The sequence below is a fragment of the Phyllobates terribilis genome, unplaced genomic scaffold (assembly GCF_046119375.1).
Source record: "Phyllobates terribilis strain yellow unplaced genomic scaffold, ASM4611937v1 Scaffold_1__5_contigs__length_1240528914, whole genome shotgun sequence".
In the NCBI taxonomy this organism is placed as follows: Eukaryota; Metazoa; Chordata; class Amphibia; order Anura; family Dendrobatidae; genus Phyllobates; species Phyllobates terribilis.
In genome coordinates, this window is record NW_027362761.1 from 267890844 (window position 1) to 268035022 (window position 144179).

Here is a 144179-nt window from a genome sequence, read left to right on the forward strand (position 1 = left end):
CATGTTTATTTGTATCTTGACTGGAAAATAATTTGGGCTTTGTAGCAGTGTGCAGCACTGATCCTATTAGGCCATCTATAATAAGCTTCACCAGATTTAAAATTAAAAATAATTTTTAGCTGCATCTAGCCCGGAAAATAATTTTGGGGCTCCGAGATGCGCAAGACACATAAGTGCCTTCTTGCTGCACTACCTGCAGCATGACCCTCATATTGTCAGAATTCGAAGTAATCATGACTACTGGGTTGCCACACTCTTAGATCCCCCAAACTTTTCGATCAACCTTTTCATTTTAATAAAGACCAAAAAAATGGTCATTTTTGAAATTATAAGCATTAGCAGGTTGTTAGAGACTGAAATCAAACAGTTTTCAACTCAAAACTTTATTCTAGGTGATGTTACATTTTCACATAGGACCCCTTGTTCGAAAGGAGCTTCTGAACTCTCTCGTCCATTGAATTTGTCAGGTTTTGGATGGTTTCTGCTTCAATTGTTTTGCATGAGGACAGAATACCCTCCCAGAGCTGTTGCTTAGATGTGAACTGCCTCCCGCCATCATAGACACTCCTTTTAATGATGCTCCAAAGGTTCTGAATGGGGTAGAGGTCAGGGGAGCATGGGGGTCACACCATAAGTTTGTCCCCTTTTATGCCCATATCAGCCAGAGATGCAGATGTTTTATGTGCAGCATGAGATGGTGCATCATCATGCAGAAAAATGATCTTGCTGTGAAATACACGGTTCTTCTTCTTGAACCATGGCAGGAAGTGCTGTTTGAGAAAATCCACATACATTATGGAGTTCATCTTTAGCGCCTTCAGGGATCCTAAAGGGGCCGACAATCTCTCTCCCCATGATTCCAGCCCAAAACATTACTCCACCTCCTCCTTGTTGGCGCTGTAGCCGTGTTTGCGTGGGGTGTCCATCAACCAGCCATCCTCCACTCCATTCATCTGGACCATCGAGCGCTGCACGGCACTCATCCGTGAACAAAACAGTTTTGAAATCAGTCTTCATGTAATGTTTGGCCCACTGGAGCCGTTTCTGCTTGTGTGAAGTGGATAGAGGAGGTCGACAGGATGGCGTATGCACAGCTGCAAACCTCTGAAGGACCCTGCATCTTGTTGTTCGGGGGACGTTGGAGGCACAAGCAGCTTCAAAAACTTGTCTGCTGCTATGACAAGGCTTTTTTGCCGCTGCTCTTTCAACCTGACGTAATTGCCTGTAGGAAAGAGTCCTCAATTTGCCCTTATCAGCACGCACAGCTACATACTTCTTGATTGCCAAGACACTTCATCCTGATCATCGCACAATGTTGATTGTAGTCATGCCTTGACCTAAACACTCCACAATTTGTTGCTTCTCAGCAGCCGACACATCCTTTTTCTTTCCCATTTTGGCAGAAAATGTAGGCTGCTTAATAATGTGAGAGAGCCTTCTTAAGTAGTCTTGCCTTTCATTGGACACACCTGCCAAACTAATTAGCACAGGTGTCTGCAATTGCTTACAGTGATATAAAGAGCCCTGACACACATCACCATCAATGAGTTTAACTGACAAACAAACAAATTCTTCCCTTATCACTCCTAAACACTTTTTGCATAATAATTTGGAACGCGGTGTACATGTGCTTTTCCACAAAACACCAGTGGTTCACGTAGTGAATCTTACAGTTCTAACTTGCCAACCGTGGTCTGTATGGAATTGTTCAATAAAGGGCCCAAAATTAAGATAACATAGATGGGAGAGGTCTCTATGAATAGGAATTCCTAAGTATTTGATACCCTGTGAGGGCCAGGCAAAGGGAAAGTTGGACTGGATGGAATCCTATATGGATTTAGGGAGGGAGACATCGAGGGCCTCAGACTTCGCTGCATTGATTTTAAAATTTTACCATGTAACAAAGTGATCTATTTCAGCCATAACAGCAGGGATGGATATATGTGATTGAGTGATATATACTAGGACATCATCAGCAAATAGAGAGCACTTGTACTCGGTGCCTCCCACCTCAATCCACCTAATATTGGGGTTATGGCGAATTGATGAGAGCAGGTGCTCCGTCACTAGGATGTATAAGAGAGGGGACAGAGGACATCCCTGCCTTGTCCCATTGGTGATTGTGAAAGGTGATGAAAATGTTCTGACGCACCCCCTGGGCCTTGGGACACCCGGACCCTTTTTGGTGGATGCTGGTGGTTGTAGTCTTCGTGGCGGCGATCCGGTTCCGTGGCTCAGGGCGGTCAAACCAGTGGCGGAACTATTTATGTGGTTTTGATGTTTAAATGTCTGACTACGCCACCCGTGGATTGCGGTCAGAGTGAACCGCCGCTACAGGGCAGACCGCTAAGGCTGGTGTTGTGGGTGCAGCAGAGCGTAGCACAACTCCCCACGGGAGGAGTATAGCCTCAGGGCAGTGTATGAGGAGGATGGGGGTGATGGTGCAGGGCAGCAGCAGTAACGACACGGAGTCAGTGATGCAGTTCAGGGCCTTTACTCACAGTTCTTATTATCCAGACCACGTCTGCAGGTAACGGCTGCCCACGTCGTACTGTGCTCACCAGGTGAGGGGCTCAGACAACTCCCAGATAACTTTGGAGCGCTTCACAGGACCCCCTTTGTGTGTCCTTTGTCTGGCCTTTCTTACCAACACTTCTGTCCGGCTGCCTCGGGCCTCCTCTTGGTAAACTTGGTGCCAGTTTCCCTGACCCTATGTGGTGCCTTCCTAGCGGGTGGAGCAAGGGGCTGCGCCACATAAAATGTCAGAGCCTCCGGTTTCTAGCTGAGGGTCGTTTCCTGCCTCCACTAGTTCGGGGACCGGTCTCCCCCTTTGGCCTGACCCCTCCACGCAGGTGGATTCGGGCGTGCGGTGGCGACTCGCCCGTCCGCACCCCTGGGATCCCTTCATTCCTCGTTCCTGGAGCCTTCTCCGCTCCTCTTCCTTCCTTCTCCCTCTTGCAGGCCTGGGCCTCTGTTACTAGGCCCGCCTCCGGAGCAGAGCTCATGCAGAGCCCCTGCTCCCTGCCACTTCTGCTCAGACTTCTCTGCACTGAACTAAGATGGTGCCCACCTTTTATACTCCCTTCTCAATGCACCCAGGAACTGCTTCCTCCCTGCTCCTGCACTGCAGGGTTCTCCTTCCTCAGTGTTCCCTCCCCCCACTCCAGCCAGGGACAGGGACTGTCGTGCCCATCTCAGGGGCATATTGGTCGCCCTGCCCCACGGCAATGTGGTGTAATGCATGCAGGTGTCGGGTCCTGATCCACACTCCATCCTTATCTGAGAGTGAGATATCACACCTCTGGGTGAGGTGCAATACGTCTGTAGCAACCGAGCCCTCGGTGCTACAGTTCCATTTATCTTCAGCCTAGGTGACGTATTGTGATACAGGGCCGTGATTTTGGCTATAAAAGGGTCCCCTAGACCCCTACCCCAAGCTTTTTAAGAGAATCATATATGGCGTGCCAGGAGACTCTATGGAATGCTTTCTCAGCATCCAACGAGAGTATCTACTTACAAATTTTTAACTGCATCTAGCCCAGGAAATACTTTGTGCCTAGTAGCAGTGTCTGCTAGTCAGCGGATTATCCCGGCTGTTAAGCAAGCTACACCACCTGTAGTTTGGACACTTAATTTTTTCAAAGGAAATGCTTCGGGACCACGGGATACTTAGTGAAGAGCATCAGGAGGCACCCCAAGGCATAGGGGCTGGGACTGGCACTAGGATGCCTTGCGGTGGACAGCCGAGCTCGATCCTTATAAAAGCTTTTTAACTGCAGCAGCTTTAGTGGACGCTACTGGAGCTGGAATTACGCGGCTGCTGGCATGAGACTTGCCCTCCAATAGATCCTTGTAAATGGATTTAAAGTGTATTCATTTAAATTAGAGGGACAATTTAAATTAAAAAGCTTAGAGCTGCCTCCACCACAGGGGGGCTCTCTCGACCCACCAGCGGACAGGCACCAGTATTGGGAGAGGGGGGCTGGCCGTCAGGGTTCACCGCGGCTCTGGCACAAACCCGGCGACACGGAGGTGGCACGGGCAGGAGCGGACTGGCCGTCTCGGCTTCTCACTTTTTGGATTTTAGAAGGGCATGACATGCCTATATCTGTGTCTCCCCCTCCTTTTACTCCTCCACCTCTTTTCTTTTCGCATGACTATATGTACTTGTCACTTTTCCATGTGTTAGTTGTGTCTTCTGAGCAGTTTGTCAGCTTTTGGACACCTTTGAAGGTGTTTTCTATGTGTTTCTATGTGTTTTTGTTTGCCTGCCATTGGTTTTAACGGTGTTCGAAGGTGTTCGACGAACAGTTCGACGAACAGTTCGGCGAACACACGGGTGTTCGACGAACCGAACCGAACTCGAACACTACGGGGGTGGCTCAACACTATTCCTCACCCTTCTGAGCTCTAGTGTGTGTCTAAACCGCAGTTAGCGTCCACGTGTTTGGCATTCCTGTAGTGATCAGAGCCTGCCTAATTTACGGGTGCATGTCTCCAGAAGAACGAGCTGGTCACAACGTGCTGGTCACTACAACGTACTGGTCGCTACAGCGGCAGTTTGCAATCTTCACTTAGTAACATCCACTGCTGCTTGTTTCTGGAAAACACCCATGGAGTCAAAATCGTCACTACACCTGTAGATAAATTCACAAAGGGGTATAATTTCCAAAATAGGGTCACTTGAGGGGGATTCTGCTCTTCTAGCACGTGGGGGCTCTGAATATGGCATCCACAAACTATTTTAGGAAAATCTGCGCTCCAGGAGGCAAAAAGCACTCCGTCACTGCCGAGTCTCGCAGTGTGGCTAAGCAGTACTGTACAGCCACATATGGGGTATTTCTACATTCAGCAGAAATAGGGGGACAAATTTTGGTGCCATTTTTACCTATTTTCTAGTGTGAAAATGTAAAATCTGGGGCTAAAACAAAATTTTCGTGGTAAAAATGTAATTATTTTTTGTTCACTGCCCAATGGTAAAAAAATTCTGTAGCACACCCGTGGTGTCAATATGATCACTGCACCCCTAGATGAATTTATTGAGAGGTGTAGTTTGGAAAATAGGGTCACTTATGGGGAAGGGGGGGGGGGGGTCGCTGATCTGGCACCTCAGGGGCTCTACCAATGTGATATGGCACCCTCAAACTAGTCCAGCAAAATCTGAACTCCAGATTCTTCCCTTCTGAGCTTTGCACTCTGCCTCAAAAGTAGTTTTTGACCACATATGGGGTATCTGCATACTCAAGAGAAATTGCACAACAAATTTTGGGGTCCATTTTCTCCTGTTACCCTTCTGAAAGTAAAAAAAATGGGTCTAAAGTGAAATGTTTGTGAAAAAAAAGTTAAATGTTTAGTTTTTCCTTCCACATTCCATTAATTCCTGTGAAGCACCTGAAGGGTTAATAAACTTCTTGAATGTGGTTTTGAGCACCTTGAGGCTATGTGCCCACGTTGCATTTATGAAGCAGAAAATTTCTGCTTCATTTCTGCAAGTCCTCTCCCGGAAAAACGCATGCGGAATTCCGCACGCGTTTATCGCGCATTTTTCGCGCGTTTATCACGCGTTTTCCACATGCGGAATTGCCTTGCGTTTTTTATGCATTGGACAAAGGCAATTCTACTTGCGGAAACGCAAAATTAATTGACATGCTGCGGATTTTTGAACGCAGCATAAATGCTGCGGAAAAATCCGCAGCATGTGCATAGAACTTGCGGAATCCCATTGGGGACCATGGGGTGCGGGTTACCAAGCGTTTTACAAGCGTTTCCGCTGCGGAAATTCCGCATCAAAAACGCTTGAAAAACGCTACGTGGGCACACAGCCTGAGGGTTGCAGTTTTTAGAATAGTGTCACTTTTGGGTATTTTCTGTCATAAAGACCCCTCAGTCACTTCAAATGTGAGGTGGTCCCTAAAAAACGGTTTTGTAAAAATGAGAAATCACTGGTCAACTTTTTAACAAAAAAAAATAGTTTCCAAAATTGTGCTGATGTAAAGTAGACATGTGGGAAATGTTATTTATTAACTATTTTGTGTGACATATCTCTCTGATTTAAGGGCATTAAAATTAAAAGCTTGAAAAGTGCAACATTTTCAAAATTTTCGTTACATTTCCGATTTTTTCACAAATAAACGCAAGCGATATCGAAGAAATTTTACCACAATCATGAAGCACAATATGTCACGAAAAAACAATCTCAGAATCAGGGGGATCCATTGAAGTGTTCCAGAGTAATTACCTCATAAAGTGACAGTGGTCAGAATTGTAAAAATTGGCCTGGTCATGAAGGTGAAAACAGGCTTTGGGGTGAAGGGGTTAAAGGGTCGGTACTGACTGTTAGAATTGCTACTTCCTATAGGTGGCACTAGACTTCTAGTCCTCTCCCTCTCTGAAGAGACAATTTGCTTTACCACAAGCACACAGGTGAAGCTCAGTACAGCGGTCAGTGACACTGCAGCCATTCTGCGCTGTGCTGCTCTTGGCAAAACTATAAGAACCATGAAGCGCTGTACCGGCTCGTGCACACACGGCATTAGTGGTGCCAATAGCTGAATTATATAGGGACGCTTTTACCACACTGATAGGGCCCACAGCCTCTGGCTGGCACTGTGGCTATTATAAAACGATTGCGGCCCACACTGTCTATAATATTCTCTTCCCACATAGCAACTTTGCTGGCAGCCGTTACACGTAGAAATGACGTAAAGCTACACTGCCCCCTGCAGGCAGAGCGAATGAACTTCTCGCCCGCTATTCATACAGGAGAGGACTCTGAGCAGCAGTACACTGCGCGCCACAGGCAGGCCACGCCCCTATCGTGTGTGCACATGCCCTGCGCTAGTCACGTGGTGTAAACCAAGATGGCGGCGCCCACGGACTAAACGTGAAGCTAAGTTAGAGATTCCACTACCTGGTGTTAAAGCTACCAAGCAAGATGTCGCGATTAATCGTCAAGAATCTCCCTAATGGGGTATTTAAATACTTTATTTACTCATTGATGATGTGAAGGGGTCCGCCCATGTCGGGGCTGCGGGTGGCTCTTGCCATGCTCACGATCACTGGCGTCTGTGCATTTTCTATCACGACACTTATTTCCTTGAGTTTTGCGCTTTAGTACAGTAAGTTGTGTAGTGATTCTTATGTAGCACCTTACAGGGGCTGTCTGGAGTGCAGAAGGGTTTACAGAGCACAGCTCCCCTCATCTATTCCTGCTGCTCCCCAGTTACCCGCTAGTCTCTACTTTCAGCAGCAGAGATGATGGGCCACTGCTGTGATCCGCTGCAGCCAGTCGCTGGCCACTGCTGTGATCGCTGCAGCCAGTCGCTGGCCACTGCTGTGATCCGCTGCAGCCAGTCGCTGGCCACTGCTGTGATCCGCTGCAGCCAGTCGCTGGCCACTGCTGTGATCCGCTGCAGCCAGTCGCTGGCCACTGCTGTGATCCGCTGCAGCCAGTCGCTGGCCACTGCTGTGATCCGCTGCAGCCAGTCGCTGGCCACTGCTGTGATCCGCTGCAGCCAGTCGCTGGCCACTGCTGTGATCCGCTGCAGCCAGTCGCTGGCCACTGCTGTGATCCGCTGCAGCCAGTCGCTGGCCACTGCTGTGATCCGCTGCAGCCAGTCGCTGGCCACTGCTGTGATCCGCTGCAGCCAGTCGCTTGCCACTGCTGTGATCCGCTGCAGCCAGTCGCTTGCCACTGCTGTGATCCGCTGCAGCCAGTCGCTGGCCACTGCTGTGATCCGCTGCAGCAGTCACATGACCCTAGTTATGGGCCATCATCGCTGCTGCAGAAAGTACAGACTCATTCACACTTCAGTTCTTCACACACAAGTGCCATCTAGTTTTTTCACAGATAGCACTCATACCTCTTACAGGCTGTCCACGTTTTTTTTTTTTCTGTGGACACAGTGGTCCATGCAGGATCGGAGACATGGCTGATCGAACTTTGCAATAAATAGCTATGGGTCTGTGAAAATAGATAAATCGGACAGGACTGAGATGCCATCAGTGTGCTGGCAGTTTTTCACTGACAGACAGGAAAAGTGCAGATTTTTTTTTTTTTCTCATCAATGTAAAGCTGATGAAAATCAATAATGAAACTCAGTTCTCATACGTGAAAAAAACTAATGCCTGAATGAGGCCTTACCTTTTTTTCTATCAGGCTGTATAATCACTTCGATACAAACTGTTTTGTGTCTTTTTTTCTATGCCATTGCTGTAGAAAAAGACATGGACTGTCCAATCAAAAATCATACGTTGATGTAATAAAAATGTACAAAACTCACTACGAAGTTCTTAGTTTAACCTTCAGTTAGTCGCAAGTGCCTCGCTGTGTAGTGATGGGCAGTCTGGCTCTGCTCACCAAAAAGAGCAGTCTCTTTTGGATCCCTATAGGTGGACACATTTGAGATGACTATGATGCAGCCGAAACTCCGCCCACCCACGGCCAAAACTCCGCCCTTTCAATGGTGGTCGGAGTTACGTCCGACAAACCCCGGAATTTTCCGCCCAGTGAGAGCCATTAAGAGAAGTTAGTGGCTCTCACTGGAGTGCCGGCTCCCATGATTCACAGCAGGGAGCCAGCTCTTTGTGTCGGATCGTTCGCGATGGACACATCACTATTGCTGTGGCACATGTAGTCGGCGCCCAAGCTAGGAAGCTACCGAAATGGAGGTTTACCTAACTTCCATACTTACGGAAATTATAAAAACAAAACTCGCTTGGGGTGCAATGGACGCCACTCAACTAATTATAGGTTACAATTCCGTTCTGACTGTATGAAGCCCCTTGCCACGTCACAGCACACCTCTGAGTGGGTCCATAGCTTCTTATAGACTAAAAGGTGCGGCACCGTGTGCCAACCATCGGGTCAGCGCCCTAGTGTCCCACAGAACCCATACTGCAAGGCTGAGTCCCTATGACTTCAGGCCACCCCACATGCACAACCCTGGTTGCTACACAGCACCAACACCAAGTGAAAGGAGCTAGAAAACTCACATTCTACATGCCCTCAGATTGAGAGCAAAAATAAGTGAAACCCCTGTTAGTCTCCTGGTAATTATAAACATCTGTGCCAAATCGGAGGAGTGATGGTCCAAGTAAAAGAAAAAAAAAAAGGAGGGTGCAGACCTTGCAGTATGCCAAAGACATGGACCTCACATCCAAAAATCATACGTTGATCTAATGCCACTGGGCAAAAATGTACAAAACTGAGATTCTCAGTTTACACTCTTTTTTTTTTTTCTATGTTTTACTTCTTTTTCTTACTAATTATGTGTCTCATGGAAAAGTTTAATTTGTTATATTTAACTTTTTTTTATTGTCTTTGGTGCCTGCAGTCACCATGAAGAACTGCAGATCTTGATGTCTATGGACTCTGACAGCAGTTCTGACATCTCTGAATAGGAGACCAGAATGCAGATTAAGGGCTCTTTCACAAGTCAGTATCTCCGGTACGAGTGGTGACAGTTTCCACACGTACCGAAGACACTGACACACGCAGACCCATTCAAATGAATGGGTCTGTGTACACCTCATTGTGTTTTCACGAACCGTGTGTCTGTGTGCTTCACATGGAGACAAGTCCGTTTTTTTGTGGATACACGGTCCACAAAAGTGCCTCACAAATGATGACACATGGATGACATCCGTGTGTCATCAGTGTGACACAGACTGGCGCCTGGAAATCAGTGTTATAGTTAACGCTGTTTCCAAGCGCTGGGTGCTGAATGCTGCCCTCATCATGGTTCCCTGCCAGCGCTGTGATCAGCACCAGCAGGGACAATGATGAGTGTAGTGGTAGTCTGATCCCGCTGTGTCCCCACCTGTAAAAATAAGAATAAAATTCATGTACTCACCTCTCCTAGGTGGTCCCCTCTGTAATCCATGCGACCGCTTCTGCCGGGGAGAATGAGCCGCTCATTCTCCCCAGCAGCAGCGGTCGCATGGATTACAGAGGGGGATTGTGGGAATTGTGAAACATTCAACAGTAAGCAAAAAACCCGTGACCTATTGTAGAGTATAAAGGAGGTAAGGCGTTCCAGCACTCGGATGAAAATGTAATTTTTATTGATACATCCAATAAAATCGAAAAAATAGTCACAAACCACCAATGGTATCTAGCGTTGCAAATGCTTTTCAGACCTTGTGTTTTTATTCATTGCAATAAACTTTTGCAATGAATAAAGACAGAAGGTCTGAAACGCGTTTGCAACGCTAGATACCATTGGTGGTTTGTGACTATTTTTTCGATTTTATTGGATGTATCAATAAAAATTAAGTTTTTATCCGAGTGCTGGAACGCCTTACCTCCTTTTTTCTACTTTTTGCTGTGGCACTGCTTCAGTTCCGGCACTGGACTTCAAAAAGGGTGAGCTGATTTCTGATGTTTGATCTCTTTTCCATTTCCATAATTGTAGAGAATAATATACACTCATCACCTCTTCTATTTTAGGGCCTATTCAGACAGCTTTTTATGAGCATTTAAAAGGAGATTTTACTACAAATCCGCATTAACAAATGTTTCTAACACTCCTTGAATAAGTTTCCTGCTGATTTTACTGGAAAACGTTCAAAATAATGTGAAAAAAAATACTTTGTATAAAACAGCACAGTATGTGGCCTTTGGACCAAAAAAGGTTGTGCACCCCTGAACTAGACTGAGGCTTTCTGGAGTAATATTGTACATTCAAAAGAAGCTAATTTATTTATCAGGTCAAAAAAGAGACCCGACGATTTAGATAAAAAATTAAATAGGAACAGTTTCCACATATTTTTGTAGTATTACCAGTCTTCTAGGTAATTTGACACTACTTTTGATTGTTGACTGTCTAGTTCTTGTTGCAATTTGAAGGGAACCTGTCAAGAATATAAAATGGTATTTACCCCCAGCCATAGTGGTAATATTCAGATAAGTACTGTTTTAAATATGTGTAGATATCTAATTGGAAGTGCAGCTGCAGGGAGAAAATTAAGTTATATTCTCCCTGCCGTCACTCATTCCCAGTCATTGGGGTAGCGCTGTGGGCAGTTCTGTGGAGTCGGCAAGTCAAACCTCTGACTCCTCACTTTCACTAACTCCACAGCCCTGCCTCACTACTGAGCGTGTACATAAAGTGCAGCACAGATTCATCGCCACTAAAAGCCGAGACCCTTAGATCAGGAATAGAACAAATATTTATAGGACATTTCATAACTTTCCAAAATTCTTATGGAAACATTTACTGCACATCCTGCATTGTACTGCTGTACCAATTTATTATAGATTTTAGGAGTCTGTCCATTTTCTACCGACAGACGCCACAGCACTGGCTGTGGGCTGTGAATAGGCAGCACTCACTATACAGTGAGCACACTAATCGTGTATAAAATAGTAGACACCTGAGAATGAGCACACTTGCTGAGTATCGATGTTTCCATGTGTTTGCATGTATACACACCTGTTCTGCTTATGTCCTCACTTTAAAGTGTTGGGGCTTTGGATTTTATGGGTTTTCTTTAAAGGGGTATTCACATCTCTAAGATCCTCTCCCAATATGTCGTAGGTGTAGTAATAATATTAGAAAATACCTCCAATTAGAAATGTAGTATAGTTTTTCTGATTCACTATGTCGCTTACCCCATGTGTAGAGCATTGCATTTGCTTAGGTAGCCACGGTTATGGCCATTTATATAGTGTCAGTTAGTTGTTAATGGTTGTAACCATGGATACCTAAGCTACTGCAATGCCCTGCACATGGGGTAAGCGTCCCAGTGAATCAGAAGAACTATACTACATTTCTAATTGGAGCAATTTTCTAATATTATTATGATTACACCTGCTACATATTGTGATAGGATCTTAGAGATGGGAATACCCCTTTAATAGATTTAGTGGCACTGATGAGCACTTTTCTCTGAACACTGACTCACAAATTCCAGTTCTCTTATACTCCGGTGTAAAGCTATTATCAGTTATCTTAACACAAGGCTTTTAATGAAAGCACAGAAGTTAGGCTTTATTCAAAGCATGATGGTTTATTTGTGTATTTTTTGTGAAGATGAAAGAAGATCGATTCCGAGAGTTGTTTGCTGAGTTTGGCAATTTAACCGACTGCACCCTGAAATTTACGAAGGCTGGGAAATTCCGGAAATTTGGCTTCATTGGTTTTAGCGCAGAAGATGAGGCTAAAGCCGCTCTAAGCCACTTCAACAAGAGCTTCATTGACACATCCCGTATTTCTGTGAGTAAGCCAGGTACATAACCAATGGTGGGGAGTGGTATGATGCATTTTTTTAACGTAGTCACTTTATTTATTCTTTCCTTAAAGGTGGAGCTATGTAAATCATTTGGTGATCCCACGAAAAGTAGGCCGTGGAGTAAGTACTCTCAAAGTAAAAGCAAGGAGGTCACAAAAAATGAGGATGGAGCACATGCGAAAACAGAAGACAAAAAGGTAAAGTAAAAGAAGTAGAGTTGTAAAGTAAGGGTAAGCTGACAGTATGCATTGTGTTAATAGGCAAACACCTCTACCTTGCCGGGTGCAACAGTAGTAATATCGCTGGATTATTCTGATGGGGCTGCATGGATGTTCCTAATTCCGATAGTAGTGCTAGCAAATTAAAGGGTGCTCCACTTTCAAGAAAGTGGTCCTCAAAGTCTTGTAAAATACCTAAAATAACAAACTATTCAGGTCTGAGGATTTTTTTTTATGTTGTGAAATCTGGTGACCGATACAAAATACAGATATTGATAAAAAAAAAGTTGTTTGCACAACTACTTTGTGTTACCCATACTTAATAGAATTAATCTTTTTTTGTAGGCACAGAAAGAGCAGAAGTCTGTGTTGGGAGACGTAAGTGTTCTTTATATGTTTGATTATAAAGGAGACTACATTGAATTCTTAAAAAATTAGCTTGTTTTGATTAATTTAAAGTAAGTCTGAATTCACTTCAATTAATATAATATCCTGCTGTTTGATCTGCAGCTGGAAATGGACAGTGGCTTCAAGGAATTTCTTAATGTGCACCAAAGCAGGAGCAAGACAGCTACATGGGCTAATGACACAGTGACTGAGCCTATAGAAAAGGTGAAGAGCCGCTCCCAGGATGACTACCTCAACTTTGATTCTGAATCAGAGCAAGATTCTGGGGATGAGGACGGTGAGGAAAACACAGGTAGGAACTATTTATCTCCATACTTACTACTTGTTGTAGGAAACCTGACTGCAAACCTTGAAAAATTGGACCCTTCGATTCGTACTTCTTGGCTAGGGAAGTAGAGGACTTCTTAGATTTGGTTTAGGCCTACATACAGTCTAGTGACTTTGTGTATTATTTGGAGGTTTTAGGTATTTCTGTCATTTTTAAGCTGGAAGTCTAAAAATTGCAGATGCTGAAGTGTCCATCATATTGTTCATTTATACACTTTCATTTTGCACATTGCCATTCACAAAAATGACCCTAAAATTGAAATGCTGGTTTGTATGTTATTTTAAGTAAGAAATGGCAAATATACAGCATTAAGATTTTCATCAATTTCTGCTTATTTGTAGATGAGAAGATAGCCTTGCAATCAGAGATTTCTGACATGGACTACCTCAAATCAAAGGTAGTGAATGAGCCATCCACTGTATCATCTGGGGCTAAAGAGGAGAAAGCTGCAGACCTGGAGAAAACGGCTGCCAAGAGTAAAGTGGTTGGGTCTTCGGAGAAGAGCAAACCAGGAAAGAAAGAGGTAAGGGATGTTTTTTCTTTATAAATGTTGAGTGCTTCGTTCATAGCTACAGATCTACACTTCTCATGTTTTATTTCACATATAAGTACTTTCTATTCAATATAAACTCTCCTCTCTCGAATTTTATCTGCAGAAACCATATTGATAAATTGCAGAGTGTCCTGCTGGCTATGAGGAAACCTGAGCTGCTTAGCTACAAGCTTAGATGCAATAGACTGTGTCCATTTGTTTGTTTTTTGAAATTGTCTCTTCAGAGAGGAAGAGAACTAGAACTCTAGTGCCACCTATTGGAAGTAGCAATCCAAACAGTCAATATCGACCCTTTAACAAGCCTTGCCACATGACTTGGGATAAAAGCCAAACCAGAATCTCAATTTGCAGACACGGTGCACTAAAGTTCTAGTCCTCTTCCTCTCTGAAGAGGCGATGTGCATTTTAATTTCCCAGAGGAGCATTGCATGACTTATAAGCCTCCTCACACTGGCATGTGTCTTTCCACATGGAGAAATGTTACTGCTTAGACTCCAGTTGTTTACAGGCTTTCTTCACACCCATATTGCTTAACCTTAAAGAGTAAATCCATGGCCATTGAAGTGTGAGGGTGAGAAATCCAGTGTATCATAGCATTAAAAGTCCCTATTCACATGTCCTTATTTCACATACATGTTTTTTTTTTCACAAATAGAACACATATCCATTAGAGTTTATGGGCCCTGATTCATCAAAACCGGCGTTTTTTTTTTTCTTCTCTTGCCGGTCTTGAGGATGGGGCGGGACAGATTGTAAGGCTCATGATTGATTAAGAGGCGCATATAGGCAGGGCGCGAAGTGGCCATGGACTAGAGGATGATTTCGTATAAAGAACACCAACCCTTATCATGATTTTGACGAGCAGGGGTCGCCACGCCACTATCCCGTCGAGCCTCTTCCACTGTGTGGCAGCTGGGCAAAAATGACGTGGAAACAGCAAAAGTTGATAAATCTATGCACAGCTTCACGTTGTTCACACCTTTTAGTAAATTAGATGCAATTTACAACAATAGATTGGCGGATCACGTGCCAAAATGCCAGTCTTGATTTCATTGCAATGTGTGTAATTAAGCCCCTACTTCTTTCCTTCAGAAACCACCTGTTTTGAATGAGCCTACGACGCCTTATACTGTCAAACTGAGAGGAGCACCATTCAATGTAACAGAAGTAGGTTCTGTACATCACTTGGTAAACTTTTCTTCCCCAAAAATGTGATCCTCCACACCATGCAATTAAGCATCGTGTTCACCTCTATAAAATTAGTCACAATCTATACAATATGTTGCAGAATTCTTCCAGATTTTTGTTGTGTATTTCACCCTCTCTATGCAACAGTTGAAATATTTGGCAAATACACATTATAACCCTTCTGTAGTGGAAATTGTTTGCCATTTCTTAACATAGTGTGAACAAGCTCCAATAAATTCTTGTTTAAAATTCAAGACTGAACTAAGGTCCACCTACCCTTTACAAAATATGCTTTGTGTTTCCAGCAAAACATTCGAGAGTTTCTTCTACCACTAAAACCAGCTGCTATTCGAATAGTGCGAAATTCCTATGGAAACAAGACAGGTATGTTCTTTTGTACTTCTACAGTTGTAAGACATTGCTAAAATCTTAAAGGAACCCTAAATCTAGAAAGGAATGATTAAACGGAACCACCTGTCAGTAAATTCCTGCTGCCCAAACTACGGGGGCAGCATGAATCAGAGTTTGGCTACATGATTGCAGCCAATTATTTATTTCTTTTAAACTCTTCGACTTTTCAGAAATCACATAGTTTAAGGATGCGGCTGGGGAGTAGAAAGAGATAAGACTATTCTGGCACTGCCCCGCTCCGGTTGATTGACAAGTCTCTCTCTCTCTCCGTACATAGGGAGAGACCTACCGGATAACTCGAGCTTTGTGGGGAGAAGCCGACCGGTTCTTTAGACTACACCAGATTGCTTCAGAGAAAATTATACTTGGCTGCATTCTTGCAGACTATAGCTCTGAGTTATGCTGCCTGTAGTTTGGCCAGCATGAATCAACTGACAAATCCCCTTTAAATTGAATGGAAATAATCTGAAAAATGTCATTTTCAGCATGTTCATGAAACAAACTTGTAGCAATCCTTTAGAGAATACAGGATAATTTGTCTGATCTTTTCCATTTTCTAGTTAGGATTGAGAGGGTATAGTTTAAACATGGAGAAGGGATTGTTTCCTACTTGCAGACTGGGGATGGAGGCTCTTACTGCAGTTAGTTGTCCTACCGCCACAATCAGGGCAAGGTGGTGGAGGGATGTGGCTGAAAATGAAATGAATGAAAAAACCGCAAGTAACTTAATTTACATAAAAAGTACTGAAAGGTTGCCGAAAATCTGCAACGTGAAAAACTCACCAAATACTCATTGTGAGAATTTAGTCTTGGGCAGCAGAAGAAAAACCCACAATGGACTCTATAGAACAGCATCTCCCTATCCGTAGTAGGAAGCCGCACGATACTGATTTTTTTTTTTTGTCTGTATTCTACACTGTATGTTTACCAACTTTCCATATCTTTTTAGGATATATTTTTGTAGATTTTAATACTGAAGATGATGTACATAAAGCGCTTAAGAAGAATAAAGATTATATGGGTGAGTTGACTTGGAAGGATCTGTGATGACATTAGAAATCCTGCATCAGATCACATTTTCTTGCATTATCTGTTTCTGCTGTTTTTTTTACATACCGTATATCAGTTTGTGCACAATATTACAATGTAAGCATTCTGTGTTTTGGTAAATTTTGCCCTCATGTTTCATCTGAAATGTGAAAAAATGCAATTTTAGTGTTGACCTGAGGGAATGGTGGGCCAGACTGTCTTTTCAGGGTGCATGCTGTCCTTTGATTTTAAGTAACATTTCTTGAGATAAGACTGTATGATACTTATGTATATGATATGTAGAAAAAATAATGTAGTGGTGCTTCTTTTAATTTGCATTACAATTATAATTCTAGTCTAGCTTGGGGCTTTAAAAAGAGAACCTTGATGCCAGTGATGTATCACTTACTGGGCTGCTTGTTGTAGTTTTAATAAAATTCAGTGTTTTATCAGCATGAGATTATTACTAGAGGACTAGTTGTCTCATTCTACCTTGTCAACTTCTCTGTGTAACCATACCCCCCACCACTGATTGGCAGCTTTCTGCCTATGCACAGGGTACATAGAATGCAGCTAATCAGCGGTGTGGGCGGGGTTTTACACAGCTCAGAATTCAAAGAACTGCTAGATCTAAAGCAGGGAAAACTGTAATTTTATCAGAATGACATCAAGCAGCCCAGTAATCGATACATCGCTGGAATCAGGATATCTGCTCCTACATTATACTGCTCTTGGATTACATAGCAAAAACCGACTGAGAGATTCCCTTTAAGTGCAAAGCCATGAAGCGATTTGCATTACACACAGCATTTTGCAGATCTTACTATTTAATTTTTAGCCTACATAGAGATCTGCAATTTTGATTTCAAGCATTTATAGTGGTCAGGTGTAAGTATTGACATGTTTGAGCATTATTAAAGCATGTAATTGCACCAGCACCGATGTCTTCTCGCGTTCAGTGAACCGTCCATTTTAGCTACAGTAGTTTGATTCCTTTGCTAATGCACTGAAAATAGCAAGTAATGTGCGTACAGTACTGTGATGTCAGACCTTCCAACAATGTTGACAACCTTGGTAAACCCAAATCGCAGCCTTAAATTCGCCACCTAATTGGAAGGTAAAACCGTTCACTAAATTATATGAATCCATAGGTACGAGATACATTGAGGTTTTCCGGGTTGAGCAAGCAAAAGAAGCCCATCTCTCAGGAAAAACGCCGAACAGACCATGGGAGCAGCGCCAAAAGGATTCTGAGACGCAAGAAGATTTGTCCGACTCTGGAAGACTTTTTGTTAGAAACCTGCCATACAGCTGTACTGAGGAGGACTTGGAGGCATTATTCTCCAAATACGGTAAGAAATGGAGGAACTGTTTACCCTCATTAATGGAAATGAGCATAAAACTGATATTTGTAGAGGTGATAAATATGCATAGTTGATTTGCAGGACCTGATAAACATACGTTATGCTTCTAAGTCTAAGCCAGTGTCCAAGCTTTCAGTAAACATGGACTCACTCTATACAATTGACTACAAATTGATTTCGGGATATGAAATGTTTTTGAAAATACTTACACGGATTCCTTATATTCTTCTAGCTTTATTGTAACATTTCAGTTTTTTTTTATTTACTACCTTGAATCGGTTTATGTCTCCCATGTATTTTATGGGCTCAGCACATTCATATGACTGAATGAAGTGGAGGGAAGAGCTGTGAAAGATGTGAAGCACCACTACTCAGAATTGTGTGGGTCCGAGTTTGTCTAGGGTGCTCGGGTATGCACCGAATATCACGAGTGCTCGAGTGACATGTTCGAGTCCCCGCGGCCGCATGTTTCACGGCTGTTGTACAGCCTCAAAACATGCTGGGATTGCCCATGTTTGTCAGGCAATCCCTGCATGTTTTGTGCCTGTGTAACAGCTGCGAAACATGCGGCCACAGGAACTCAAACATGTCACTCAAGCACTTGCGATACTTGGTGCATACCCGAGCACTCTATACAAACTCGAGTAACGAGCTCTTGCGCTCATCACTAGTCCTAGCACTTGGTTCACAACCAAGCAGAAATTCATGACATATCATTGTTGTATACTATAAGTTATTAAGAAACTTATATTAATGTTGGAAATGCTTCATCTAAGTTATTTCTTCACTATTGCTTTTCCCACCTTCAGGTCCTCTCTCAGAAATCCATTTTCCAATTGACAAGCTAACGAAGAAGCCTAAGGGCTTTGCTTTTATTACATACCTTATTACGGAGCATGCTGTGAAAGCTTATGCAGAGGTTGATGGACACATTTTTCAGGTGCGTACTTGGTTTTGTACTAACAGGAATTACATGTATTTCAATAAGTTCATTAGCTGATGTCATATAGACTTGTCAGAAGATAAATTGGTAGAACTTTATAAACTCCATCCAGAATAGTGGACTCATGGCATGTTTTGGTGAGATTTGATGTTTCCTGCAGGGTCTGGAGAAAGTGGAAGTAGCGCTTGTCTATAAATGTTCTCAATAAAACATAAATATCTACATCTACTTTTATCTACAATTGTACTCAGTCTAGGTAATCGTGATACATTTAATTACTGTAGCAAATTATCTGAACTTTTATATAGCGACATTTTTTAGCTTCTCTATGTAAGCCGGAATGTTTTCATCCACTGCCAGCGAATAAAGATTTTCAATTGTATGGCGTTTGGACGGGAAAAGGAGAAAGGTGCTGTCACGCAAGGTGTAGGGAAGACAAAGTGCAACACAAAGGGAAGGAGGAAAAGGGGGCCCAGACTCTAGGGAAAGGGGGTAGTGGAGACCTCCTAGGCTGACCTTATATCACCCTGTCTCCCCTAACGTCCCTGCATTGGTTCCGCACCAATCGCCACACAGGAACCTCGCCCTGTCTTTCCCTGGCATGTGGCCCTGGCTAGGGAAGGGAGAGGGTGAGCACTAGTTGATCCCCACTGACAACTAAAGACAACAAGGGGGAACAAACAAGGGAAGATCTCTTAGCTTTAGTTGACTTCAGAGAGATGAACACACGCCCTCTTAGCACCAGAGAGGAAGAAGTAATGCACTTGCTCCAAGCCTTCACAACGGGTCATGCGAGTATCGCCGACACCTCCCTCTAGCAAACAGCAGGTATTTGATACACCCAGGCCAGGGTGTTAATTAGCAAGAGGACGGTAGCCGCTGGGTCCTAGAGAGACAGCTTCTAAGAAGGTGTCTGTAATGCCAAACGTAGAGATCTCCTGCAACCAACTGCAGGACAACTGTCTGTCACTTCTGACACACCCGTGACAGAAACATAGTGAAAGTCACAATGGTTGATATATACAGACCTATGTCACTGCTTTCTATTGCCCACCCCAGTTCTGGATTCACAGCTACACTTCTCAATGCTGCTTGCCACAAAGAGCAGGAATCCTTTATTTCTGTGTACTGTGTGTGTAAGAAATCATAGCAGCTAGTATCCACCCACTGTTTCTGAAAATTGGCATATAAAGCCTCAAGATAAGCAAACTGCAGGATAAAAGTCATATAATGGCTAGAGATACTATTATTCCTCAGGTTCACATGTGACAATTTATTCTGAACAATCACCTGAAATGACAGGTAGATTTTAATTTTTTTATTGCACAATGATCAAGTGAAGCCGCAGATTTGGAACTTTGTGAAAACTTTATGAAAAAACAAACAAACAAACACTGTGCTCTGGCCCTTAAAGGGAACCTGTCACCATGAAAATGCCGTCCAATCTGCTGGGATAATGTTATAGAGCAGGGGGAGCGGAACAGGTTGATATAGTTTTGTGAGAAAAGATTCAGTATAATGTGTGTTATCTCTGTATGCAAAAAAAAAAAAAAAAAAAAAAAAGCCGTCAGTCAACACAGGTTATCCTGAATCTGTTCTCACAAAACTAGATATCAGTCTACTCTGCTCTCATTGTTCTATAACATGGGGCCTGCAGATTGGATTGAATTATTACGGTGACAGGTCCCCTTTCAATAGATATTAAAAAGTGGCCATTTTTGCTCCTTTATTCCGCTGTTCCCCTGATTTATTCAATTTTTTTTGTTTCTTTGTTTTTAAATCTGCCACAAGGTTCCAGAAATATGGGCCTTTTTGTTTGGTGCACCCGAGATGCTAATTTTTATGGTCTTTTACCAAGGTTGCTTTACTTACAAGGCTATAATGCTGAGCAGCTTAAACACAAGCCCTGAGAATGCTGTTAGTAACACCCCTTGTAAAGGACATAAAGATTAAACCTGGAATCATATTGCAGGTTTAAAAAAAAAAAAAGGAATAATTGGATGAGCGAAAATTAAAAAAAAAAAAAAGCAAAAACTGAGCACTTTTCACCTTGTGACAGGTCCTCTTTAAATTGAATAAGAAGACAACCTGGGGACTATTCTAATGTTAGGCACTGCAAGTTGGCCCCATTACCGTATTTCAGTGGTGGGCTTAGAGGGTGAGATCTAATACCCTTTATCGTCTTTTCTTTGACTCGTCTTCAGGGCCGCATGTTGCATGTTCTTCCCTCCACTGTGAAAAAGGAAGATGAAGGTGAAGCAGAATCAAGTTATAAGAAACAAAAAGCTTTGAAGGACAAAGCCAACAGTTCCAGGTACTGTCCATAATCCTGAAGTCTTTACAGTGATTGCGTAGGCAGCATTTATTATTGTCATCCAATTTCACAAGAGCAGGAATAAAGCATTAACGGCTGCCCTATTATCTGCTGCTACATGTGACTATTCACCTTTTCACCATAAGAAGTCATTGAAATCAGCAAAGGCAAGGGTTTTCAAAGAGTTACATACTTAAGTCACAAGAATAAAGATGCTTATATGTAGCATGCAAGTGTCAGAGAAAAAAAACACCCCATCCTTTACCTATCTCTGATTCTGCTAGTTAAGAGTTTCATGATATACAATAAATTCAGCCATGTTTACACAGTGATAAACTGTAGCTTCTACTGTAACATCAGTAAAATTATTGCTAAGAATAAGGATCATAACGGATCTGAAGCGCATCAGAGTTATTGTACCTGTGTCAGTATTCTGTGGATTATTCAGTAAAGCCATATCGGGATTTTACTGGATTGTTGGTGCAGTGAAGGGAAGGTTGAATAGAGTGGAGGTCAAGCTGGTGCCCAGATACTAAATTGATAGGACTAATGGAGACAGCAGAGTGCAGTACTCTGAGGTTCACATCAGCCCCATAGACCTTGAATGGAGAGAAAGGACACATATACCTGACTGCCACTCTATTTAAAGGGAATCTGTCAGTAGGTTTTTGCTACCTTATCTGAGAGCAGCCTCATGTAGCGAATGAGAAGCTGAATCCAACGATGTATCACATAGATTACTGGATGCAGCCGTTCTGACACAATCAGAGCTTTTAGATTTAGAATGAAGCAGAGCTGAGAAAGCTAGCCCCGCCCACACCAGGTTCTCTTTGTACAAAGTCCATAGACAGTGAGGTGCTTAGTTGCCTACTGGTAATGTTAATCTCTTAGTGATAAATTCTTCACAGTTAGTAAACAGAGGGCACTTTGCTAAGTGACACATCTCTGAATTCTGTGTTTCAGCCTCTATCTCCTGCTGTCTTCAGATTAGGTCTCAGAATCCTACTGATAGATTCCCTTTAAACTTCTTTTCACTGTGGTTGTATAGTGGGGAGGAAATGGGCAGCTCCGAACTGGTGTAAAGTTAGACAAACGTGTCTATAAATGCCCCAGATATATGTTGAAGTGTGAGCCACTGTGATACATTTAGTGTAGATTAATCTATTTCTGTTCCCAATGTGATCTTTTCCCCGCTCAGTTCTCACAACTGGAATACCCTGTTCATGGGAACCAGCTCAGTGGCCGAAGTGATTGCTCAAAAGTATAACACAAGTAAAAGCCAAGTCCTGGATCATGTGAGTTATCATCCTAACTGCTTACATTGTGTCAGTAGTAAAAGTATTTCCTCCGCTCTGATACATTTTCTTCTTCATTCCAATCAGGAAGGAAAAGGCAGTGTTGCTGTCAGAGTTGCATTGGGAGAAACCCAGATAGTTCAAGACGTGCGTCGCTTCCTGCAGGAGAATGGAGTATGTCTGGATTCTTTCAGTCAGGTAATGGTGTTCATGGTCTATGGTTCACATATTTTCCAATATTTAAAGGGTTATTCCCAAAATCGCATTATTATTCACAAAGCACAGTAAATGCATAGTTATTACATAGTTATACATAACTTTTTTCTTGTGTATGTCTTCTTTCATCTCTATTTTGCCTCTCTGTACATCTAGCTTCTCATGGCAAAATGGGCAGTCTTATTCTTGTCTGCTAAAAGTACATATCCCAGCAACACTTGCTGCAAACGTCTCCCACCTGTCATATGTGCATCTCACTAGCCCCACCTCTCCGAGTCATCATCAAGTGTAGATTTCACCTTCTGCTTCTGTGCATTATATATTCTTGTACAGTACCCTGTGTTTCCACTTTTATATTTTGCTATCTACATCTTTGAGGTTTTACATCATTGTTAGCTGGTTTGTAGTGGAGTGCAACTCTCCTGCATTCCTCCACAACAGCAGTGCAGAGCTGTTTGTTGCCCGCTGCTGACAGATCAGTTTTGTGAAACTGCAAATGTCGCTCTATTGATGCATACAGCAGTAGCCAATTTTATGTCCTGTGCATCAATAGAGTGGTATTTTCAATTTAACATCACTGATCTGTCAGCAGCAGGCAACAAACAGCTCAATTAATCTCAGCCCTTGTACACAATCACCTCTCGCAGTATTTCCTCTTAGCTCCTCTATACAGAGCCCCATCCTGCAGTGTACATCACTCCTCTCAGCCCTTTATAAAGAGCCCCATTCTAAAGTAAATTGCTCCTTTAATTCCCGTCCTAGAGTATATATCTCATTTCAACCCCTTGTATATACAGTTCATCCTGCAGTAGATATTTCCTCTCAGCCACATGGATATACAGCCTATGGTGTATTACATCTCTCCTCTCAGCCCCCTTTATACACAGCCCATCCTGCAGTACATCGCTTCTCTTATTTACCAGCAGTCAGGCACACTTCTACTTCCTGGTATAAGCTCTTTGCACTGTAATGAAGGAGTCGCTGTTCTAGAAGCTCCGTTCTAAACTCAGCAGAGCTATGCTGAATAGAAATAGACTGCACTACGCATGATCGACTATGAGCTGGAACTCATAAAGGATGGTTCTAATGGCAACTGAAAGATTAAAGGGGTTTTCCCACGAACTAAAGTTAATTTTAATCAATAGATTGGATGTATTTAAATAAAATATTCCTGTGCTGAGATAATCTTATAAATGTGCCCCTGCTGTGTACTGTGTAATGGCTGTGTCTGACCGTACAGGAACATGGTCTGATCATACCACATCTCCTGGGCAGAGGAGGAAGGAAAAGAATATACAGACAGGACAGCAGGGGATCACAGCTGATTCTTTTTGTGAGGAAAAACATTTCCCTGCCTGTTTTTAAACAATATTTTACTTCAAAGAAAGAATCACCACCAAACCCCTGCTAAAATGTCTGTATACTCTTTTGCTCCCCCCCTGCCCAGGAGATGTGGTATGATCAGACCTTGTTCCTGCACAGTCAGACACAGCCATTACACAGGACACAGCAGGGGCACATTTATAAGATTATCTCAGCACAGGAACATTTTATTTAGATACATCCAATTGTGGAACTTATTATTATTCCGATATCTATTGATTAAAATGAACTCTTGTTCATGGGAAAACCCCTTTAAATAGAGCTTTTGGAGTCATATGTTCAAAACGAGGCACATTTAAAAATGGGTTATATTGTCTCAAATGAATAAATATATGTGCATATTAGAATGAAACCACATTGTGATTTTGGGAATACCCCTTCAATCCTTGTGTGTTTTCACTGATATAGTGGGCTGCTAATAATTTACTACTGTATGTTTATGTAAATCTAATGATCCTGTATTAGTGGCTTTTTACCTGGTTTAGATCATGCATTGCGATTGTACCCACACTACAATAAAGCGTCTTGGTGATAGTCCATTATGTCTAATCTATGACCTTTCCTATTAAACTAAACCAATCTTTAGGGTGAAAGGGTAGTGGCACCCATTCACATCTAAATAATGAAGGGTGTTGGCCTTTTCCTTTCTGCTGATCGGTGAATATCCCAAGTCTCAAACCTATATGAACATCCTAAGAAAAGACCATCAATATTTTTGTCCTAGTAATCCCCCTTAAATTTTAGCAGTTTTATACATTTCTAACTTAATACTATATACAGATTGCCTCTTCAGAGAGGAAGAGAACTGGACCTCTAGTGCCACCTATTGGAAGTAGCAATCCTAAAAGTCAATATCGACCCTTTAACGAGCCTTGCAATGTGACTTGAGATAAAAGCCAAACCAGAATCTCAATTTGTAGACAGTTTTATCCTAAGTCATGTGACAAGGCTCATTAAAGGGTCGATATTGACTTTTAGGATTGCTACTTCCAATAGGTGGCACTAGAGTTCTAGTTCTCTTCATCTCTTAAGAGACAATTTGCATATTTAATTTCCTAAAGGAGCATGCATGGTGTATAAGTCTCCTCACTCTGACATGCCAGGCTTGGCTTGTCACTCTCCAGAAGGAGAAACGTTACCCCATAGACCCCTAAGTTAATACTAAATATGAAGATGCACACCTTATGCCACCTTTAGAGGCATAACCCAAATGTATCCTTTTATTGTGGTGTTAGATGGAACATTTTTGTTTAACAGGTTGTCTTATCTGTTTTCTCTGCATTAGGCTGCTTCACCACGTAGTAAAACGGTGATTCTAGTCAAGAACCTTCCGGCTGGTACTCAGGTTGCAGAACTACAGGAGGTGTTTGCACCTTTTGGAGATCTGGGAAGGGTATTGCTACCAGAAGGTGGAATATCGGCCATAGTGGAATTTATTGAACCAACTGAAGCTAAGCAAGCTTTTCGGAAACTGGCATACTCAAAGGTGAGTGTGATTGATATATATATATTTTTAAAATAATGATGGTTATTTAACACATAAAGTGTTTCTATGCAGCAAGTGTATCATACACATATAGCTTTACAGCACACACATGTATACTCTGCAATTCTCACACAGGGTATGTGTACACTTTGGGTTTTTGCATTTTTTTCTGCTCAGTTTTGCCAAAAACCTGAAGGATTTACTAGTACCAGAAAATTGAATAGGATCCCTGAAGTTTCATGCACACGTTGCTTATTTTTTCCTTGCAGATTTGCAGTAGATTTCATCCATACTAATGAGTAGGGAAAAATTGGCAACACAAAAATGGGTATTTTATGCAGCGTTTTTTCCTGCCTAAAGACTCAGAAACCCACATACACAATACTGCTGCGTGCACACAGTACACGCACAGATATACACTCTCAGCTGCCACACAGCGGGCTCTGCTGCGGCAGTGTCGGCGGGCTCTGCTGCGGCAGTGTCGGCGGGCTCTGCTGCGGCAGTGTCGGCGGGCTCTGCTGCGGCAGTGTCGGCGGGCTCTGCTGCGGCAGTGTCGGCGGGCTCTGCTGCGGCAGTGTCGGCGGGCTCTGCTGCGGCAGTGTCGGCGGGCTCTGCTGCGGCAGTGTCGGCGGGCTCTGCTGCGGCAGTGTCGGCGGGCTCTGCTGCGGCAGTGTCGGCGGGCTCTGCTGCGGCAGTGTCGGCGGGCTCTGCTGCGGCAGTGTCGGCGGGCTCTGCTGCGGCAGTGTCGGGCTCTGCTGCGGCAGTGTCGGGCTCTGCTGCGGCAGTGTCGGGCTCTGCTGCGGCACTGTCATCAAAACACCACACACAGCTCAACTACTTCATCGATACGCCATATATAGCGTTGATACATCACAATCAGCATAACTACAGCATCAAAACACTTGGCTCAGTCAAAACACACTCACCCAACTACAGAATATAAACACATAATCTGTGTATACATTACCACAGTTTGAAGTTTTTTCCACGTACGTGATTGATCACATGACTTAAAAGGTCCTTCAGCTTCTTAGGATGTGCAGCGTCTGTGCAGGTTCTTGCAGCTTCCTCTCCTGCCCTACCCTGATCACATAGATAAGTGTAGGGCAGGAGGATAGAGAGCGGTGCCATTGCATAGTTCTGTCAGTGATCAGTAAGGATGTTGTGTCGGCATTCTTCTCGACCACGGGAAGCTATCTCTGTTCTATGAGATGCACACACTTTGGCAGGACTTTTTATTGCTAAAAAATACATTCTGTAGTCACAAAAAATTTCTATTGCATAAAACACCAATATATCAAAATATAAAATTAGTTAACCCGATCAGTGAAAATTGTAAAGAAAAATAATTAACTGAAATGCCAGAACTTCTGTTTTTTTATTTTCTGTAGTTCGGCTTAAACAACAATAAACAAAAATAATTTATTTTAAAAGTAAAACAATAAAAAAAAAAATACACATATTTGGTATCGCCACTTTCATAAATGTCTATCAAAATATAAAATAAATGAGTCTGACCTGTAAACAGCGCAACGAGAAAAAAAATAAAAACGCCAGAATTATGTTTTTTTTGGTCACCTCAACATTGCACTAAAAGGCGATCAAAACATTGCATCCACCCCAAAATTTTATGAGTAACAGTGTCAGCTCTGGGTGCAAAAAATAAGCCCTCACACAGCCCTAGATCCCAAAAAATTAGAACTTTACGGGTCTTGGAAAATAGTGATAAAAACAAAAATTGTTGTTTTTTTAAATTTCTACATTTTTTTTTCACCACTTACAAAACATGTATAGTTTTTGTTTTATTATCGGCGTACTCGTACTGACCTGGGGAATCATATTGGCAGGTCAATTTTACCATATATTGAACATAATAAATAAAAAAACATTGTGGAATTGCACTTTTTTTTTTTTGCAATTTCACCACACTTGGAATTTTTTTCTCGTTTTCCTGTACACTATATGGTAAACTTAATGGTGTTATTCAAGAGTACAACTCGGCGCCCAAAAAACAAGCCCTCACACAGCTATTTGGCTAGGAAAAAAATATATGGCTCTGGGGAGAAGGGGAGAAAAAAACAGAAAATTGCCCGGGGGTGAAGGTTTTTTTATTTGAGTTTTGTTTTGTTTTTTCCCTGTACGAAATGCTGCATATTAATTAGCTTGGTCTTTCTCCCATTCAGTTTCAGCATGTCCCCCTTTATTTAGAGTGGGCACCTATGAATGTCTTTAGCAGCCCGTGCGCTGAGAAGAAAGCAGAGCCAGTGTCAGTTGTCAAATTAGATGAGCAAGACAATGGTAGGTGATTTTTACTGATTCCTGAAGATTGCTTGGTGAGAGGATGAAGGGCGATGTGATGACCTCACATGTATCCATGACATCAGATGATCATCTTTAAAAGCAAAAAAAAACTAAATGTTTTTTTTTATTCCTGACGTAGGGAATGTTGTAGAGGAGTCTGAAAAGAAACCTAAAGAGAAAAGTGAGACAGAAGAGTCAGAAGATGAAGAAGAAACCCTTTCAGGCTGCACATTATTCATTAAGAACCTGAACTTCAGTACCGATGAGGAAAAACTTAAGCAGGTAAGTGTTGTACCTCTAGATATGGTACAGACCAAAGGCCAAGGTTTATTATTTTTTATTTTTTGATTTATTAAAAAAAATGTGAACTTACATCCTAATTCCGCCACAAAAGCAAACCTGTCGGGATGAAACGCTCTATGCACATAACCAACTTTTCCCTCTACTCCTAGTTCAACCAGGTGTCCTCCAAAAGCAAAGGGAATCTGTCACCAGGTTTTTGCTACCATATCTGCGAGCAGCATGATGTAGGGCCAGAGACCTGATTCCAGTGATATGCCACTTACTTTACTGTGTGCTGCAGTTTTGTTTTAAAACTGATTTATCTGCTGCAGATCTACCAGTTCCATTAACGCTGAGCTCTGTATAACCCGCCCACCCCACTGATTGGCAACTTTTTGTGTACACTGTGCATAGGCAGAAAGCTGTCAATAAGTTATGGGGGCATGTTTGGACTACCGGACAGCAGGCCAAGTAGTCCTCCATTAATAATCTGGTAATAAAACAGTGATCTTATAAAACAAGGTTCCCCAACTCCAGTCCTCAAGACCACCAACAGATCATGTTTTCAGGATTTCCTTAGTATTGCACAGGTGATGGAATTATTTCCTGTGCAGGTGATGGAATTATCACCTGTGCAATACTAAGGAAATCCTGGAAACATGACCTGTTGGTGGTCTTGAGGACTGGAGTTAGGGAACCCTGTTATACAAACTACACCCAGCAGGCCTGGTAAGTGATACATTGCTGGAATCAGAGTCTCTGTCTCTACATTATGCTGCTCTCAGATAGGGGGATTCACCTCCATGTGCATTGGGGATTACTTTTGGCAGCATGGGTAAGAATTCTCTTATGTATTGGTGGCATTACTGAAGTATGGAGGGGAATATTTATGGAGGAGGTTTAATGGCCACAATGGCGTACGTGGATAGGTTTGTTTAAACCTTCCTTCTGACTCACCTAATTCAGATACCGGCCTGCTCAATTGTTGGCCTCTAAGTGCTATTTGCCACTTGTTTGTTCTGTTGTATACACCTGTGGGGAATTTTAAATGTGTTTTTTTGTACAAATAATGTTATCATTTTAAGCTCAAAACAATCCAGTTTGTTCTCCTTTATTGATTAGGCTCTTTGAGGAGTGGCTTCTATTTTTGTAGATGCATTTAGTCTATTGTGGCCTGATACAGGTGCATCTCACAAAATTAGAATATCATCAAAAAGTTAATTTATTTCAGTTCTTTAATACAAAAAGTGAAACTCGTATATTATATAGAGACATTACAAACAGAGTGATCTATTTCAAGTGTTTATTTCTGTTAATGTTGATGATTATGGATTACAGCAAATGAAAACACAAAAGTTATTATCTCAGTAAATTAGAATACTTTATAACAGCTTGAAAAATGTTTTTAAAATCCAAAATGTTGGCCTACTGAAATGTATGTTCAGTAAATGCACTCAATACTTGGTCGTGGCTCCTTCTGCATCAATTACTGCATCAATGCGGTGTGGCATGGAGGCGATCAGCCTGTGGCACTGCTGAGGTGTTATGGAAGCCCAGGTTGCTTTGATAGCAGCCTTCAGCTCGTCTGCATTGTTGGGTCTGGTGTCTCTCATCTTCCTGTTGACAATACCCCATAGATTTTCTATGGGGTTAAGGTCAGGCGAGTTTGCTGGCCAATCAAGCACAGTGATAGTGTTGTTGTTAAACCAGGTATTGGTACTTTTGGCAGTGTGGACAGGTGCCAAGTCCTGCTGGAGAATGAAATTTCCATCTCCAAAAAACTTGTCGGCAGAGGGAAGCATGAAGTGCTCTAAAATTTCCTGGTATACGGCTGCGCTGACTTTGGTCTTGATAAAACACAGTGGACCTACACCAGCAGATGACATGGCTCCCCAAACCATCACTGATTGTGGAAACTTCACACTAGACCTCAAGCAGCTTGGATTGTGGCCTCTCCACTCTTCCTCCAGACTCTGGGACCTTGTGAAGTGTGTCAATGACTGCCTTCTGGACATCTGTCAAGTCAGCAGTGTTCCCCATGATTGTGGAGCCTACTGAAACAGACTAAGGGACCTTTTTAAATGCGTAGGAAGCCTTTGAAGGCATTTTTTGTTAATTATTCTAATTTACGGAGTTAATGACTTTTGTGTTTTCATTGGCTGTAAGCCATAATCATCAACATTAACAGAAGTAAACACTTGAAATAGATCACTGTTTGTAATGACTCTATATAATATGAGTTTCACTTTTTGTATTGAAGAACTGAAATAAATTAAATTTTTGATGATATTCTAATTTTGTGAGATGCACCTGTATATACAGTGGTGTGAAGAAGTGTTTGACCCTTTTGTGATTTATTCTTTTGCATGTTTGTCACACTTAAATGTTTCAGATCACAAAATAAAATTAAATATTAGACACAGATAACACAAGTAAACACAAAATGCAATTTTTAAATGAAGGTCTTTATTATTAAAGGGGTTGTACACTACTATTTAAAATATGCCAAAGCGTTTTTATGATGAAAAGCAACTTATTTATAATTACCTCCTTCTGCCTGTGAGCGGCGCTATCACTGGCCGCTCACAGGCAGCACGTGACCCCACCGCTGATGTCCCGTCTATTGAGGCGTGACTCAGCGCTGGGGTCCCCGCGGTGGCTGCTGGGTTGTGGGCGGGGTTACCCCACCGCGTCACACCCTGCATCCACCGCGCACTTTCTCAATGAATGGGGAGAGGGAGAGCGCATGTTGTGTATGACGCGCGGGGATAACCCTGCCCACAACCCAGCATCCACCGTGGAACGCGGAAGAGAGACACCCCCGACTGCAGCCTGGACTTGTCGTGATGTCAGCGGATGTCAGAGCCGGCTGTAGCCGGGTGTTACGTGATGCCTGTGACTGGCCAGTGATAGCGCCGCTCACAGGCAGAAAAGGCAGAGGGAGGTAATTACATAGAAGCTGCTTTTCATCATAAAAACTCTTTGGCATATTTTAAATAGTAGTGGACAACCTTTTTAAGGGAAAAAGAAATCCAAACCTACAGGGCCCTGCGTGAAAAAGTGTTTGCCCCCTAAACCTAATAACTGGTTGGGTCACCCTTAGCAGCAACAACTACAATCAAGCATTTGCGATAACTGGCAATGAGACTTTTACAACGCTTTGGAGGAATTTTGGCCCACTCATCTTTGCAAAATTGTAATTCAGCCACATTGGAGGGTTTCCGAGCATGAACCACTTTTTTAAAGTCATGCCACAGCATCTCAATCGGATTAAGGTCAAGACTTTTGCCTAGGCCACTCCAAAGTCTTAATTTTTTTTTGTGTTTTTTTTAAGCCATTCAGAGGTGGTCTTGCTGGTGTGTTTTGGATCATTGTCTTGCTGCATAACCCAAGTGCGCTTCAGCTTGAGGTCACGAACAGATGGCCGGACATTCCCTTCAGGATTTTTTTGTAGACAGCAGAATTCATGGTTCCATCTACCATAGCAAGTCTTCCACGTCCTGAAGCAGCAATACGGCCCCAAACCATCACACTACCACCACTATATTTTACTGTTGGTATGATGTTCCTTTTCTGAAATTCTGTGTTCCTTCTACGCCAGATTTAATTTGACATACACCTTCCAAAAAGTTAAACTTTGGTCTTGTCAGTCCACAGAGTTTTCTCCCTAAAATCTTGGCTATCATCAAGATCTTTTCTGGCAAGACTGAGATGAGCCTTTATGTTCTTGTTGCTCATCAGTGGTTTTTCTTTATCGCTTCATTGGGGGACACAGGACCATGGGTGTATGCTGCTGTCGCTAGGAGGTTGACACTATGCAAAAAGGAAAATAGCTCCTCCTCCGCAGTATGTGTGGCACCCTAGGGGTCTGGTTTCCACAGTAACGGCAATGTTATGTCTGAGAGCAGGTGGGAGGTCTCTTGGTCAGGAATCCTATGCATGCCACACCTCCTGCTCAGTCCTGGGAGGGGAAGAACTTCCCCTGTATAAACCTGGGGCTGAGGCAGGGTTAGAGAGTTGAGAGGGAGAGTTCAGCCAGGAGGGCTGACAGGGAGCTGTGGCTCCGGCTGGGCCCAGCTCCTGGGCCATGCCAGAAGTAGAGAAGAGAAGCAGCATAGGAAGAAACAACAGGAGCTCTGTGGGAGCAGTGTTACAAAGAGTCAGGGGCTGGCAGCTGCAGAGCTCGCCCTGACTGAGTAGATTTCTTACCGGACCCGGAGTCCGAGGCTGTGGGGACTAACTCCTACCCAGCGGCAGAATCCGTCAGGCAGGGGATTTCAGGTCCTCTGGCCAAGAAACCCGAAGGCACGGTCACACGCATGGGACCAGCACCGCCGTCGTGGAGCGGAAGCTACTAGAAGGCCCCGAGTCACCGGCCATACGGGTGAGCACCACACGGTACACTCAGGGACGTGGGCTACTTATACTCGCTTCTAGCCAGAAGAGTATCGTTAGTTTGGGAGGCCTACAACTCCGCCTGGCCAGGGGAGATCCCATCTGCTCAAGGACTGATCAGGCCCCAACCGCTAGCCAGTACTCCGGGAGGGTCTATCTTTGTCACCAGTAAAGACCCTGAACTACACCGCATCGTCTCTGAGTGGTTCCTGCTACCCCCATCATCCACGTCGGCTGCCCTGAGGCCATACCCCTCCCGTTGGGGGTTATACCATCCACGCTGCACCATCCTTCCACCGGCCTCAGCGGTCTGCCCTGCAGCGGCAGCTCCATAGCTGCATTCAACGGGTGGCGTAGTCGTCCATCATCTACCGCTGATACAGCGCCACTTAGTCTGACTCCCTGGGCACGGACCGGATCACCGCCACGAGACTACAACCCTCAAGAGATCCGGCTCCGGGTAAGCTCCCGCGTGCGCAACGCAGCGCGACACAGGCCCAGGGGCGCGTCATATGCACCCGCCTACAGGCACCAAGCTCACCAGTTTAAGCTTAGTGTCTGTAGGAGGTAGACCTGGATCTTTACAGATTCAACCCTGTTGTGTTTATTAACCTTTCTTTTTTCTTTTTCAGATACAGCTCTTCAGGCTAACAGGGAACATTGCTTCCCCTGTTAACCCACTAGCGACCGAGAGAGCAATGTGGCTACCCCCACATCGCCCACTCTCGGACCGGCTGGGCAGGACTTATCCCCTGTCACCTTAGGGTGTCTCAGGGTGATCTCGGTGGCCAGTCCTAGCCTGTTCCCCACCCCAGCTCCCTCCTCGGAGCGGCCTGGGAGGGAGACGGTGGTCCCTGCGGGTGACCTTCCCCCAGTTTTCTGGGGTTGACACAGTCTCCTGCACTGTCCAGGACCGGACAGTGCGGGAAGGAGGAAAAGCCAGGATCCCCCCCCCTATCCAGGAAGGCATCCTGAGACCATCCTCAGAAGGAGAAAGGAAGGGACGGTTCCCGGACCCGCTAAGACAGGTACTTCCCTCCCTTCTAGCTGCAGGTCCCACTCCCCCGGCGTTACCTGCCTCCCTCCCCCCTCCCCCTCTCACCAAACATGGCGCTTAATAGCTCTTCCCTGGGCCACTTCCTCCTTCTCCCTCATAATGCGCGACAAATCTGCCGCGCTTTCTCCGTCGGGGGGGGCGTGTCCGGTGGGCGGTCCCGCTCCGACGGCTATACGCCACCTCCTTTTTTTTTTTGACCAACCAGGGCCGAGGACCACAGTGACTCTTCCGTCACGCCCTCGTGCCTTCTGCGGACCTATCACGGCGGGCCTCTCAAGCCTGCCCCCCTTCCCATCTACCTATCGGAGTCTCGTCGCGCTCCGTCATCAACTCTGCGTCCTCTGCACCGACGCCATCTCTCTGCCGCACGCAGCTCCCCGCTCCGTCGGCACCTATTGACCCGCTCCCACCTCACCTTCGGAGCCTTCAGGGGGACACTGGACCGCTTCTCTACAGGATCGGGTAGGCTCTGTCCTGACACTGACCCCCCCTTCACTCACAGCGCTCCCTTCTGCAATATCCCTGGTCAGGCACATATGCCCAAACCCAGGAACCCTCAGTCCGTCCCTCTCACATCGTCGCATACTACGCCTGTACTCTTTGCGGTACTAAGTGGCCCTCGGGTCTCACTACGGCCTTCTGCTCGACCTGCAAACCTCCCGCCATGCTGGCAATCCAAGATCCCCCCGCCGCTCAGGACATGGTAACCCCCTCCCCTCCGGAGTGGGCTGTTGCTATGTCACAGTCTGTCTCTGACCTCACCAAGGTTTTTCAATCTCTGGTGCCGGTCTTAGGCAAACGTTGTGGCAAGCGTTCTATGCTGTCCACGGCCACCAGCGCTCCGAACGTCCCCACAGACGATTCGCAGGCACCCCTGCCCCCTCCTCACAGGGGCCGACTGACGGCACGTTCTCAGAAACGGACCCACGCAAGCTCATCCTCCAGCTCTCCAGACTCCAAGATGCTCCCTGCGTCTCACACCTCTTCCCCGGAGCTCGCCCAGGAAGCTAACTCTGGTTCTGACTCAGACCAGTATTCCAAGGTCCAGGACATGATAGACAGCCTTATAACGGCCGTCAATCAGACTCTGCATGTTACAGAAGACGAGAGCCCTTTCCGGGACTACTCAGTTTCCTTCAAAAAGATTAAGCGTCCTGCACGCACTTTTTCTAACCATGCAGAATTTGACAGCGTTTTTCAAAAGCAGTGGGAGCATCCAGAAAAGCGCTTTACAGGAAAGAAACAGTTAAACATCCTATACCCCTTTAACCATGACCTTGTCAGCAAATGGACGGAGTCCCCATCTGTGGATCCTCCTGTCTCTCGCCTTTCCACCAAGACAGTACTGTCTCTTCCGGATGGTTCCTCCCTTAAGGATACCACGGATAGACAGGTTGAGGCACTCACCAAGTCAGCCTTTGAGGCTGCGGGCACCTCCCTCTGCCCTTCCTTCGCCTCAACTTGGGTATCAAAAGCGGTGTCCGCCTGGGCCAAACATCTCAGACAGGGCATCCTAGCAGGCGCCTCCCCGGACGATCTGGCCGACTTAGCTGATCAGATCGGCCATGCCGGAAAATATCTACTTATGGCGTCCCTCGACTCCGCTGCATGCTCAGCCCGGGTTTCCAGTAATCTCGTTGCCTTACGTAGAATTCTTTGGCTTAAAGCCTGGAACGCCGACCCGGCTTCCAAAAGATCTCTAACTAATCTTCCTTTTCAAGGTTCCAGGCTGTTTGGATCCAAGCTAGATCAGATCATCTCCGATGCTACTGGGGGTAAGAGCACCTCTCTCCCCCAGCCCAGACCCAAACGCCCTTTTCCTAGGAGACGCCCCCTTCAATTACGGTCCTTTCGTCAGTTCGCTCAACCGAACCCCTCCTCTCAACAGGACCGTACTCCAGCACAGCGGGACAGTCGTAGACCTTCCTTTAGGCCCACGCCTAACTGGCGCCCAAAGAGTCGCTCCTCCAAGTCCTCTGGATCACGATCACGATCCAACAGGTTTTCCTCAACATGACGGGTCACTCCCACCTGGGACTTCTCCCAGGGTGGGCTGCCGTCTCCTTCTGTTCACAGATTCTTGGCTCCCGGCAATAGAAGATGCCTGGGTAAAAGAAATTGTGACTTCCGGCTACAAAATCGAGTTTGATTCCAGCCCACGATCACGCTTTCTCAGGTCCCGCCCCCCACAACCATCTCTGCTTCCCGGTTTCCTCCAAGCCATCACCTCTCTTCTGCGCTCAGGAGTCAGTCATAGTCCCGGCTCCCGTTCAGGAAAGGTTTTCCGGTTTTTACTCAAATCTCTTCGTCGTCCCAAAAAAGGACGGCTCACTACGTCCGATTCTGGACCTCAAACAGCTAAACCGACATGTACGCATCCGACAGTTCAGGATGGAGTCCCTCAGGTCGGTAATCGCCTCGATGGAGGCCGGGGAATATCTATGTTCAGTGGACATTCAGGATGCATACCTTCACATCCCAATCTGCACGTCACATCAGAAGTTCCTACGCTTTTCCTTCAAGAACGCGCATTACCAGTTCACTGCCCTCCCCTTCGGCCTCGCCACAGCCCCGAGGGTTTTCACGAAGGTGATGGCGACAGTTATGGCCATTCTTCGAACAAGGGGAATTGTAATCATCCCCTACTTCGACGACCTGTTAATCAAAGGCCCCACGTTCAAGGACTGTCACCACAGCCTACTGATCACCTTGAACACTCTCTCCCGGTTAGGCTGGCTGATCAACACGGACAAATCCTCCCTGGTCCCATGCCAACGCCTAACCTTCCTAGGGATGCAGTTCGACACGACCCGTGCCCGGGTCCTCCTTCCGAGGGAAAAGATAAACTCCCTACGACAAGCAATCCACATCCTCGGGTCCACACTCCCTTCGCCTATGCATGAGTGTCCTGGGAAAGATGGTGGCGGCCATGGAGGCAGTTCCGTTTGCCCAGTTCCATACCCAGTCTCTTCATCTAGCCCTTCTCTCAGCTTGGGACAAGAATCCGTCATCTCTAGATCGACGCATCAAGTTACCTCCTCAAGTAAGACAGTCGCTAACCTGGTGGTCCCGCCCTTCTTCCTTCAGACCCGGGAGATCATTCCTTCCGCTTCGCTGGCAGGTGGTCACGACCGATGCCGGCCTCATCGGTTGGGGGGCAGTTTTCCTACAACACACGGACCAGGGCCGGTGGAGTCCCCACGAAGTCTCCCTCCACATCAACATTCTAGAGATAAGGGCGATTTACCTGGCGTTGCGTCACTGGCAGAAGATCCTGGCAGGGTCCCCAGTCCGGGTACAATCGGACAATGCCATGGCCGTGGCATACATAAACCATCAGGGAGGAACGCGCAGCAAGCCCGTTTTAAAAGAGGTGGCAAGAGTGCTACTTTGGGCCGAGAAAACGGTCCCGGCAATCTCAGCACAATGTAACTTAGCTAGCCGTCCTCAGGTCAGGACCTTTCTACAAGGGGTGGCCCACCTGGCGCCCCCCTATCGCCCTCCAGTGGAACCATGGGACCTTAATATGGTCCTAAGCGTCCTACAACAGCCTCCTTTTGAACCCATTCAGGACATTTCAGCCTCTCTCCTTTCCTGGAAGGTGGCTTTTCTGGTGGCTGTTACCTCTATTAGAAGGGTTGCAGAACTCGCAGCCCTCTCTTGTCAGTCGCCTTTTCTGGTATTCCATCAGGACAAGGTAGTGCTCAGGCCGGTGCCTTCCTTTTTTGCCAAAAGTGGTTTCCGCTTTTCACATTAATGAGGACATCGTTTTGCCTTCCTTTTGCCCTGCTCCAGTGCATCCACGGGAGAAAGCTCTGCACAAACTGGACCTGGTCAGAGCTCTACGTGTGTACCTTTCCAGAATGGCCTCCCTTCGGCGCTCGGATGCCCTTTTTGTCATCCCTGAGGGGCATCGCAAGGGTCTCCCTGCTTCCAAGTCAACCATCGCCCGTTGGATACGTTCGACCATCTTGGAGGCACATCGCATCTAGGGCAAACCTCCCCCTCCCGGAGTAAGGGCTCACTCCACCAGGGCGGTGGGGGCCTCTTGGGCGGTTCGCCATCAGGCTTCGGCCTCTCAAATCTGCAAGGCCGCAACATGGTCTTCTCTTCACACCTTTTCAAGGTTTTACAAGGTCCACACTTATTCTTCGGCTGATGCCAGTCTTGGACGGAAGGTCCTGCAGGCGGCAGTTGCCGAAGTCTGACCTAGTCTGTGACTATCTTCTCTTCTCCCACCCAAGGGACTGCTTTGGGACGTCCCATGGTCCTGTGTCCCCCAATGAAGCGATAAAGAAAGAGGGATTTTAGGTACTCACCGTAAAATCTCTTTCTTGAAGCCTTCATTGGGGGACACAGCACCCTCCCTGTGTTTGGACTTATGTCCTGTTGGCCCTGTTGGGCATCTCATTTAGTTTTTCACGGTTGTGCCCCGTTGGGCATTACATAGTTGGTTTTTATTGTGCTTCTCCTACTGCTCTAGCCACTAACTGGTGAGCTTGGTGCCTGTAGGCGGGTGCATACTGCGGAGGAGGAGCTATTTTCCTTTTTGCATAGTGTCAACCTCCTAGCAACAGCAGCATACACCCATGGTTCTGTGTCCCCCAATGAAGGCTCCAAGAAAGAGATTTTACGGTGAGTACCCAAAATCCCTCTTTATCTTGGAACTCTGCCACAAACACTGACCTTAAACTGAGGCAAGTGAGGCCTGCAGTTCTTTGGATGTTGTTGTGGGGTCTTTTGTGACCTCTTGGATGAGTCATCGCTGCGCTTTTGGGGTAATTTTGGTCGACCGGCCAGTCCTGGGAAGGTTCACCACTATTCCATGTTTTTTCTCCATTTGTGGATAATGGCTCTCACTGTGGTTCGCTGGAGTCCCAAAGCTTTAGAAATGGCTTTATATCCTTTTCCAGACAGATATAGATCTCAGTTACTTTGTTTCTCATTTGTTCTTGAATTTCTTTGGATCACAGCATGATATCTAGCTTTTGAGGATCTTTTGGTCTACTTCACCTTGTCAGGCAGGTCCTATTTAAGTGATTTCTTGATTGAGAACAGGTGTGGCAGTACTGAATCAGGCCTGTGTGTGGCTAGGGAAATTGAGCTCAGCTTCCCAACCATGTGATAAACCACAGTTCATTTATGTTTCAAGTTTGGGGCAGGCAATCACTTTTTTCACACAGGGCCCTGTAGGTTTGGATTTCTTTTTCCCTTAATAATAAAGACCTTAATTTAAATACTGCATTTAATGTTACCTTTGTCTAATGGTTAAATTTGTTTTGTGATCTGAAACATTTAAGTGTGACAAACATGCAAAAGAATAAGAAATCAGGAAGGGGGCAAACACTTTTTCGCACCACTGTATCTATTTAAAATGTTCCTGGGATTTTTTCCATTAATTTTCTCTCAAATAGGGTAGCAAAAATCATCTGGTGACAGATTCACTATAAAGGATTACAACTTACCCAGCCAATCCCTTCTTAACTACTATATTCCCCAATATGGATACCTTGTCACCTCCTGTCTCCCAAGGCTCGCGTGACACTGTTATGCCACCTGAGTCCTACAGCCAATCAGCAGCCGCTATTGAGTTGCTGTGCTTTCACTTTCTTCCACCAAACCTCAGAAGGAAGTGTGAAAGCTTCATCCCTTTAGTGGCCACTGGTTGGCTGCAGTGCACATGTGGTATAGCAATGTCACGTGAGCCTCAGTTGACACAGTGCCAACATTGCTGGAACTGTGCTGGTATGGGAAGTGACTATATGGTGTTTTTATCTTACATTGGGTAATACAGCATTTGAGAAGAGTTTGTCTGAATACGGGACAATCCCTTTAAAAATGTTACAATTTAGCTTATACAGCTTGCAGCTAAGCTCCTCCCATTGAAGTGAATAGGAACCAAACTGCAGTATCTGGGATTGGCCACAGTAAATGGAGCTGTGCTGTATGACTGCATACACTGTTATGTGTAGATGCCACTATATCTGAACACCGCTGATCTGCGTAGCTGCCGGGTGTCAGTCCCCCACTAATCTAATATTGATGATCTATCCTAAGGAAACCCCCTTTAATGCTTGTAGGAAAACCGCCTTTTGAGTGGAAAGAAAGTGAATGTGGAAATAATAAATGTCACATATGGCAATGAATTTCCTATGCAGCCAATAAGATCCTCTGTATTAAAGTGTTCAATGTATTGTATTCTCCACAGGTCTTTTTAAAAGCTGGGGAGGTGAAAACCTGTAGCATTTCTAAGAAAAAAGATAAGCAAGGTGTGTATCTCTTTCACTTAAATGTTTGGTGGTTTAAAAACTGTTATAATAAACTGCACTGGTTGGGAGGTGTGACATAGAAAGATAATTTTAATAGACACTGTAGTCCCTTGTATACGAGAACATATTGAGTCACTTAACGATGTTTTAGGAATGACGACAATTAAAAATGATTGCCCAAAAAATTCATGGTTCTTTGAGATGCACATTGAGTGACTATGTCACACTTGGCCATTAGTCGTCCACAAAGAGATCAACAATACTAATTTAATACTGTTGGATACCTTTAGTGGGTGAGATTTGGGCCATCTTCTAAATGTCCTTTCTTAAGCTTAAAGGGAGTCTGTCAGCCCTAACTAACAGTATAAAGGTCCCGTCACACTTAGCGACGCTGCAACGATCCCGACAACGATACGACCTGTCAGGGATCGTTGCTGCGTCGCTATATGGTCGCTGGTGAGCTGTCAAACAGGCAGGCTCACCAACGATCAGGGGAGCAGCGACATCGTGGAAAGAATCTTTCCACGATGTCCTGCTCCTGGTTACGAGCCTGGTGAAGCAGGAGCAGGCTGGTAACTATGGTAAACATCGGGTTACTAGGGGCACACGCGCTCCTAGTAACCCGTTGTTTATCATGGTTACCACTCTGCTACAGTGAGCGGGAGGTTACCGCTCACTTTAGCAGGCTCGTAACCATGATAAACAGCGGGTTACTAAGTGCGCGTGTGCCCCTAGTAACCCGATGTTTATCATGGTTACCAGCCTGATCGCTGCTCCCGCTGGTCACACACAGCGATGTGTGCTGACCAGCGGGAGAGCAACGACCAAAAAATGGTCCAGGACACTTTGCAGCGATCAGCGACCTCACAGCAGGGGCCTGATCATTGCAAAGTGTCACACATAGCAACATCGCTTGTGAGGTCGCTGTTGCGTCACCAAAACCGTGACACAGCAGCGATCTCGCTAGCAATCTCGCTATGTGAGACGGGGGCTTTAGGCAAGGCTGGCCATGCACATTAGATGGCTATCAGCCAAACGATGCTTTGGACGATCATTCGGACAATGCCCATTTCAGCCACTCTTCCTTACTCAAGAGTGCTCATTTGGAAAAGCACTTATTATAAAATTCCCTACACTTCTCCTTATCTTATCTGATCCCTAAATGTGTTTTTTTTTTTACTGCACTTCCTGTGACGTTGAGGAGATAAAGGCAGTGAGTGACACCAGTGCTGCCCCGCAGCTTCTAGTTCCACCCTCAAATGAATAGTCATCAGGAGGCGGTGATGGAAGCAATGAGTGACACTAGTGCCGCCCCCTGATGACGAATCATGCTGGAAGCTGTCGGGCTATACTAGTGTCACTCAACTGATGACGTCCTGTTCCAGGAGGTAGATCGACGCAGCAGGCAAGTGACTGCAACGCTAGCCTCCCAAAGCGTCCTGTTCCAGGAGGTAGATTGACGCAGTAGGGAAGTTAGTGCAGCACCAGCCTCCTATGACGTCCTGTTCCAGGAGGTAGATTGAAGCAGCAGGGAAGTGAGTGCAGCACCAGCCTCCTATGACGTCCTGTTTGAGACTCCTTTGAGACTCCTCTCAAATGAGTCGTCACAGAAAGGGAAGTAAAAAAAAAAAAAAAACACCTTTGGGGATTAGCTAGATAGGGTGTAAAGATAGATATTTAGAAAGGACATTTTAGGTGCCGCCTTTTAATATGTAAATTAGTTAAGATCTATGGGCTGGACACAGATGTCCCTGAGAATCTGCCTACAGGGCTGATTTTAAATGAGTGTGTTACCAATGTGAGACATGTAGATCATAAGAGCAGACTGTCAGTCATTACATGTTTCACACTGGAGGCAGATTCATCGGGAGATCTGTGTCTGGCCCATAGATCTCAACAGGTCATTTACTGATTAAATGTGAATTTCTCTGGAATAAGACATCGGATCGCAGATATCAAAGTATCATTTTATTCAGCTTAATATGACCTACATGCCCATATAGACGGCTTAGGAGGGCTGATCCTACTGACAGATTCCCTCTAATACATCTAGTCTGGTGCAGAAAATTATAAAAGAAAGTGCATACTTACTCCCGGATTGTCGCTGTGTCTTCTAGTGGTGATGTGACGTTGGCTCTATTGGTCACATTACACAACAATCAGCAACTGCTGATTGGCTGCAGCCTTTTAGTAAATGAGGGAACTCGTCTAAATCCTGATTTTGAGACTAAGGACATAACACCTCTCACTTTCTGCCAATGGGAGTGCTCAGCATACAGGTGTGAATGTAGCCTTAGTTGTATCTGCAATAAGCGAGAAAATAGTTGGGAAAACATTCATGAAATTAAGGATTAAAACAATATAGAGCGGTCAGTACAAATTACTGACATAAAATCACAGCTAGTGGTGCGTAATAAGATACAGACAAAGTAATCCAAATTTATAGCTTTGTATTTCAATCCGCAATTGTGAATGAGGCCTTACTGTTAGTGTAAAGCTGTTACGTGTCTTATATCTTTTTTGTGACAAGGTTTATTTTTCTATTTTAAACAAAGTGGTTCCAAGTGTAGCTGTTCTCAAGTGATGCTTCTTTTTAGGTACCTTGCTGTCTATGGGCTATGGATTTGTGGAATACAGGAAACCAGAACATGCACAAAAAGCTCTACGACTGCTTCAGGTATGTTTATAGACTGGGGATATGAAAGTACAATTGAATAGGTTGTGTGCCTCCATTAGCCAAGCTGTTTGTTCCTTCCATAGGTCAGTATGCTATGTGTCTGTGTATAATAGTCCCTCAATCCCTGTAAGAAAGGCTGAGGAAGTGCTCTCATTATGACTATTCCTGACTCTGGAAAACCAGACATCTGATGTATTCTCCAATTGCTTTTGTTAGCCAAATGGCATTATACTTTTTCTGCGCCATTTTGGCTAATAGGAAGGTGGACCTGTCTACATACTATGTTGGTCCTACACAGAAGAGCATGGTCTGTTGAAAAATCTGTTTTGTTATATCTCTGAGCTAATAGTTACATAGGTTGGAAAAAGATCTAGGTCCATCAAGGTCAACCTTTCTCCTCTAATTATACATTCTTGGTCACTAAATTATCTATAACTCACAATGTTATGTGTACTGAAGAAGTCATCCAGCCCCTTTTTGAAAGCTCCTCTAGTGTCTGCAATCACTATCTCTTGTGGTCGGCATTCCACAGTCTGACTGCTGTGACTGTAAAGAACCCTTTCCTATTTAGCTGTCGAAATCGCCTTTCTTCCTTAGTGTGGTCTTTGGAAGGAATAAGTCATCTGCTAATCCTTTGTACTGACCACGCATATATTTATACATATAAATGAGATCTCCTCTCAGACGTCTTTTTTGTAAGCTAAACAAGCTCAACTTTTTCAATCTCTCATCATTAGTGATGAGCGAGTATGTTCTGTTAACCCTTTCGCCGAGTATACTCGGGCGAGCACCAAGTATTTACAGCTGCTCAGTGATATGTTTGAATCACTCCCGTGTGCATGATTTGCGACTGTTTGACAGCTTTAATACATGTGAGGAATGTGTAAGAAGCAGACATTCCTCACATGTATTAAAGCTGTCAAAAAGTCGCAAATCATGCACACGGGAGTGATTCAAACATATCACCGAGCAGCTGTAAATACAAGGTGCTCGCCCGAGTATACTCGGCGAAAGGGTTAACAAAACATACTCGCTCATCACTACTCATCATATGAGAGGCCTTCCATCCCTTGTAATAATCTAGTTGCCTGCCTTTGAACTGATGCTAACTTGTGAATATCCTTTTTAAAATGCTGAGCCCAATACTGGATCCCATATTCTAGATGTGGCCTCACCAGTGATTTATAAAGGGGTAACAATACATTGGGATCGGAGGATTTTATTTCTCTTTTTATACATCCTAAAATCTTGTTTGCTTTTGCGGCTGCTGCTTGACATTGAGTACTGCTGCTCAGCTTACTTGTAACCAGAATACTCAAGTCCTTCTCCTGTTCTGCAGTCCCGAGTATACTCATATTTAATGTATATGTAGCAATAGGATTACTCCGCCCTTGGTGCATTACTCTACATTTATCTACATTAAACCTCATCTGCCAAGTGTTTGACCATTCAGTCATCTTATCCAGATCGTTCTACAATATCGTAATGTCAGGATCAGATTTTAATATCCTACATAGTTTGGGGTCATCAGCAAAGATTGATACTTTACTCTCAATCCCATCCCTAAGGTCATTAGTAAAGAGGTTAAAAAGAATCTGTCCTAGCACAGATCCCTGCGACCCCCACTGCTGACTATGTCCCATTTAGAGAACGTACCATTTATGACGACTTTGTTTCTTATCATTTAGTCATTTCCTTACCCATCTACTTACACCGTATTTTTCAGACCATAAGACACACTCCCCCCTCCCCCAAATTTGGGAGGAAAATGGGGGGTGCGTCTTATGGTCTGAACGCAACTTACCGGTGGTGGTGGAGCGGGATCGCAGGGCGGCGGTGGAAGAAGAGGTGAGGCGGGCCGGTATCTGGCTGGGTACCGGGGCTGGTGTATTGCTGTGAGCAGAGTGGCAGAGCAGAGTGAGCGGCTTCCGCTGGCCGTGGCCATGTTCCTGGAGCTGTGCTCTACAGGAAAATGACCGCTGGAGCCAGCGTATGCGCTCTGCCGAGTCGGCGGCCATTTTCCTGTAGAGCACCGCTTCAGAAAGATGGCCGCGGCCACCGGAAGCCTCTCACTCTGCTCTGCCACTCTGCTCACAGCAATACCCCGGCCCCGATACCCGGCCAGGCCCGGCCCCCAGCCAGATACCTGCCCGCCTCACCTCCTCTTCCGCCGCCACCCTGCGATCCCTCTCCACCACCACAGCAATACACCGACACCAGCACCCCGGCCCCCCAGCACCCCAGGTACGAGGCCACCAGGGCACCAGACCACCAGCACCCCAGGTACCAGACCCCCAGGTACCAGGACCCCAGGTACCAGGCCACCAGCACCAGGCCAGCAGTACCCCAGGTATCAGGCCACCAGCACCCTGACCCCCAGCACACCCGGACCCCGGCCACCAGCACCCCAGGTACCAGGTCCCCAGCACCCCGGCCCCCAGCACCTCAGGTGCCAAGCCCCAGCACCCCAGGCACCAGGCCCACAGCTACCAGGGCACCAAGCCTCCAGCGCCAGGCCCCCAGATACCAGCATGCCTCCACTTCCGCCGTCTTCCTGAAGGACCCTGCCTCCTGTGACCCCTGCTCCACCGCCCCCCCCAGGTAAGATACCTATTCAGACTATAAGACGGACCCCCATCTTATAAAAAATATTTTTTTTCCTATTTTTCACCTTAAAATTTGGGGTGCGTGTTATGGTCCGGTGCGTCTTATAGTTAGAGTCCGAAAAATACGGTAGTTCCCCCAAGTCTGAGCTTCAGTATAAGGCTGTTATGTGGAACAGTATCACTTTGAAAAGTCCAGCTAACCTCCCGATATCTTCTCACACTTTTGGTCCTCAAATTAACTCTTTCTCTCCTCCACTCTCGTACATTCCTCAGGTAATCGCCCCCAAGACTTCTCCTGAGCATCCCCAATTCTCTAGAATTTCATGTCCCAACGTGTCCGATTGCCTCCTACATTCTAAACCTTCAGACACAACTTGAAAACCCATTTCTTCAAGAAAACGTACAGCTTGCAATGACCCCGCTGTCACCTCACCACCTGTAACCCCCAAACCTACTGTCTTTCCCCATAACCCTGTAGACTATAAGCTCGTGAGGGCAGAATCCTCACCTCTTCTGTACCCATCTGTCACTGTTATTTTGTTCATTGTAATTTATATATTTGTATGTTGTAAGTAAATCCTTTTCACATGTACAGCACCATAGAATTAATGGTGCTCTAAAAATAAATAATAGTAGAAGCCATCATATGTTTCAAGGCGGTTCAAGTCCTCTGAGAGGACTAAAAAATTTAAGTAAGAAATAAAAAGTATATATATAGATATATATAGTCGAACCACTCCATTTTTCCCCTTATATATAAAGAAATAAAAAAAATAAATAAGTCAGTAAAGGTTCGGTTTGTCAAAAAGCACAATGGGTTAACCTTTATGGTAAATGCCGTAATGAGGGAAAAAAACTTCAGAACAACCAAATTGCAGGTTTTTGTCACCGCATCTCCCTAGAAATGGTGAGCATTTACACCAACACATATCTACAAAAAATCATGGACTCCAAATATAGAAAATATATAATAATAATGGGGAGTACTGTTTCATAAGCCTAGATATATATACAGTCAATATAGTATTAAATACTTGTAGAAAAGGAAGAGAAGTCTCAGTATCTGGCCAGTGTACTGAGCTCACATCAACACCCCAGATGAACAGACCAAGGCATAGCGTGGAAAGTGCATCGTGGACTGGTGCCACACTAGGAGGCGCTATTATATCTTTGTATGAATGAACAAAAGAGAAATCTAAGTCAAATCAGTATTTGATGAGGCCACGTTTTGCCTTCAAAACAGCATCAAAGCATCCGGGATGGACACCCCAAATATTGATGCGATTTTACATTTGTCTTTTGTTCTTTCACTTTTAACACTTGTATTTTTTAAAGTATTCTTACTATACAGCGGTTTTTCCCACACAATCCTAAAATTGTTTCACAGTACATTATTTTTTTCCCTAAAGGTCAAATTTACTGAGCTTACCAATACAATCTTGCTGTGTAGGAGAGGATTACTGTAACCATTGTTGTACTGGCCATGTAAAATATGTGGCCATAGTGTTCTTGTCATATATAACATCTATGATTCTGCAATATTCTGCAGTTCAGAAGCATTTAAATCTTATAATATGCAAGGTTACATACTGAAGGAGTCGGGGAGTTGAAAGGCAGTCTATACTAGTTTACCAGGTCAACCATACATTTCTAAGAGTGTCCTCTAAGGCACTACTTAATATGTATATTTCCTACCTGGTAGAGCCACCAGTTAAACTTTTTTTTTTTGTTCTATGTGTTTTTTTCTTTTAATTATTAAATATCAATCAGATTTGATATGTAGGGGACAGAAATGCATTCAGGGAGTGAGTTAGATGATATGATCCTGTTGCACACACATCACCACTCCATTCATTGTCCATAGGACTGCCTACAAAAGCCGATCTCTTAAAGGGGTTTTCCCCACAAACAATGTTTATTTTAATCAATAGATCTTGAAATAATAATAAGTTCCACAATTGGATGTGTTTAAATAAAATGTTCCTGTGCTGAGATAATCTTATAAATGTGCCCCTGCTGTGTGCTGTGTAATGGCTGTGTCTGATTGTGCAGGGACATGGTCTGATCATACCACAGCTCCTGGGCAGGGGAAGAATCAAAAGAGTATACAGACATTACAGCAGGGGATCACAGCTGATTCTTTTTGTGAGGTAAAACATTTCCCTGCCTGTTTTTAAACAATGTTTTACCTCACAGAAATGATTTTTTTTTGTGATCCCATGCTGTAATGTCTGTATACTCTCTTTTTTCCCTTCCCCCATGACAGCACACCTGAGAGAGGATCCGCCCTTCAAGGACAGGAAACCATCTGAAATATAAGGGCGGCACCTCTCCCTCGCTTCAGTTGGTTTCCTGTCCTTGATAGGAAGCCTCATGGAATATAAGGCGGCTGCCATAGGAAGAACACTTACCCAGGCCTGTCCCGGCGCTGGAAGAGCAGGCTGTAGTCCGTGGCGCCGGCCTTCAGGTGCTGGAAGAGCCGTCCGAAGGTTCCCCGGGGACCTGTCGCACGTGCTGGCGCAGGCGGTGCAGAGGTCCTGGACTTCCGGACACCGCCACGCCACCCTCCCCCGGTCGCCCATGTGACCGGTTACGTGCCTCTGACGTCGCGGTGCGGGGCACGCCGGGTAGGGGCGTGCCCTGATGACGTTGGGGGCGGCGCCGTAAAAAAGATGGCGGCGCCCTGCATAATGCAGGCCGGCATCACGAAAGCGCTAGCGACGGTTGCAGGAGGTGGATGGCTGTTAGGGGGAGGGGTTTGGATACCGGACGGAGACCGCAGGGACCAGCAGGTGGTGACCTCATCCAGTCTCCCATAAAAGGGCGCACCTGAGGTCAGGAGATTGCTCATCAACATGTCGGACATGGAGCAACAGCAGCTGTCGCCACAGCCACAGTCGCCATCGCCATCTTCATCTGCGCGCCGGTCCAGAGGGTCCAGTAGGAGGAGCAGTGGTAGTCAGAGGGGTAAAGCATCTCAGGACTCCTCGGTTTCCAGGAAGGATGCGTCGCGTATCCTGAAAAAAAACTCCAATTCCGGTATCTGCAATGGCGGGGGTGAGTGATCTTCGTGAATGTCACTATATATATTTGGTTAACGGGTCCTACTGTGTGTTTTAATCACCAGGAGGAACCCAGGAAGGCAACCGCCAAGAAGCGGAACAGAGAACGTACCTTCCCAGTGAATGCTAGAGTCCAGGCTCTCATTAATAGAGAATGGAAGAAGCCTGAGAAAGTGGGGGCCTTGCCTTCATCTTCAAAGAGAAGGTATCCCTTTGATCTAAAAGACTCGGAGGTCTGGGACAAGGTGCCAAGAATCGACGCGGCAGTCTCTAGGTCTTCAAAAAGATCTGCACTTCCTCTTGAGGATTCGGGGGTGCTTAGAGACCCCTTAGACAAGAAGGCGGATTCCTTTTTAAAACATGCCTGGGAATCCGCAGCAGGGGGTCTTAAGCCGGCCATTGCTGGAACATGTACAGCTCGTTCCCTTATGGTATGGTTGCGGCAGCTGGAAGATCAGCTAAAAAATAAAAAGACCTCAAGGGAGAAAATATTAAACAGTCTTCCCCTGCTACATGGTGCAGCTGCCTTCCTAGCAGATACCTCCGCTGACTCAGTGAAACTGGCAGCTAGGTCGGCTGGGTTATCGAACGCTGCTAGACGAGCTCTGTGGCTTAAAGGATGCCCTGGGGACTTGCAATCAAAAGCTAGACTGTGCTCTATCCCCTGTGACGGCCAATTTCTTTTTGGAAAAAAATTGGACGAGGTCCTTGAAAGAGCAAGTGACAGAAAGGGTAGATTCCCTGGGGTTTCGGCGGATGCCAGGAAAACCTATTTTCGGAGGGGAAAATTTAGTAGAAGTCGTCCCCCGGGAGAAAAAAGGAAATGGGACTTTAAGAACAGAAAAGAGTCTGGTTACATGTTCAGCGTTTCCTCCGCTGCCCCCAAGAAACCTCCACAATGACGCCAGGCCTCAGGTGGGAGGAAGACTGTCCTTTTTTCTTCGTGCCTGGGAAAAAATTTTCTCCAGTCCCTGGGTCCTCGACATAGTGAGGGAAGGACTAACGATTGAATTCCTTCAACGGCCAGGCGGTTCGTTTTTGATAACTCCGGTGAGAAAATCCCCAGAAGAACAGCGAGCCCTGGAATCGGAGATTTTGAGCCTAGTGGACAAGCAGGTACTATGCGAGGTGCTGGACAGTCAAAAAGGAAGGGGATTTTATTCCCCTCTCTTTTTGATAAGAAAACCGGACGGGTCGTTTAGGACTATTATAAATTTAAAGGGCCTCAACCGGTTTGTCAGCAACAGTACGTTCAAAATGGAGTCAATAAACTCTACAATAAAGCTTCTTTCCCACAATTGTTTCATGGCAGTGATAGATCTCAAAGACGCATACTATCACGTCCCGATTTTCCCAGGTCATCAACAGTATCTGAGAGTTGCTCTTTACATTCAGAGGAGCCTCAGACACTTCCAGTTCCAAGCTCTTCCCTTCGGGTTGTCAATTGCTCCAAGGGTATTTACCAAGCTGATAGCAGAGGTAACAGCCTTTCTCCGCATCCAGAATACGATCATAATACCCTATCTGGACGACTTCCTTATAGTGGGGGATTCAGAGGAACACTGCGTTTCACATCTGAATCAGGTCATAGCGGTCTTGCAGAGCTTGGGCTGGATGATCAATGGCAAGAAATCAAGACTAGAACCCGCAAGGATTCAGGCCTTTTTGGGGTTTACACTAAATTCAGAGTGTCAGACTTGTCTTCTACTCGACAGCAAGATAGACAAAGTCACAAATGTGGTGTTGGCAGCTATACACACTCCAGTTATGTCCCTAAGGGAGGCTATGTCCCTGTTGGGAACCCTAACGTCTTGCATTCCGGCGGTCAAGTGGGCCCAATTTCACACAAGAAACCTTCAGTGGGAAATCTTGTCAGCACAAAAGTTGTTAAGAGGGCATTTTATATGGAAAGGTTCATCTCTCCTTGCAAACCAGGAACGCCCTCTTGTGGTGGACAAGCAGGTCAAATTTGTCTCGGGGTGGGGGGGGGGGGGGTCCAGTGGGACACGCCGGTACAAGATATCATCACGACCGATGCAAGCAACTCTGGGTGGGGCGCTCACCTGAAAGATCATATGATTCAAGGCCCTTGGTCGTTCTGGGAAAAAAAGGGGTCGTCAAATTTAAGAGAGCTATGGGCGGTGAGGAATGCTTTAGAAGGCTTCCTCCCTCTACTCCAGGGTCGTTATGTCGGACAACAGAACCACTGTGGCCTACATAAACCACCAGGGGGGAACAAGATCTTATTCTCTTCTGGAGGCAGTAAGCTGGCTTTTTCAAGTAGCAGAAAAAAATCTCCTCTCTCTCACGGCGCTACACATACGGGGCATAGACAACACGAAAGCATACTTTCTAAGCCGCAACAAGTTGAGGCAAGGGGAATGGGCCCTGAACCCCACTGTGTTCCATCAGATAGTACAGCTGTGGGGTCTACCAGAGATAGATCTGTTCGCCGACAAAGACAACAGGAAGGTGGAGAAATTCTGCTCTCTAGACACTAGGGGGAACCCTTGGGCAGTAGATGCTTTCCAAATTTCCTGGAGCTTCAAGCTGGCCTATGCATTTCCACCAATAGCCATGATACCTTTAGTGGTGATAAAGATCAGGAAGGATCAAGCGAGAGTGATACTCATAGCCCCCTTCTGGCCAAAAAGACCATGGTTCTCCCTGTTGAGGATGATGTCACAGTCAGACCCATGGATCCTACCGGAAACCCCGGACCTTCTAGCTTAGGGACCAGTATTCCATTCTCAAGTGAAGGGTTTCCACTTAGCAGCATGGAATTTGAGAGGGCAATATTGAGGAGCAAAGGGTTTTCATCAGGGTTAGTGTCTACCCTGTTAAAAAGTAGGAAACCTATAACCACCAAGATCTATGGTAGAATGTGGAGTAAGTTTTTGCAGTTCCTGGGGAAACCGTTAAGCCAAAAACTACCAATTATTTCAATACTGGAGTTTTTACAGAAGGGGTTTGAGTTTGGCCTAGCTACCAGTACACTTAAGGTCCAGGTTTCTGCCTTAGGTGCGTTATATAACCATAACCTCGCAGCAAATAAATGGGTTACAAGATTCATTAAATCTTGCGGTAGATCTAGGCCAGTCTCAATTCCCAAAGTTCCTCCATGGGACCTAAATTTAGTACTTGACGCACTAACCATGGAGCCCTTTGAACCAGTTCAGGGCTTGTCAGCAAAATATATAACGCTCAAAACTATTATTTTGGTAGCTCTAACATCAGCCCGTAGGGTAAGTGATCTACAGGCCCTGTCCATAAATCCTCCATATACGCAAATATTTGAGGATAGAATAGTTCTGAGACCTGATCCAGCCTACCTTCCTAAGGTTGCACTAAAATTTCATAGATCTCAGGAGATTGTTCTGCCCTCCTTTTGTAACAGCCCAAAGAACTCAAGGGAACAAAAGTTTCATAATCTTGATGTCAGAAGGGCTATGTTGCAATACATAGAAGTTACTATCCAGTGGAGGCGTAGTCAGTCCTTGTTCGTAGCCTTCCAGGGGAGTAGGAAGTGGTATGGGGTAACAAAAGCAACAATAGCCAGATGGATTAGGGAGGCCATTTGTTTAGCTTACTCTTCAAGTTACACCCCGATTCCTGACGGCATCAAGGCTCACTCCACCAGGGCTGTGGCTACCTCCTGGGCAGAGAAAGCAGAGGTATCGATAGATCAAATCTGTAAGGCCGCTACTTGGTCGTCACCATCTACCTTTTTCAAACACTACCGTTTGGATCTATCCTGCCTGTCTGACTTGACCTTTGGTAGAAGGGTGCTACAGGCGGTGGTCCCTCCCTAAGGTGTTTCTTTCTCCAAAATTCTCTCAGGTGTGCTGTCATGGGGGAAGGGAAAACACCAAGGTTACTTACCGGTAGCCGGTTTTTCCAGAGCCCATGACAGCACCCGTATATTCCCCTCCCTTTTCTCTCACCCTCGGGTGTGCACGTGTGTTGGGTGCTATGTGATATGGTGTTGGATTTTGTTTATAGCTCCTGTTTTACGGAGGTCCTCTCAATGCTCTGTAACCAACTGAAGCGAGGGAGAGGTGCCGCCCTTATATTTCAGATGGTTTCCTGTCCTTGAAGGGCGGATCCTCTCTCAGGTGTGCTGTCATGGGCTGTGGAAAATCCGGCTACCGGTAAGTAACCTTGGTGTTTCTCCTCCCTTGGCCAGGAGATGTGGTATGATCAGACCATGTTCCTGTACGGTCAGACACAGCCATTACACAGTACACAGCAGGGGCACATTTATAAGATTATCTCAGCACAGGAACATTTTTTTAACATATCCAATTGTGGAAGTTATTATTATTCCAAGATCTATTGATTAAAATTAACTTTGTTTGTGGGAAAACCCTTTTAACTGATATCTCTGACAGTCCTATGGACAATGAATGAACTGGGGATGCGCATGTGGGGCCATTGCTCTATTTAAATATAGCACCACAGAGCCGCTTAACCTAGATCCGGTGGTACCTCCAGCAATAACAAAGTTATCACCTATCTAGTGGGTAGGTGATATTACTAGATGGGAATAATGCTGTGACTGGAAAGAAGAGGTAGCAGCCCTGTCAATTGTCCTCTCACTACAGGCCCTATCATAGTCCCTCGGACTCTCTCTAACATAGGTACATTACTTCTGATGGCTGTCCGTTTGATTGTGCCAGGGGGGCTTCCCTCTTGTTCTGTAACAGTAGCTGATGCTTCTTGTTTTCTTTTCTTAGCACTGTACTGTTGACGATCACCAGATAGAAGTGAAGCTGTCAGAACGGGCAGTCAGGTGAGTCTACATTTCATTCGCTGTTTGGATCGGTTGTATTCTAGAATAAACCACCTATGAGAATCGCTTTCCGTGGGCACATAGAGGACCAACCTCTGCTTTGTGTACGTGCTTGGAGCACAGCTTTTGATGAAATATGACATTTCTAATAATTTATGCTGCCACATAGAGGGACAACAGGACTAAATCTTCACTCTTTTGTGGGTGTGCCTCTTAAAGACAACACTCCATTTGCATTTCTACTCCTCTACACTTTCAGCTTATCCAGTTGAATGTGTACCATGAAAAAGCCTCTGTTGAAAAGCCCTGTATCCAACTGCAGTACAGGTTTATAGCAGTAAGTGCAATATTATCGGAACACTGCAAGAAATGGCAGAAGTGATTACCGTATTTGTGCGGACTAAAACACGCACCAGGAAAAAAGTATTAATATTAAAGCTACCCTGATGATGTAACAATGTGGAGGGGAGAACATTGGTGGGCTATGGTTGTGCTCTAGGGTTTAAGAGGGGGGTAATAATTTATTCCAAAGTGGTAGAAGTATATTAGGAGGGATGTACCAAAAAAAAGGGCATTATATTCTGTCCCCAACACTGAACTAACAAGATCCCAATACAGTTTACTTTGGTTGTCTTGTTCATAAAGAGCACAAGTGCATATATTGTGGAATTACCTGTGTGGATGGTGTCTTATATGTGTAATGTCTTTCATTTATGCCACGTAAACGCCTTATACACAATTTAGTCGGCTGTACACTTTAGTAGAAGGTATTCTAATTTACATACTATAAAGGATGCCTATTGCAGATTTTGTATTAAAGGGAACCTGTCATGTAAAAAATGCTATTAACCTGCAGATGTCGGTTAATAGTGTTCTAAACCTCCCTGGCGCCGGAGCATAGACCCCCGCTGCCAGGAGGAAATGAACCTTATTCCTCCCGGTAGCGTTCGGGTGTTAGTCACGGGGGTGCCGCCGTCACGGGTTCACTAGCCACTCTGATTATAGAGAGCGGTGGCTGTAATTGCACCCCCTGCACTGACTGACAAGCTGGCCCTAATGCTGAGCTGCTGTCAGTCAGTGCAGGGGGCGTGATTTCAGCTGCCCCTCTCTATATACAGAGCGGTGACTGAAACCATGGCGGCACCGTCCCCATGACTGAAACGTGAATGCTACCGGGAGTAATAAAGTTAATTTCATCCCAGCAGCGGGGATCTAAGTGCGGGCACCGGGCAGGTTCAGAACTCTATTAACCTGCAGATACGTTTTTTACATGACAGATTCCCTTTAAGCAGTGCTGTACTATTCTGATTTTTCATGACCACACATAAATGTGGGCAAACAAGAAGGCATCATATATGTATCATATATGGTGTACTGCAAATAGAGGAGATTGGCTTTTGTCCAAGAGAAGGAGACTCTCCTGCTACATGTAAATCATCTTATCTATGTGTGACAGTTATATTTTCCTTCAGCCTGTGCACCAGAGATCCTTTCTGTTAACCCTCATGACCTGTAAGCTTTGCCTAACCTGCTACAAGCTCAGCTCAGTCTCCTGCTCAGCATTAATTAGAGAGAGAACTGTCCAGCCACTTAGTGATCTCATGGCTAGGAACACAGCACTTATGCATGCGCTACGATATAAAGAAGTGGTCAGGGAAGTCTGGCACTGCGGACCTTACTGACTGTCCACTTGTTAAAAACTGCATCTTATAGTCAGAAAAATACAGTAAATACAAAAGAATTGGGTAGATAGTCACTATCAGTGCAATAAAGGAGGACTGTAGAGATACAGAGGCTACCATCTTCCAGTCCTCAAGGCCCATCAACAGATCATGTTTTTAGGATTTCCTTAGTATTGCACAGGTGATGGAATTATTGCCTGTGTAATACTAAGGAAATCCTGGAAACATGACCTGTTGGTGGACTTGAGGACTGGAATTAGGGAAGCGTGGTCTAGTTGATGACATGATTCTACTGTACAGTTAAATAGCTTAAAATTGATCGGTCGCCAGATTTCACTATACATCCTGCATACATAAGTAGATTTCTTAGATTTGATGGGGCAGGTGTACTTGCTTTGGAGTGCCATGTCAGAATGGCTATATAATCCTGATAGGGCTGCACTCAAAATGCCCATTGTAATATTAGGCTGGAAAACTTTCAAAAACATCTGTCAAGGAATTTTAAAGTAAGCATACCAGCCTTATCAGGTCTAATAGATCTTTTTAATAATGTATACAGTTACAGTTGTCAAATTTTGGTGACAGATCCACTGAATATGATACATGTGGGTTCTGAGAATGATGTATTTTGTGCCAACTTACTGCTGGGTACTGAACCTTACTAAAAATAGACCAAAGTAAGGGGGCAGAATGTGATTGGCAATATTAGTCAAAGGAAAATAGTGTTTTTGTAAATATTTATTATACAGTCATATGAAAAAGTTTGGGCACCCCTATTAATCTTAACCTTAATGTTTTATAAAAATTGGTGTTTTTGCAACAGCTATTTCAGTTTGATCTATGTAATAACTGTTGGACACAGTAATGTTTCTGCCTTGAAATGAGGTTTATTGTACTAACAGAAAATGTGCAATCTGCATTCAAACAAAATTTGACAGGTGCATAAGTATGGGCACCCTTATCATTTTCTTGTTTTAAATACTCCTACCTACTTTTTACTGACTTACTAAAGCACTTTTTTTGGTTTTGTAACCTCATTGAGCTTTGAACTTCATAGCCAGGTATATGCAATCATGAGAAAAGCTACTTAAAGTGGCCACTTGCAAGTTGTTCTCCTGTTTGAATCTCCTCTGAAGAGTGGCATGATGGGCTCCTCAAAACAACTGTCAAATGATCTGAAAACAAAGATTATTCAACATAGTTGTTCAGGGGAAGGATACAAAAAGCTGTCTCAGAGATTTAACCTGTCAGTTTCCACTGTGAGGAACATAGTAAGGAAATGGAAGAACACAGGGACAGTTCTTGTTAAGGCCAGAAGTGGCAGGCCAAGAAAAACATCAGAAAGGCAGAGAAGAAGAATGGTGAGATCAGTCAAGGACAATCCTCAGACCACCTCCAGAGAGCTGCAGCATCAACTTGCTGCAGATGGTGTCACTGTGCATCGGTCAACTATACAACGCGCTTTGCACAAGGAGAAGCTGTATGGGAGAGTGATGCGAAAGAAGCCATTTCTGCAAGCACGCCACAAACCGAGTCGGCTGAGGTATGCAAAAGCACATTTGGAGAAGCCAATTTCTTTTTGGAAGAAGGTCCTGTGGACTGATGAAACCAAGATTGAGTTGTTTGGTCATACAAAAAGGCGTTATGCATGGCAGCAAAAAAACACAGCATTCCAAGAAAAACACTTGCTACCCACAGTAAAATTTGGTGGAGGTTCCATCATGCTTTGGGGCTGTGTGGCCAATGCCGGCACCGGGAATCTTGTTAAAGTTGAGGGACGCATGGATTCCACTCAGTATCAGTAGATTCTTGACAATAATGTTCAAGAATCAGTGACAAAGTTGAAGGTACGCAGGGGATGGATCTTTCAGCAAGACAATGATCCAAAACACCGCTCCAAATCTACTCAGGCATTCATGCAGAGGAACAATTACAATGTTCTGGAATGGCCATCCCAGTCCCCAGACCTGAATATCATTGAACATCTGTGGGATCATTTGAAGAGGGCTGTCCATGCTCGGCGACCATCAAACTTTACTGAACTGGAATTGTTTTGTAAAGAGGAATGGTCAAAAATACCTTCATCCAGGATCCAGGAACTCATTAAAAGCTACAGGAAGCGACTAGAGGCTGTTATTGTTGCAAAAGGAGGATCTACTAAATATTAATGTCACTTTTCTGGTGAGGTGCCCATACTTATGCACCTGTCAAATTTTGTTTGAATGCAGATTGCACATTTTCTGTTAGTACAATAAACCTCATTTCAAGGCAGAAACATTACTGTGTCCAACAGTTATTACATATATCAAACTGAAATAGCTGTTGCAAAAACACCAATTTTTATAAAACATTAAGCTTAAGATTAATAGGGTGCCCAAACTTTTTCATATGACTGTATCTTTTCATGGGACAACACTGACGATATGACACTTTGACACAATGTAAAGTAGTCAGTGTACAGCTTGTATAACAGTGTAAATCTGCTGTGCCCTCTAAATTACTCAACACAGTCTAAACTGCTGGCAACAAAAGTGAGTACACCCCTAAGTGATAATGGCCAAATTGTGCCCTATTAGTCATTTTCCCTTTGCGACGTCATGTGACTCATTATTGTGACAAGGTCTCAGGTGTGAATGGGGAGCAGGTGTGTTACATTTGGTGTTATCGCGCACTCACTCTCTCATACTGGTCACTAGAAGTTCAACATGGCACCTCGTGGCAAAGAATGCTGAGGATCTGAAAAACTGTTGCTCTACATAAAGATGGCCTAGGCTATAAGAAGATTGCCAACACCCTGAAACTGAGCTGCAGCCAGGTGGCCAAGACCATACAGCGGTTTAACAAGACAGGTTCCACTCAGAACAGGCCTCGCCATGGTCGACCAAAGAGGATGAGCGCGCGTGGTCAGCGTCATATCCAGAGGTTGTCTTTTCAAAATAAATATATGAGTGATGCCAGCATTGCTGCAGAGGTTAAAGAGGTGGGGGGGTCTGCTTGTCAGTGCTCAGACCATACACCGCACACTGCATCAATTTATTCTGCATGGCTGTTGTCCAAGAAGGAAACGTCTTCTAAAGATGATGCACAAGAAAGCCCGGAAAAAGTTTGCTGAATACAAGCAGACTGAGGACATGGATTACTGGAACCATATCCTGTGGTCTGATGAGACCAAGATAAACTTATTTGGTTCAGATGTTGTCAAGCGTGTGTGGGGGCAAACAGGTGAGGAGCACAAAGACAAGTGTGTTTTACCTACAATCAAGCATGGTGGTGGGAGTATCATGGTTTGGGGCTGCATGAGTGCTGCCAGCTGTGGGGAGCTACAGTTCATTGAGGAAACTATGAGTGCCAACATGTACTGTGACATACTGAAGAAGAGTATGATCTCCTCCCTTCTGAAACTGGGCTGCACGGCAGTATTCCTACTTAATAACGACCCCAAACACCCCTCCAAGTCCACCACTGCCTTGCTAAAGAAACTGAGGCTAAAGGTGTTGGCCAAGCATGTCTCCAGACCTAAACCCTATTGAGCATCTGTGGAGCATCCTCAAACGGAAGGTGGAGGAGCTCAAGGTCTCTAACACCCACCAGCTCTGTGATGTCGTCATGGAGGAGTGGAAGAGGATTCCTGTGGCAACCGGTGAAGCTCTAGTGAACTCCATGCCCAAGAGAGTTAAGGCAGTGTTTGACAATAATGGCCACACAAAATATTCACACTTATATATATATACACATATATATATATATATATATATATATATATATATATATTTATATATATTTATATTTATATATATATATTATATATATATATATATATATATATATATATATATATATATTAATTGTGTATATATATATATATATATATATATATATATATATATATATATATATATATTAATTATATATTTTATATATATATAAAATATTTGCAGTGGGGGAAATAAGTATTTGATCCCTTGCTGTTTTTGTACGTTTGCCCACTGACAAAGACATGAACAGTCTATAATTTTAAGGGTTGGCTAATTTTAACATTGAGAGATAGAATATCCCCCCAAAAAAATCAAGAAAATCACATTGCATAAATTACATACTTTTTTTGCATTTTGCAGTGAGTAATAAGTATTTGATCCCCTATAAACCATTATGAGTTCTGGCTCCTACTGACCAGTTAGATGCTCCTAATCAACTCGTCACCTGTGTAAAAGACTCCTGTCCACAGACTCAATTAATCAGACTCTAACCTCTATAACATGGGCAAGACCAAAGAGCTTTCTAAGGATGTCAGGGACAAGATCATAGACCTGCACAAAGCTTGAAGGGGCTACAAACCATAAGTAAGATGCTGGATGAGAAAGAGACAACTGTTGGTGCAATAGTAAGAAAATGCAAGAAATGCAAAATGATTGTCAATCGATATCAATCTGGAGCACCATGCAAAATCTCACCTCGTGGGGTATCCTTGATCATGAGGAAGGTGAGAGATCAGGCTAAAACTACACAGGGGGAACTTGTTAATGATCTCCAGGCAGCTGGCACCACAGTCACGAAGAATACCATTGGTAACACATTACGCCTTAAAGGTTTAAAATCCTGCAGTGCCCGCAAGGTCCCCCTGCTCAAGAAGGCACATGTGCAGGCCCGTCTGAAGTTTGCCAATGAACATCTGGATGATTCAGTGAGTTATTGTGAGAAGGTGCGGTGGTCAGAGGAGACAAAAATTGAGCTCTTTACATTAACTCAACTCACCGTGTTTGGAGGAAGAAGAAGGATGGGTACAACCCTAAGAACATCGTCTCAACCGTGAAGTATGTATCATGAGATTTTGGCCAACAACCTCCTTCCCTCAGTAAGAGCATTGAAGATGGGTGGTGGCTGGGTCTTCCAGCAAGACAATGACCCAAAACATACAGCCAAGGCAACAAATGAGTGGCTCAATAAGAAGCACAGTAAGGTCATGGAGTGGCCTAGCCAGTCTGCAGACCTTAGTCCCATGGAAAACCTATGGAGGGAGTTGAAGCTCCGAGTTGCCAAGCGACAGCCTCAAAATCTGAATTATTTAGAGATGATCTGCAAAGAAGAGTGAACCAAAATTCCTCCTGACATGTGCGTAACCCTCATCAACTACAAAAAATGTCTGACTGCTGTGCTTGCCAACAAGGATTTTGCCACCAAGTATTAAGTGTTGTTTGCCAGAGGGATCAAATACTTATTTCTCCCTGCAAAATGAAAAAAAAATTATCTAATTTATACAATGTGATTTTCTTGATTTTTTTTGGGATATTCTCTCTCAATGTTAAAATTAACCTACCCTTAAAATTATAGACTGTTCATGTCTTTGTCAGTGGGCATACTTACAAAAATAGCAAGGGATCAAATAATAATTTCCCCCACTCTAAGGCTGTGTGCCCACTATGCGTTTTTTAAGCGTTTCCGCAGCGGCAATTCCACCTCGGAAATGCTTAAGAAACGCTTGGTAGAAGGTCTGCCATGTTCCCCAATGATAATCCGCATGTGCTGTGCACATGCTGCGGAGATTTCCGCTGTAGATTATCATTGCGGACAAATCTGCAGCACTACCATTAATTTTGCGTAATCGAGGCATTTTCGCCGCCGTTGACTTGCATTGAATCGCATAATATTCACATGACTACATGTGCACATGCGGATATTAAGCGATTCAATGTGCGGATGGTACCCAGGTCTGGAGAAGAGGAGACTCTCATCCAGACCCGGGTACACCATAGTACCTGTAAAAAAATAAAATAAAAATAAAATAAAAAATAAACATTATACTCACCTTCTGATGGCCCCCGGTCTCCTTAGCGATGCGTCCTGGCTATCCGGCGGCTCACGATGGTCTAAAAGGACCTTCCATGACGTCATTTAGTCATGTGACAGGTCACGCGACCGCTGACGTTGGCAGTCGCGTGACTTGTCACATGACTAAATGACGTCATGGAAGGTCCTTTTAGACCATCGCGGGGAGCCAGGACGCATCGCTAAGAAGACCGGGGGCCATCAGAAGGTGAGTATAATGTCCATTTTTTACCATTCTTTTTAACTATTAACTTGGTCACACTATATAAATCCATGCTGCTTGCACTGATTTATATAATGTGACAAAGTTGTCAACCACTTTTCCAAGTGATGCTAAAATCGCTTGGAAAGCCCTTGACAACCCGCATGCGGAAATGCATGTGAAGAACGCTTCACATCCGCATGTCCCTGGCAGGAAAACGCATGTACAATCCACATGTACAATCCGCATGAAAAATCCGGAGCATTTCTGCATCGTGGGCACATAACCTAAGTGAAGCTAAGTTATTACCGATCTACCGGATGGGTGATAACTTATAGGCCGTTAGGAATTCAACAGCTAAGACCCGCACCAATCTGCAGATCATATAGCGATAGCTGGAAGCTTTTATCTCAGTTATCGCTATTTTGAACGTAGCGGCAGTGCCCATGCCCCACATCTCTGTTCATTGTCTATGAGGTTGCTGATCACTGTGCTTGATTTTTTTTTGTACTGCAGCTCCATTGAAAATGAATGGAGTCGCGATTGGGCATTTGCACTGCCATTCCATTGTAATAAGGATGTGAGTGCCCCATTCTGCTGTTTGGTGTGGACCCTTGCAGTTGAACCTCCACTGATCTAGAAGTTATTGTGTGTTCTATGTATACGTGATAGGTTATCTTCCCTGAACCCCTTTAAATGCTGGAGGTGAATGGGATTAGACCAGTTGTCAAGAGTGTCAAAAATGTATCAATTATCAAGAGATTGCCTGCAGTGTGGTCATGGGATTAGTTGTGGCCCATCAGAAAAGATGATTTAGAGTCGTCACAGTGACAAATTGGGGCTTACTTTTTTTTGTAGCATATGCACAGCCATATAAATAAAGACACAAGTGGCATCGCAAGCGCAAATATTAACTGCTCCATCAAAACAGAGAGTGAATGGAGAGGAGGTGCTCGGCCATGGATGACTTGCAGATAGCAGAGCGTACAGAGAGAAGACACACATCTCTTAGACATGTTTGCCATATCCGGTGGCTATGCCAAGAATATCTAGGCAAGAAAAAGCCATATTGAAAGATTATTTGAGAGCAGATAGAAATTAAAAAAAAAAAAAACAGTGCTTATCAATGTAATATCAGTGGTTATAGGAAGCGATTGATTGCACTTATTTGTTCCAAAGGGTATGCAAGCAAATATTAAGTTGAGGGTGCCAACAATTTTGTTCAGCCCATTTTTGGGATTTGGTGTGAAATTATGGCCAAATTGTGTTTTTTTTTTCTGTGGGTTTTTTTTTTGTTTTTTTCCAATACACACACAGGAAATAAATGTGAAAATAAAAAAACATGTGTAACTGCAATAATTTTCGGCCATGACTGTATATACTAATGAGGCAGGACTAGCCCGGCCGGGTCTCTCTTCCCCTAGCCTAGTCATGCTTTAGATCTTCTAATCACAACATCTGGGCATGGGTGACAACCTGCGTACAGTACTGTGGACCATGCAGGGTGTCACTCACCCAGGGGGCCGTCATAAGAGAATCTGAGGCAGAACTAGTCCAAGGTAATAGACGCCAAGGGATTAGGCTTGCTTCATTAGTGTATACGGCAGAAGGTACATTCTTCATAGATTGTGAGGCACCTAACACCTCCGATCACAGAAATCTACATTTCTGTTGCTTTATAGGCTTTAGACACTGGATAAAGAATAAATGATTTGCTTTTGTGTTTTGCAGGTCTGTAGTGCCCACTGGTCGGAAGAAACAGGTGAATAAAAAGCAGAAAACCTCAAAGATTCTTGTTCGAAACGTTCCCTTCCAGGCTACAGTCAAGGAAGTCCGAGAGCTCTTCAGGTGAATGCCTGCTTTTACGATGTCTTGTCCAGCAGGGGGAGCTGTGGTACTGTGTTTCTGGAGTGTGAGCTGAGACTTGCGGTGGCCGCGTGTGTATGGAGATTCATACATTAGTATGCAGTGTGTACCCTTACCTACATCTTGTCATCTTTTCACACCCGATTCTGACTATCTGTGTATTGTTAGTACTCACTGCCTATCGTACCTATTGGGATTGAGTGACCTTGTGTCTCATTCATGTCACAATTTGGCATCACTGCAGTGTTCACGCTTGACTATCTTTGTTTTTCTGTGTGTCCTTGGTATGTACCGCAGACACATTGTGTGGGCTGACAACTAATTTTTTTTAAAAATCTCAGGGGCAGATAGTATCTTTTGAGGTGTACAGGAGCTTTTGTAAGAAGAATGGAGCGAGATGTCTTGGTCAGTGATGCTTTCTTATAAGAATAACATTCCTGCGAGGATTTAGTGCATCCTTCATTTGTTTTGTCCTCTATTGTCGGTAGTGGGAACCCTAGGTGAAGGAGACGCTGTGACCTGGGGGAATAGAACGTTGCCTCGTACATTCTCTAAATGTCTGTCTCTTGCTGGTTGTTTGGAATAGTTGCATGGTGGCATAAGTGTGACAAACAGAGGAAGCAGCGGTGTTAGAACCTCCATCATGGGTAGAACCATTGTGTAAAGCAATAAGTCTTAGAAGTTGGGTTACAAGTTGGCCTCAAACTGAGTCAGTGTTGATTTTCCTTGCTAACATTCCTCCATGTTGAACGCAGCACTTTTGGTGAACTGAAGACCATTCGTCTGCCTAGGAAGATGGCTGGCACAGGAGCTCACCGGGGATTTGGCTTTGTGGACTTTGTAACAAAACAAGATGCCAAGGTGAGAACAAGATGCTAGGAGGGGCCTTCTACTTTTCACTCTTCTCTATGTACATTCTGCATTAAAGTTTGTCATGCTTTTGCAAGATATTGGCCATCTGAGCAGAGCGCGGCTCAGTGGTTAGCACCTGACTTTGCAGCACTGGGGTCCTGGGTTCAGATCCCACCAAGGGCAACATCTGCAAGGAGTTTGTATGTTGTTCTTCTGGGTTTCCTCCCACATTTAGATTGTGAGCCCCAATGGGGACACTGATGACTAGGTCTCTTGCAGCGCTATAGAAGAAAGCAAATAAATTAATTAGACCTGACTGTACACTTAGCCCGTTCCCACATGTCCAACATTCACGGTTTGAGTACAGACCCTGATTTCTGGGCTGGTCTCAGGCCTCCTGACTTAGCACACTCATATATGCCTATGAAGATGTTGAGCTCAGGCTTAGGAGCCCCGCGGCCGGTCCGGACATTATGATCTATACTCGGACCATGAGTGTTGGACCTGTTTTATTCCACACGTGTTGCTCCTTGCACGGCTTATCCAGGTCACGCCGACATCTCTTGCACTATTTATTCTGCAGCGTCTCTGCTCGCCTTTTGTGCTGCTCCGTTTCTGCATCTTATCTCATATTGTGCATCACATATTCCTCTCCAGACATGGGGATCCTGTTTTCACCCCCCTTAAATAGCTGTTTTCACACTGCCTGTTTCCCAATTAACAAGTGATGCATGGGTGTAAATAAACAGGCAGAGGGGGTGATGCTTAGACGCTGTTTATGATGATCAGTATACTCCAATTACATCCTCATTTGTACCCTAGCATTCTCAGCTCTGCTAATATTTGGCTCGCGCTGTGTCTCGACCCGGTCGTTACGTCTTGGTGGGCTGGTGCAGCACTGCCTCTCGCAGTAGATACAAGCAAGCACAACCTGTGACCCGGGAAACAAAGATTGCTTTTGGAGATATACAATATTATGGCTTCTTGTCCTTGACCTTTGTGACATTTTTGCATTGAAGAGATCTTGGTTCTGAACAAAAGCCTTTTTGTGTTTTCCTATACAATAATCTTTATCGGTTGCAGCACTATATGGTTTATTCTTTCCCTTGAATTAATTTGAAGGTTTGAAAACCCTTTACCAAGTCCGTTATATGAGCGATTTTATGTGAAGTATGCTCTATCCTAATATGCGTGTTTTATGGTGATTATTAATCTCTCTTCATAATAAAATTAAGAATTTGAAAAGATTACTAGAAAAAAAAATTTGAGCACTTAGAGGACGTTAAAAGTGACCGTTTTTTGCTGTTATTTTATTCCGGCTGCTCACCTGAGAATTCTGCTTTAAAAAAAAGAATAAAATTGACCATACGGTTCTGGAGATGTGGGCATTTTTTATTCAGTGCTAATTTTTATTAAGTGGGTGTGGCCGAGAGGATTATCTAGGGGCGTGTCTTTAAACGGCTTTGAATAATTATACTGAGAGACACGTCCCCTTGATAAAGATAACTATCAAATATTAAGGTCCGTATCTTTGGCGCCGTGAGGTGGATTTTTAAGAAAACAGAATCCTCGGAGGAGCTGCGGGAATAAAATAAGAGCGAGAACTGGACCCTTTTGACCCGCTGACAGGTCCTTCTACAGTAGCCATAAGTATAAACTTACAAATGACTTTCTATGTAGAGTGACATAAATACGGTGTAAGAGCTGAATGCTGATCTGATATCGCTAATTCACAACCAGTTGATGCAGTCTACATTAATATTAATGGAGTACTCCAGCAGCTGTAATATCGTGCCGTACAGGGTAACTACTTAGTCAGGGTAAGTCCGGATAGATCGTTATAAGAATGTGTACAGAACCGTATTCCAGACCAATATAATTACCCTTGCAGATTGATTATTAAGGTATTTCATTAGGGACACACATACCACTGAATATTTATTTTTATTATGGGCCAAAATGCACTTGATCATGTGCAAGAGACTTTAGCCACCAATCAAACTCACAGACATGTCCTGCCAAATAAGATTTTCAGTAACCATTTGCCAAACTTAATATAGATTAACTAAGGTTTTCGGCCTTATGTTTTCTATAGATGCGGACATTTGGCTCCTGTGCAGGCGGTGTTATGGAGATTGGGGGTATATATTGATCACGACAAACACAGATTGAGGGTATACAGTGCCTACAAGTAGTATTCAACCCCCTGCAGATTTAGCTGGTTGACACATGCGGAATTAACTTGGCATTGTGACATTTGTACTGTAGATCAGCCTGGAAGTGGGAAATGCACTGCAGCAAATAGTGTTTTTTTTGTTTGGTTTTTTGGTTTTTTTTTAAACGTAAAAAGTTAATTCAGAGTGTCATTTATTATTCAACCCCTCAAACCACAAGAATTCTGTTTGGTCCCCCTAAAGTATTAAGAAGTAGTTCAGGCACCAAGAATAATGAGCTTCACATGTGTGGATTAAAGATCTCTTTTGCCAGCCTTTTCTGACTATTTAAGACCCTCCCCAAACTTGTGAACAGCACTCAGACATGGTCAACATGGGAAAGACAAAGGAGCATTCCAAGGCCATCAGAGATAAGGCTGTGGAGGGTCACAAGGCTGGCAAGGGGTACAAAACCCTTTCCAAGGAGTTGGGCCTACCTGTCTCCACTGTTGGGAGCATCATCCGTAAGTGGAAGGCTTATGGAACTACTGTTAGCCTTCCACGGCCAGGACAGCCTTTGAAAGTGTCCTCCCGTGCCGAGGCCAGGCTTGTCCGAAGAGTCAAGGCTAACCCAAGGACAACAAGGAAGGAGCTCCGGGAAGATCTCATGGCAGTGGGGACATTGGTTTCAGTCAATACCATAAGTAACGTACTCCACCGCAATGGTCTCCGTTCCAGACGAGCCCGTAAGGTACCTTTACTTTCAAAGCGTCATGTCAAGGCTCGTCTACAGTTTGCTCATGGTCACTTGGAGGACTCTGAGACAGACTGGTTCAAGGTTCTATGGTCTGATGAGACCAAGATCGAGATCTTTGGTGCCAACCACACACGTGACGTTTGGAGACTGGATGGCACTGCATACGACCCCAAGAATACCATCCCTACAGTCAAGCATGGTGGTGGCAGCATCATGCTGTGGGGCTGTTTCTCTGCCAAGGGGCCTGGCCATCTGGTCCGCATCCATGGGAAGATGGATAGCACGGCCTACCTGGAGATTTTGGCCAAGAACCTCCGCTCCTCCATCAAGGATCTTAAGATGGGTCGTAATTTCATCTTCCAACAAGACAACTACCCAAAGCACACAGCCAAGAAAACCAAGGCCTGGTTCAATAGAGAAAAAGTCAAGGTGTTGGAGTGGCCTAGTCAGTCTCCTGACCTTAACCCAATTGAAAACTTGTGGAAGGAGCTCAAGAATAAAGTCCACATGAGACACCCCCAAAGAACCTAGATAACTTGGAGAAGATCTGCATGGAGGAGTGGGCCAAGATAACTCCACAGACCTGTGCCGGCCTGATCAGGTCTTATAAAAGACGATTATTAGCTGTAATTGCAAACAAGGGTTATTCCACAAAATATTAAACATAGGGGTTGAATAATAATTGACCCACACTTTTATGTTTAAAATGTAATAAAATTCAACTGAGCAACCTAACTTTTTGGTTTGTAAGATTTATGCTTCTGTTCATAAAACCTACTCTCGTTTGCAGTTTGAAGGCTCTAACTTATTTACATCTTATCAAACCAGCTTAATCTGCAGGGGGTTGAATACTACTTGTAGGCACTGTATATTGACTAGCCATAATGATCAAGCAGATGCTTTAAATACTATAATTTGTCAGGTGCGGCATTCATAGATCCTTTTTTTTTTTTCACATGCATCCTTCAAATTCTTAAATTTGAGATCTGGGGAATTTGGAGTCAAAGTAACACTTTGAACTCTTTATCCTGTTCTTCAAACAATTCTTACTGGCTGCCTCCACCGGCTTAACTTTTTCTCCTCCCCAGGTAAGAAACATACATGCACCTATCCAACCACATGGTGTAAAAGAAAATGTGATTCATCAGACCAGGCCACCTTCTTACATTGCCCCATGGTCTAGTTCGGATGCTCACGTGTCTATTGTAGACTCTTTTGGTGGTGACCAGGGGTCACTGCAGGCACTCGGACTGGTCGGCTATATGCAGCCAGATTAAATGCACTGCATGTATTCTGACACCTCTCTATCATAGCCGGCATTACATTCTTCCTCAATTGGGCTACAGTAACACTGTGGGATCAGACTAGACAAGTGAGCCTTCACTCACCACACGCATCAATGAACTTTGCTCTTCCTTTAGCTATTTTTGTTGAGTACTTAACACTACATACCAGGAACGTCCCACAAGACCAACAGTTTTGGAGATGTTCCTATTCCGTTATCTATTCATTATATTTAGGCCCTAGTTAAAGTTGCTCAGAACCAGTTGTATTCACAGTTTTTCTCATATTTATAGCAACCAATATATGAAAAATCACCCAAATTTAATAGGTGTTTGATATGTCAAACACTTGATTTTACAAGTTTTTGCAGTTACATAGACACCCAACAAAGAACGATACATTTAATCCCCAAGCAAAGTATTTCAATGACTTGGACTGCCTGTGTTAAATAGTAACTGTCGTTTTAATTTTTATTTCAGAAATCAATAATATACATGAAAATAAGAAACTTTGTAAGATATCTTATCAGAGAAATCTGCTTCTTTCTCTGCCAGGACTAATCATTCATTCTCAAATTATGGCTGAAGTCATTACACAGATGGGAGATGGCAGTTGGTGCTGATAAGATTCTATGTAAATGGAGGAGGAAGGAGGAGCTTAAGACAGAGCTCCACCCTCTAGTATAAATAGCATCTCATTGGTAGCAACTAGAGGTGCTTCTCACAAAATTAGAATATCATCAAAAAGTTAATTTATTTCAGTTCTTCAATATAAAAAGTGAAACCCGTATATTATACAGAGTCATTACAAGCAGAGTGATCTATTTCAAGTGTTTATTTCTGTTAATGTTGATGATGAATGAAAGCACAAAAGTCATTATCTCAGTAAATTAGAATACTTTATAACAACAGCTTGAAAAATTATTTTAAAATCTGAAATGTTGGCCTACTGAAATGTATGTTCAGTAAATGCACTTAATACTTGGTCGGGGCTCCCTCTGCATCAACTACTGCATCAATGCGGTGTGGCATGGAGGCGATCAGCCTGTGGCACTGCTGAGGTGCTATGGAAGCCCAGGTTGCTTTGATAGCAGCCTTCAGCTCGTCTGCATTCTTGGGTCTGGTGTTTCTCATTCCTCTTGACAATACCCCATAGATTCTCTATGGGGTTAAGGTCAGGCGAGTTTGCTGGCCAATCAAGCACAGTGATACTGTTGTTTTTAAACCAGGTATTGGTACTTTTGGCAGTGTGGACAGGTGCCAAGTCCTGCTGGAGAATGAAATTTCCATCTCCAAAAACTTGTCGGCAGAAGGAAGCATGAAGTGCTCTAAAATTTCCTGGTAGACGGCTGCGCTGACTTTGGTCTTGATACAACACAGTGGACCTACACCAGCAGATGACATGGCTCCCCAAACCATCACTGATTGTGGAAACTTCACACTAGACCTCAAGCAGCTTGGATTGTGGCCTCTCCACTCTTCCTCCAGACTCTGGGACCTTGATTTCCAAATGAAATGCAAAATTTACTTTCATCTGAAAACAACACCTTGGACTACTGAGCAACAGTCCAGGTCTTTTTCTCCTTGGCCCAGGTAAGACGCTTCTGGCGTTGTCTATTGGTCATGAGTGGTTTGACACAAGGAATGCGATACTAGTAGCCCATGTCCTGGATACGTCTGTGTGTGTGGTGGCTCTTGAAGCAGTGACTCCAGCAGCAGTCCACTCCTTGTGAATCTCCTCCAAATTTTTGAATGGCCTTTTTTTAACAATCCTTTTAAGACTGCGATTATCCCGGTTGCTTGTCACCTTTTTCTACCACACTTTTACCTTCCACTCAACTTTCCGTTAATATGCTTAGATACAGCACTCTTTGAACAGCCAGCATCTTTAGCAAAGCCCTTTTGTGGCTTACCCTCCTTGTGGAGTGTGTCAATGACTGCCTTCAGGACATCTGTCAAGTCAGCAGTCTTCCCCATGATTGTGGAGCCTACTGAAACAGACTAAGGGACCTTTTTAAATACTTCTGAAGATTTTGCAGGTGTTTTTTGTTCATTATTTCAATTTACTGAGCTAATGACTTTTGTGTTTTCATTGGCTGTAAGCCATAATCATCAACATTAACAGAAATAAACACTTGAAATAGATCACTGTTTTTAATGACTCTATATAATATGAGTTTCACTTTTTGTATTGAAGAGCTGAAATAAATTAACTTTTTGATGATATTCTAATTTAGTGAGATGCACCTGTATAATCTCCTATTTCAATAATGTAAAATCTGTCTTCACTGAATAGAGATTTTACCCGAGAAAGAGAATTTTAAAAATGGATGATCAGTCCTGGCAGAGAAAAAGCAGATTTTTCTGATAAGATAAGATTACAAATTTTCGTATGGTTACTTTTTAAATCCACATCTGGATTTTTTATTGTACAAATATGTTCTGTTTTAGTTTCTAAAGGCTTTTTCCAATTACTGTTAAAACTAACCATTTTTTAATTGTTATTGAGACTTTCACATATATCTCATCTGTTGAGTTTATTAAACCTGATTATTTTTATACAATACTGCATGTAAGGCAGAATGAAACCTCTGTGAAACAGCCTAGGAGGACCTGACTCGCATAATATGATCTGCCCACTCTCTATTGACATGAGGTCTTGGATTTGATAAGAAAATTACATCAAGTTTCCATATCCTATAGTCGACTATTATATATTTTATGACCTATAAAATACTACCTGGCGAGGGAAGAACCAAGGCTGCTGTTCCTAGATTCACCAGACTAGGTTAGTTATAGCTTAAAAGTAAAAAACCTAAAGAGATGAACTGAAATATAAGTTGGTGTGCATGCAGCATGTAAGCGCATGTTCACACTGGCCACTAAACAGACAAAACCCAAGATAAAAGCATAATAAGCAAATACCCTGCAGTAAGTAAATAAACAGCAATAGTGCATGAAAATAATATAGGGTGCTTGGTTAACATAATTTTGCTAAAAAAAAAAATGTAAAAGCCATCCCACCATGTCAAGGTGACAAATGGTAATGTTTTCATATTAGAGGTTAGGAGAGTCCCGAATAGGGTCACCGTGATGTGGTGGGAACAATCAAAGGAAAAGTATAATAGAAACACGTCACCACTTCTGCATTTTCCACCCACTTTTGGTTTTGGCTTCCAAATACTGAGGTAAAATACTGACCAAATACTGAACTTGTGAATGTGGCCTTAAATGGGTTTTCTGGTTTTGATAAACCCAGCTACAGTTTTTTTTTTTTTTTTATTAAAAACAAACTGTCCTTCCCTAATTTTCTCTGTGTCCACCACTGAGTCTCTTCCACTGCTCCCTCGACATGGCTACACCCAAGAACTGAGCTCAGTGGCTCTGCCTGAGCTAACTACACCAGCTGCTCAGAGCCACTGAGCTCACTGATTGGCTGCAACGCTGTCGATGTCATATCAGCGCGGCAGAGAGTCTGCGCTGGACCCCAGGAGGGGTTAGTGCAACAACGTTTTGTTTTTTAAACAAATTGTTACCTGGTTTTTAAAAATCAAATCTAACCTACATATACAACTGTTGCACTAGTCCTTATGTCTTTGAATCTCTACTCCATAAGAGCTTATATATAAAGATGGCTTACCCTCACCTCTTTCAGCTTGACTCCCCCATAACTTTAGTCTAGTGCGAGGCAATTTTTCGAGATCCGCATGGCTTCTGATAAGGAAAGCCGCTGCTAGAAGGATGTACTCTGTTAGGCCGCCTCCACAAGTTTGTATAAAACACAAACGTGAAAAACCATCAGTGTTTTCCATCAATGTATGGTCCATTTGCCCGTTTTTACCATTAGTGTGTCATCAGTGTTTTTTCAGTGTGGTTAAAAAAAGAAATGACAAAGCTTCTCCTATACTTTGCAATATTAAACACAGAAGCCATCTGTGTGCTGTACATGTTTTTCATGGACCTATAGACTTGTATTGTCCCTTATTATCCGTGCTGCCAATAAAAAAATGGACATATGCAGCCCCATAGGTTATAATGGGTATGTGTGGTATCTGTGAAAAAAACCAGATACCACACGTACTGGAAACACGGACATGGGAAGTGAATTACGCTTCTAATAAAGAAATGGTCTGAATTTTTTCTGTAAATGAAAAGTTCTATGATTTTCTAATAAGGATTTGGGTTTTGGTTATAGGTTTTCTGTCATTGAATGAGAACATCTACTCTGGCAACAAAACCCCCACATATCAAGTCCTAATTCAGCTGAGAAGTGGATACGATTGTTCATTATTAAATGCATTTCTATCTAAAATCAAAAAAGTCTTTTAACGCAAATCGGTCACCATATTGCACAATAACAATTTCTTTTCCTTAATATGTTAAAAATCTTCATCTAGTGTATTGTGAATGTGTGTAAATACTACGCCGCCTTCTCCCGTTCCCAGCGCCGCTCCAGACCCGTTCTGAACCTCATGGCTGCAGTGCAGTGTACCTGTCTCAGAACATCTTCTGTGTGGACCAGATAGTTGAATTCCCAATGTAGACCTATGAGGTTCACATCAAGGGTGAGAAAGCAGTTTCTGGTCCACACAGAAGACTATCTATGTGCCGGCTAGTGTGAATTATGGTCATATGGTTAGGAACAGCAGTGGGAAAAGAAGACAGCTAATGGTAACTATGTGACTGTATTAACACTTCACTACATACATATTGGTAACGGATTAAGGAATACAAATTTCTGGGGAATTCCTCTTACACCTGATAAGGCTGGTGTACTTACTTTGAAAATATTTGCAAAATGGCTGGCACCTAGCTGTGTGGACCAGAATTCATTTTTTCATTGTAAGTCTCTGAGAGCCTCGGTGTGTTTTGTCTCCTATAATAATTTAAATTCATATATTATTATCAGGATTGTAGAGCCATTCTGACGTGTGTTTTCAAAGTAAGTACACCAGCATCATCAGGTATAAGAAATTTATTTAACAATGTATACAGTTTGCAGTGTGAAATCTGGTGACCGATCCACATGAGCCATATCTATCTGAACCCAAGCTTCATCCTTGTGGCTTCTTTTGTGTGTGGTGGGGAGGCGAGGAAAGAAGAATGCAGTAAAGAAGCTTTCTAAGATTTGGAAATTTCTTTTGCATAGTCTCATGTTGACCTCCGGTATTTCCTACCAGGTTCCTTACTGCCAATGAACTCGGCCATTGATGTTTTGAGTCTTCATTAATGTTTTCATGTTTTGAAATTTCTTGCCACGCCTATGCTAAGCTTTCTACTGATATTGTGTTTTTATGTTGGCATAACATCATTTTTATCCAGTTTTTGCTCACATTTGAGACTCTCTTGCTGAATTTCACCTTTCTTCACAGAGAGCATTTAATGCCCTGTGTCACAGTACCCATCTGTATGGGCGTAGGCTGGTCCTGGAGTGGGCTGACACAGAGGAAAGTGTGGAGACTCTGAGGAGGAAAACAGCTGAACAATATCATGGTGAGTCGTCAGTGTTGGGTTTCATTTGGTTAGCAGTAGAATTTGGGTGTAGGGTCTCTGGTAGCTGCCATAGTATGGCAGATGTGATGCAGCCAAACGCCTGCACCATTGTGTAAATGGCCACGGTTCTCACATGGGAATACCCCTTTAAAGGCAATCTATCTCATAGATCCCCTCCCAATATGTAGTAGATGTAGTAATAATAATAATAATATTAGCAAATCCCTCCAATTAGAAATGTAGTATAGTTTTTCTGATTCGCTATGTCTTTTTCCTCATGTGTGCACATTGCAGGACCTTTAGGTATCCATGGTTACAACCACTAGCAACTAGCTAACTGTCACTATATCAATGGACGTAACCATGGGTACCTAAGGTCCTGCAATGCCTGCACATGAGGAAAGAGACATAGCAAATCAGAAAAACTATACTACATTTTTAATTGTAGGTATTTGCTAATATGATTATTATTACACCTACTACATATTGGGATAGGATCTTGGAGATGGGAATACCCTTTAATGTTAATGAGTCAACAGAAGATAACGTACAGTTTCAATCAAGTTTTTACTTTAAATGTATGTTTTTAACAATTTTTGAAAACTGTTTTTGTCTTTTGTTTTTTTAACATCTCAACCTCTATTAAAAAATTTTAAAACATTAAAAAAAATTGCCGTTCTCATATTAGTCACTGGGGCCTCTCTAAGCTCAAACTTGTTTTTTTTTTCTGGAAATGCACATGTATATTAACAGCAAAAGTCTGATTCAGACCCTATATTGGGTATTGAATCAGTGCGTGCAAAGGTCACAGGCCTGTGAAAGGAAGGAGAGGAGGTGAGCTGTGACATCCACTATTGTGATTGGTGGATCCTGGGTTACCTTATATTGTAATCCTGTCTGGGATTATACTGAATCTTCAGTCGGGTAGGTGGCGCACTCTTAGGGGTTAGTTTAGATTAGAGCCAACCATTGAGCTCCTGTAAATCTAGCAAGGAGGAGGTAGGAACTGCACACCAAGAGGTACATAGAGATGCTTTAAATAGGATTTATTATGGGTATCTCAAAACCATTAAAGGGTTATTCCAAAACCCAAAAGTACATTCCAATTAATAAATCTTTAAAAACTATTAACTCTTGTAATTCAAGTCATAGTAAAATTCCCTACCATTCAGTTTGTACTGCAACTTGGGGTTCTGTTTATATTAACCTCTTCCTATGACGATTCGTTTGAGCATCCCAGTGGTGCATGATGGGATACTGAAACGAATCGTCATTTGCTGGCAGAAACTGCTGTCACTCCCCTTTCCGCCCTAAAACGAAGCGTTATCGGGTGGTGGGTGGGACATCCCGACACTCTACTTGCTTAATTTGCCGCCCCAAAGTAAAGCATCATCAGTGCATATAAATATATATATCCACATATAGGTGCATGTGTGAACCGGTCATTATATTGTCCGATCGTTAATGAAAACATGGGAAACCAAAAGAGAAACCGACAAAGAGCCAAGATGGTGGTAAAACAGAAGTTAATCTTTATTAGATCAAGCTATAGGTGCATATAGGGAGGGGAAACAAGCAGAAAAAAGGGGTCACAAATCCAAGTGTGTCAAATGGTCAATAGATATATAAAAACCGATGTAACAAATAGAACAAATTCAAGGTATCACAGAGTATGCTTACAGTTAATATAGGATTATCAATGCAGATAAGAAAATCATCATCGAATATCTAAGGATAACATAAAATTCAGCAGCATAGTAAAAATCCTGGTATTTAAACCATGGGGTGGTATGTAAGCATGTGTCTGTGCCTGCAGAATGTAGGTATAGTGCATAGATACCTGGAAGAAAGAGGGCTCCCAGCATATACAATTGTGGCAAAATGATCTAAATAATATACAATGAGGGCAAGTAATGACTAAATATATATATATACCTGGGTAGAAGCCAAGGGTCCCACAAGGATGTGCCCACCCCTACGTGCGTTTCGGCGCCTGCCTTTGGGTTGTTTCCCCTCCCTATATGCACCTATATCTTGATCTAATAAAGCTTAACATATGTTTTACCACTATCTTGGCCTTTTGTCGGTTTCTCTTTCGGTTTGACTTTTTTTGGGGGGATGCCTATCCCGTACACTGGACATTCAAAATGTATGCGCAGTGACTCTTGCTTACACTCCTGTTGAACAGTGAGATACCTGAAACATTGCACCACTTATTTTCTGCACCTACTGAGGTGTGATTAATGAATATGAGATGCCCATAATAAATACTATTTAAGCTATTTCTACATGCCTCTTGATGTGCAGTTCCCTCCTGTGATGATAATGAGACTGCTGAAAAATCTTTTGCAAAGTGTAGTCTGAAATATCCTAGTAACCAGGGTGAAAATTGCAAGATATAATTTTTTTTTCTTTATGAAGAATCTGATATGGAAAATACAATAATAATATAAAAACAGTTTAAAAAATGCTGTTAACATAAAAAAGTGACTCAAAAAGTAGGTTATTTTCTTAAGACCCATTCCTTTTACTGAATTGATTGATTAATAGTTAACCTCGTGATCATTAATACTCAATTTACATTCATCTTCTAACAAGTCATTTGAAAGCTGCAACAGCTTACATGATGGTTTGGACTTTGGGCCGGAACGCAGCTGCCACGTGAGACCTTGTCTCCTACGGGTGCATTTACATGAGCCATTTTTACCATATGGTGAAATACTGTATGGGGTGAAGCCTAGTGCTATCATAGGATTCATCTATATACAGGTCGTGAGGAATATACTTATTATAGATGCCTTCTCCCCTAGTTTATCGTCTCTAGAAATATCCTACAAGTGCTGACCCAGTACGTTAGTTTTGTCAGTCTAACTGACTTTGTTATTTTGTAGAATATTTCCTTCTTTAGATTCTTTCGAATTTTTTTCAGTTAATAATATTCTTTAGTTATTAACTAAATAGTCAGATGGACCAGTTCTGTTTTTCTTCTTTCTTTGCCTCTTGTCCCCGTCATTTGCCTCCACTGCTCCTAAGCTTGCTCCTCTTTACATCTGCATACTTTCTCCTCTCGCTCTCACTTTTCTTGACTTCCTAATTCTTGCAGTCTTCTCTTGCATCGGCTACGTGTCTCTATCCCCCGCCTTCCTCTTCTCTGTCAGCAACTGTGTCTCCTAGCAGGTTAATTAGTATTGACTAGTTTTCTGCATTCTGTAAACATGTCAGTCAGTGGGGCCTCCCACTCCATCCTCAAAGGAGGGGACTTCCCTGGAGAAGACAGCAGGGCAACAGTGAGAAATAATGCCGGGGATTTGGGGAATATAGCTGTGCCACTCATCCAGGCAGTCACCCTTCAGTGCATGAGATACTTACACACGTCTTTTGGCTGGGGAGGGGGCTTTTTGTCATGCGTACATGTGCGTGTATAATATATATATATATATATATATATATATATATATATATATGTCACACTAACCTTACAATGGTTTTATCATGGAAAGCTTTTCTTGAATCCTCCGACTGACCACAATCCCCCATCTACATGAACATCTCCTCTGAAACCTTAAGTTGATCAGTCTCTCAACTTGTTTGATTTTTCATTTCCCTCATACAGGTTTGCCGAAAAAGAAGAAGAAATCCTCTGCCCTGATGGAGGATTTTATGGGGATCTTAGAGCCGGATGATGTGGATGAGTAAGATGTAAGGCTTATGGTTTTCCTGACAGCATCTTAATGCATCCAGGGAGGGGGCTGCTGCGGCCACTTTCTCCTATGTTCTCTATCCTGCACATAAAAACAAAACGCCAGCCTGTAAATACGACATGCTGCGGTGCCATTTTTTTTCTTTTTGCCACGGTCTGTCGCATAAGTATACAATATATCTGTACAAGACAAATCCAGCTGATTTGTTCCTGTGCGGCTCTTTTTCTTGCAGTGTTTTTATATTGCACTGGTTCTATATGGCGCTCATGTGTTTCTATTTGTATGCAGACGCCTATATCTACCTTTATGCATGCCCATGCTGACAGGTGGTGTCGGCACATAGGGCAGGTAGCTAGGAAAACCTGCTTGAGCTACAGCTTTCTGCTTGGACAGATGAAATGGGACGATGCCCCCCCTTTTCCTCCCCTTGGGCACCATGTGATTGACACTTACAAATGACCCAGCTGAGCGCGCAGCGCTGTGACCGAGCCGCTCCTCCCAGACTGCCAGCGTTTTGTCATCTCATTACCAGCCGTCCCCTGATTCCACTCAGCCGAGAGAACCTTTAATACCAGCAATCTCTGTGTAACACAGTGGCCAGATGGGCTCCTCTCCCCCTTCTCACCGAGTGCAGCCTCCCTCCTCTGGATCCCCATTCTGTCCATCGTTTGTATTTGCGCTCTCTGCTTTCTCAAGATCTCCTCCCCCTCTTACATTCAGTTCTTTTCTAGCATGCACTGCACTTGTACATTTTCTGTCTTCCTTCTCCATCTAATTATTCTCCTTTTCCTCTTCTCTCTTTCATCCTCATTTGCCTATTTGCTCTACCCCTAATTGGACTTGTTCTAATATTTCAATGTGTGTAGAATGCCATTTTCTGGACTCATTCACAACGTCTTGTCACACACCAGAGTGCTGCATGTTTGGCAGGCACAGCGCTCAAATGTGTGTGCCAACTATTCATTTTCAACACACACGCACACATATATACAGTACAGACCAAAAGTTTGGACACACCTTCTCATTTAAAGATTTTTCTGTATTTTCATGACTATGAAAATTGTACATTCACACTGAAGGCATCAAAACTATGAATTAACACATGTGGAATTATATACTTAACAAAAAAGTGTGAAACAACTGAAAATATCTCATATTCTAGGTTCTTCAAAGTAGCCACCTTTTGCTTTGATGCCTGCTTTGCACACTCTTGGCATTCTCTTGATGAGCTTCAAGAGGTAGTCACCGGAAATGGTCTTCCAACAATCTTGAAGGAGTTCCCAGAGATGCTTAGCGCTTGTTGGCCCTTTTGCCTTCACTCTGCGGTCCAGCTCACCCCAAACCATCTCGATTGGGTTCAGGTCTGGTGACTGTGGAGGCCAGGTCATCTGGCGTAGCTCCCCATCACTCTCCTTCTTGGTCAAATAGCCCTTACACAGCCTGGAGGTGTGTTTGGGGTCATTGTCCTGTTGAAAAATAAATGATGGTCCAACTAAACGCAAACCGGATGGAATAGCATGCCGCTGCAAGATGCTGTGGTAGCCATGCTGGTTCAGTATGCTTTCAATTTTGAATAAATCTCCAACAGTGTCACCAGCAAAGCACCCCGACACCATCACACCTCCTCCTCCATGCTTCACGGTGGGAACCAGGCATGTAGAGTCCATCCATTCACCTTTTCTGCGTCGCACAAAGACACGGTGGTTGGAACCAAAGATCTCAAATTTGGACTCATCAGACCAAAGCACAGATTTCCACTGGTCTAATGTCCATTCCTTGTGTTCTTTAGCCCAAACAAGTCTCTTCTGCTTGTTGCCTGTCCTTAGCAGTGGTTTCCTAGCAGCTATTTTACCATGAAGGCCTACTGCACAAAGTCTCCTCTTAACAGTTGTTGTAGTGTGTCTGCTGCTAGAACTCTGTGTGGCATTGACCTGGTCTCTAATCTGAGCTGCTGTTAACCTGCGATTTCTGAGGCTGGTGACTCGGATAAACTTATCCTCAGAAGCAGAGGTGACTCTTGGTCTTCCTTTCCTGGGGCGGTCCTCATGTGAGCCAGTTTCTTTGTAGCGATTGATGGTTTTTGCAACTGCACTTGGGGACACTTTCATAGTCTGCCCAATTTTTCAGACTGACTGACCTTAATTTCTTAAAGTAATGATTCTCATCAAGAGAATGCCAAGAGTGCGCAAAGCAGTCATCAAAGCAAAAGGTGGCTACTTTGAAGAACCTAGAATATAAGACATATTTTCAGTTGTTTCACACTTTTTTGTTAAGTATATAATTCCACATGTGTTAATTCATAGTTTTGATGCCTTCAGTGTGAATGTACAATTTTCATAGTCATGAAAATACAGAAAAATCTTTAAATGAGAAGGTGTGTCCAAACTTTTGGTCTGTGCCACACACACACACACACACACACACACACACACACACACACACACACACACACACACACACACACACACGTGTGTGTGTATATATATATATAAACACACATATATATACACACACATATATAAATATACACATACACACACATATAAGATTATATGTTCTTACCCTTTTTTCCCCCCAACACATAGGATTCCTTGTATTTGATGCCATTGATAACCATTGTTATGACATCTCTGGGGTGACTGTGACCCCATTTCAAAGCCTTTATTGGACACTGATGGAATTGTCTGACTTGCGGATCGCTGCATTGTACAGTTTGACTTTTAACACAAGGAGCCATTTTATACCAGAAAACTGTTCTTACCTGCAACTTGCCAACAATGGACTCTTTGCGGAGTTTTTTAAAGATGAAAAACCTTAAAGCGCTATCGGGAGAGCAGTATTGGCGGCTGGCAACATTTGTTCTGTTAAAGGGATAAGTATGTCCCAAGATCGTTAACAAGGGTGAGCCGTTGCACTTCCAGTGCATTATGGGACTTGACAGCTCTCTAAAGGAAGTTCTCCCTTCTACACACAGAGAGGCATGTGTCCTATAAATCATATTTAAACCATGGAACGTAGGCCCAGGGGGGCTGTTAGAAGGCCCGCTTGTTTAATTAAAAGTCCCGTTTTCCATATTTATGGTTCTTGGTTCTTTTAAATATTAACAGCTTGAAAAAAAAAAGAGATCTGTACGTGTAAAAGACCCAGTGAAAAAGTAGATCCATAGAAATACAGGTGATTATTAAAAACGTGTGGGGTGGCACAGATGATCATATTTGGGATATAGAGTAAATAATTCATATATGTAATAGGGCAAAGTATCATCATCATGTCTGCCTATATATATAATATGTAAAAAGGGAATAGAGGCAACACTCCAGGAATTCCAATATAAGGTGATTTATTGAGCCGTTATATCAGTGTGTATATATATGTGTGTGTGTGTGTATATATGTATGTGTGTATATATATATATATATATATATATGTATATATATATATTTATTAGTATATGTGTGTATATATACATACGCACGCATATACACAACTAGTGCAGTGTTTTATTACTAGGAAAAAACCATCCTGTCAGCAAAGTACAAGTAGGTAGTAGTGTTCGGGCTGTACCCTTATACAGACTGTCTAGGGTTAATCCCTGGGTTGTGGGGCAGTGTGAAGATGTTAACGCAATGTGACATTTGTGAAATTGAGCCTCAGCGTTGCCACGGTGACAGCCGGACCGCCATGCTGCCTGATGAGATGTTAAATGGTTTTGGCCTCCTGTCAGTGCGAAACCCTTTCCCCAGGGTGGGGCGGCTGCTCAAGTGACCCTTCACTTCATCCCTGCTCATCCAGAAACAGGCAAAGGTGATGTCCGGCAATGGGATAGGGTACAATTTCTTTCTACGCTACCGGCTTTACAATCTGCTTGCACTAGCCCATTGAGAGTATTGGCAGTGTACCCCCATCCTTCTATCTCCTCTGCGCACCAAAACACAATTAGTCATAGATGTCATTTCAGCGTGCGTTCGGCTTCATAATACTTTCCATTTCCCAGACGCTATATCATGAAGCTTGGTTATTGATGCAGTGGCCTAAGGATGATCTGCCACAAGGCACGGAGTCTTGTCAGTGTTTACACTCTGCTTTTTGCACCAAATTTTTCATCAATTTTGCAGAAAAAAGTTTAATTTTTACTGGATCAATCAATAAAAATAAGTTGATTGGTATGAGTAATATGACCTGCAGGAAATCTACTGTGCAACAGGTTTTAGCTCAGTGTTGTATGATTTCTTTATTTTTTTCAATTCGCGGGTCCCATAGGAGTCTAAATGGTCCGTTTTCTTCAACCCTGACCCCTAATATCTTAACAATTTCATCACAAATAAAGCAATAAGTGTGTTGATTTTAAATATAATAAAATCTTTTTTTCTATGCTGGTTAATTTCTATGAATATTTATTTAGTGGAAAGAGTTAAGTTTTGTTAGTTTCAGACTTAAAAATCTGATACCTAAACTTAAAATGCTGACTACCTGCTGCTACCACTAAGGGGGTACTTGGGAGCTTCCGGAGTAAGATCATTGGACTCCATAATAAAGCGCCCTCAAGTGGCAGCTCTGTATAAAAGAAAGCGAGCTTAGACTATCATAAAATAGATTAGAGGGGTTTTCCCGGCTTACTTTTGATTACCTATCTTCAGGGGTTTGACATCTTGGCACCACATGATCAGCAGTTTCCAGCTCCAGTAGTGAACAGAGCATAAACAGCACAGCTCCATTCACTGTGTAGTGGCCATTCACGGGTACTGCAGTTCACCACCTATTTAAATGAATGTGACCTTTGGAGCTGAAAACAGTTGATCGTTTATTGATGGACATCTACCAACCTGATATTGATTACTTGTATTATTTTTTACCGCTATTTATTATTTTTACAATTTTTCTGGAGCTGCCAGTGTGTACTTTATTCCTGTAAAGGCAGCACAGCAGGGTGTGTGCTTTATGGCAACGGAAATGGATGGGAGTCAATAGACAGAAATCTCATAGACTGTGTTAGCCAACAGTAAGTAATGGCATTCACACCCTTACCTGCACGGACCGTGTGACATGGAAGGTGGGGAAGTTATCGTCCCGGTAAGAAATATTGTGAAATAGGCAGATGTAGCATTTTGTTATATTTTTGTATAAATGTAACCATTTAATAGATACATAAACTGAGATACACTTATGGTTTCTTTTTTGGGTCAAAACCACATTGTACTGTTAGAACTGGTAAATTTTGTGGCTGCTTATTGCAGGGTTTGTCCAAAAGCCGCTCAACCACATTTTCTCTAATGAAGCTGAACTATAATACCACCCAGCTGCCATCTTCTTAAGGGCTGAAACGCCCTACCACGTAACCAATTAAGGTGCTTTCTAATGTGGCATTTTTACAGCAATTTTTTTGCTGTTTCTTGATGCATTTTTTTTGGCTGAATAGCTTGTACAGGTGAAGCAAGGCCTTTAACGATATATTTGTTGCTGTTAACAGTGTGAGACAGATATATTTATTTAATTGAATCCTGTAAGTCGAATGCAGGGAAGGGTTATAGCTGGATAAATTCTTCAGATCAAAAAGTAATTTTTTTTTAGTTTTTTATATATTTTTTCTATATAATCTGTGAGTAGCATCATAGCAAATTGCCAAAATTGACCATGTATGCGTGTGAACACCCCAATCTAACCCGACACTTGGTAGACACGAAAACCAAAGAAATAACAAATGACTGGCAGCAGCAGCAAATGCGCGTCCTACACCCCAGTCATGAAAACATGGCAGAATTATAGCTCCAACGCTGTATAAGCATGTATGACTTTGTGTGAGCCTCCTTCACCGCTCGATGGCAAAATCAGGACACTTTGTAATCTACAGGTGCAAACTCTTTTTGTTTACTGGAGAATAATTGCACAGAATGACTTAACTGTTTGAGTGGCACTTGTGCATCCGTTTTCCATTTGTATCATTCAATTCCACTCCCAACCCCCAAGGCTCATTTTTTCTTATGCAGTTGTTCCTTTAAAATACAAATCCTGATGTAGAATAAAATCGCAATAACCATATGCAAATGTGGTGAGCAGAACGCAGCGTGTAAATCAGAGGAGAGAAGAGCCAGAAGCAATAGGGAGCGGGAGAGAGAGGGAGGGGGGTGACCTGGGGTTAATCAGTTTTACTGCTCAGTGAGAGAAAGCTGAGCGAGGAGAAGGGGGGTGGACGAGGGATGGAAGCCAGAGACAAGAAAGAGAAGGAATAAGACCAGGCAGAAAGGCAGCAGAGAACAGGTAGGTATAGAGTAATAACAGAAACTCTACACTTGCCTTAATGTATGGATCTTGGTACTTGTTAGTTAACTAACTGAAAAACTAATTAACAATGAATAATTCAAAGCTTTCATCAAAGGTAATGGAGTAAAACGATGCAAAAGATAGGAAAAATGTGGACATGTGAAATCTGAAAGAAATGGACAGGGAGAAGCCGTAGAATAACCATCATAACTAGCGAAGAATATAAAGAAAAACACATTGAGCACCCCGGTGAATACTTGGAATAAGAGTGCAATGGAGAGGTGAACGATATACCTTCTACTATTGATGAAGTGCATAAAGAATCTTAAGGCAGAGAAAAGACTTGTTAGCAAAGCTGTATTCAGTACATTACATAAAAGAAAAAGAAGTCGCGACTGCTACCAACCTATATGCAGCATGACAATAGCCTAATAGGCCTTATGTGAGCCATACATCTAGCCATGCTAAAAATCTGGAAGAAGATAGAGATGTAGAATAGTATAACGTGCTGGACGACACAGATCTACAAAGAAAAAAATCTTCAAAAATGTTTTTCCTGCTACTATAAAAAATAGACATACAAATAGATATCCTTTGCCATCACTGCTGGGCACAGGCTTCAGTGAGGGTGTATAGCCCAGGTGTATGTACATTGTTTTGCATTCCGTATCAAGACATTTGTGCATCAGGATCATGTGTCCCCCCTTCCCCAATTCCTTGTCTAATCAAAGCCGGAGGGATTTAACACTATCTGGAAGTGCTTCTGCTACAGATCTTGGCCGAAAAGAATGCTTTGTTTATTAAGAAGTGGCAAGATGGGACAGATTCCCCCCCCCCCCTTCCCAAGGGGCATGTGAATTACAACTGTCCTCACTTTCAAAAGATGTTGAAAGATGTGCAAAATCTCAGCCAGTACAAGCTCCATCATTCTACTTCATTCTCTCGGGGCAACATGATAAAGTTTACAGCTTATGGGTCTTCAGCCAGGAGCAAGACATATTTACTCACCTGATGTGGAATCTCATCTCTGTCAATATAAGCCAGACATTTGGATCACTGATCAAAATATTCAAGTATCTCAGCAGCCTCTGCCGTATACTATCAGGTGTTCCTAACATCCTTGTACTAGATGTTAAGGTTGGCTTTCCCAGGGCATTTTGATTACTACTATAACAAATTTGTTTGTGCACATGTTAAATAAATAAAAATCACGTTAAAAAGACATCCTCCAAAATGCGTTTCACCAGTAAAAACTCCTTTACCAAAAATTCTGCAATTTGTAGTAAACATGCAGTCTTTTCTTAACATGTGACTTTGTTGCAATAAAAACACCCAAGTTCAAACCCAACATTAGACAACTGGGCTCAAGGATGGGGCAGCATTGAATCTTCCAAACCTGCAATGTAATCATGGTTATCTACAGATCATCGTGGATTTCCAGGTGGGAAATTATGTGTGTATCAACATTTTTTAATTTCAGATTTCTAAAATGATGCCTATGTTGCAAACCAGCATGAAATGCCACTTTTTTGGCGTGAAAGCTTTTCTTTGCAATATATGCGTGTCCTATAGTTAGTCTCATTGTTTTGTACAAACATGAAACTGGAAAACACTTTAATTTTTTATCAATAACAAGTCAAAATTAATAGTATTTATTTATACAGCGCCAACATATTCCGCAGCACTTTTCAATTAAGCGGGGACATGTACAGACAATAAATTCAATACCAGTTAAGACAGTTTAAACAGTTAAGTTAGGAGTGAGGTCCCTGCTCGCAAGCTTACAATCTACAAGGAAATGTATTAATTATTAAATTAAAACACATATCCTGCAGTACCCCCTTTAAAGGGAACCTGTCGCCAGAAAAAACGCTATTAACCTACCGATATGGGATTAATCTGTAGGTTAATAGCGTTACTAACCTGCCCGACGCCTGCACGCAGCTGAGAGCTGCGGGGAGAAAATTAACTTTATTCTCCCCAGCAGCGTTCCGGTTTCAGTCACGGGGGCCGGCGTCAGCCCTCACTGACACTCATTCTGCAGTGGGGCCGGCTGTCAGTCAGGGCTAGGTCAGCAGTTATAGCCGCTGCTTTGTATACTCAGAGCGCTAACTGAACCAGCGCCGGCACCGCCCCGTGACTGAAACCGGAACGCTCCTGGGGAATAAAATTGATTTTCTTCCCGCAGCGTTTGGCTATGTGCAGGCGCCGGGCAGGTAAATAATGCTATTAACCTGCAGATTTACCCCATATTGGCAGGTTAATGGTGTTTTTTTCTTTTAAAAGGCCTCATTTCTATTTTCATAAGTTACACCTGTGTTTAAAGGGTTAAAGTGCTTGTTAAAACAAGAAACTTTGCAGTTTACTTTATTATTAAAATTCGTTTCTGTTATCAAGAATGAGTGATTCTTAATTTTCATTGTTTAATGCTAGTCATCTAGGTTACAGGCCACCACTGCACTCTAGCAGCTTTGGATTAGCATGTGCAGTGCTTACAATCTATCTTTATGGAGCTTGTAAGCGCTGATCTAAAGCTGGCTGGAGCACACAATCTGGCTAGGTTTAAAGGGAGCATGTCACTATGAAAATGTTGTTCAATCTGTAGGCATCGTGTTATAGAGCAGGAGGAGCTGAGCAGATTGATATTTAGCTTTTGTGAAAAAGATTCAGTATAACCCATATATTAAAAATTAAACCCTTCTCTTTCTGGGATTTTCAGTCCAGTGGGCGGTCTTATCAGTGACTGACTGCTTTCTTTGACAGCTATCTCTATATGCACAATTATACAATCACTAATAGGACCGCCCACAAAAGTATATATCATTCTGATCTGCTAGCCGCGTCAGACTGTGCATAACTGAGGCCAGCAGCTCATCCATAACACTGGTCCAAATTGCCCATCTTTAGGAGACAAAAGGGAGATTGCGATCCTGAAGATGAAACTTGAAAAAACATCTTTAACAGTCTATCTTTGTGGTGTTGTAAATTCAGTTTTGAAGAACCATCATGAATAGTGACTGTAATCAGGTATAGTAACCCTGTCTAAAATACACACTTGGTTCTAGAGTAGAAGAGGTGCTGGCTTGTAATATACAGGAGAGAAAAAATATATGCCACACTTTACTGGTCCATATTATGGCTGCAAAATCTGAGTGCCTGTTTGTCTACAAATCCAAATTTGCCGTTAGCAGTGCCGGACTGAGGTGCCAAGGGCCCACCAGTAACCAACGCCAGGACTCCACTTTTCAGCTACCTGCAAATGTGACATTATCATCAATCACAAATGTATATAAAATGATCTGGGTAGATTGATAAATGAATATTAATTTTGCCTCTCTTGTACATAGTGATTCAGGTATATAGTGCCAAGTACTGCTAATATATGAGGGTGGTGGCCGACTCTTGCGCAGGGGCCCACCGGAGGATTCTCCTGTTCCCCCGTGGGCCAGTCGAAGCTTGGCCATCAGAGCCTATGGTGAACTCATTTTTGTAGATCTTCAAGTGGATCGCTATGTTGTGGGCATAATATGGATGATAAAATGCAGTTGTGTTATGTCCATATGAAAGCGGCTTGTGCACATTTGTATATAAATTCTAAGGATTCACCGCCTTGATGTTACTTTAGGTTTCATCTGTTCATTTTTCTGTCAGCTCTTGTTCATTAGGGCTATTGAAATGTTTGGAATAATTAAAGCTAATAAGATGAATCATAATACCCTCATGTGAAGTCTGATGTTCTGAATTTACCTGGGTTTATTCGGTATTGTAAGTCAACTATAGAAGAAAATTTTCAGTGACTTTCTTGGGGCCAGTGGAAAAAAAACCCCTCTCATAAACTATTCAGAAAGTTTACTCATCACTGCACATAGAACCCACTGAACCTTGCATTGAATCCAGACTGTAGGCACAGTAATAGTGAACAAATATTTTTTTTTCATACAAATTGCCATATAGGAGGTAGAATACATCATGCACACAGATATTGACACATTGTTAATTTATCAAAGCTATTTTTTTCATCATGCATGCCATTCATACAATTTATTTCATGCATTACAAAGCCCATGTCTGTTAAAAAAATATATTTCTAACTCTGTATAGAACAGCCTGAAGTCTTTTATTCATTTTCGCAAAGCTTGTGCAGATACCGCAGCCTCAATATGTTTTGTGCCCACTAAAATGAAGCAGATGTGGAATATTTTACTATGCATAGCTGTGCGTTCTTGGATTTTTATTCTTGCACTTATTTTTTTTTTTTTTCAATTTAAAGTGATAAAAAAAATGTTTTGGACTGAAAAAAAAAAAAAAAAGCAGGAACAGCAACACCCGTCTCTTCAATTACTTTATTAGGAAGCATATATGGCAATATTAATAACCTCAAGATGAGAACACAGCTCCCCGGCTGGCCAACACTTTTAAAGTGCATTGGAAAACGTGGGCAGAGCTTCATAGCTGCACGTCATCATACAACTATTGTGGAGCCAGGACATCACACATCAGTACACTGTGTAGTGGCCATTCTTGGTACTGCAACTTCACTTGCACTGATGCCCAACCCAGGACTTGCAAACAGCTAATTGTTGGGGGTGCCTGGTGTCGGACTCCACCAATCTGATATTGATGACCTATCCTGAGAATAAGATATCCATATGTACTGTAAAACCTGGACAACCCTTTTCAGTGAGTATTATATTTTTATCAATCAGTTGTTTAATCTTTCGCTTATTTTGTTACTTTTTTGTTATTACATTCGACTGCTCAAATTGCTGAAAATAATATGATGAAAATTTATCAAGCCATTTTGGACAATCACCATCAGACCAATGATGAATTCATGAAATTGACTGGGATCTCATGGAGTTTCTCTCAGCTAATTTTTAATGGAGGATTTGGGCATGAAACGAGTTGCTGCAAAATTTGTGTCTCGCCTGCTCACCCCTGACCAGAAAGACAATGGACTGGCTTGTGAATGGAGAGTACTTTGAAAGAGACTAAAGTAACAAAATGTACACATAAATACACACATTTTTTTTATTAATGAATTGGTTCCTTCTATGTACCAACCATTTCCGATGCTTTTTTTCCCAAAAGGAAGCAAAACTTAATACCCACACGTTCATGTGACTCAGCCATCACACAGCAGGAGAAAGACTGAACAAATCGTTGAAAAAAAATCTCTGGAGCCAAACACAACCTTCCCTAACAAAGTTGGCTAACATAATGACAGTTCTGCGAACAGTCACACACCAGCGGAAGCCCATCCCACCACCGCCCTGTCCTTCCTGTTCCTGTTGTGCGCCACCTCATATTGTGTACTCTGAAATTCTTCAATATTTCAGAGTAAAACATACCTGAGTGCAATCACCAGGCTCTACTTCATGCTGCGTTTGGTTTGGGCAACATGAATCCAATGCCAGGTAGCCTTTAAAGCACTACTCCAGCGAGGGGGGGGGGGTAGCGCTGGAGTGGCGCTAGAAGTGTAAGCACCCTGCCCCCGGTCATATATTCGCCCTCCGGCGTCTTCACCTTTTACAGATACCACTCTGGTCCCATGATGCCATCTTGTGAGCGCACCACTCCAGCGATGAAATCAAATAACACTCGAGTGGTGCTTTAACCCCTTTCTGGCCAAGGGCGTACAAATACGTATCTGTGCCCTGGGTCTTAAGGGCCTGATACATATTAGTACGCCCTGGTGATTTCGCCCGCACACAAGTGGTGCGGGCAAGATCGCCGCTGGGTGTCAGCTGATAGTACCGGGTGTCAGCTGTAACAATGTGCAGGGAGCGGTCCCGCACCGCTCCCTGCACATTAACCCCCGAAATGATTGCAGCATTCCGGTGGCAAAAGGAGGTAAGCGCAATACTTACCTTCTCTGCCGGCGTCTGAGTCCGGTCCCGGATGTTGCCATGGTGACCCGATGTTATCATGACAACATCCGGGTCACCAGGAGGCAGGAAGTTGCTTTGGTCATGTGCAGTGCACGACCAAAATAACTCCCTGTGCAGCGCTGACAGGCTGCATAGCACAGGGATGGTTCTGCATTCCGATGCTATACAGCCGATCAGGCTGCAAAAAGTGAAAGTCCCATAGTGGGACAAAGTGTAAAAGTAATAAAAATGTCAAAGTGAAAAAAATATATATATATTGTAAAAATATAAAAAAAATAATAAAAAAATAAAAATATATTGTACCCATGAATAAATAATCTTATGAAAAAAAAACAACAAAGTACACATACTTGGTATCACCGCATCCAGAAGGACCTGACCTATAAAACTGTCCTACTAGATAACCACTTTAGTGAACACGGTAAAAAAAAAAAAAGCAACATAAAATAATGTTTTATCATCATACCGCCAAACAAAAAATGGAATAATACGCGATCAAAAAGACGAATGTAAATAAAAATGGTACCGCTGAAAACGTCATCTTGTTCCGCAAAAAACAAGCTGCCATACAGCTCCAACAACCGAAAAATAAAAAAGTTATAGCTCTCAGAATAAAGCGATGCAAAATAATTTTTTTCTATAAAATAGTTTTTATTGTGTAAAAGCGCCAAAATATAAAAAAAATATAAACGCTTTACCGCTGTAAACGTACTGACCCGAAGAATAAAGCTGCCTTATCAATTTTACCACACGCAGAACGACATAAAAAAAAATAAAAAATTCCTGAATTGTTGGTTTTTGTTTATTCTGCCTTCTAAAAATCAGAATAGAAAGCGATCAAAAAATGTCACATGCCCGAAAATGGTACCAATAAAACTTGTCCCGCAAAAAACAAGCCGTCATATGACTCTGTCGGCCGAAATATGGGAAAATTGTAGCTCTCAAAATATGGCAATGCAAAAACTAGTCTTTGCAAAAAAATGCGTCTTTTAGTGTGTGACAGCTGTCAATCATAAAAACCCGATATGAATCTGGCATCGCTGTAATTACATCGACCAGAAGAATAAAGACGTCTAATCACTTATACCGCACGAGGAACTGTGTAAAAAATAAACTTTAGGGTTAGGGTTGGGCTGGGGTTAGGATAGGGTTAGGGTTGGGGTTGGGATTTTTTCAGAAGTAAAAAAAAGAAACGACGATATGGTGACTAATGTTGAGCGCAAGTGCTCGCTACTTGAGTTTGCATCGGGTGCTCGGGTATGCACCGAGTATAGCTTGTGCTTGAGTGACATGCTTGAGTCTTCGCCCCAAATGTTTTGCAGCTGTTATACAGCCAAAAAAACCTCATGGGGATTGCCTGCCATGCACAAGCGATCCCCGCATGGTTTTTTTTTGTGTGTCTAACCGTGAAACATGCGGGGTAGGAACTCGAGCATGTCACTTGAGCACCCGCGATACTTGGTGCATACCCGAGCACCCGATGCAAACTCAAATTGCGAGCACTTGCGCTCAACATTAGTCGCCATATCATCGTCGTTTTTTTTCTTTACTTCTGAGACTCAAGACTAATGTCAACTTATTCAATATGATGACCTAATGATATCAAATTCTGTGTCGTACCTCTGGGTTCAAAATGTTCACTATACCCCTTGATAAAATCCTGGAGGGGTGTAGTTTCCAAAATGGAGTTACTGGGGGGAGGGAGGGTGGTTTCCACTATTTAGGCACATCAGGGACTCCCCAAACGCAACATGGCATCCGCTAATTATTCATGCAAATTTTACATTCAAAAAGTCATATGGCGCTCCTTCCCTTCCAAACCCTGCCGTGCGCCCAAACAGTTGTTTTCCCCCACGTGTGAGGTATCTGCTTACTCAAGAGAAATTGCACAACAAAATGCATGGTGCAATTTCTCCTGTTACCCTTATGAAAATGCAAAATTGGGGGCTGAAAAACATTTTTGTTGAAAAAATTTGAAAATTTTATTTTTACGGTTCAATGTTACAAACTTCTATGAAGCACCTGGGAGTTCAGGTTGCTCACCACACATCTAGATAAGTTCCCTAAGGGGTCTAGTTTCCAAAATGGTGTCACTTGTGGGGGGTTTCCACTGTTTAGGCACATCAGGGGCTCCCCAAACGCAACATGGTATCCGCTAACTATTCAAGCAAATTTTACATTCAAAAAGTCAAATGGCACTCCTTCCCTTCCAAGCCCTGCCGTGTGCCCAAACAGTGGTTTTACCTCACATATGCGGTATCTGCATGCTCAGGGGAAATTGCACAACAAATTTTGGGGTCCATTTTTTCCTGTTACCCCCGCGAAAATGAAAAAATTTGGGTCTAAATAACATTTTTGTGAAAAAAGTTAAATGTTCATTTTTTTCTTCCAGATTCCAAAAATTCCTGTGAAGCACCTGAAGGGTTAATAAGCTTCTTGAATGTGGTTTTGAGCACCTTGAGGGGTGCAGTTTTTAGAATGGTGTCACTTTTGGGTATTTTCTGTCATAAAGGCCCCTCAAAGTCACGTCAAATGTGATGTGGTCTCTAAAAAAAATGGTTTTGTAAAAATGAGAAATCGCTGGTCAACTTTTAACCCTTATAACTTCCTAACAAAAAAAATTTGGCTCCAAAATTGTGCTGATGTAATGTAGACATGTGGGAAATGTTATTTATTAACTATTTTGTGTAACATATCTGTCTGATGTAAGGGCATAAAAATAAAAATTTTGAAAATTGCTACATTTTCAAAATTTTCGCCAAATTTCCGATTTTTGTCACAAATAAACGCAAGTGATATCGAATAAATTTTACCACTATGATGAAGTACAATATGTCACGAAAAAAACAATCTCAGAATCAGCGGGACCAGTTGAAGCGTTCCAGAGTAATTACCTCATAAAGTGACAGTTGTCAAAAATTGGCCCGGTCATTAACGTGCAAACCACCCTCGGGGGTAAAGGGGTTAAATATGATCTATACAGCCGTAGCGTGTTTTTTTACAGGTGTATTTTTATAAACTGACCGATCATATTTTCAAAATTAAAGTGTTCTGTTTTGGAAGGCATATTGAATATTATGCCTATTAAAAAGTACATGATGCATATTTATTTGGCATCACATGTATGTAAATATGTTCAGTAAAGGAGCCAGAGAAATAAAGGTTTCATTAAGAACAGAGAACATTTTTACAGAATTGAATGAGTATAATAATTGGGATTTTACATTACTATTTCATTCAACATTACACCTTTTCTATCCAAATATGGCCTGAAGTGCAGTCACATGCAAAATTTTTATTGTGCTTTTGCTGTTGTTGAAGTAATTTACAGCATATGCCATAGTTTTTATGAAATTTTAATTACAAAAGCCACAATGAAACTAATTTTTTTTTAAATAATAACCTATGTGGCATTAACAGTGGGGAAAATAAGTATTTGATACACTGCCGATTTTTCGCGTTTTCCCACTTACAAAGAATGGAGAGGTCTGTAATTTGTATCATAGGGGCACTTCACCTGTGAGAGGCAGAATCAAACAAAAATCCAGAAAATCACATTGTATGATTTTTATATAATTAAGTTGCATTTTATTGTATGAAAGAAGTATTTGATACGATAGAAAAACAGAGCTTACTATTTGGTACAGAAACCTTTGTGTACAATTACAGAGGTCAGACGTTTCCTGCAGTTCTTGACCAAGTTTGCACTCAGTGCAGCAGGGATTTTGGCCCACTCCTCGATACAGGTCTTCTCCAGATCTTACTGGTTTCGGGGCTGTCGCTGGGCAACGCAGAGTTTCAGCTCCCTCCAAAGATTTTCTATTGGGTTCAGGTCTGGAGACTGGCTAGGCCACTCCAGGACCTTGAAATGCTTCTTACGGAGCCACTCCTTAGTTGCCCTGGCTGTGTGTTTCAATTCATTGTCATGCTGCAAGACCCAGCCACAATCCATCTTCAATGCTCATGTGGCGCCCCCGTGGGTCCAGTTGCCACCGAGGTATTGCATCTCATCCAGAGGTGTTTTACCCCACTCTCAGGTAAGGAGGAAGCACTACCCGGGACCCAACACTACACCACTCCAGACCAGCAGGCGGGGCAAGATTCACTTGGTCATTGCTGAGCCCTGTCCCTGGCTGGAAGGGGGGGAACCAAAAGAGAGGTAACCATGTAGTGGGTGTGGGTGGAGGAAGAAGTTCAGGGGAGCACTGAAAGAGCAGTATATAAGCAAGGGTGGAAAGATCTAGAAGAGGAGAGAGTCCAGTTCTGCTCAGGGGAGCAGTTGAGAGTTCTGTTGAGAGTTCTGCTCAGGGGAGCGGGGTCCATCTTCCTGGCTCCAGTCCTTGGAGCAGGAGCTGAATTGAGAGAGTGAGGTGAGAAGACAGGAGCATGGAGGAGGGCTCCAGAGAGTCAGAAGGGATCCCAGGGGCACGGCAAGTGTGGAGGCCACCCGTGCACCCTAATTCACGCTGACGTGGAGGGATCAGGCCGCAGTAAGGGGACTGGCCACAGCCTAGTTTAGTACTTTAGGACTCAGCTAGCAAACCGGAGGTTGCAGCATTTCAGGTGCTGTAACCACACTCCACACTTAATCACCGAAAAGGTGGCCATATAGTGCCAAGGGGACAGTCTGGACATCGCCCGACAAGGCCCGTGGCCACTGGCTTGGGATACTGGGTGTGAAGCGGAGGGCGAGAGCCAGTGCAGTGAGACGACCTGGAGAGGTACACAGAAAAGGGTCCTGTTCAAGTGCTCCTGAGATGCGTGAGAGTTGGCTGGATCACTTCCCTAGAGGACACAGGACGACGTGGGCTTTTATAACCTGGCCATTGTAACTTGGAGCAGCTTAACAACTGTAAGTAAAGACTGCACCGCAGTGTGTCCTTGACTAATTACTGTGTCACCAGCCCTGCACTACACTCCCTGCCGGCGACATCTACATCATAAAATCATCTACACTGACCTGGGGCTTAGCTCTGCCCGTGGAGAGCTGAACCAACTCTGCTGCATCACCATCAGCCCTAGTGGATCTGCACCGCAGCGGCGGCCCCACCTAGTTGCATACCACGGGTGGCGTCACGAACATTATCCCAAAAACTTTATTCCCCCAAATTGACTTTCACTGTACTTTATTTGACCGCCCAGGGCCACGGACTGGGTCACTGCCACCGTGACAACCCCAATACAGGACCGGCCCGGCTACCGAGTACCCCACAGCCCCAGGGGTCGTGTCACTCTTACTGAGGGAAGGAGGTTGTTGGCCAATATCCTTGCAATACATGACCCCATCCATCCTCTCTTCAATATGGTGAAGTCCTGTCCCCTTTTCAGAAAAGCACCCCCAAAGTATGATTTTTTTTTCCCCACCATGCTTCATGGTTGGGACGGTGTTTTTGGGGTTGTACTCCTCCTTCTTCCTCCAAACACGGCGAGTGGAGTTGATACCAAAAAGTTCTATTTTGATCTCATCTGACCACATGACCTTCTCCCATGTCTCCTCTGGATCGTCCAGATGGTCATTGGTGAGCTTCAAATGGGCCTGGATATGTGCTGGCGTGAGCAGGGGGATCTTGCGTGCCCTGCAGGATTTTAATCCATGACGACGTAGTGGGTTACTAACGGTAATGTTTGAGACTGTGGTCCCAGCTCTCTCTTCAGGTCATTCACCAGGTCCTCCCATGTAGTTCTGGGCTGATTCCTGACCTTTCTCAGAATCATCCTTACCCCACGAGGCGAGATCTTGCATGGAGCCCCAGACCGAGGAAGATTGACAGTCATCTTGTGTTTCTTCCATTTTATAATAATTGTGCCAGTAGTTGTTGCCTTCTCACCAAGCTGCTTGCCTATTGTCCTGTAGCCCATCCCAGCCTTGTACAGGTCTACAATTTTGTCCCTGGTGTCCTTAGACTGCTCTTTGGTCTTGGCCATGGTGAAGAGGTTGGAGTGTTATTGATTGAGTGTGTGGACAGGTGTCTTTTTTTTTTATACAGGTAACAAGTTCAAACAGGTCTGTGAAAGCCAGAATTCTTGCAGGTTGGAAGGTGATTAAATAATTAATTTGCATTTTATTGCATGAAATGTGTAAAAATCATACAATGTGATTTTATGATTTTTATTTTTAGATTCTGTCTCTCACAGGTGAAGTGTACCTAAGATTAAAATTACAGACCTCTCCATTCTTTGCAGGTGGGAAAACTTGCAAAATCGGCAGTGTATCAAATACTTATTTTCCCCACTGTATGTACCTTTTTACTTTTGACATCAGTATGGGAGGAGGGTGTTGCATAAAAATGAAAACCTCAATCATAGCAGCTATTAAATGTATAAAACAAGCTGTGTTACAGCGGACACCCTCTGCTAATGGCATGTACACAGCTGAGCGCGTGCCTTGCCTGTAACCTAAATGAAGAAGGTGCAGCAAAGCCAAAAATGTTTATTTCACCTCAAACTGTAAGCTGATCTTTATCAGTAAGGCGCCCCCTAATTTTTGGTAAGGCACAGGGTAGTCAGGTTTTTAGGAGTGAATAAACCCTTCAGGGCATATTCACATGGAGCAGTCTACTCAGGTTTTATGGCTAAGAGTACAGTGAAATTATGGCTAATTGCTGCACTTTTGCCTTGATTTGCCTTCATTAAACTGTAAATGTACTTTGTGAATATATCATCATAGCCTTTTCTCTGACTGCAGTAATCTCTGATTTAATTGGATTGTCCACTACTTAGATATTGATAATCTAGCTTTTATATAGGGCTTCAATAGCCAATTTGTGGGGTCTGGCACCCCCACCGATAAGCTATTTGCAGCATTGGTCTGATATAAATAGTGTAAGAAGCCAGAACGGCGAGGCTCCATACACTGTGTAGTGGCCATTCTCTGGTGCTGCAGCTTAGCTCCTGTTTAGGGATGGTCAGACTGGTGTAAGTTTGGATTCTGGTCTATTTCAAAGTTCGGTTCGGGTACCAGAACAGTACCCGAACTTCAACCAGAACCTGAACCCCAATGAAAATAAAGGTGTCTCTCTCTCTGCCCGTCTTGCCTCTCTCCTCTCTCTCTCTCTCTCTCTCTCTGAACTTTGCTATGGATTTCCAGGGAATGCCCATGTTCGGCGTCCGAACGGGACAGTAACTGTCCGGTACAGACACCGAACTCGCAAGTTCGGGTCTGTCCATCTCTACTCCTGTTGAATAGAATAGGAGCTGAGCTGAAGCACCCTATGGCTTTCTTAATCAATTTGTTTAAATTGTTAATTTTGAGCTTTTTCCAACCACTGTTCACTGCAGCCAAATACAGGTCTCCATGTTTTACAGCATGAGACCAATGTGGCCAGTGTTTTTGCTACTTTAGTCACATGCGGATAGTGCACCTACAGTGCTGGCCAAAAGTATTGGCACCCCTGCAATTCTGTCAGATAATACTCAGTTTCTTGCTGAAAATGATTGCAATCACAAATTCTTTGGTATTATTCTCTTCATGTAATTTGCTTGCAAGGAAAAAACACAAAAGAGAATGAAGCAAAAATCAAATCATTGATCATTTCACACAAAACTCCAAAAATGGGCCGGACAAAAGTATTGGCACCCTCAGCCTAATACTTGGTTGCACAACCTTTAGCCAAAATAACTGCGAACAACCACTTCCGGTAACCATCAATGAGTTTCTTACAATGCTCTGCTGGAATTGTAGACCATTCTTCTTTGGCAAACTGCTCCAGGTTCCTGATATTTGAAGGGTGCCTTCTCCAAACTGCCATTTTGAGATCTCTCCACAGGTGTTCTATGGGATTTAGGTCTGGACTCATTGCTGGCCACCTTAGAAGTCTCAGTGCTTTCTCTCAAACCATTTTATAGTGCTTTTGGAAGTGTATTTTGGGTCATTGTCCTGCTGGAAGACCCATGACCTCTGAGGGAGACCCAGCTTTCTCACACTGGGCCCTACATTACGCTGCAAAATTTGTTGGTAGTCTTCAGACTTCATAATGCCATGCACACGGTCAAGCAGTCCAGTGCCAGAGGCAGCAAAGCAACCCCAAAACATCAGGGAAGGTCCGCCATGTTTGACTGTAGGGACCGTGTTCTTTTCTTTGAATGCCTCTTTTTTTTTCCTGTACACTCTATGTTGATGCTTTTTTTTCCCAAAAAGCTCTACTTTTGTCTCATCTGACCAGAGAACATTCTTCCAAAACGTTTTAGGCTTTCTCAGGTAAGTTTTGGCAAACTCCAGCCTGGCTTTTTTATGTCTCGGGGTAAGAAGCGGGGTCTTCCTGGGTATCCTACCATACAGTCCCTTTTCATTCAGACATCGACGGATAGTACGGGTTGACACTGTTGTACCCTCGGACTGCAGGGCAGCTTGAACTTGCTTGGATGTTAGTCGAGGTTCTTTATCCACCATCCGCACAATCTTGCGTTGAAATCTCTCGTCAATTTTTCTTTTCCGTCCACATCTAGGGAGGTTAGCCACAGTGCCATGGGCTTTAAACTTCTTGATGACACTGCGCACGGAAGACACATGAACATTCAGGTCTTTGGAGATGGACTTGTAGCCTTGAGATTGCTCATGCTTCCTCACAATTTGGTTTCTCAAGTCCTCAGACAGTTCTTCGGTCTTCTTTCTTTTCTCCATGCTCAATGTGGTACACACAAGGACACAGGACAGAGGTTGAGTCAACTTTAATCCATGTTAACTGGCTGCAAGTGTGATTTAGTTATTGCCAACACCTGTTAGGTGCCACAGGTAAGTTACAGGTACTGCTAATTACACGAATTAGAGAAGCATCACATGATTTTTCAAAGGGTGCCAATACTTTTGTCCACCCCCTTTTTTAGGTTTGGTGTGGAATTATATCCAATTTGGCTTTAGGACAATTCTTTTTGTGTTTTTTTCATTGAAGACAAATTAAATGAAGAGAATAATACCAAAGAATTTGTGATTGCAATCATTTTCAGGAAGAAATTGAGTATTATCTGACAGAATTGCAGGAGTGCCAATACTTTTGGCCAGCACTGTAAATGCTGCAGAGAAGTACACGAAGACTGTGGAGAGAACAGTTATTTATGCCGTTTAGTCTAATATATGAAGATAATGGAAGACCCCTTGAAGACCATAGTAAAGAGCTTTGTGTCCTTCAGCAGAGGGATCAGCAGGCTGAGCACTTACCACAAATCTGAAACATGCCATCTAGCAATCTGATGGTTCAAAAGAAAGGTTTTAGAACTATGATGACAAAAGTTTTTGTGAAAGCCAGGGTATAATGTATAGGTTTTGAAGGAGGAACCGTGCAAGAAAAAATGGTCATCAGAGAAGGGGAGATCATATGGTACACTAAGATACCGCTCTGGAAAGAACATGATTGAGCTTAATAGCTTGTTTTCTGGCAGTTTGGTGTTTCATATGGGTGTCACAGGGTGAAAGGTGTGTAGGCAACTTAATAGTGGAATCATGGCAGTGTAGTAGCATTGAAAGGTAAGGTGCAGCACAAAGCCAGTCTGCTTCATGATAAATTTATCATAGACACAGCATGAAGTCAGTGGGATTATAGCAAAGGTGTTAAATGCAGCTGGGATTAGATAGTAGATGGGATTAGAGAGGAATAAGCTTGAAACGCAGAACACTTTGCTCCTCTTCAAGTAATTATAGAAAAATGCCTTCATTTAATACATAATCATCTGTCTCCAATCTGAATATCTTTTAGCGATTCTGGGTCTTTAATTCAACTTTTAGTTAGTATTTTCTTCAAATTTGTCTTCTCTGTAAACTATGCCTCCCATAGCTCATGGTAGACATAATTTCCTTCTTTTTAAATTGGAAAGAATGACTTTCCTTGCACATCCTGGATGCCAGGATTTATGTTTCCCCAGGTTCATGTTGCCCACCTCTGTCAAATATATTAAACTAGTTATTATACTTTGCTATAATATTATATTACTGTTCTTTTTCAGTAGTCTGGCTGTAGGAGAATACATGCATCCAAGACTTGTCTGTTTTTATTTCATTCAATGTTTAGAATTTATCACTAGGAACATCCATTTTACACAATCATAAATATCAGTACAGGATACAATATTTCTTATTTTTTTCAGAAAGATCATTGAGAATGATCAGATTTAAACTTCCACAACTTTGGAAATAATATTCTTTTCAAATCTGTGTCCTATTGAAGAATATCCTAAGTTTGTAAGTCTAGGTTACTGCTACATGTCAAGGATAAACATACAGTATATCTAGGCATATCCAACTGCGGGACTTTACAGTTCCCTTAATTTTCCAGTTACTTCTTTTAAAAAGAAGTATCCTTTGCAGTACAGTATTTTCCTACATGCAGTTGTATTGAGAAGTGTAGTTGAATGTGCTATTCAGTCAAATTAAGGAAACAGCATGCCAACATATAGTGGCCAGACATATGTTAAAAAGACTTCTTTGGACTCATTTGTTCTTTGAAGTCTATGGACACATAAGTTGTAACATTAAAACCATGGACAAGTAAATTGATCGGCATTGATTGAATTGTGACATTGGCACCTTTCGAGGGGTGGGATGTAAGTAGCTAGTGAATGACCAATCACTTAAGCTGATATGTTGGCAACAGGTAAAATAGCAAGTGAAAGGATCTGAGCAACTTCGACAAAGGTAACTTTGTGATGGCTAGACAACTGAGTCAGATTGTCTCCAAAATGGCAAGTCTTGCAAGCTATTCTTCATATGCAGAGGTTAGTACCTACCAAAAGTGACCCAAGGATAGACAACCACCTACCAAAAGTGACCCAAAGATGGACAACCTTTGAGCCAGTGGCAGGGTAATGGGTACCCAAGTCTAGCCCATTTAGTCCAATCCCATAGAAGAACTGCTATTATTGCTGAAAAAGTTAATGTTAGCTTCTGTATGATAGAAACATTGCAGCTTGCTACATATTGGGCTGCACAGCCATAGAGCAGTCAGTGTGAGAAAGAGAAGGCTCCAAGATGCACTGTTGTAAGAAGGCAAAGCATCAGAGACAGTGTAATGTTCTGGTTATTGTTTTGGGAATTATTGGATCCTGGCAACCAAATTGCTGTTACTTTGACAAGTATCATCCACCTGAACTTCTGAACATTGTGGTAGACCATGTATATTCCTTTATGCCAACTTTATTCCCTAATGGCAGCCCTGTGACTGAGGTCGTTGGAGGGGCCTTACTATGGCTAGATGATAAAGGGCTATTTACCCTTTACCATGACAGCACCGCACTGTCATGCAAGGTGTGGGAAAAAATAAGTACAACACGAAGGGAAGAGGGAAAGGGAACCCGGACTCTAGAGAAGGGGGAGTGGAGACCTCCTAGGCTTATCTGATATCACCCTGTCTCCCCTATCATCCCTATATTGGGATCACCAATCACCACACAGGAACCTAAACCCTGTATTTCCCTAGCGCTTGTCCCTGGATAGGGAGCACTAGTCAGTCCCCACTAACAACTAAAGACAAAGCGAAAGTAACTTAGCTTGAGCCGACTTCAGAGAGATCACTCCTAATGTCCTCCAAGCACCCTGAGGAAGCAAGCAGACTGCAACAGCTTCAAGTCTACACCAGAGAACAAGTGAATATCACCGGCGCCTCCCTGTAGCAAACAGCAAGTATTTAAACACCCAGGCCTGGTTGTCAATTAGCAGGAGGGAGGTAGCCGCTGGGAATGAGACAGCTAAGAAGGTGTCTGTAATGCCAAAAGAAGAGATCTTCTGCAACCAACTGCAGGTTGATTGTCACTTCTGACATACCCGTGACACGCACCGAGAGAGTAAAGTGCTGCGGAATATGTTGGCGCTAGAAAAATTATTATTATCCATGCCCAGGAACAAGAAACCTACTTAAATAAAAGGGCAGTACCTTTCCTTACTCCTCAGCGTGGTTTCCTGTTCCAGGAAGAGGAGACCTACCACCCTGCGGGGTGAAAAAGACATACCTGGGGAGATTTCTCCAGGGTGGACAGGTGGTACCTTAAGAGGAGCAGCTGCACTAATCTCAGTCTAAGGCCACGGCCCCACGATCAGTATTTGGTCAGAATACTGACCAAATACTGATAGTGGGGCCGTGGCCTAAAAGGACTGATATTAACATGACTCGTTTTTCTCCTTCAGAAGAATTTTACCCCAAGATTCAATAATACTTCTGAATCTGTAGAAGGTGCATTCAAAAATTTTGATCCAGTAAGGTCACGATTGACTAGAACAGCTTTTTCGTCCCATGACATCTCAACCTTATAATCAATGACTTTACCTAAAAGTCACTGCCTCAATTTAACAAAAGAAGATATTTTATTCCTGTTGAGGTAAGTCCTTCCCAAACCTACAGTATGTTCCTGAGATTCTGGAATCTCTGTAGTCTGCCTTTCTTTTTACTGTCCAGGTTTTGGCTTTTTTTTTTTTTCGTTTGAGCTTTATAGTTTTTTTTGCCTTTTTTATGTTTGCCATTGTGCGTGAGGTTTGGCCTTCTAGTTATTTGTGGCTAAACTTCCCCTAGAGTAATTTTATGTACGCTTTGACTTTTGGCTCAAATTATGTATTAAATTTTAATGGAACAGTTGACTTTTTGCGTAAAAAAGTTGCAAAAAAAGGATTAAAGTAACTAACAAAAAGCATTTTTTTATTTTGCAAAAAATGCCTCCAAATACCACAAGACAAAGAAAAATTACTTAAAAAAACACGATTTTACAAAAGGACTGGATGGTTTCCTCAGTACATATAACATTGCGGGTTATAGTTAATTTAGTGACAAAATGTATAATTGGTGGAGGAAGGTTGAACTTAATGGACCTAGGTCTTTTTTCAACTTATATGTAAGTATATGATAAATTGGGCCTTTAGTGCCACCCTGCAATTAGAATTGTCTTGAAATCCTTGAACATATCAAATATCAGTTTCCTGATCTTAAGACCAAATTCTTGCCTAGAATTAGAAGCTTAATGTCGTCCAGAAATTAGAATTGGCTTGGAACCCGTCAACATGTCAAATTTCACGTGTAAATTGCCATGGAATAAATGGCGCTATAATAAATAATAATAAATATTCTGACCTTAAAACAAAATTATTGGTAGCGTAAGTTATATTCAAGTGATGTCAACCCAACAGCCTTCTCTTCGTGTATCCGTGGAGAGAATCACTATGAAACTGAATTCATAATTTCTGCCAAAAATTGGATCACTTTTTCACAATCTCAAAACCAAAGTCCTGATTTCGTATTTTAGATGTCAGAATTTTCAAAAAGTATTTAAAAGTCCATATTGCAATTACACGGTATCAGCGTCTTTGTGTTTCGTTAGAACTCTTGGAGATGGGTCCAAAGTCCCCAAGGTGGCAGGGGCTCATGTAGGCTTGATAGGACAGTTCTGTGGTGGACAAGGTGGAGGTTGAAATCTCCAGGAATAGAGCGAAAGAACAGAAAAACACATGGCTTTGCAATGTGCGCTGGATGAGCACAAAGTCAGAGTCATAAAGCATTTCCATTGATGAAATCAAAATTAAGGTATTTGGGGTTACTGTGGTTAGGGAAACAAGCAGAGACTTGAGGCCATTGACTCAACTGATGTGTTCTTCTAATATGTCTCTAAGACTGTTTAATAGAGTAATGTGCTTGATAGCATAGTTCCGCTTAAGCTTTTGTCAATTCACTTTTGCTTTTATGGAAAATAAGTTTGACATACATGTTCTTCAGAAAATAACCTACCAGATACAGACTTAGTGTGCTCAATGATAACTGTTATCTTAAGATTTACACAGCTAAATTAAGAAGAAATGGTGTATTTTCCAACCTTTGCTGTAGTAATATTCTCAACAGAAGCTGAAAGTCATTATTGGAAAAAGGACCTATATAAAGCAATCTATTTGTCCAGTATCTGATAGCAGCTTATATACTGCAGGATATAGGAGGACCTTCGTGTAGTGAACAATCCTTTTATGACAATTGATCGGGGTTTTTTTTTTCAGATGCATTGTGTTCACAAGCTCTAGAACAAGTGTTAGGAATGAAAATTCCAACTATGCCTCAAACCTTTGCTAATGAAACACATAATTATTGTGACATTTTGATCCATATACAAAAGTGTCAACTTTTTTTTTTCAAAAACCATATTAGAAATAATTTGTCTGCACTCCACGCATCTTCAGAAGCATTCGCACATATCTCAAAAGAGTCAGATTCAGGAAAACGTCTTACATACTGGAGCTTTCTGTTTGTTTTACGGAGCACAGCTGTCCGCTTTACCTGCCCTGCATCACAGAGAGTTCTTCCCCACTTTCTGCTAGAATTCATCTTCTGTTCCCACTCTTTTTCACAACGATGACATTGTTTATTTCTCACTTGCTTCCAGTTTTCTTAATCTCCAGTTTGGCCACAATTTTATAGTTTTTCTTTCTGGAGCTGAGACGCTCTTAAAATGATCAAGTGAAAATGTCCAGCACTGATATTGTAGTCCATTACAAAAACATTTTCAAGTGTTATCTATATAAAGTATTAACAATAGCAACCAATGAAAGACATTCAAGATTATATCTTGTAAAGTTCAGAATCCACTTGATGCAAACAAATGAAAAGTTCTTCATCAAGAGTTAATTTATTCTCTGTAATAATGAAGTTATTCTATTCTATATTAAACATCAACAAAAACCTCTTTTAGTCATTGATCATCATAATAATATATTTATGTATATAGTAAAAAAAAATCTAATTGTATGGTGGTGCATGACTTGGGATATGCTTGACGCAAACTATCTATTATAATAATGTGCATTGTCAATGCACAAGACTGCCATCAGGTGGGTACAAAGTGTACTACATTAAAGCTTCCAGTTATTTGTTGAGTCTCATAAGCTTCAGAAATAAACATTGTATGGTAAATTAATTTGGGGTTCATTTGCTAGAATATGGCAATAAAATTCTGCAGGATTTATAGATTACAGGATTACAAAAAATGTTAGAAAATTTCCCTTGAAATTGTGTGACCTTATATGATTGAATCTGTAGTATTACATGATCCTGAGATAGTCTTTAGACCCCCCCGACGATTACTCAACAAAGCTCCCTAGATGTACACCGCTCAAGAGAGAGGAGCAAACATTTCTTGCCTGAGAATGCATACTCAGCACAGTACAGTGCTGCTCACCATTATTGGCACTCCTTCATTTTTTTCATAGACTGTACAATATCTTCAGAAATAAATGGAAATGTACCAAAGTTATATCCTCAGGATTTTTTAATTAGTGGTCAAAAGTAATACAACAATAAGACATTGTTTTTAAACTTCCATGTTGCAATTTCAAAGAAGAAACAGAATATGCATGTGCAGCAATAAAGGCACCCCTAATTAATACTTTGTTGCACACCCTTTGGCATTACTGACAGCCTCCAAATGTTTCTTGTAGCCATCTATAAGCTTCTTGCACTTCTCAGCTGGAACTTTCTCCCACTCTTCCTTTGGCGTGTTTAAGCTCTTGAATGTTTGCAGGGTTCTTTTTCCCAATGGCAGATTTCAGTTCACCCCAAAGATTTCCAATGGGATTGAGGTCAGGACTCATTGCTGGCCATTTTAAAACAGTCCATTATTTTCTTTTTCAACCATTCCTCTGTACTTTTGGATGTATGCTTTGGGCCATTGTCTTGCTGGAGGACCCATGATCTTCGACTCAAACCAAATTTTCTTACACGGAGTAGGACATTTCGCTCTAAAATCTCATGATAATTCTCTGAGTTCATGATTCCTGCAATACGGTCAAGGCCCCAGTACCAGACACAGCAAAGCAACCCCACAGCATTATGGATCCTCCACCATGCTTAACTGTTGGCAAGGTGTTGTTTTCCTTATAAGATTCATTGTACCATGTGTAAACAAACTGTTGCTTTGCATTGCCAAAAAGCTCTATTTTTGTTTTATCTGTCCACAGAACATTTTCCCAGCAGGATTGTGGTTTGTCAATGTACTCTTTGGCAAAGATCAGTCGTTCCTTTTTATGCCTTTTCTTCAGCAATGGTTTCTTCCTTGGCCTTCACCGATAAAGCTCTGCTTGGCTTAGTGTGCGACGTATGGTACTTGTTGAAATCATGACCCCAGACTGTTCCAGGTTGGCCTTCAGGTCTTTGGATGTTTGACGTGGTGTTTTTTCCACCAGTCTCACCAACTTTCGATAGACATCTCTTGTCAATTTTCCTCTTTCCCCCACGTCCAGGGAGGTTCTTGATGGTTCCATACATGGCAAACTTCTTAATAACATTGCGCACTGTTGAAAGTGGGATATCAAGGTCTTTGGAGATGGCCTTATACCCTTTGGAAGTCTTGTATTTGCTAATAATAGCAGTTTTGATGTCCTCAGACCGCTCCTTTGTCTTCACCATTATGACAAAGGAACAGGGCCTACCATATGGCTTTTTAAAACACTGAAGTCATCATTGATTGGCTAATTCATGTCACATGGGCATTGACAATTAATCACAGGTGAATCTGTTTTGTGATTTACCACAGGCGAGTCAAAATGTGTTTCCATACTAAATTAATGTAAAGGGTGCCAATACCAGTGACACAGCAAGCTTTAGGTTTTTCTATTTTTCCCTCCCATTGTTTTTTGTTTTAAATTATTGTTTATCATTTGCTCTTTTGTATTTAACACGAGTGCTCTATACAAAAAACTTTCATTTTATTCCTTTTTTTCAGGAGATATTCCACATTATTTACTTAAACTTCATGGGTGCCAATAACGATAAGCAGGACTGTATATATGCAGTAGAAAGCTTATGCTTTCTATTGTATTCATACACCACTCTACTCACTTATTATCAAGATACCAGCCATCCCAAGTTCTGACCCAGACATTCCTGATTGCTAACTCGACAAAATGTGAGGTGAAGAAGATTATGAACTGCTGAAAATCTAAATTTTAATATCCTGGAAAGGTTGTCCACCAGGAAATAATTCTTCAAAGCCTCTTCAAAATGTTCAAAAAACCAAGCTTTGCAGGCACTTAGTTGACCCACCCAATGCTGTGGCATCATCATGAAGACGGAACACCGAAACTTTCTGCTACCAAACCTCGATGCCACATAAAGACAATTGAATCAATCTGCTGCAAATCAATTTCAAGTTGAACTTCATGAAACTTGCAGGTCCCGTCAAATAAATAATCTGATATTCAATTGCCGTGAATCTCCCAAAAAAAGGTCCGGCACCATTTCACACATTGTCGAAGATTTCATCAGCCAGAGATCAGGCGCACATGATTTAAAGGGGTTATCTGATCTAAAATGACAAGTCTGCCAAGTCTGCAGTCACTCTACGTGTTAACTATGTACCCTATGTTATTTACATGTACAATTACTATTTACTTACCATAGGATATTTGCTTATTTTAATTTTTCTTGGGTTTTGTCCGTGAAATGGCAACAGTGTGAACGTGCTCTTACACATTGCATGTATACCAACTTGCTCTGGCTCATTACTTCTTTTTTTTTTGCTGCAGTTTTTTGTACTTTGTACAAACAGGGCTGTGGCCCCTCTTTCTGATTTAGGCATTTCATATATACACAAGTGCATCTTACTAAATTAGAATATTATCAAAAAGTTGATTTATTTCAGTTCTTCAATACAAAAAGTGAAACTCATATAAATTATATAGAGTCATTACAAACAGAGTGATCTATTTCAAGTGTTTATTTCTGTTAATGTTGATGATTATGACTTACAACCAATGAAAACACAAAAGTCATTATCTCAGTAAATTAGAGTACTTTGTAGCAACAGCTTGAAAAACGTTTTTAACATCCGAAATGTTGGCCTACTGAAATGTATGTTCAGTAAATGCACTCAATACTTGGCCGGTGCTCCTTTTGCATCAATTACTGCATCAATGCGGCGTGGCATGGAGGCGATCAGCCTGTGGCACTGCTGAGGTGTTATGGAAGCCCAGGTTGCTTTGATAGCAGCCTTCAGCTCGTCTGCATTGTTGGGTCTGGTGTCTCTCATCTTCCTCTTGACAATACCCCATAGATTCTCTATGGGGTTAAGGTCAAGCGAGTTTGCTGGTCAATCAAGCACAGTGATACTGTTGTTTTTAAACCAATTATTGGTACTTTTGGCAGTGTGGACAGGTGCCAAGTCCTGCTGGAGAATGAAATTTCCATCTCCAAAAAGCTTGTCGGCAGAGGGAAGCATGAAGTGCTCTAAAATTTCCTGGTAGATGGCTGCGCTGACTTTGGTCTTCATAAAACACAGTGGACCTACACCAGCAGATGACATGGCTCCCCAAACCATCACTGATTGTGGAAACTTCACACTAAGCCTCAAGCAGCTTCGATTGTGGCCTCTCCACTCTTCCTTCAGACTCTGGGATCTTGATTTCCAAATGAAATGCAAAATTTACTTTTATCTGAAAACAAAACCTTGGACCACTGAGCAACAGTCCAGGTCTTTTTCTCCTTGGCCCAGGTAAGACGCTTCTGGCGTTGTCTATTGGTCATGAGTGGCTTGACACAAGGAATGCGACACTTGTAGGCCATGTCCTGGATATGTCTGTGTGTGGTGGCTCTTGAAGCAATGACTCCAGCAGCAGTCCACTCCTTGTGAATCTCCCCCAAATTTTTGAATGGCCTTTTCTTAACAATCCTTTCAAGGATGTGATTATCCCGGTTGCTTGTCACCTTTTTCTACCACACTTTTTCCTTCCACTCAACTTTCCATTAATATGCTTTGATACAGCCCTCTGTCAACAGTCAGCTTCTTTAGCAATGACCTTTTGTGGCTTACCCTCCTTGTGGAGTGTGTCAATGACTGCCTTCTGGACAGCTGTCAAGACAGCAGTCTTCCCCATGATTGTGGAGCCTACTGAAACAGACTAAGGGACCTTTTTAACTCATCTGAAGCATTTGCAGGTGTTTTTTGTTAATTATTATAATTTATTGAGATAATGACTTCTGTATTTTCATTGGCTGTAAGTCAGAATAATCAACAGTAACAGAAATAAACACTTGAAATAGATCACTCTGTTTGTAATGACTCTATATAATATATGAGTTTCACTTTTTGTATTGAAGAACTGAAACAAATTAACTTTTTGATGATATTCTAATTTAGTGAGAAGCTCTTGTAGTTTCCCATGGATGGTTGTCTGAACAGTCAGGCACCTCATCTGCTCTGCCCTTATTCAAATTGTGGTAGGCTGACACAAGGTAAGGTTTTGATACTAGAGGCAGGATAGGATCGTCCCGATTGGGTACACCTTGTCATGGTCCTGCTCTATGTTTTTTATATGTTCTATTACTATTTACTTACTATAGAGTATATGCTCATTTTGTTTTTTTCATGAGTTTTCACTCTGTGACTTCTGACTCTCCTAGTGCACTGCGCGCTGTGGAAATTCGCCAGTGTCAATGCCAGGAATGGCAGTCACGTGACTGCAAGTATGAGATATGCATACTCCTGGCCAGAACCCGCCTAGACTGTGTTTCCAGAGCACTCAATACAATACATATTGTGAGAGGCCGGGAACAGTTGAGTTGGGTTCTGGATGGAAGTATGCATATCACATACTTGCATACTACACGTGACCGCCATTCCCGTCGCTGACACCGGTGAATCCTCCCAGCACGCAGTGCATGCGCTGGGAGTATTCACAAGTCTACAGTAATATAGAATGACTGCAGACTTGTCACCATACAGCCAACCCCTTTGAGGCATGGTCTAATAATGCATATATTTACGTGATAGGGGAAGATAGAGATAGGATAGGTCCAGGAGCTGCACAGCCTGTGTAACTGAATTGATTGATTCATGATGTACTGCAGTACAGCAACTTAGTTACATCAATTTTTTTTGTCATTTTTGAATCACTACCACTACTGGCAGTTTTTATTCCATCAGTCCTATTTTTTCAACTGAAGGAAAACACTGAAACCAAGGCTAGTCTGTCTGAGAAAGTGTTCTTCCTGGTGTGTGAGACTGACAAGCCATATGCAACATCTATTTGCATTTCTTTTTTTTATAAAGTTTCTCTTTTTTTTTCTACAAAACACAGAATATTTTTCCCACTATTCACGACGGTTTAAATGCAACTGTCTGCCTCAAAAAGTGTTTGTGTTGCAAAAATGGAAAAAAAAAATTGCACACTTGTTTAAATAGTACAATACACCAATACAGTGCCCTGTTGAAGGTGCTGGTTATTTGTATGTGTTTTCCTCCAAGAATTTCTTGTTGCATCAATTTTGGGGAAAGGTAGGTTATATTCACCCCCTCACCTACCCAAACAATAAAATTATGTAAAACAAAAATGTATTTATTTTTTTTTACTTTTTGCGTACCTGTTTGACTAATACAATTTTACAAGCATACAACCCATGTCAATACTGCATGCTGTTGTTGCTTGTTTCTTTCCAGGCAAGCACCAACCTAGCAACATAGCTTTTTTTCTTTACAGACTTTTTGTCATGGTGAAGTGAATGTAGCCATGTACCTACCTAGAAGTTGCTATGACAGTGTCCTTTTTGGGCAAGTAATTTTAATTTGCTTTACAAAAAATAAAGAAATTGCATGAAATCGAGACATTTAATGCACGACTCTGTTTTGGCAACCTGATTACGTTTGCTAATTGGAGGCGCATACACAAAACATCAATACTACAGGTAGGCTGTTGCTGTATTTTGCTTTTTAAGCCACCACGTGCATCCTAACATGTTGCATTTCTGTTGATTCCATATTTTTCCAGGTTTGGGTAAATGTGGCTAAACATGTTTTTAAATGTTATACTTGTATCTATAATTCATGGTAAACAAAAAAGGGGCACTGGCAACTGATTTTAAAGTGTGAGAGAAAAAAAACACATGCCATGGCTAAAAATGTGGGAGCCCCTGTCAACAGCAGCTCTGCTGGCACCAGCCATCCTGGCAGTAGTGGTACCAAATTGAGGTCACAATTGGCCTACTTTGATTCTGGCAACCATATTAGTGGAGGAGAAATGGAGGGGGCAATGGAATATATGTCACTATGTTACCTCTGACAGTGACTCCATCACCTTGAGTCAGTGTTCTGCTAAGTCAGTCTCCTCTGCCACCATAACATTTAATGTTTTACATAGCAGAATTTCAATTCCGTCAATACTAGTGGAGAGGAAGCAGAGGGTGTAATGGAATATATGTCACTATGTTACCTATGAGAGCGACATTGTCAGTGTTCTTCTCATTTCTTCTCCTCTGCCACCATAGCATTTAATGTTTTACATAACAAAATTTAAATTCCGTCAATGATACCCGTATGTGTCCTGACCGTTTGTGCTATAAACCCACAGCACCAAGGAGTTAAGAAAGATATTTCATCAGCACAACTTCTTTCAGCTGATTTGCTGTAACAGATGAACTGTAAGCCTTTGTAGTCAGATGACATGGGCCCGGAAGGGATAAAGGGGAAAATTCAAATGCTTATCTGTGTTGCTAGCTGTGCAAGTGGGGTGATAGGGGCACTGGCATTTGTAGTGGCACTCTGAGCCAGAGCAAACGCTTAGGTGGGAATCAGGCAGTGGGCAGGGAACCCAAGACATTTTCAACATAGATACAGCTGTTAGCTGATTCAAGGATGATGATGATGATTCTGTGGTAGACAAGACCTGGGAACCAGATAGAGGTGCCAAGGAGTTGATATCATCAGAGGAAAAGGCTGCTGGCCTTGACGATACACAGCGGAGGCAACGTGCGGATTCTCTGTGATTCTTCGTTAGTTGACTTAGGAGCAGGTAATGCTGCATGTGCTTTTGGTGGATAAGGCTCAACAGCATCTGAAAGCTTTAGTCATGGTGGAATTGTATGAGCGGTCAGCTCGAGTGTGGGAGTTCTTTCACTTATTATTAATAGATGAATCTTTAGTAGTATGCAAGAGTAAAACAAGCTGTTGTCATCCAGGCTCGACTAGATTAGGAACTATAGCTCTCCATCAAGACATAAAGCAACATCACCTGCTCATTTGGGAAAAGAAATTGGCTAGCATTCTGAGCAAGGCTCAAGTTGTCCTCCTCCTCCTGCTCCTCACACTCATATTTCTGGTGGCCAGGTCGCATCCTCTAGTAGCACCTGGTCAAATGTCATCCATATCTAGTGTTTGTCATACTCGGACTACTCTCCCTCCTTCTTTGTTGTACGGACAGATATCCATCCCTAATTGTACGTCAAGGAAACAGATGTACGCTTCTGGTCATCCTCTTTGGGTGCCAACTAAAGTCCCACCTAGCCAAGTTGTTGGTGGTGCAGTCACTGCCGTATAACCTAGTGGAGCAAGTTGCCTTTTGAGAAATGATTGTGCGCGCTTAGCCTTACTGGAAAATACCCAGCCATCATTATTTTTCTCAGCAAGGGGTACCTGCTTTGAGCTGGTGTTGTCTACTCTCTGATTTTGTATTTGAGTTCCAAATGCACTGCACCATAGACACCTAGAGAAGCAACTATGAGCAGGAACAATACATGGGTTTCACAACCCACTGGGTGAATGTTTCGAGCGACAGCAATTTTCCACCACAGCCAGGAAAGGTGATGAAGCCTCAGCGACTGGGAGCTATGTCTGTTTCCATCACCAGGCTTTGATTATCTGTCTCCCCCTACAATGCTTCCTCCACATCTTCGTCAACAGATATGATCCCATCCCCAATAGCAACAGGGCCCGGCAATGACCTCACACCTCCCCTATTAATTTTATTCATGCATGGTAAAGCACTACCAAGTGGTTTTACAGACTGTATGGTGAACAAAACCATACAATGGATGACTTGTTGCTGTGCATCAAACAGTAAATCTCACAATGGAGGGCTCGCTATTTACCTGCAACTTGGATGTCTTGAGCAACAATGCCTGGAACATTCTGGCTGCCTTATGTTTGGGCAAAGTAACTCATAATCTCTGCATGATGCATTTCCTGATTTTAATTGTGCAAAATTTCTTAATGGGTACCTATCAGTCTATTCATGCTGCCCAAACCAGGGGCAGCATTAGTCAGAGTCTGACTGCACAATTGCAGCCAGGTCTATATTTATTTGAAATGCTTTGGCTTTTTAGAGAGGACATAGTTTATAATAATAATTTTTATTTATATAGCGCCAACATATTCCGCAGCACTTTACAATTAAGCAGGGACATGTACAAACAATAAATTCAGTACAAGGTGAGACAGTTTAAACAGTTACATTAGGAGTGAGGTCCCTGCTCGCAAGCTTACATTCTACAATAAAATGGGTGGACACAGTAGATGAAAAGTGCTTGTTATTTTAGGTCTGGCAATTATAATAAATAGGGATTTTCATATGAAGCTGCATGATCCAGTCATCAGCCTGTATGTTTAAGTGCAATACTCAAGTATCAAGGGCAGTTATCGTGTGCATGGAGGGTGTGGAGACAAATGAATAGTAGGGAACAGATTTTGAATAATATTTAGAAGGAGGAACAGGGGAAAGTTAGGTTAGTGAGTTGAGGTGGTAGGATTGTTTAAAGAGTTGTTTTTTTAAAGAGCGCTTGAAGTCACGGGGGCTAGGCATCAGTCGGACCGTCTGGGGTAGTGCATTCCAGCATGAGAGAAGTCTTGGAGACGGAGGTGCAAGGTTCGGATTATAGAGGATGTTAGTCTTAGGTCATTTGTAGAACAGGCATGTGTAGGGTGATAGAGATGAGGGAGGAGATATAAGGTGGTGCAGAACAGTGGAGAGCTTTGTGGGTGATGACTGGCACAAGATGGAGGCATCAGTGAAGTGGCTGGACAAAAATACGACTTTGGCTGCCGCATTCAGGGCGGATTCGACAAGAGCGAGTGAGTGATCGGATATAGGGAGTAAAGGAAAGGTTAGTATCGAATATGACCCCAAGGCAGCGGGCGTGCTGCTTGGGAGTTATGGTTGAACCCTCCAAGGTAATTTCGATGTTAGGTAGAGTTAGGTTAGTAGAGGGGAGAAACACAAGAAGTTCAGTTTTGGAGAGATTCAGTTTAAGATAGAGGGATGACATGATGTTACAGACAGCAGAGAAACAATCCTTGGTATTTTGTATTAGGGTGGAGGTGATGCCAGGAGAAAAAGTGTATAATAAAACAGAATTTAAAGATGCTTTTCCCAAAATGCTAGGCCACCTGCAAATGTTGATTATTTGGTACGTTTTTTTACCTCAGCATTTGTAAGCCAAAACCAGGAGTTGGGGAAAAATGCAGAGTTATTGCAAGTGTTTCTATTATACTTTTTCTATGATGGTTCCACTCCTGGTTTTGACTTACAAATACTGTGGTAAAAAACTCACCAAATACTTAACCTGTGTATGTGGCCTTATAGTTGATTGACAGGCCTCTCGCATGTGTGTATATCAGCAGAGAACTGTCAATCGACTAGGTCAGGGAAAAACCTGCAGACAGTGGTCACTGGTCGGATCTTAAAATGTTTTTCTCTGAAATGCTGTAGTGTTTTCAGAGAAGACATATTTGGCTGTAATCATGCATCTAGGCTCTGACTCATGCTGCCTGTGGCTTAGGCAGCATGAATTTAGCAACCAGTTCCCTTTAACAAATATACCTACTTGAGGAAGGTGGTGGCAATGGCCTGGAAAATGCCAGCTCATTTCAATCATTTTTATATGGCGAAGGAGGCCCTCTTGGCTTTGCAAAATCAGAATAATCTTGCAGAGCACAGCTTGATTTGTAACATTCAACGTTCTAGAATTTGATGTTGCATATGTTAGAGTGTGTGTATGAGCAGCATAAAATGGTAAAGGACTATATCATGCAGAAGCCAAACTGGGTCATGGGTTACTTTGAGATCTGCCATTGGCAGCTGATGATAGATGTATATCGCCTACTGAAACCTTTCGAAGAGGCTACTAAATTTATCAGTAGGTATAACTGTGGCATCAATTTGTCACGCCCTCATAATTATCTTTGAAAAAACACCCTCCAGGATGCGACATGAGATGACTGAAGAACAGCAACCTGTACATGTACAGTACTATCCTGGGGCTGTTGGGGATGCTGAAGGTCCATGTTACATATAGCAGGATGTGAAGGAGGAGCAGCAGTAGATGGGTATAGAGGGGAACATTGAGTTATCCCAGGCAGAGTCTGAGGTTGACAGAGTAGAAAATGATAATGATGATGCTGGCCTTGACCGCCAAACTTCATAACATAGTGTGAAGTGGAAAGTGAACCAACGGAGCCCTCAGTTGCACTGGCAAGCATGGCAAGTTGTATGCTGAAATGCTTTTGGGAGACAGTTGTATCGTTACCATCAAACAAAGGGATGACTATTGGAAAGCCATGCTTTTAAATCTTCTCTTTAAAAGCGAAAGGGGGGATTTTTTTTCCAGCTTCCGAAAAAGAGTCCAAATTGGCATATTACCAGGATAAGTTGTGTTCCCTTCTCAGCCAAGCTTCCACTGAAAGGATGCCTGCTGATCATATATCTGACCTGGAGATTCCTCTCCTCTCCCCTTGGAATCTATTCTCCCCCACTTTATCAGCACCAGCACCAATCTGACATGCTTCAACAAATAGAGATGCATCGGCTTAAGAGTCAGGTTTAGTTGTACCTGGACTGTGTCTTTTCTCTGGCACACACCCTTAGATCCCATGGACTTCTGGAACAGTAAAGTGGACCAGTGGCAAAAACTTGCCCAGTTTGCTATGCGCTGTCTTGTCCAACCTCCAGTGTACTGTCAGAAAGGGTATTCAGCATGCATGGTAGCTTTGTTACACCCAAGGTTATCCTTAAAAAGGTATAGTTCGGTGGTGACTTTCTTTCACCTACAGCTGATGCCAGTGATTAGATCAGCAGTAGCAGCTGCATATCCGATGTCTGCTACACTCTTCTTCTGCCACCAATGCTGATGGCCCATGATCAGCCAGGCATCTTCTAACTCTGTCATCTATGCAGTGCTGCAGTCGAGACTGCCAGTCCTAGCTCTCAACTGCCAGACATATTTTAATACCGTATGGGTTTTACCACCGAAGATGCCACTACCGTTAGTTAGCGACATCAGCTACACATATCCTGCCTGCCCAATGTGTTTTATAGGATTATATTTTGTACTGCTGCTGCTGAGTCGGCCAAAGCTGGCCTTAATTGTCAGACATACCTTTGTCTTCCCAATACTATTCCATACTGTTTGTTGTTACTGATGCTCACACACATCTCTTGCGTTTGTCCAGTTTGTTGTATATGTATACTGTACTGCTACTGGGAAGCATACCCTCTTCACGGTACACACACATGAAACTGCCCCCAAAATGGGGATAATTTTTTCACGGCTTGTTGACAAGTCATTACTTTTTCAATTTAACCTGTTCCTGCTCCATAAATAAAGGTATAAGTTTTGGATAGCTTGATAAAAAGCCATTGTAATTGTTCAGTAATTTTATAAATTACAAATCAAATAGTTGAGAAGCCATTGTTTCTTCACTTTCAAAACAGAACACATTTCTGCCATTGCTTTTTCTCTATGTAAACAGTGAAGGTGTTGCTGTCTGCAGATCCCGAAACAGACAATTTTTGGATGGCTTGTGAAAAAGCTATAGCTCTTTCATTTGCCAAAGAAAAAATCTCTTGCTACTCCCCAAATAGGAAAGATTTTTGCATCACCACTTGTGAAAAAGCCACAGCTTCTTCTGCGTTCAATACTTGTGTATAAACACCTGCCTGTTAGTACAGCGAGTTGTTAAACAGGCTGTTGGTTACCACCAGTTACTATCCATTTATATAATGTGGTCACTTTGACATTTCTAAGGTTGTGTTAGCGTTAAAGAGCTCAAAAGGGGTTCACTACAGTCCCAGGAGACCTCAGAGTGTTACACATCTTTTAAAGACAATTAAAATCTAAGCAGTATTGGCGACTTGCGACGGATTGATTAGCTACAAATCGAACAGTTTTTTTAAAAATGTCTCAAAGCTTGCCAATTTGAATTGCAAAAAATGTAATTATCTCTACTGCCAAACTATTTTGACTACCCTAAAACCCGCGATAGTCTCTGGAAAACCTGTCAGCTTAATACTTGCTGCTACCTGGCCACAAACTGAACTGGCATCCAGGTAAACACTTTAGTAAAACCCATGAGGAGGTTAACATAATCTTAAAATTTCTGAACTGAATGTTTAATTTATGTTCTTTTCCTATGAATCTGTTTTTTCCGATGCACCGTGTTTCTTGTGAAATTGTATGTTTGCTATTACATGTGTATACTTACCCGCCCTGGTATTGTGGTGCCCGTGCGCCCAGCGCATTTGTCTGCATGGCCCTGCAGCACGGCGTCTTTCAGCTTGTTGCTGCGCACTCCCGGATGTGACCGCCGGGCCCGTTCTGCTCCGTGCGCATGCGCCGCACACATAATGCTACTCGCCGCGATCCGATCACGTGCTGCATCACGTGGTCGGCTACCTGGGTATTTTAAGGTCCTCAAACACAACACTTGTACCTTCCCTTGATAAAGCCGTGTATGCTCTACGTGAAACGCGCGTCGGGAAGCAGTACATATCTATTTGTCATCTTGAGCGCTGCGTTCACTCAGGGTAAGCCATGTAGTTTCTATTTATCTTGGTCTTCTATGCTTTGATAGGCACACCAGCATCAGGTCTTGTTTTTGTACTGTAACTATGGCTATTTAACTTTAAGGACATTGTCTCATATTGCCTATATACCACTTGGTCTTGTTTTAGCCTTTGTAGGCTATGTGCCCACGATGCAGAATTGAAGCAGAAAATTTCCACAGCGTTTCTGCATGTTCTTGGCAGTAAAAACGCTTGCGGATTTTACACGCGTTTTTCAAGCGTTTTTGCAGCGTTTTTATATGGGGATTTGACTTGCGTTTTTCAAATGCATTGTGACCTCAAATCCGCATGCGGAAACGCACAAATAATGGACATGCTGTGGATTTTTCTGCAAGGAAACTCCGCTGCGGAAAATTCCGCAGCATGTGCACAGAACATGCGGATTTTCATTGGGGATCATGGGGCACGGATTACCAAGTGTTTTTCAAGGGTTTACGCTGCGGAAATTCTGCATCAAAAACGCCTGTTAAACGCATAGTGGGCACGCAGCCTTATGATGCCTGATTTTGGTGTCCCCCCCAGTCCTCAACTATGTGATTTGGCACGATCTCGTGTGTGATTTACGCCCCTGCTGCTACCCCCTATATCCCTCCTACACAAGTCTTTTTTTATATTCATATGTATTTGACTAACTTGTATGTGCTAATAAAGTTATATTTATCTTTATACATAACCTACAAAACTCTGTGTTTTTGCTCTGCTTTTTCCATGTTCTTTGGAGTGGTTTGCAGTGGCGCACACCCGGTTCGGACGTGTGTATGTGTCCACAAGCAATATGTTTTTGGGATTTTTTGTTTCAATACTTGCTGCTACCTGGCCACAAACTGAACTGGCATCCAGGTAAACACTTCAGTAAAAGCCATGAGGAGAGTAATATAATTTTAAAATTTCTGAACTAGGATTCCAAATGACCAAAGCAAAACATCTTTTTCAAGAATTATTGCTTTGCAAAATAATGGCTTTTTTATGTGTGAGAATGCTAAGAAACCTAAAGATACCATACAAGGTGTCTACTACTGAGTGAAAAGAATATTGAATAAGAAAGTCTAGCATGCAATTTACAAGGTCATGCCATCTGTGCGCTCAGAAATTGATTGCTGTAACTGTCAATATGCTTGAGGACAATGATCAGAATCATATTCGACAATACAACAGATTCTGGGTGAAGAGGCAAGCCACTAAATATTCTATTTGATGGACTAGTAGGCTTATTTCTGAATCTCAAACTACTGATTTCCAGTTGGATGAACTTCACTTTGTACTGATTGCTTTTTTCTAGACAAGGTGCCACAACTGACCACAGTTGGATATGGTATGCCAGCATAGCCCTGTTCACTTCAAAGCAACTGAAATGCAATATCACATACAGCCAATGAAAAGGTTTGGTGCTTTGGAGAATCCGTCTTGGGTCTTAATTATTTGGGGGTCTAGTCTGGGGTCTAAATTAATTTAGGGGTCTGAATATTTTATCTATATGACTCATTGATATGAGTGTGCATGGTATCATCATCTCAGCATGCTCACATGTTAATATTTACAGAACTTAAATTTTTTTTAACTGCAACTCTAAAACTGCAACTGTCTTATCATATATATTTCTTAGTCCCAAATCAAATGTTATCGGTTCAGCATTTATTATGTATCTACAAACAAATCTATAGATCATTAAAGAGAATCTATCATCAGAAAACTACTATTTGTTTAAACTTTTTAAATCAGGTTTTTGTGTTATATGTATTTATGAAAGATTTATGGCAATGTTTTTTTTTAAATATCACAATCTGTATTAAAATCTTATTTTTTAATTTTTCATACTGACCACTGGGGCTTTTTAGACTCTTCACTTATTATTGTTTCAGGAAATAACACATACACATTAGCCACAATAGTCTGACTCTATCTTTTATACTGAAGCATCTAATGAGCATGTGCAAAGGTGATTGTGAAGGGAGGGGGAGCAGGTCAGCTGTGACATCACCTATTGTGATTAGTGAATCCTGTGTTATCAGCTGTGTATAGAGATGTCAACTGTTATTGTAACCCTGCATCTGATAATATGAAGTCTTGCTGTACATAAAATTTGCACATAAAACTCTCTACTTGTAAGAGAAATTGACATGTTGCGGAATTTAAAAGCACACCGTAGGTCAGTTTATGCAGTCAAAAAAGAAAGCACAGTGGGCATGAGATTTCTATTTCAGAAAGCACTACCCGGGACAATTTGATTAATTGCCAATACATACAGCTTTAAACGTGGCCTAAAAACACATTTCTTTACACTGGCCTATCGTATCACCTCACTTATCCAACTATCCCCATTTTGCCCATACAGATTTTTCTTCAAAATCAGGACCCTCATAGCTTCTGTTCATACATCCTCCATGCACTTAATAGCCCTCTGTGTCTGTATTGTACACATACTGGCTGGTGACCGGTTCATGCAGCATTATGTGAATATTCTATTATAGTGATGGCTGGACCATACAATACAAGCACTTTTTACCTTTTATCTTTCGTGTCTCCCCTATTTCCTCATAGATTGTAAGCAGGGCCCTCACTCCTATTGGTATCTGTTGAATTATGTGCTACTCTGTTAAGTCTTTATTATCTGTACAAGTCCCCTCTAAAATGTAAAGTGCTGCGGAATATGTTGGTGCTATATAAATAAAAATTCTTATTTTTTATTCTATAAATCCCATTCACTTTGCTGGAACTGTGAGACACTGCATTCTTTGTGCAATGAAAATATGCATTGTGAAAAACTCATCATGGGAACTTAACCGTAAATGTTGTTTTTGTCCTGTGTGTATATGTGGCACCCCAGGGGTCTGGTTTCCACAGTAATGTAATGTTATGTCTGAGAGCAGGTGGGAGGTCCTTTGGTCAGGGATCCTGTGCATGCCACACCTCCTGCCCAGTCTTGGGAGGGGAAGAACTTCCCCTGTAAAACCCTGGGCTGAGGCAGGGTTAGTCAGTCAAGGAGAGTAGAGACAGAGAAGCAGCATAGGAAGAAACAGCAGAAGCTCAGTGGGAGCAATATTACTACGAGTCAGGGGCTGGCAGCTGCAGAGCTCGCCCTGACTGAGAAGCTTTCTTACCGGACCCGGCGTCCGAGGCTGTGGGGACTAACTCTTACCCAGCAGCAGAAGCCGACCGGCAGGGGATTTCAGGTCCTCAGGCCCAGAAACCCGAAGGCACGGTCACACGCGTGGGACCAGCACCGCCATCGTGGAGCGGAAGCCATTAGAAGGCCCCGAGTCACCGGCCATACGGGTGAGCACCACACGGTACACTCAGGGACGTGGGCTACTTATATCCGCTTCTAGCAAGGTAGCCAGAAGAGTACAGTCAGTTTGGGAGGCCTACAACTCCGCCTGGCCAGGGGAGATCCCATCTGCTCAAGGACTGACCAGGCCCCGTTCACTAGCAAGTACTCCGGGAGGGTCTATCGTTGTTACCAGTAAAGACCCTGAATTACACCGCACCGTCTCTGAGTGGTTCCTGCTACCCCCATCATCCACATCTGCTGCCCTGAGGCCATACCCCTCCCGTTGGGGGTTATACCATCTACGCTGCACCATCCATCCACCGGCCTCAGCGGACTGTCCTGCAGCGGCAGCTCCATAGCTGCATTCAACGGGTGGCGTAGTCGTCCTGCATCTACTGCTGTTACATCGCCGCTCAGTTTGACTCCCTGGGCACGGACCGGGTCACCGCCACGAGACTACAACCCTCAAGAGATCCGGCTCCGGGTAAGCTCCCGCGTGCGCAACGCAGCGCGACACAGGCCCAGGGGCGCGTCAACTTTGGCGTAGTCGGCAGGATTTCGTGCCCGCAACCACCGGGTACTGCGTGCCTGAAAAAGAGACTTTTAAAACTTACCATCCGTGAAGTTTTCCCGCCATCGGTGAAGATTCCCGCCATCCGGCGCCATTTTCAGCCTTCTTCCCGCCATATGTGAAGATTCCCGCCATCCGGCGCCATCTTCTGCCTTCTTCCCGCCATCCGTGGAGTTTTCCCGCCATTGGACGCCATCTTGAGGACGCCGCGCGGGAAGAAGAGGGGCGTGGACTCCGAAAGCGCGCGAGAACTGAAGCCCCGCCTCACGTCCGGACGTTGCGTAAGGTCCTGGAAGGAGCCCAGCAGACGCCGACGTCACAGGAGCGCGACGGAAGGTCCTCAACCCTGACGATCCACTGCGGAGCCGCGGCCTACGGAAGAGGATCATCGCAAGGTAGGCCACGGTCCACTAGGGGGGAGGAAGATGTCGGATACGGAGGAGAGCTTCACTGCCTCAACCCCCGCCAGCGCTACCGCTGCTGCAGTTATGCCCTTCACCATGCCCTATATCCCGGGAGCAGCTTGGCTACCCCAGTACTCAGGGGAGTCACATACCCTGCATGACTTTAGAGAAAAGCTGGATAGCCTCTTCCAGGTGTACCCCCTCACAGAAGAGCAAAAAGTGAGCATCCTGGTGGCCCAACTAACCGGGGCAGCCAAAAGGGAAGTAAAATCCTGGCCACCTGGGAGGAAGACTGTCGCAGGGATACTAACCCGGCTGAAGGACACCTTTGATACCCGCACCTCAGCCGAGATTAAGCTTAGATTCTACGGGTGCAAGCAGCGAGCGCATGAGAGTATAAGGGACTATGCACTAAACCTACAAGAGGCCCTGAGGGCCATTAAGCAGACCGACCCTGATGGAGTGGGAAACGAGGACAGGCTGTTGACCGAACAGTTTATAGAGGGACTGTATTGTAATACCCACCGAACCCAGTTGCGGGCAATGGCCTTACAGGATCCCCATCTGGGCTTTGCACAGTTCAAGGACAGAGCCATTCGGGTGCTCCGAGAACCGGCACCGGGTGGCGTTGTGACCCACAAGCGCCCTGCTATCACTTACCACCAGGAGGCGGCGCCCTTGTCGGCAGGGCCTGTGGGAGCTGATGCGCAGGCTTTGGACAATGACCCGGCTCCAGACCTACACCATCAGGTCCAAGAGCTAGCTAAGAGCGTTGCTGCGCTAACCCGAACTGTGCAGTCTTTACAGGCTTCCACCCCAGGGAAGATCCAGCTGGCATCCGGACCGGAGGACATCCCGTGGCGTCGACCAAGGAGGACCCCACCGGCCAGAGGAAGACCCAGTGACCGATACAGCGAGGACGGACGACCCATCTGCCGCCGCTGCAATCAACCTGGACATATGGCAAGGTACTGTTCTTTAAACGGGCACAACCTGGGGTAGAGGGCCAACCCCCAGGAAAAAGATCACCAGGCCCATCGAACTGGCGCGACAGATATGTGGGAGGACGTCCAGTCTTGCCTGTGGTACTGGATGGCATTCCCATGAGTGCCCTACTGGACACCGGGTCACAGGTCACCACCATCCCGTACGTGCTCTTTAAGCAGTACTGGAATGACTCGGATATTACCCGCTACCCTGACGACGACTTGAGTATCATCGCCAGCAATGGCCAGCCCGTGCCACAGATCGGATTTAAAGAGGTGACCATCAAAATCGGTAGAGTCGAACTGGCAGCACAGGGACTGATCATTGTAGATATTGACAAACATGAGAGTCACCCAAAAATAACTCTAGGAACTAATGTAATTGAAAATTGTCTTGCAGAGGTGATTTTCCTTTTACAGCAGGTTGCCAAGAACGCCAGCTCCGGCGAGCAGCGGGTGCTCCAGAAAGAGATCCGGGCACTGATGCGACGGCAACAGGTGGAACTCTCCGGCGTTATTTTTAGGAATCCTTGGTGGATCTACCGGGAATCCTTGTACAATTAGTTGGAGCGTAACCCAGGATGGACTAGAGACTGCTAAGGACTCGGGGTAGGACAGACCCCTACCTGGTTACGTCTCCCTGTTTTGGTGAAATGGACACCTTGCTTTCTTCAAAGACTGCACCCGGTTACGGACATGCCGTGACCACCTTTATGTGTTTCTTCTTATTGTACTATTATTGTTGTTATATCTTGTTATGTTTTTCTAAAATATGTTTAGTCCCGGAGTACTAAATTTCACTAGGGGGGAATGTGGCACCCCAGGGGTCTGGTTTTCCACAGTAATGTAATGTTATGTCTGAGAGCAGGTGGGAGGTCCTTTGGTCAGGGATCCTGTGCATGCCACACCTCCTGCCCAGTCTTGGGAGGGGAAGAACTTCCCCTGTATAAACCCTGGGCTGAGGCAGGGTTAGTCAGTCAAGGAGAGTAGAGACAGAGAAGCAGCATAGGAAGAAACAGCAGAAGCTCAGTGGGAGCAATATTACTACGAGTCAGGGGCTGGCAGCTGCAGAGCTCGCCCTGACTGAGAAGCTTTCTTACCGGACCCGGCGTCCGAGGCTGTGGGGACTAACTCTTACCCAGCAGCAGAAGCCGACCGGCAGGGGATTTCAGGTCCTCAGGCCCAGAAACCCGAAGGCACGGTCACACGCGTGGGACCAGCACCGCCATCGTGGAGCGGAAGCCATTAGAAGGCCCCGAGTCACCGGCCATACGGGTGAGCACCACACGGTACACTCAGGGACGTGGGCTACTTATATCCGCTTCTAGCAAGGTAGCCAGAAGAGTACAGTCAGTTTGGGAGGCCTACAACTCCGCCTGGCCAGGGGAGATCCCATCTGCTCAAGGACTGACCAGGCCCCGTTCACTAGCAAGTACTCCGGGAGGGTCTATCGTTGTTACCAGTAAAGACCCTGAATTACACCGCACCGTCTCTGAGTGGTTCCTGCTACCCCCATCATCCACATCTGCTGCCCTGAGGCCATACCCCTCCCGTTGGGGGTTATACCATCTACGCTGCACCATCCATCCACCGGCCTCAGCGGACTGTCCTGCAGCGGCAGCTCCATAGCTGCATTCAACGGGTGGCGTAGTCGTCCTGCATCTACCGCTGTTACATCGGCGCTCAGTTTGACTCCCTGGGCACGGACCGGGTCACCGCCACGAGACTACAACCCTCAAGAGATCCGGCTCCGGGTAAGCTCCCGCGTGCGCAACGCAGCGCGACACAGGCCCAGGGGTGCGTCATATACATCTACCAAGTAACTGTCCAGTTATGACCTCAGAAATAAATTGTAAATTTGTACTAATAGAAGATGTCTACCTCCTGTTTACTTTCCTTAGTGGTGGCTTTTTGCCTGCTTTTTTATTGTGACTACAATTAAGGTGCAGTGCCTACAGGGAGTCAGTGGTAGTTAGAAACACACCTCCTGTCTCCTCATTGGTTAAGACTGCTGCTCTCTCCCGCCTCCCTGCAGCCTTGCCTACTCTGATTGGCTGCTGTGTCACAGGCTGACCCGGAAGGTAGTGCACACAAAGCCGATTTCTGTTGCAGAAATAACAAATGATAAGGGGAGGCTTGGGAGGTCACTTTAAAAAAATATTTGTAATTTCCTTTACCGGATGTCAAGCAAATTATTCTGAGACTGTGGAAATTGTTAAATTGATGTGGGGAAAGCACTCTAAAGGGTGAAAAAATAACAGATGTCTAAAATAACAAATGTCTTGCTGTCTTTTCACTCCTCATGTTTCCTTGGAACCCATTTGAGGGCTCACCTGCTCTCGATATCTTGGTGACTATTGGCGTAATATCCAAACAGACTCCACATATATCTTTAGTGCCCCACCTGCTTTTCTTGTTATCCACATTATATGTATTTTCTCACTACCACTCGTTGGCCATGGTGGACTTTGGCCATAGAAAGATCAAAATTGATCCTAATATAGTTTTGCCACTAACAATAGTGGGACCTGCTGTTTTGATCCTCCCTCACCTTTCTTACCACAACTTTGGGGCAAGCGTCCACTTGAGAATAATGCTTTTCCTCTAGATAGGGAAGTTCTTGCATTGGTTCCTTTTCACCTAATAGTACATGAGATGCGACCAACCAGGACTTGCCATTCTCAGTAGTGGCCCCATTGCTGCTGCATGTTCTCCTGGTGGTATGTTTGCCATTGTTCTCTTGTGCTGCCAGTTGGATATGGTTAAAAAAAGGAATAGTTATTGAACCTAAATCCATTGGTGATCCACAGTGGCATACCTTGAAGCTAGTGGACCTCAATGCATAATCTCCAATCGTGCATCCAATCATTGGTCTTTAATTGAATTAGTCTTTTCACATGGGCTAAAGGCACCTTTTCGACACCCCCCCCCCAATGCTCCATGTCCAAGGTGTGACTGCAAACCCTACAGCCGCTATAGTTTTGCCCCTGTGTTTCCAAAGGCCTGTAAAATGCTAATCCCTGGACAAATGACATATTCAGATCTCTGATGCGTTAAATATATTACTATCCAATACATATATTTATTGTTTCCATGAGCTAAAATTTCCGTTATTATGCTGATTAGGAATTCATTTTTATTTTATCTTGAATTATTTCTTCTGTTGTAGGATTTGGTGTCCAGATCAAAGGCAAAATTAAAGCTCACTGAGCTTCTTATGAAATACCTAATATAGATTGGTGTAAGTAGAAACATGGGTGCTAATTCATAATTCTAAGATTTCATGAGGCATCTGAAACCGTAGTGGTTAATTGTTTTTGCTTGTCCCTAGAAGAACACAGGAGTCTGTCTTGGATTTGGGTCCTGTGACATGAAGGAGGGGGAGAGAGGTGTATGACTGGTCACCATCTCTTATCTTCAGGACCAGGAAAAGAATTTTATCCAGGGGAGAAGCAAAGCTAAGATTTGTCTTTTATCTCTTGGGCCTGCAGGAAAAAAAGAAGAGATAAAAAACGGGTACCACAAGAGAATGGGAGGGGGAGTCATCGGAGGGGGTGAGGGCTTGAAGAAGGGAGGAAGCAGCAAGGCTGAAGAAGGGATAAAAGAGAAGCAGGAGAAAGAGGTTAGTGATAAAACGGAAGGCAGGAAAGATGAATGAAAAAGCAATAGCGGAGCAAAATTCAAAAAGAAGCAAATCTGTACTGAATGAATCTAAAACTAGAAAGGGTAATAGAGGCAGCCAGAAGATGAAAGGCAGCCTTAACAATTCATTAAAAATTAGCATAGCTTTCTAACATCCTAAAATAGACCTACAAACAAACACAAGACAGTAATGCGTCTGTCTTTTTCTCAAAAGCAGAAATCTGTAATGGGAACTGACCCCAAACCTGCTTCCCCACAGAAGACCGGATTCAGATGATGAGCAAAATATATTTTTGAATGGTGTCAGTGAAGCTGAGGATTTTCAGAAGCCCCAACGTGCAGTGTGAGCTGCAGGGGGGCCGCAAGAGACGATGGGAAAACCATTTGCAATTAAAGCTAACTGCCCACTCCGGGAGACTCAATTCCCCATAACGAACGCATTTCTAAACACACACTCACCCCGCTGTGTCTGTTATTAGCCTTCCTCGAATCTGCACGCATACACGTTATGACTGCTGTGGTCGACTGGTTAAAACGCACTTTGCAGAGAGTTTGCAAAACAGAGGAAGGCTGTGTTCTGCACATCTATTTACCATATGCTCTGCAAGGATGCTCTATGGCAAGTTGTATTCAAGGTTATAGGGATGTTTGTGGGATGCTCTGCAGCCACGGGCTTAGGCTGTCTGGTGAGTGAAAGTAGGACTGTTTGATTCTAATAGGGCTGTGTGAATAAAATAAGCTTCTGCAGTGTACCCAGAGATAATTCTCACGCTATAAGCAGATAAAAGGCAGGACAGGGAGCAGAGATAGCAATGTTGTGCCTACGTGTATTACTTGTATGGTGTTATCTTACCACAGCCAGGCCTCTCCAGGGAAAGGGTTAACCCCTGTGCAGACTGGGTTGCTGCCAGCTCTTGAACCATATTGTTCTGCATAATCTATTGGAAAAGAAGGGGTTTATATCATGATCATGACAAAATCACCAGAGGACAATTGGAAAGACATGTTGTTGTAACACCCATGTTCAGCCCCGCACCTGCTCTGTTCCCACACTACCAGCTGGTCATTCCCACTGTTGGTTCCTTCGCCTTGAATTCTGCAGTGTTTTTCTAAGGTTTATTGTCTTCCTGCCTACAGCTGCTTTCTCCCTTGTGTATGCTTACACCTAGACAGTGTTCACTTCAGACTTAATTGATTCACTGTCTTACACATGCATACCCCCCTTAAAATATAAATATGTACGGTGGGTGAAATAAAAATGAAACACGTCACCAATTTTCTAAGTAAATATGTTTCTAAAGGTGCTATTGACATGAAATTCTCACCAGATGTTGCTAACAACCCATCCAATTCACACAGACCAAAGCAATCAAACTGTAGATATCCATAAGTTAAGCTATGTGTAATAATAAGAAATAAAACAGTGAAAAGGTATTGAACACATGAAAGAGGAGTACAAAAAGCCATTGAAAGTCAGGTGAAATTTATCAGCAATCCTGCCACTTAGTGAAAAATAATATCAGCTGGTTCAATAGATGGCTTATAAAAAAGTGTCTCATTATCAAGGTGCCACACAAGACACATCTCATGATGGGTAAAACTAGTGACTTGTCTCAAGACCTTCACAACCTTATTGTTGAAAAACATACTAATAGCATTGGTTACAGAAGAATTTCTAAACAACTGAAGGCTCCAGTGAGCTCTGTTGAGACCATGATCTGGAAGTGGGAAGAATATAATTTTACCATAAATCAGCCACAATTCAGGTGTTCCCCGCAAGATTTCAGAGAGAGGAGTGAAAAGAATTATTAGAAAAGTTGTCCAAGAGCCAAGGACCACCTGTGGAGAGCTACAGAAAGACCTGGAATCAGCAGGTACAATTGTTTCAAAGAAAACAATAAGTAATTCACTCAAACTCCATGGCCTGTATGCACACTCACCATGCAAGACTCCATTGCTGAACAAAAAACATGTTCATACGCTTTTAAAGTTTTCTCAACAACATTTAGGCTATGTGCACACAAAGCGATTTTAATTTAATCTTCGCTGCGAAAACGCATTAAAATAGCTTGTAATAGGTCTGCCATTTACTGCAATGCAAATCCGCATGTGCTGTGCACATCATGCGGAAATTTCCGCTGCGAACTCGCATTGCGATAAAAACTGCAGCAAGACCAATTCTAGTGCGATTTCGCTGTGAAATAGCCGCCATTGACTTGCATTGGATCGCATAAGATCCGCATGAGTACATGTAGTCATGCAGATCTTATTCGATTAATACGCGTAAGGTAGGAGGAGACTCTCATCCAGACTCGGGTACCATAGTACCTGTAGTTAAAAAAGAATTAAAATAAAAGATAAACATATACTTACCTTCTGATGGCCCCCTGTCTGCTCCCGGCGGCGCTGCTGGCTCTTCGGCTGCTCGTGGTGGTAAAGGGACCTTCCATGACGTAATTTAGTCATGTGACAGGTCACGCGACCGGAGAAGGAGACCGGGGGCCATCGGAAGGTGAGTATAATGGTTTATTTTTATTTTCAACATTTTTATTCTTTTTTTTACTATTGATGCTGCATTTGCAGCATCGTAACTTGGTCACACAACATAAATCCATGCCGGTTGCACGGATTTATATAGTGTGACCAAGTTGTCAAGCACTTTTCCAAGTGATGCTAAAATCGCTTGGAAAAGCGCTTGACAACCCGCATGTGAAATCGCATGTGAAATCGCATGTAAAAACGCTTAACAAACGCTTCTACCTGGCAGGAAAAACGCATGTAAAATCCGCATGCGTTTTTTCTGCCAGGGAGATGCAGAAACGCTCCGCAGCATTTCTGCATCGTGGGCACATAGCCTTAGACAAGCCTGTGAAATACTGAGAGAATATAGTCTGGGCAGATGAGACCAACATTGAACTCTTTAGATGCCATAATATACATGTTTGGAGGCCAAAAGACACTGCATTTCACCACAAAAACACCATGCCAACAGTGAAGCTTGGAGGTGGAAACATCATGGTGTGGGGCTGTTTTTCGGTAAATGGCACTGGAAAACATCATATAATTCAAGAAAGGATGAATGGACAAAGGTACTGAAACATACTTAAAAAAAATTGCTGCCATCTACCAGGATGATGAAGATGAAAGGAAGGTGGACATTTCAGCAAGACAATGATCTTAAACACACAGCCAAGGAAACTTTCAATTGGTTTCAGAGAAAAAATAAAGCTGCTAGAATGGCCCAGCCAATCACCTGACCTGAAGCCAATATAAAATTTATGGAATGAACTGAAGCTCAGAGTTTATAGAAGGAGCCCACAGAACCTTCAGGATCTGAAGAGTATTTGTGTGGAAGAAAGAGTCAAAATCACATCTGAGCAACGCATGCGACTAGTTTCTCCATACAGGAGGCGTCTTGAAGCTGTCAAAACCAATAAAGGCTTTTGTACGAAGTATTAAATAAATTTCAGTAAGCGTGTTTAATACTTTTTTCCTGTGTCATTTCTCATTATTGCACATTGCTTAACTTATAGACATCTATGGATTGATTTCTTTGCCTGTGTGGATTGGATGGGTTGTTGCGGACATCTGGTGAAAATTTCATATCAATAGCACCTTTAGAAATATATTTACTTAGAAACTTGGTGACATGTTCCATACTTATTTCAACCACTGTGTATATCTGTTTTTTCTCCTTCCCACCTCAACCCCCACCTCAATTTTTGGATCTGCGCAGCTTCCCTCTCTACCTGTACCCAGCACATCACCTCTTTGGACTCCATATCCTGCAGCTAGAATTCGTTTCCTTCCTGTTCCCTTACAGTGATTCACATTCTCACTTTTCTCTACTGGCTAACTTGTCAAAAAATGCAGACCACCTCCCTGCTATTGCCCTGCAGCCAGTCCTTCAGAAATTATATTTAATTTCTGAACATACAAGTAGAATTCCAGTTCCAAAAAAAGTTGGGAATTTATGAAAAGTGTTAAGAAAACAAGAATGCAATGATTTTGAAATTTGTTATAACCATATTTCATTGAGTTCTAATCCCACTAAGGCTAACATTTGCAAGGAGTTTGTACGTTTTCACCATGTTTTGTGGGTATCCTCCAGGTACTGCAGTTCCCTCCCACATTCCAAAAACATGCTAATAGGGAATTTAGATTATGAGCCCCAGTGAGAACAGTAATTAAAATGTCTGATGGAGCTATAGAAGTAAGTAAAGTAAATGAACAACATACTGAAGACACAGTTCAGATGTTAAAAATTGAATTTGAAAAAAAAAAAAAAAAACAAATATAGAAATTGATGGCAGCAAAACATCTAAAAAATGATAGGATTAACAAAAGACTGGAAAAGTAGGTGGTACTAATGGAAAAAAGCTGAAGAGTCAATTTTCATGTAAGTCACAGTACTGTGTATAATAAGAGCATGTTAGGTAGGCAGAGTCTCTTAGAAGCAAAGATGGTCAGAGGTTCATCAATCTGTGACCTGCATCTAAAAATTGTGGAAAATTTTCAGAATAATCTTCCTCAATATTGAATTGCCAAGATTTTGAATATCCCACCATCTACAGTACATAATTTCAACAAGAGATTCTGAAGAAATTCCTGTGTACAACAGACAAGACCAATGATCAATACTGGATGCTCGTGATCTACTGTTCCTCAGGCAAAAATGTGTTATAAACAGACATGATTCTGTCATATAAATCACTGCATGTGCTCAGGAATACTTCCAGAAATCATTGTCTGTGAACACCGTTCCCTATGCAATCCACAAATGCAAGTTAAAGCTCTATCATGCAAAGATATATCAACACACTCCAGAAACTCTGCCATCTTGTCTGAACCAAAACTCATTTAAAATGGATTGAGGCAAAATGAAAAACTATTCTGGGGTCAGATGAATCATAACTTAAATTTATTTATGAAAACCATGGATGCCATGTTTTGTGGATTCAAGAGGAGAGGGAGCATCCAGCTTATCAGCGCACAGTTCAAAAGTTTCCATCACTGATGGTATTGCTTTGCATTAGTGCCGATGACATGGGCAGATTACACATCTTAAAAGGCACTATTAATGCTGGGCATTATTTTAAGGTTTTCGAACAACATATGCTCCCAGCCAGGATCCATCCGTCACAGAGTACAATATAAACCTGTCACTCTCTCCCCAAAAAACACTCCACAGTTCTGCACCACCCTACATCTCCTCCCTCATCTCTGTCTATCGCCCTTCCCGTGCTCTTCATTCCGCTAATGACCTAAAACTAACATCCTCAATAATCTGAACCTCCCACTCCCGTCTCTAAGACTTCCCTCGTACTTCTCCAGTTTTCTGCAATGCACTCAATTAATTCCCAGTACCACAGTTTTAAGTGTGCCCTAAAAAGCATTTCTTTAGATAGGCCTGTCACTTCACCTCATGTCTATAGACTGATGTAAAAAGAAGAGGGGATGCTACACAATGGTAGACATGGCTCTGTGTTAACGTTTTGGAGATGTGTTGCTGCCATCAGTTTCTAAATGAATTCATTTATACAAATCAAATGAAAAATTGTCTAACCTGCTGATCTGTGTTCTGTTGTGAATAACATATGACTATAAGAGATTTCTAAGTCATTGCATTCTTGTTTCTTTACGTTACACACAGCGTCCCAACTTTTTTTGGAATTGGGGTTGTAATATAAAACAGTGACATATTGTTTTGTGGGTCTTTTGTCTAATCTTGCTGTGTCATAATAATATAATTCGTCCTTTGACGTTCAAGCCACTGAAGTACTTGGATATCTTCTAGGGTTGTAGTTACATACATAACTTAGATTTCATATTCAATCGCAGTTACAGTACAAACTATACCTTATATTCTATACCTTGTGATTCCTTGATACTACTCTGAATTAAAATACTGTAAAAGAAAATAGCTGCTTTCTTCATAAAACCTATATGTCACACTGGGGCTCAGGTCCATTATGTGTGGCATTGCAGCTCAGTCCCATTATCTTCAATTCTATTGAAGGAGTTGTCCTGTGAAATAAGTTGGATGTGTGATCTCTTGTTGACCGGTTAAGTTTTGACGCTTTGGAGCCACACCAATTGAGAGAATGGAAAATGTTTATCCCTATTAGACTGAAGAGGCATTGCTGCCCTCAGCACCATTGAGAATGAGTGGAAAGGCGGTGGGGCATCCATCCTGCAACACTATTTTGTAATGGAGATACAAGAGCCCTGTCAGGGATACAAATTCCCAATTTTGACAACTGATGTGGTCGTCAGACGCTCGCCTATCAGTTATCCTGTAGATAGGTGATGAAAGGGTTTCCCAATGAAAATAAATTAATGCGTATGCAGTTTTTCTAATCTTGAACATTCCTTTTTAAAAAAAACAACAAAAACAAAAAGACATCAAATAGTGAGAAACAAAATCCGATGTATTAATGTGGTATAACGTTCATACACTATTCCGGGAATGCCTGTAGGTATCTGCTAGGCTAAAGTCACACCATGCAGGCTCAGATGGCCTCACGAGAAAAAGGTGAATACCCCTGTGCAGAATTGGGCCCACCTCCCTTCCACATGAGTACTGTATGGCACAGCAAATGCAACGTGTATGGCCAAGGCAAGAATCTCATCATTATTATATATCTAATTACCCAATTTAGTATTAAACAGAAGCATAGGAAAATGTGTGAACTAGGGTCATGTAGCTGACTGATGAACCCCAGACCAGATTCCGACAATGACACCATGTCTATGGTGTACGGATGGTGTATAGAGTGGAATACAAATAACTACACTAACATGCTCATCATATTTACACTTTACATTCACTTTACACCAATAGCGAATCCTTTTGTCCTACATTTTGACAGAATATGACCATATACCTTTTTCCTAACTCTTCTGAAAAGCACAGTTTAATATGATTTTCAATACAAACTAATGAATGCCATGCGTTATTTATTTTTCAATGAAATGCCAAGTTCACACAAGCCAATAGCCTTGGAAAATTGCAGACTTGACTGGAATATAAAGCAGATTCTTAGGTCATAGAACATATGTAATGTTTCTCTCCCCAGATTAATATATTTATTTATTTTACTCACTTATATAGCACCAATAATTACACAGCGCTTTACAGACATTATATCCACTGTCCCCATTGGGGCTCACAATCTAGATTCCCTAACAATATATCTTTGGAATGTGGGAGGAAACCGGAGAACCCAGAGGAAACCACACAAACACGGGGAGAACATACAAACTCCTTGCAGATGTTGTCCTTCGTGGGATTTGAACCCAGGACCCCAGCGCTGCAAGGCTGCAGTGCTAACCACTGAGCCACCATGCTGCGAAATACCAGGTATGTCATATGGAGAGTTGGCATTTAGCTCACATGAGGGTGTGCCAAATATTACTTGTGACCTGTGCCAAAGTTTAGCCATGTACATGGTATTGATAAAATGTATGTTTAAAGGGATTGTCCATTTACGGACAACCACAGCTTAATAAATTCAGGATCCAAATGAAAATAAAAACCGTTTATACTCACCTCCTGCAGCGGTGCTGTTCCAGTGATGTTGGCGCTGCTGTTCTCAGTGATGGCATGACAGCCTTCACTATGTCATCAGATCAGATGTCCGTTCTGCACCTGCAGCTGATGAGCGGCTGCTTATTTTCTGCATCAATCACGTGATAGCAATGTCATGTCACCACCGCAGCGCCGACATTGCTGGAGCTGCGCTTCTGCTGATGCTGAGTAGATATTGTTTTTATTCTAATTCAGATCCTGAATTGATTACACTGGGGTTGTTCAGTAGTGGATAACCTCTTTAGCCTGGCATATTAAGATTGGATTGAAAAATATCCTATACTAATTAATTAATAATATTGTCTATTTTATACAACGAACATAAGAGGGTAGTATAAGGCAGATTAGAATAAAATAATCAAAGGGATTTTTCAAGGCTTAAGTTATTGGTGATCTATCTTCAGGATTGGTCATCAGTATCTGATTAATGGGGGTCTGACATCCGGCAGTTTTCATCTTGTGCAGCGGCCAGATGTAAACACTGAACGGGGTCAGAATAGCACAGCATTGTTCTCTGTGTAGCGGCCACTCTCAGGTACAACAGCTCAGGTCTTATTAAAATGAATAGGAGCCAAGGTGTGGCTCTGGAGAATAGCTAATTCACAGAGAACAGAGCTGTGTAGTTCCTGCTTCATTCACTGTTAGGTCACATTCATACATTCAGTGTTTTGGCAGTATTTGACATCAGTATTTGTAAGCCAAAATCAGGAGTGGAACAATCAGAGGAAAAGTATAATAGAGACACATCACTACTTCTGTATTTTCACCCACTCTTGGTTTTGGCTTGCTGATGTAAAATACTGACCAAATACTGAATGTGTGAACTTTACCTTCGCGTTTACATCTGGCTTCCGGCAGAGCTGACAGCAGGGTGTTGCACCTCACCAATCTGACATTCATGACTTATCATAAGGATAGGGCATCACTATTTTAAGCCTGGAGCACCCTTTTCATTTATAAAAGTAGGAAGAAAAGTAGGATTGATATTCTGATCAGAATTTAATCTATACGGCCAAGATTGCCAACTTGATTTATATTCTTTTTTTTTTCCTGATCAAACATCATGCACAGTCTATATTTTCTTAAGCAGATGTTGGAAAACTACAATGAATCATACTTCATCTATGCTCATAGCTCAGATACTATTATGAAAACATAAGCATTCATTGTGTACTGTAAAATGATTTTTATAATGAATAGTGAAATAAAAAATCCTCTTACAAATTATTTAGGTAATTAAGCATTGTTGGGGACAGACAGGGCTCCGTTCACATCTTGCTGGGCAATAATGTTAAAGGAAACCTGTCACCAGCAAAAACACTATTAATCTGCAGATATGGGCTTAATCTGCAGGTTAATAGCGTTACTAACCTGCCCGACGCCTGCACATAGCTGAGTGCTGCAGGGAGAAAATGAAATTTATTCTCCCCGGCAGCATTCAGTTTCAGTCACAGGGGCAGCGCCAATGCTGGTTCCGTCACCACTCTGAGACTACAGAGCGACAGCTATAACCGTGTACCAGTCACTGACTGACACTGGCTCTGCACTGGGGCTGGCTGTCGGTCAGGGCCATGGTGCGGTTACAACGTGTAGGTGCTGGGCAGGTTAGCAACACTATTGACCTGTAGATTAAGCCCGCATCTACAGGTTAATAGCATTTCTGCTGGTGACAGGTTCCCTTTAAGTAGCACCCCCACCTGGATAACCCAGATGTATAAAGTTGAATGCCTATGCAGTTGTAGCTGTCTATTGCTTAGTGCAGATGAGTGTACTGAAGAATGCAAATAACACGGAAGAGTCTTTATGCTGAATGTAGTTTTATATGTAGCAAAATCAGATTGATCCCTGTATATTATGGAGCATCTGCAGGTAAATATGGAGGATAGAAGATACAATACAGGTACACCCCACTGCCTTCCCTGTTTGGTTTGGCTGATACTGTATCTGTGCATTATTTAGTGAGAGACTCAGATTAACCCTTTCTAAGCTTCTGTGTCCTCTTATTTGCAAATTAACCCTTTATAAACAGCTATGTCCTCTTCCTTTAGCAGGTCCACGGATTACACTGGACATCTTACTACATGTATGATAAATAGCAATAGTAACTATCAAGTAAAAATCAGACATTGGGTTGAAGTGAGGAAAGTTTTTTCTTGATTTGCCTCTCACTGATTTACTGCTTGCTGTGATGCATTTGGAAAAAAATCTATTTGCCATGTTTATGAATCCATTTAGGGGAATTCATGAGAAAAAATAGGTTAATTGATTCTCCCATTGAATTCAATGGACAAGCGACTTGACAGAGAGGCGAACTGATGAGTCCACCCTAAATCCTGAAGATCTAAGCACAAGGTTCCACTCACCATTCAGATGCTGTATAGAATCATCCCCCCATCATCTCAGGTGGTATTACCCAACCTCATCAGATTTTGAGCTGACTGTGGAAAAGTGAAACTAAAATCTGTGTCCCTGTACTTAAGTGATTTACTAGTTTGCAGATGTATTTGATAAAAGTTTTATAATTTTATATACTGTCACTTCTTTATATACTGTCATCTCTTAGATCAGTGGTCCCCAACCTTTTTTGCACCAGGGACCGGCTTGAAGCAAGATCATTTTTCCATGGCCCAGCAAGGAGGGGGTGGGGTGGGCGGGGCTTTGGTCATATGGGGGCGGGGTAATGGAGGGATTTGGAGTTTAGTGCATACTTATCATATAGTGTAGACCAGGTCCCCGCCAGGAGCTATGCCAGGAGCCCCACATAATGTGCTGTGCCAGGAGCCGCATCACTGAGGCCCCATCACGCCCTGCAGCAGGACAGGGCAGCTGTCCTGACAGCTGCTGTTCAGCTGCATTTACTTCATCCCAGGGGCGGACACAGACTGTAGTGGGCCCCTGTGCAAGAAATTTTTGGGGGCCCCTCCCGCCCTTCATAAGGCAACAAAGTTATGTAAACATAACCCCCCATGTGCATCTCTCACCCCCCCATGTGCAGCTCACCCCCGTGCATCTCTCATCCCCCTCCGTGCATCTCTCATCCCCCTCCGTGCATCTCTCATCCACCCCTCGTGCATCTCTCATCCCCTCCGTGCATCTCTCATCCCCTCCGTGCATCTCTCATCCCCCCCGTGCATCTCTCATCCACCCCCCGTGCATCTCTCACCCCCCCGTGCATCTCTCACCCCCCCGTGCATCTCTCATCCACCCCCCGTGCATCTCTCATCCCCCCCGTGCATCTCTCACCCCCCCGTGCATCTCTCATCCACCCCCCGTGCATCTCTCATCCCCCCCGTGCATCTCTCACCCCCCCGTGCATCTCTCACCCCCCCGTGCATCTCTCATCTCTCCCCTCCCTCCCATGTGCATCTGTGGCACCCCAGGGGTCTGGTTTTCCACAGTAATGTAATGTTATGTCTGAGAGCAGGTGGGAGGTCCTTTGGTCAGGGATCCTGTGCATGCCACACCTCCTGCCCAGTCTTGGGAGGGGAAGAACTTCCCCTGTATAAACCCTAGGCTGAGGCAGGGTTAGTCAGTCAAGGAGAGTAGAGACAAGAAACAGTCACAGGAAGAAACAGCAGAAGCTCAGTGGGAGCAATACTACTACAAGTCAGGGGCTGGCAGCTGCAGAGCTCGCCCTGACTGAGAAGCTTTCTTACCGGACCCGGCGTCCGAGGCTGTGGGGACTAACTCCTTCCCAGCAGCAGAAGCCGACCGGCAGGGGATTTCAGGTCCTCAGGCCCAGAAACCCGAAAGCACGGTCACACGCGTGGGACCAGCACCGCCATCGTGGAGCGGAAGCCATTAGAAGGCCCCGAGTCACCGGCCATACGGGTGAGCACCACACGGTACACTCAGGGACGTGGGCTACTTATATCCGCTTCTAGCAAGGTAGCCAGAAGAGTACAGTCAGTTTGGGAGGCCTACAACTCCGCCTGGCCAGGGGAGATCCCATCTGCTCAAGGACTGACCAGGCCCCGTTCACTAGCAAGTACTCCGGGAGGGTCTATCGTTGTTACCAGTAAAGACCCTGAATTACACCGCACCATCTCTGAGTGGTTCCTGCTACCCCCATCATCCACATCTGCTGCCCTGAGGCCATACCCCTCCCGTTGGGGGTTATACCATCTACGCTGCACCATCCATCCACCGGCCTCAGCGGACTGTCTTGCAGCGGCAGCTTCAAAGCTGCATTCAACGGGTGGCGTAGTCGTCCTACATCTACCGCTGTTACATCGCCGCTCAGTTTGACTCCCTGGGCACGGACCGGGTCACCGCCACGAGACTACAACCCTCAAGAGATCCGGCTCCGGGTAAGCTCCCGCGTGCGCAACGCAGCGCGACACAGGCCCAGGGGCGCGTCAACTTTGGCGTAGTCGGCAGGATTTCGTGCCCGCAACCACCGGGTACTGCGTGCCTGAAAAAGAGACTTTTCAAACTTACCTGTGGTGAAGATTCCCGCCATCCGGCGCCATCTTCTGCCTTCTTCCCGCCATCCGTAGAGTTTTCCCGCCATTGGACGCCATCTTGAGGACGCCGCGCGGGAAGAAGAGGGGCGTGGACTCCGAAAGCGCGCGAGAACTGAAGCCCCGCCTCACGTCCGGATGTTGCGTAAGGTCCTGGAAGGAGCCCAGCAGACGCCGACGTCACAGGAGCGCGACGGAAGGTCCTCAACCCTGACGATCCACTGCGGAGCCGCGGCCTACGGAACAGGATCATCGCAAGGTAGGCCACGGTCCACTAGGGGGGAGGAAGATGTCGGATACGGAGGAGAGCTTCACTGCCTCAACCCCCGCCAGCGCTACCGCTGCTGCAGTTATGCCCTTCACCATGCCCTATATCCCGGGAGCAGCTTGGCTACCCCAGTACTCAGGGGAGTCACATACCCTGCATGACTTTAGAGAAAAGCTGGATAGCCTCTTCCAGGTGTACCCCCTCACAGAAGAGCAAAAAGTGAGCATCCTGGTGGCCCAACTAACCGGGGCAGCCAAAAGGGAAGTAAAATCCTGGCCACCTGGGAGGAAGACTGTCGCAGGGATACTAACCCGGCTGAAGGACACCTTTGATACCCGCACCTCAGCCGAGATTAAGCTTAGATTCTACGGGTGCAAGCAGCGAGCGCATGAGAGTATAAGGGACTATGCACTAAACCTACAAGAGGCCCTGAGGGCCATTAAGCAGACCGACCCTGATGGAGTGGGAAACGAGGACAGGCTGTTGACCGAACAGTTTATAGAGGGACTGTATTGTAATACCCACCGAACCCAGTTGCGGGCAATGGCCTTACAGGATCCCCATCTGGGCTTTGCACAGTTCAAGGACAGAGCCATCCGGGTGCTCCGAGAACCGGCACCGGGTGGCGTTGTGACCCACAAGCGCCCTGCTATCACTTACCACCAGGAGGCGGCGCCCTTGTCGGCAGGGCCTGTGGGAGCTGATGCGCAGGCTTTGGACAATGACCCGGCTCCAGACCTACACCATCAGGTCCAAGAGCTAGCTAAGAGCGTTGCTGCGCTAACCCGAACTGTGCAGTCTTTACAGGCTTCCACCCCAGGGAAGATCCAGCTGGCATCCGGACCGGAGGACATCCCGTGGCGTCGACCAAGGAGGACCCCACCGGCCAGAGGAAGACCCAGTGACCGATACAGCGAGGACGGACGACCCATCTGCCGCCGCTGCAATCAACCTGGACATATGGCAAGGTACTGTTCTTTAAACGGGCACAACCTGGGGTAGAGGGCCAACCCCCAGGAAAAAGATCACCAGGCCCATCGAACTGGCGCGACAGATATGTGGGAGGACGTCCAGTCTTGCCTGTGGTACTGGATGGCATTCCCATGAGTGCCCTACTGGACACCGGGTCACAGGTCACCACCATCCCGTACGTGCTCTTTAAGCAGTACTGGAATGACTCGGATATTACCCGCTACCCTGACGACGACTTGAGTATCATCGCCAGCAATGGCCAGCCCGTGCCACAGATCGGATTTAAAGAGGTGACCATCAAAATCGGTAGAGTCGAACTGGCAGCACAGGGACTGATCATTGTAGATATTGACAAACATGAGAGTCACCCAAAAATAACTCTAGGAACTAATGTAATTGAAAATTGTCTTGCAGAGGTGATTTTCCTTTTACAGCAGGTTGCCAAGAACGCCAGCTCCGGCGAGCAGCGGGTGCTCCAGAAAGAGATCCGGTCACTGATGCGACGGCAACAGGTGGAACTCTCCGGCGGTGAGATTGGTAGCGTAAGAATGTGTGACCCTTTTCCTATTGCCATGCCCCCAAAAAGTGAAATGATGATTTGGTGCCGGGCAGCTATTGGTCTGAGAGGTAGAGATTACCAGGCAATGGTAGAACCAGTTTACTCAGACAGTAGGCCCACCATTTTGACAGCACGGGGGGTGGTCAATGTACGCCATGGGAGGGTGCCCGTTCGCATAATCAATATCGGGGAGAGGGAAGTGTACCTGCCCCGGTATGCCACGCTAGCCAAATTATATACCATCAACCAAAACTCTATACAGTCTGTGGAACCCTTGCCTCCATCTCACCCGGAGGAAGGTAACGGCTCTAAGAAAGTAATGGAGGATTGGTGTCAGCAACTACACTTGGGAACTGACTCCACTCCCTCCCACCAGAAACAGGGAGTCTACCGGGTGGTTCAAGAGTATGAGAGAGTGTTTAGTAAACACCCGTTAGACTTCGGGCGAGTCAAGGGGGTAGAACACCGCATCCCCACGGGAGATCATCCTCCCATAAAAGAGAGGTATCGACCCGTACCCCCTGCACATTACCAACACGCCAAGGGGATGCTTAGAGACATGAAGGAGGCTGGGGTAATCCGGGATAGCTGTAGCCCCTGGGCAGCCCCACTAGTTTTAGTCAAAAAGAAAGACAACACTATGAGGATGTGTGTAGATTACCGGAAAATCAACCGTATCACACACAAGGATGCGTACCCTTTACCAAGGACAGAGGAGTCTTTGGCTGCTTTAAGATCTGCTAACTTCTTCTCCACCTTGGATCTCACTAGCGGGTACTGGCAGGTTCCTGTAGCAGAGGCGGACCGGGAGAAGACCGCATTCACCACCCCGATGGGACTTAGCGAGTTCACCTGCATGCCGTTCGGACTCTGCAACGCTCCGGGAACCTTCCAACGACTAATGGAGTGTTGTCTGGGCCACAGAAACTTCGAGACGGTCCTGTTGTACCTGGACGATGTCATCGTATATTCCAAGACGTATGAGGACCACCTGAAACACCTGGCGGAAGTGTTCGAAGCTCTGGCAAGTTACGGCCTAAAGGTGAAACCCTCCAAGTGTCACCTCCTGAAACCAAAGGTGCAGTACCTGGGACACGTGGTGAGCGCTGACGGAGTGGCTCCCGACCCTGATAAGATCACCGCAATTAAGGAATGGCCAAGCCCCTCCAGCGTAAAAGAAGTGCGGCAGTTCCTCGGGTTGGTAGGCTACTACCGAAGGTTTATTCCCGGTTTCACCAAAAAGGCAGCACCTATGCAGGACCTCCTGATAGGCCAGTCCCGGAAGGCCAAGAACCAGAAGTCGCCCTTCAAATGGGAGGAGCTGGAAGAAGAGTCCTTCCGCCAGCTGAAGATGGCCCTCACGGGGGACGAAATCCTGGCGTACCCGGATTATAGCCAGCCCTTTATTCTCTACACCGACGCCAGTAACATCGGGCTAGGAGCCGTACTGTCCCAGATCCAGCAGGGGAAGGAACGAGTAATCGCCTACGCCAGCCGAAAACTGCGACCCACCGAAAGGAACCCCGAGAATTACAGCTCATTTAAGTTAGAGTTCCTGGCCGTAGTATGGGCAGTCACCGAGCGCTTTAAGCATTACCTCGCTTCTTCCCGGTTCACCGTGTACACGGATAACAACCCGTTGACACACCTGGACACGGCAAGACTTGGTGCCCTGGAGCAGAGGTGGATGGCCCGTCTGTCCAACTACGAGTTCACAATCAAATACCGGGCAGGACGCTCCAATACCAACGCGGACGCCCTGTCCAGGATGCCCAACCTGCCGGACGGAGGAGAAGATCCGGAGGGACTGGAAGAAGTTGAACTCCCTGCGTTCCACCGTCATGGGACTATCCAGTATTCCCACCGGGTAAGGAGTAAGCAGGCTGCTACGTTGAACCCCTTACCCCACTACAACTGGGCGGAAACGCAAGACAGCGACCCTGCCGTCCGACTGGTGAAGGAGATGCTGACTCGGCCGGAGGCTCGCCTTGAACCAGACGCTCCGGAGGAAGCCAAACAACTATGGGCAGAGAAGAGTCGACTGTTCCTTTACAAAGGGAAGTTGTGCCGCAGAATGGTTAACTCCCGGACGCATGAATTACTCTGGCAAGTAGTGGTGCCACGAAGAGACGCAGCCATGGTGATGGAGGCATACCACGACGGAGCTGGACACTTCGGGTGGAAGAAGCTGGAGTTCCTGCTGCGCGAGCGGTTCCACTGGGTAGGCATGAGGGGAACCATCGAGAAGTGGTGCAGAGACTGTGGCCCGTGCAACCTGAGAAGGAAGGACCGTGCCAGCCAGAAGACTCCCCTGCAGTCCATCGTCACCCGGCAACCGTTGGAACTGGTAGCCTTGGATCATGTAAAACTGACCCCAAGCAGAAGTGGCTACGTCTACGCGTTAACCATCGTGGATCATTACTCCCGGTTTCTGGTTGTCGTCCCCGTCAAGGACTTAACGGCTCAAACAGCAGCTAGAGCCTTCCAGCAGCACTTTTGCCGTCCACACGGGTACCCGGACCAAGTGCTGACGGACCAGGGACCTGCCTTTGAAGCGGAGGTCTTCCAGGAATTCTGCAATCTGTATGGCTGCCGGAAGATAAGGACGACACCCTACCATCCGCAAACTAATGGACTTTGTGAGAAAATGAACCAGGTGGTAATGGATCTTCTAAAAACGTTGCCCCTGGAAGAACGCAGTCTGTGGCCTGAGAAGTTGCCCGATCTGGTGGACCTATACAACCACATCCCGGTAGGTTCCACCAACTGTACCCCGGCTTACCTAATGAGGGCAAGACCTGGTAAGTTACCTGTTGACCTGGAAATGGGAGTCCTGACACCCGAGGACACTTCACCAGAAACAGACTGGGACACAGAGAGGCAGCAGCAGTACCGGAGAGTACAGGAGAGCGTGGAGCGAAGTCTCTGTCAGGCTAGGGAAAGACAAGAGAAAACTTACAACCAGTATGCTCCCGCTGTTCCCCTGGTACCCGGAGAGCAGGTCTTGAAGAGGAAGAGACGGCTCCACAAGTTGGATGACCAGTGGGAGAAGGACCCGTACACCGTACTGCCCTCAAGCCACGAGAACCCGAAGGTTTGTACCATCAGTAAAGACGGAGGGGAAACCACAGCCATTGTATCCCGGGACCACCTGAAGAAGTGTCCCGAACAACTGAGGAACCCTGAAGAGGAACAAGAAGACCATCGACCCGTAGAGGAAAGGGAAGATATGGTTAGTACTGTGCTCGGGGACTTCCCTCGGTCTTGGACTCAAGTCAATGGTGCAGTTGTGGTACCCGTACTCACCTTCCTCCAACCAGCATCCCAAGCACCTACGGAGCAACAGGTAGAGCTGGAAGAACAGCCGGTCCAGGAGGCAGAAGACTCCACACAAGCAGGACAGGAGGATCAACCCTCTGCTTATAGTGAGCCTGCCGTACCCCTAGTGAGACAAAGAGCCGGTAGACAGCTGCCCAGTTTACCCTTGACAGCTCCTACACCCTGTAGTTCAGGGCCAGACAGTCAGCTCCGTAGGTCCACTAGGGCCACTAGAGGCCAGTTACCCGCACGCTGGAGGATTTGAAGTGTATAAATTGTTTTATTTATGTTTATCTGTGTATTGTTGCTTGTGTATAATTTTGTGTTTCCAGTTATTTTTAGGAATCCTTGGTGGATTTACCGGGAATCCTTGTACATAGTTGGAGCGTAACCCAGGATGGACTAGAGACTGTTAAGGACTCGGGGTAGGACAGACCCCTACCTGGTTACGTCTCCCTGTTTTGGTGAAATGGACACCTTGCTTTCTTCAAAGACTACACCCGGTTACGGACATGCCGTGACCACCTTTATGTGTTTCTTCTTATTGTACTATTATTGTTGTTATATCTTGTTATGTTTTTTCTAAAATATGTTTAGTCCCGGAGTACTAAATTTCACTAGGGGGGAATGTGGCACCCCAGGGGTCTGGTTTTCCACAGTAATGTAATGTTATGTCTGAGAGCAGGTGGGAGGTCCTTTGGTCAGGGATCCTGTGCATGCCACACCTCCTGCCCAGTCTTGGGAGGGGAAGAACTTCCCCTGTATAAACCCTGGGCTGAGGCAGGGTTAGTCAGTCAAGGAGAGTAGAGACAAGAAACAGTCACAGGAAGAAACAGCAGAAGCTCAGTGGGAGCAATACTACTACAAGTCAGGGGCTGGCAGCTGCAGAGCTCGCCCTGACTGAGAAGCTTTCTTACCGGACCCGGCGTCCGAGGCTGTGGGGACTAACTCCTTCCCAGCAGCAGAAGCCGACCGGCAGGGGATTTCAGGTCCTCAGGCCCAGAAACCCGAAGGCACGGTCACACGCGTGGGACCAGCACCGCCATCGTGGAGCGGAAGCCATTAGAAGGCCCCGAGTCACCGGCCATACGGGTGAGCACCACACGGTACACTCAGGGACGTGGGCTACTTATATCCGCTTCTAGCAAGGTAGCCAGAAGAGTACAGTCAGTTTGGGAGGCCTACAACTCCGCCTGGCCAGGGGAGATCCCATCTGCTCAAGGACTGACCAGGCCCCGTTCACTAGCAAGTACTCCGGGAGGGTCTATCGTTGTTACCAGTAAAGACCCTGAATTACACCGCACCGTCTCTGAGTGGTTCCTGCTACCCCCATCATCCACATCTGCTGCCCTGAGGCCATACCCCTCCCGTTGGGGGTTATACCATCTACGCTGCACCATCCATCCACCGGCCTCAGCGGACTGTCTTGCAGCGGCAGCTTCAAAGCTGCATTCAACGGGTGGCGTAGTCGTCCTACATCTACCGCTGTTACATCGCCGCTCAGTTTGACTCCCTGGGCACGGACCGGGTCACCGCCACGAGACTACAACCCTCAAGAGATCCGGCTCCGGGTAAGCTCCCGCGTGCGCAACGCAGCGCGACACAGGCCCAGGGGCGCGTCACATCTCTCATCTCTCCCCTCCCCCCCATGTGGATCTCTCATCTCTCCCCTCCCCCATGTGCATCTCTCATCTCTCCCCTCCCCCCCATGTGGATCTCTCATCTCTCCCCTCCCCCATGTGCATCTCTCATCTCTCCCCCCCCCCATGTGGATCTCTCATCTCTCCCCTCCCCCATGTGCATCTCTCATCT

The 144179-nt window shown here is 43.7% G+C and overlaps 1 protein-coding gene across 2 annotated transcripts; it reads left to right on the top strand.

The window, feature by feature from the left end:
* The first annotated feature begins 6806 nt into the window (after positions 1 to 6806).
* RBM19 (RNA binding motif protein 19) lies at positions 6807 to 83361 on the top strand. 2 transcript variants are annotated; one of them, XM_073672105.1, is made up of 25 exons: positions 6807 to 6970; positions 12036 to 12218; positions 12306 to 12431; positions 12798 to 12830; positions 12963 to 13152; positions 13530 to 13711; positions 14834 to 14908; positions 15235 to 15313; positions 16290 to 16361; positions 17521 to 17721; positions 18543 to 18673; positions 20881 to 20990; positions 22189 to 22285; positions 22373 to 22483; positions 25170 to 25370; positions 27554 to 27668; positions 27811 to 27953; positions 39614 to 39674; positions 42272 to 42351; positions 52756 to 52811; positions 62250 to 62366; positions 63140 to 63245; positions 72802 to 72922; positions 76536 to 76621; positions 82997 to 83361. In XM_073672105.1, the coding sequence occupies exons 1-24, from the start codon at positions 6935 to 6937 to the stop codon at positions 76616 to 76618; spliced, it is 2709 nt and encodes a 902-aa protein (XP_073528206.1). In that variant the 5' UTR covers positions 6807 to 6934; the 3' UTR covers positions 76619 to 76621; positions 82997 to 83361. The 2 variants fall into 2 exon arrangements, with proteins under 2 accessions (XP_073528206.1, XP_073528196.1); XM_073672095.1 differs by lacking the exon at positions 82997 to 83361 and adding an exon at positions 79209 to 79763.
* Positions 83362 to 144179: the final 60818 nt, after the last annotated feature.

Bases quoted from the DNA above. Each gene is read 5' to 3' on its own strand.
- RBM19 (XM_073672105.1), top strand. From the start codon at position 6,935: ATGTCGCGATTAATCGTCAAGAATCTCCCTAATGGG. The intron at 14,909-15,234 runs GTAGGTTCTGTA...TTGTGTTTCCAG, and splicing joins CACCATTCAATGTAACAGAA to CAAAACATTCGAGAGTTTCT. The intron at 63,246-72,801 runs GTGAGAACAAGA...CTTTCTTCACAG, and splicing joins TAACAAAACAAGATGCCAAG to AGAGCATTTAATGCCCTGTG.